The 139,931-nt window shown below is 46.9% G+C and overlaps 7 protein-coding genes and 1 long non-coding RNA gene across 18 annotated transcripts; 4 read left to right on the top strand and 4 right to left on the bottom strand.

The window, feature by feature from the left end:
* The first annotated feature begins 14,656 nt into the window (after positions 1-14,656).
* Positions 14,657-20,489, top strand: LOC134373906 (uncharacterized). Its single transcript, XR_010023000.1, has 4 exons — positions 14,657-14,729; positions 16,584-17,212; positions 19,635-19,840; positions 20,101-20,489. It is a non-coding gene; the product is annotated as an uncharacterized LOC134373906 (long non-coding RNA).
* A 5,381-nt stretch (positions 20,490-25,870) lies between these two features.
* On the top strand, positions 25,871-33,619 carry ATP5MF (ATP synthase membrane subunit f). Its single transcript, XM_063088606.1, has 4 exons — positions 25,871-25,968; positions 31,199-31,306; positions 32,554-32,670; positions 33,451-33,619. Exons 1-4 carry the CDS (start codon positions 25,956-25,958, stop codon positions 33,477-33,479), a joined length of 267 nt encoding a protein of 88 aa, XP_062944676.1. The 5' UTR covers positions 25,871-25,955; the 3' UTR covers positions 33,480-33,619.
* A 932-nt stretch (positions 33,620-34,551) lies between these two features.
* Positions 34,552-49,193, bottom strand: CPSF4 (cleavage and polyadenylation specific factor 4). 3 transcript variants are annotated; one of them, XM_063089796.1, is made up of 8 exons: positions 48,941-49,193; positions 46,348-46,398; positions 44,410-44,562; positions 42,197-42,292; positions 41,725-41,818; positions 40,436-40,508; positions 38,626-38,796; positions 34,552-35,485 (listed from the first exon to the last, which is right to left on the bottom strand). In XM_063089796.1, the coding sequence occupies exons 1-8, from the start codon at positions 49,041-49,043 to the stop codon at positions 35,417-35,419; spliced, it is 810 nt and encodes a 269-aa protein (XP_062945866.1). In that variant the 5' UTR covers positions 49,044-49,193; the 3' UTR covers positions 34,552-35,416. The 3 variants fall into 3 exon arrangements, with proteins under 3 accessions (XP_062945866.1, XP_062945867.1, XP_062945869.1); XM_063089797.1 differs by having other exon boundaries at positions 38,626-38,721; XM_063089799.1 differs by having other exon boundaries at positions 38,626-38,718.
* A 192-nt stretch (positions 49,194-49,385) lies between these two features.
* Positions 49,386-66,367, top strand: PTCD1 (pentatricopeptide repeat domain 1). 5 transcript variants are annotated; one of them, XM_063088596.1, is made up of 9 exons: positions 49,386-49,520; positions 51,441-51,946; positions 54,072-54,212; positions 56,721-56,939; positions 58,844-58,945; positions 61,196-61,903; positions 63,083-63,199; positions 64,091-64,273; positions 66,089-66,367. In XM_063088596.1, the coding sequence occupies exons 2-9, from the start codon at positions 51,467-51,469 to the stop codon at positions 66,269-66,271; spliced, it is 2,133 nt and encodes a 710-aa protein (XP_062944666.1). In that variant the 5' UTR covers positions 49,386-49,520; positions 51,441-51,466; the 3' UTR covers positions 66,272-66,367. The 5 variants fall into 5 exon arrangements, with proteins under 5 accessions (XP_062944666.1, XP_062944668.1, XP_062944669.1 ...); XM_063088598.1 differs by having other exon boundaries at positions 51,401-51,946; XM_063088599.1 differs by lacking the exon at positions 49,386-49,520 and adding an exon at positions 49,530-49,609.
* Positions 66,368-66,697: 330 nt separating this feature from the next.
* On the bottom strand, positions 66,698-74,040 carry BUD31 (BUD31 homolog). Of its 3 annotated transcripts, none has more exons than XM_063088605.1 (6): positions 73,751-74,040; positions 72,819-72,945; positions 72,162-72,282; positions 69,101-69,223; positions 68,523-68,689; positions 66,698-66,944 (listed from the first exon to the last, which is right to left on the bottom strand). In XM_063088605.1, exons 3-6 carry the CDS (start codon positions 72,253-72,255, stop codon positions 66,894-66,896), a joined length of 435 nt encoding a protein of 144 aa, XP_062944675.1. In that variant the 5' UTR covers positions 72,256-72,282; positions 72,819-72,945; positions 73,751-74,040; the 3' UTR covers positions 66,698-66,893. The 3 variants fall into 3 exon arrangements, with proteins under 3 accessions (XP_062944675.1, XP_062944673.1, XP_062944674.1); XM_063088603.1 differs by having other exon boundaries at positions 73,801-74,040; XM_063088604.1 differs by having other exon boundaries at positions 73,860-74,040.
* A 148-nt stretch (positions 74,041-74,188) lies between these two features.
* PDAP1 (PDGFA associated protein 1) lies at positions 74,189-84,770 on the top strand. Its single transcript, XM_063088601.1, has 6 exons — positions 74,189-74,325; positions 77,296-77,387; positions 78,770-78,877; positions 80,453-80,574; positions 82,725-82,876; positions 84,028-84,770. Exons 1-6 carry the CDS (start codon positions 74,313-74,315, stop codon positions 84,084-84,086), a joined length of 546 nt encoding a protein of 181 aa, XP_062944671.1. The 5' UTR covers positions 74,189-74,312; the 3' UTR covers positions 84,087-84,770.
* A 3,412-nt stretch (positions 84,771-88,182) lies between these two features.
* Positions 88,183-102,222, bottom strand: ARPC1B (actin related protein 2/3 complex subunit 1B). Of its 2 annotated transcripts, none has more exons than XM_063089535.1 (10): positions 102,139-102,222; positions 94,820-94,896; positions 93,987-94,091; positions 93,310-93,532; positions 92,411-92,518; positions 91,068-91,274; positions 90,890-90,965; positions 89,824-90,029; positions 88,818-88,908; positions 88,183-88,506 (listed from the first exon to the last, which is right to left on the bottom strand). In XM_063089535.1, the coding sequence occupies exons 2-10, from the start codon at positions 94,881-94,883 to the stop codon at positions 88,468-88,470; spliced, it is 1,119 nt and encodes a 372-aa protein (XP_062945605.1). In that variant the 5' UTR covers positions 94,884-94,896; positions 102,139-102,222; the 3' UTR covers positions 88,183-88,467. The 2 variants fall into 2 exon arrangements, with proteins under 2 accessions (XP_062945605.1, XP_062945606.1); XM_063089536.1 differs by having other exon boundaries at positions 88,818-88,904.
* A 7,304-nt stretch (positions 102,223-109,526) lies between these two features.
* On the bottom strand, positions 109,527-139,213 carry ARPC1A (actin related protein 2/3 complex subunit 1A). Of its 2 annotated transcripts, XM_063089089.1 has the most exons (10): positions 139,087-139,213; positions 133,636-133,728; positions 129,465-129,569; positions 123,980-124,202; positions 119,255-119,362; positions 116,958-117,170; positions 114,446-114,521; positions 114,032-114,225; positions 111,791-111,881; positions 109,527-109,932 (listed from the first exon to the last, which is right to left on the bottom strand). In XM_063089089.1, the coding sequence occupies exons 2-10, from the start codon at positions 133,697-133,699 to the stop codon at positions 109,894-109,896; spliced, it is 1,113 nt and encodes a 370-aa protein (XP_062945159.1). In that variant the 5' UTR covers positions 133,700-133,728; positions 139,087-139,213; the 3' UTR covers positions 109,527-109,893. The 2 variants fall into 2 exon arrangements, with proteins under 2 accessions (XP_062945159.1, XP_062945160.1); XM_063089090.1 differs by lacking the exon at positions 129,465-129,569.
* Between the last annotated feature and the right edge of the window lie 718 nt (positions 139,214-139,931).

The following is a 139,931-nucleotide window of genomic DNA, read 5'->3' as shown; positions in this document are numbered from 1 at the left end:
ATAGATAGATAGATAGATAGATAGATAGATAGATAGATAGATAGATAGATAGATAATTATATACATTATAATTGTTGGATTATATGGAAACTTTATCTCTATTATTTTGAAGAAATTCCAGGCCATTTTCCACAGCACCATTTTACATTCTCACCAGCAGCATATGAGGGATCTCATTGTGGTTCTGATTTGCACTTACTTCATGACTAATGATGCTAAACATCTTTTCATGTGCTTATTGACCACTTATATATCTTCTTTGCAAAAATGTTTATTCAAATCCTTTTCTATTTTTGAATGGGGTTATTTGTCTTTTTATTGTTGATTTATTTATAAGAGTTCTCTGTATATCCTGGATATTATACCATTATTAGATATATGATTTGCAAATATTTTCTCCCATTCTGTTCATTTTCTTTGCACTTTCTTGATAGTATCCTTTGATGTACAAAAGTTTTCATTTTTATTAAGTCTAATTTACCTATCTTTTCTTTTGTTGGTTGTACCTTTTGAGTCATTTGTAAGTACCCATTGCTAAATCCAGTCATGAAGATTTACTCCTATGTTTTATTCTAAGAGTTTTATTGTTTTACCTCTTACATTTAGGTCTTTGATTCATTTTAAGTTAACTTTCATATATGGTGTGAGGTAGGAGTCCAACTTCATTCACTTGCATGTGGATATCCAGTTGTCCCAGCACCATTTGTTAGAAATATTATTCTTTCTTGGGATGCAATATTTTTAAGACCTGAATTACTTCCAAATTTATTTATAGCTTCAATACAATCCAAAGCCCATGAAGAACTTTTTGTAGTTATTGACAGGATTATACCAAAATTTATACTAAATGCAAAGGAACCAGAGTAGACTAAATGATTTATAAAAAGAACAAAGTTTGAAGGCTCTTACTGCCTGGTTTTAAGACTTACTGTGAAGCTAGGGTAATAAGTAAAGTGTGATATTGGTGAAAATATAGACACAATGGAACAGAAAAGAGAGCCTAGAAATAAACTTCCACAGATGTGGTCAATTGTTTTTTGACAAAGGTGCATTGGTGAAAATATTTTTTAAAATAAATAATACCAAAACAATTGGACATCCATATGCACATAAAATACACTTTGACCTATACCACACAGAGCATGCGAAAACTAATTCAAAATGGAGCATAGACCAAAAGATATAATATAAAATTATAAAACATTTATAAGAAAACATACAAGAAAGTCTTTGTGACTTTGGATTACCAATAAGTTCTTACATGCAATAACAAAAGTATGATCCATAAAAGAAAAATTTGATAAATTGAACTTCATCAAAAGTGAAAACTTTTGGTCTGTGAAAGATACTTTAAAGAAAAGAAAAAGCCATAGACTTGGAGAAAATATTTCCAAATCCCATATCTGGAGGACTTAATCCAGAATATATAAATACATCTAGAAACTCAACAGTAAGAATAAAATAACACAATTTAAAAATGCCCAAAGATTTGAGCACACACTTCACCAAAGAAGATATTTAGATGGCAAATCAGCACCTGAAAAGATGGCCAACTTCATTATTCATTATGGAAATGCAAATCAAAACCACTGATGGGTTTTGGACATGGTCTGTGACTGGTGTCATTGTGCATACAATAAGCACAAAATAGCCACCAGCCATGTCTCCCACTCCAGCACCAAACCCCTCCCCCTTCCCTTTATGAGAAGCCTCCTGACTTAAACAGAAACCCCTTTTGCTTCTGCAAGCAGGCAATTCTCCACCCCATCCACATTAGCATAATGACCCTCCTTGACGGTATCAGCCAGCCCTTGGTGCACTATATAAGCTCTACCACCCCCACACCTGGTGCTGTCCCCCATTTTGAGAGCAGCCCCGGGCTGTTCCCCACTTTCAGCACAGCCCGGCAGACTCTTTTCCTTTAATAAATCTTGAAGTGTACCCAGTGTCTCGGCTCACTCTCTTTCAACCACAATTAGATATCACCTTATGTCTTTAAGCATGTCTAAAATTTTTTTTTAAATGATGAAGGCCAAATGCGACCGAGTTGCCACACTTGCAGCTTTTAAAACCGAGAACAAAGATGGTTCAGCGCTGCACCTTGAATTGGCCGGTGCGGTCCCAGCTGCTGGAAATAAAAATCTTTTTCTCTTTTTCTATATCAGTCTCCAAGGGTGTTTTTTCTCCCAACACCTATAGCAAATACATCTGCTTTTCTAACACCAACCATTTGACTTCTGAGGTTTTTTTTCTTTCCTTTTCAAGGGGGTGAGCAGACAGACCTGAGTCCAGTAACAATCCCACCCCCAGCTTGAGAAAACTTCTTTCTAGCAAAGGGGTAGAGGAGGGATCCAACCTTGTTGCCCTCTTGTTCTCCCCATGGCCCAAGCGGTAGAATGAGCTCCCCAGAGGGAGTTTTCCTCAGACTCTTATCCAGCAGATCTCACAATGGGAGGTGAGAAGTTCGGTTCAGTTTGAGTTTTTATCTTTCACCTGAACCCTTGTGAGTTTTTTGGATTCCTGTATTTGTTGATTGCAGACAACACAGAACTGAATAACCGGTATCCTTAATTAAGCATTGTTATGAAACTCCTCAGGGTTAGCTTCTTAATCCTGGCCCCAGGGTCAGAAAACAGAGCTTTCTTGAGTCTCTTTCTCTCCACAACCATCTGAGGAACAGATTCTAAAACCTCTGACATTTCCATCTTTCCCTGGTTCTGACTGGAAAGCAAGTGCTTCCCTTAATCCACATCGACTGCAGTTATTCCAGGCACTTGGGTTATAATGCCTCTTCCTGGAATGGCGGTCTCATTCTTGAGTTATTTATTCCTAGGTAGTTCATGAAAAGTTCCCAGGGTGATGTGAACTTCCTGAAAGTGTAAGCCAAAGCCATTGTGCTGTGTTGGGGTTGTGTTGGGCCGGCTGCTTCCCTCCCTAGTCGTCTCTGTAGACCCTGCATTTCTTCTGGATATATTAATAAAAGGACTGGAAAACAGGAAATAATTAACATTTACAACACTTCTTAGCTTCCAGGACCACTTCCAAGTGCTGGAGAGTTAACTCACCACAACCTCATGAGAGACAACATCATTACCAACCTTTTGCAGAAGATGGAAACCGAGGCACAGAGAGGGTAAAAAAAATCGTCCAAGGCTCTCCAAGGGAGGTGATCACATATCTTTCTGCATTTGGTTTCCAACTGCCTAAATTTTTATGAAAACACAGAAGAATTAGAGCTCAGTTGGCCCTCTATTCACACGTTCTGCATCTGCAGATTCAACGAACTGCAAATGAAAAATATTCATACAAAAAAAAAGATGATTGCATCAGTATTAAATATGTACAGCCTTTTCTTCCTGTCATTATTCCTTAGATAACACAGTATAACAACTATTTACATTGTATTAGGTATTATACGCAATCTAGAGATGATTTAAGTGTATGGAGATGCAAGTACCTTCCCCACCCCCACAAACACCAAAAATGCGTGGATGCTTGAGTCCCTTATATAAAATCATAGCAACAGATTTTGGTAGAAGAGTGGGGATCTGGAATCAATCCCCTGTGGATACCAGGGATGACTGTATGAATAAAATGTTGGGGAAATGTTGTGTGCATTTATTTTTTACTATTGGGGTATTGATATTTTTATTACAGATATTCAAGAGTTGATAAAAAATTAACTCTTTGGCATATAATTCGAAGTTGTTCTTAGTTTTGGTCCTGCAGCTCTTCTTATTTCAGGGAGTCAAAATGATCAGTCTCTTTAGACTTCTGGTTTGAGAACATGTTTAGAAAACTCTTCTTCACACTATAGTTAAAAAGGAAATCATTTTTCATATTTTCTTCCAGTATTTTCATTTCTTTATCTTTTAAATAAATCTTTGCTGCTTCTGGAATTTTTGTTATTGTAAAGAGAAGTAAACATTTAATCTTTTTCTCCTCAGATATCTCACCTTTTTCCAACACTGTTTATGAACTAATCCATCTTTTCTCCACTGATTTAAAATGCCACCTTTATCATATACTAAACTCCTTATGTACCTATCTCTACTTCTAGATTTTGAAGTCTACTCTATTGATGTGTCAATACACATACCAATCCCAATATTTTTATTTTAGTGATTATAATATCGTGTTTTTTATATTCTCACAGGAGTAATTCACATTTCATTACTCTCCTTTTTCAAATATTTCTTTTTTATTCCCACATGTTTAAATTTCAATATGAATTTTAGAATTAGCTTTTCTAGTGCCAAAGTTCAATGTTTTTATTTGTCCTTCACTTTACCACTTAGAATAACTGTTCTTGATTCAGTTTACCTCCAGAATTAGATTGAAAAAATAACCAGATGGTTTTACTGCCAAATACTTAATACTTAAAGAAGAACTGATACTAATTCTTCTCAAAGTCTTCCAAAAAATTGAAGAGGAGGAAGCATTTCCAAACTCATTCTACTAGGCCAACATTAACCTCATACCAAAACCAGAAAAACATACAACAAAAAAGAAAACTACAGACGGATGTCTGTACTTGTGTGTCTACTGAACACACATGTGAAGATCCTCAGCAAAATATTAGTAAACAGAATCTAACAACACATTAAAAAGATCATTCACCATGATCAAGTGGGATTCAACCCAGGGATGCAAGGATGGTTCAACATACACAAATCAGTAAATCTGATACATCATATCAACAGAATGAAGGGGGAAAAATATGATAATTTTAATAGATGTGGAAAAAGGATTTAACAAAATCCAGTATCCCTTCGTGATGAAGACTCTCAACAAATTAGGTATCTAAGGAAAGTATCTCAACACAATAAAAGCCATATATGACAAACCCACTGCCAATGTCATCCTGAATGAACAAGACAAGGAGGCCCACTCTCACCACTCCTATTTAACGTAGTATTTGAAGTACTAGCCAAGGCAATCAGGCAAGAGAAAGAAATAAAAGGAACACAGATTAGAAAAGACAAAGTCAAACTGTCCCAGTTTACAGATGACAGGATCCTATATGTAGAAAAGCCTAAATACTCTACAAAAACAAAACAAAAAAACCCAAAAAACTCTGAGTTGAAAAATGATTTCAGTACAGTTGCAGGATACGAAATCAACACACAAAAATAAGTAACGTTTTTATACTCCAAAAATGAACTAGCAGAAAAAGAAATCAAAAAAGCAAACCCATTTACAATAGATGCCAAAAAATAAAATACCTAGGAATAAATTTATTTATTTATTTATTTATTTTTAAATTTTATTTTGTCGATATACAATGTGGTTGATTATTGTGGCCCATTACCGAAACCTCACTCCCTCCTCCCTCTCCCCACTCCCACCCAACAACGTCCTTTCTGTTTGCTTGTTGTATGAACTTCAAGGAATTGTAGTTGTTATGCCGTCTTCTCCCCAACCCCAGTTTTGTGTGTGTGTGTGTGTGTGTGTGTGTGTGTGTGTGTGTGTGTGTGTGAATTTATTTATTTATTTTTAGCTCCCACCAATAAGTGAGAACATGTGGTATTTCTCTTTCTGTGCCTGACTTGTTTCACTTAATATAATTCTCTCAAGGTCTATCCATGTTGTTGCAAATGGCAGTATTTCATTCATTTTTATAGCTGAGTAGTATTCCATTGTGTAGATATACCACATTTTCCGTATCCACTCATCTGATGATGGACATTTGGGCTGGTTCCAACTCTTGGCTATTGTAAAGAGTGCTGCGATGAACATTGGGGAACAGGTATACTTTCGACTTGATGATTTCCATTCCTAGGAATAAATTTAACCAAGGATGTGAAAGAGCTCTACAATGAGAACTACAAATCACTGCTGAAGGAAATTAAAGAGGACACAAAAAGATGGAAAGACATTCCATGCTCTTGGATTGGAAGAATTAACGTTATGAATGGGGCTGGCCCATGGCTCACTTGGGAGAGTGCAGTGCTGATAACACCAAGGCCATGGGTTCAGATCCAATATAGGGATGGCCAGTTCACTCACTGGCTGAGTGTGGTGCTGACAACACCAAGTCAAGGGTTGCTATCCCCTTACCGGTCAAAAAAAAAAAAAAAAGATTTAATATTATGAAAATGTCCATACTACCCAAAGCAATTTACAGACTCAATGCAATCCTCATCAAAATACTAATGACATTCTTCAAAGAAATAGAAAAAACAATCCTAACATTTATATGGAACAACAAAAGAGCCCAAATAGCCAGAGCAATCTGAGCAAAAAAAAAAAAAAAAGTAAAGCCAGAGGCACTATACTACCCAACTTCAAATTATACTGCTAAGCTACAGTAACCAAAATAGCATGGTACTGGCATAAAAATAGACACCCAAGCCAATGGAACAGAACAGAGAACCCAGAAATCATCCCATATGCTTACAGCCAACTGATCTTCAACAAAGGCACAAAGAACATACAATGGGGAAAGGCAGCCTCTTCAATAAATGTTGCTGGGAAAACTGGATATCCATATGTAGTGGAATGAAACTAGACCTGTACCTCTTGCCATATACCATATCAACTCAAAATGAAAACACATGGGAAACACTTCAGGAAGCAGGGCTGGGCAAAGACTTTATGAATAACACCCCAAAAGCACAGGCAAAAAAAGGAAAAATAAACAGATGGAATTATATCAAACCAAAAAGCTTCTGCTGAGCAAAAGAAACAGTTAACAGAGCAAAAAGACAACCTATGGAATGAGAGAAAATATTTGTAAACTATGCATTCAACAAGGGATTAATATTCAGAATATACAAGGAACTGAAACAACAGTAGAAGAACAAGTAACCCAATTAAAAAATGGGCAAAAGAGCTGAATAGGCATTTCTCAAAGGAAGATACACAAATGGCCAAGAGATACATGAAAAAATACTCAGCATTACGAAGCATCACGGAAATGCACATCAAAACCACACTAAGATATGATCTCACAACAGAGTCGCCATTATCAAAAATACTAAGAACAACAAATGCCGGTGAAGATGCAGAGAAAGGGGAACTCTCCTACATTGTTGGTAGAACTGTAAACTGATGTAGTCATTATGGATAACAGTATGGAGTTTCCTCAAACAACTACAGCTAGAACTACCATACGATCCAGCAATCCCACTGCTGGGTATATACCCAAAGGAATGGAAATCATCAGGCCAAAAGGATACCTGTACCCTCCATGTTTATCACAGCTCTATTCACAATAGTCAAGAGTTGGAACCAACCTAACTGTCCACTGTCAGATGACTGGATAAGGAAAATGTAGTATACATACATAATGCAATACTACTCTGACATAAAAAAGAATGAAATTCTGCCATTCGCAGCCACATGGATGAACTTAGAGAAAATCATATTAAGTGAAATAATCCATGCACAGAAAAAGAAATACCACATGTCCTCACTCATAATTGGAAGCTAAAAAAAAAAAAAAAAAAAAGATAAACCAATGTTGCTTTGTGTTGCTTCACTGCCCATGGATTTGTCACCCCACTTCCCCTGGGTGATGGAGATGCAAAGGATTACTCAAAGCCCATCTCTTCTGAGCAGTGAGAGGCCCTGAAGTGGTTAATCTCCTCACGAGAGGGATCCCTTCCTTGGGAAATTAATGCCAAATTGTGATTCTCTTCCTGCATTTATTTTCCAGACCAGGAAGTTACAGGAAGAGAACAAAGGTGGGATTATAGTTTAAGAATATAGGCTGGTTACTTTCAGTGAAATAAGCCAGATGATATTTCAGTAGACAATTAAGTGGTCTTATCAACACAAGCTTGATCTTAGCAAACATTCCTTCTTATAACAATTTCTCAGTATCTTTACATAACAATCAGTAACTAGTCTGTCTTTGAGCCAGCAACCTGCTGTGCCACAATTCTTATCTTACAACAGAGACTTGTAGCCTGAGGAAAATTTCCTGTCCTTGCAAGGTCAATATTTGAAACTGCAAGGCTTTGCAAAACCAGGCCCTGTGAAGTACATATGCTTTATAGTATATTCCACAAAACAATCACAATAATACATTGAACTTTCAAAAGGAGAGAACAGAACTGAAGTCACAAGAGATGGGAAAGGTGGAGGGAAGAGAGTAAGGGAGGAATTGGTAAAGGGCCATGAAAAACAATTACATTGTATCATGTAGAATATACTAATTATCCTGATTTGAGTATTATGTATTGCACACAGATATTGATACTCAACTCTGTACCCCACAAATATGGTACAAAATCAACTATGTTTCAAAAAAAATTTTGAAAAGATACAACAGAAAGAAGACTACAGTCCAATGTCCCTAATGAACACAGATGCAAAGATAATAAAATAATAGCACAGCTGATATACTAAATGGACAAAAGTTGGAGATTTCCTCTAAGATCTGGAACAAGACAAGGGTGCCTACTTTCCCCACTTTTATTAAACATAAGACTGGAAGTTCTAGCCAGTGCAATAAGGCAAGAGAAAGCAATAAATGTTCAAATCAGAAAAGAGGAAGTCAGGCTATCTCTATTTGCAGATGACATCATCCTATATATAGAAAACCCTAAAGACTCCACAAAAAAAATTGCTAGAACTAATACATGAATTCAATATAGTGGCAGGAGACAAAATCAACACACAAAAATCAATAGCCTTCCTATATGCCAATAATGAAATAGCTGAAGAAGAAATCAAAGTAATAATCCCATTCACAATAGCTACCATAAAAATGAAATACCTACAAGTAAATTTAACCAAGGAAGTGAAAGAATTCTACAATGAAAACTATAAAACATTAATGAAAAAAAATGAAGAGGACACAAATAAATGGGAAGCTATCCTTTGTTCTTGGGTTGGAAGAATTGACATCACCAAAATGTCCATATTACCCAAAACGATCTATACATTCAATGTAATCCCTTTCAAAATACCAATGATATTCTTCACAGAAATATAAAAAATGACTTTAAAATTTGTGTGGAACCACAAAAGACCCATGTAGCTAAAATAAAAAAGAACAAAATGAACACAGTTGGAAGCATCACACTTCCTAACTTCAAAATATACTATAAGATAAAATTTTAAATATATATATTCCCATACTGATCAGCCACCAAAAACAAAACAAAATATATTATAAGGCTATAGTAACCAAAACAGTATGGTACTGGCATAAAAATAGACAAACAGACCAATGGAACAGAACAGAGAGCCCAGAAATACACCCACACACTTACTGCCAACTGATTTTCTACAAAGGTGCCAAGAATATACAGTGGAGAAACGACAGCCTCTTCAATAAATGGTGCTTGGAAAACTGGATATCCATATGCAGGAGATTGAAACTAGATCCCTATCTTTCACCATACACAAAAACCAATTCAAAATGGATTAAAGACCTAATTCTAAGACCCAAAACTATGAAACTACTAGAAGAAAACAGGGGAAACGCTACACAAAATGGGAGTGGACAGCGCTTTTTTGAGCAACACTATACAGGCACAGGCAACTAAAGCAAAAATACACAAATGCGACTCCATCAAGCTAAAAAGCTTCTGCACAGCAAAGGAAACAATTAACAGAGTGAAGAGGCAACCTATAGATTGGGAGGAAATATTTGCAAGCCATACATCTGATAAGGGATTAATTCCAAAATATATAGGGAACTCATATAACTCAACAGCAAGAAAACAAATAACCTGATTTTAAAATGGGCAAAGGACCTGGATAGACATTTCTCAAAAGAAGACATACAAATGGCCAACAGATATATGGGGGAAAAAATGCTCAATATCAGTAATCACTAGGGAAATGCAAATTCAAACCACAAGGAGATATCATCTTATACCTGTTGGAATGGCAGTTATCAAAAAGATGAAAGATAAGTGTTGGCAAGGATGTGGAGGAAAGGAAAACTTGTGCACTGTCAGTGGGAATGTAAATTAGTACAGCCATTATGGAAAATTCTACCAAGGTTCCTCAAAAAACAAACAATAGAACGACCATATGATCCAGCAATCCCACTTCTGGGTATGTAGCCAAAGGATCTGAAATGGAATGTTGAAGAGATGTCTGCAGTCCCATATTTATCACAGCATCATTCCCAATAGCCAAAATATAGAAACAACCTAAGTGTCCATCAATGGACGAATGATAAAGAAAGTGTGATATATAGACACTATGGAATGCTATTCAGCTTTTTTAAAGAGGGAAATTCTGTCATTTGTGACAACATGAACATGGAGGACCTTATGCTAAGTGAAATAAGCCAGGCACAGAAACACAAATACCACATTTCTCATTTAAAGTGGAGTCTAAAACAAGCGAATTTATGGAAGCAGAGAACAGAATGAAGGCTGGGGGTTGGGGAACGGGGAGATGTTGGTCAAAGGGTACAGTGTTTCAGTTAGAAGAAATAAATGATAATTGAGGTGATGGTATGTTAATTAGCTTGATTCCACATTGTACACGTGTATCATAGCATCACTTTGTACCCCATAAGTACATGCAAGTATAATTGGTCAATATTCAATAAAATTTTAAAAATTTTTTTAAAGTAAATAAAATAAAGGGTATCCTTTCAGCAAAATGTAACAAAAAAATCTAATTAGCATTTCCCTTGTCCCTGAAAATGGGGTATCCAGTGAACACCTTTGCTAGAGGGGGTCCTAGACAATTTGGAGTGTCACACTTTCCTAGTTAGGAAACCTAGTCATTCCTAAATCAGTGTCACAGGCTGCCTAGACCTGAGTTTCCAGGCTGCCTAGACCTGAGAGGTCCAGATCGGTCTGGGGTGTGAAAGCTGTCCAAGTGGGGGCGGTGTGAGGCCTGGGCAGTGAGCTGGAATCCGGAGGCCAAGTAAAGGGAACAGAGAGCCGGGTTTTCACCCCAGTGACTTCAGGCTGAAGGTACAGGTGAAAGGAAACACCCAGAGGTCATGCAGCCCCTGCTGTCCCGGTCTGTAAGTTTTGGTCCCCTCCTAAAAGGCTGGACAAGGCTTGGCTCCAACCTCCTAGCCCAGGATGAATGACACAGCCTAGGGAGTCTCCCAAGGGCAGACGCCTCTTCCCAGAGGAGGGAAGAGAGAATGTGTGAGCTATCTACCTGGCTGTGACCGGCCATGGCAAGCTCAGAACTCAACCATCCGAAAACTCCCTATGCACCCACCTGATGGATCCTCTTTGGAGTCTCTCTGGGATTCCTGGAGTTTACTGGCACCTGACAGAGGAGCACAGGCACAGAGCGTAGTTGTTATGGCCTCTAGTCCAGAGTCTCCATCCTTCCTTCCTGAAAAGCAGACAGGGAAGGTAAGTGGAAAAAAACAAACTCAGTTTCTCCCATTATACTCTCACAACACACTTTTGACACCAGATGTGTGATGAATTCTCCCCAACAACAAGCAAACAATTCTGCAGCAGACATCAACTGGGGTCCTCCAACTCAACACTATTGCCCAGGAGAAAGTGTCAGATCCCACAAGTTGAGGCTCAGTCCCAGAAGACTGACCCCCACTTCTGACACTAATCACAAGCCCCATATTGTTTTACCTGTGCCTCTGACCAACCAGCTATAAATCAGGGTTCCCATGACCCTCTCCTTTGGGTTCAATTAACTTGTTAGAGTGGCTCACAGAACTCAGGGAAACACTTACTTATGTTTACTGGTTTATTATAAAGGATGTTATAAAGGACACAGATGAAGAGATGCACAGGGCGAGATATGGGGAAGGGAGCAGAGCTTCCATGCCCTCTCCAGGTGCGCCACCCTCCAGGAACCTCCACGTGTTCAGCTGTCCAGAAGCTCTTCCAACCAACGAGGTTCAAAAATATTTGGAAAAAAATGCAATGAAACAATAACAGTAAAACAATAAGAAATAATACAAATTTTAAAACAGTACAGTATAAAAGCTATATATAGCATTTACATTATATTAGGTATTTTAAGCAACCTAGAGATGATTTAAAGTATATAGGAGGATGTGAGTAGGTTATACACAAATAGTATGGCCATTTGATACAAGGGGCTTGAGCATCCGTGGATTTTGGTATCTGTGGGGGCCCTGGAACGAATCCCCACCAGATACCGAGGGACGACTGTATATTGCTTAAATTCCATTGAATTGGACACTTAAACAGAAGAGGGGGTGCAGTTGGCCTGGAAGCTGGAATCCCACACTTTCCACTCCCTTCTGGGGTGGACAGTTTGACAGTTGTGGGGTGCTCACTGCCCAGCTTTACAGCCCTGGAATTTCAACATCAGGAGGCAAACTCATGTAAGGAAATGCAACATGCACAGGGGCCTTGAGCAAAGATGAGTCAGAAATAGATCTCTCCCTGGGGTGAGGGAGACCCCACTGGCTCAGGAGCCACATTCTGGCTGTCGATCCCCCTGAGGGATGCTCCACATCTGGTCCAGGCCAGTGCTGCTGCCCTGGGCACAGGATATGCCATGAAGGGTCAGAGGGAGGAACTGTGGCGGGGAGGCTCTTGGGACAGGGAAAGCTCTGGGTGGGAAAGGGACTCAACCCAGTAAGGTCCTACTCTTTAAACCTCCCAGTAGGCCAAACCCCAACAGCCTGGACACTCTGTTTTCTTATACTTAAGGATAACACTTCAATTCAGTGTCTCAGTCTAGATTTTTTGGTATGTAGGTATGCATGCATCTAAACAAAAATTTATATAGCTCTTACCAAGTGCTGGGTGCTATTCTCAGAGCATTATATGTATATTAGTTTATTTAATCTTCTGAACAGTCTTGTGAGGGAGGTATTTTTCTTTTCTCCACTTGGCAGAAGAAGAAACAGTCACAGAGCAATTAAGCGACTTGCCCAAGGTCACCCAGCTGGATGGACTTGGACATATCTGTGCCGGAGAAGAAGGAAGCAGGGAGTCTTGCTGGAGACCCTCCAGAGGTGAGTGGCACCAACCCACACCAGGAAGGAAAAGAGAAATGATTAAACAACCAAGAAGGAAAACCCAAAGCAATAGGAGTTGAAGTGCTCATCTGGAAGCTGGGAGCTGCCTGGGAGGGTGGGTGTACATTCAGTGTCTTAAACATGGCAGAACTGGGCATGAGCCCAAGAAAGGACACCTCAAAGTGTGTCATCGGCTTGGTACTGGCTGGGTGAGAAAATGGTCCTGGACTTCTTTGTATTTTCCTAGCCAAGGTCAAAGAGTCATGTGAATGACCAAGGTAGGGTGATAAGAAAGGGGGCCTGGGGCAAATACCAGTGAAGATTTTTGTGGGTCTTCTGTTGTTGAAAACATATTTCAACCAGGTCTAAGCCCTTTCTCAGAGGCTGACAAATGGCTTTTCAGTTCATCAGTTCAGTATGACAAATACTGAGTGACTATGTTTATATTCCAGGTGCCGAAGATGCCGCAATGAACGAAACTGACAAAAATCTGTGCCCTCGTGGAACTTATATTTTAGTGAGTATAGTGAAACAATAATCATAATAACAAAGTAAATGTGTATATACTTAGTATTAATTGTATATATAATTACTTCTTAATTATATATAGTATATATAATTGTATATATAATTACATATATACATATATACTTATTACTTATATATTCATATATACTTATATATGAATATAACTTAGACGTCTTATTATTTATTGAGACAGAGCTGCATTTTAGACACTCTTGTAGGGCTTTTTATATTGCCTAACTTCTTTCCCGAGACGCATGTGTGGACCGGAACTATTATTTACCCACATTACTGACAAGGCAAGTTTGGAAAGTGAGGAAAGTTTACACAACTCGCCTGAGGTCAGGGGACTCATAACTAGCCAAGCTGGGAACTGATATTCAATCCAGGCAGCCTGATTCCAGAGAGTAACTGTTTAACTGCTGGGCATACCACCTCTGGCTTCTCACAATAGGGAAGCTGCTAAGCATTTACTGTCTTTTCAGTATGATGCTAGGTAATGTGCATGAATTGCATCATTTTTCATTTCAGCCCCATGGCTGAAGTGGGTTTTGACACACCGCATACATTAACACTTTCTTTTAGCAAAATATTAAGATAACAAAAGAACAGACAGAATAAAAGTTCTCTTGAAATACCACTCCTCTACGCAGATGTATACATTTTCTGCATCTTGACGTATAGAATTTCTGATTTTTCCAAGCACTAATAAGTATAAACCCTTTTGCAAATCTGTGGTGAAAAACACAAATTGCATCATTTTATATGTTCTGTAACTTGTTGTTGTTCACTTAGTGTGTTTTGAAGGTCTTTCCAGGTGTGCACACATGTATCTGCTGTGTTACATTTTAAAAAAAATTTTGCAAGATGTTCCATTGCAGGATGTATCACGCTTTATTAAACTCTTTCCCAATTGATGGACATATAGGTTGCCTCTCTTTGTAAAAATTAAACAATAATGGTGTAGTGGATTGACTCATGTCTCTCCAAAACTCACTGAAGCTTGAATTGTGTCCCCCAAGTTTTATGTATTAGAAACTTAGCCCCCACTGTGACTGTTAAGAGGGTGGGAAATCCTATTATGGTAATTGAAAGGTGGTACCTTGAAGATGTGATTAGATTGTAGGACCCTGTGGTAGTGAATGGATTAAAAATGGTAGTATGGGGCGTGGTTTGGAGAGCTTTAAAAGGAGAGTGAATAAGCAGGTTAGTCTCTCTCTGCTTCCACCATCTTGCAATGTGAGACCCCTGGGTCACTGTTGCTACCACCAGATGAAATTTGGACTTCCCAGCCTCAGAAACTGTAAGCAATAAATTTTATTTTCTTTATAAAATACCCACTGCCATGTATTTCATTATAAGCAACAGAAATGGACTGATACAAGTGGCTTGAACATTCTAATACAGGCATATTTACACTATGAGCAGCTATTTCTCTCTGATATATACTTGAAGGGGAAATTTTAGGTCAGGATAGGGGCAAGTCTTTAATCTTGACAGCCACTGATGAGAAACAGTCCAAAAAAGCTTTGCTTTGTGAGTCTCTTGACCCCTCAGGGCTGGAGCCCACCCCTTCAGGAAGAGGGAAGGAGTATATATATATATATATATATATACTTTTTTATTTTCTTCATTTTTCTCAGCTGGCTGGTACAGGGATGGAACCTGGTACAGGGACTTTGGTGTTATCAGCACCGCACCCCCACCAACTGAGCTAACTGGCAAGCCCTTCATGCAATATGATTTAAAAAGCAAAATTGATGCCAAAAATCCATAGCATCACAGTTTGAACAAAACATCAAAAATTTAAATATAGATGCCATTCAACCCCGTACTCAGCTCACCTTAATCCCTGTGGAGTCCTGTCTGTATTTAAACTTTTGACAGTTCATCATAAATTTTTTGCATGAATTTTGATTTTTTTAAAAAGGATGCATTAACATATCATTGATCTTAGTTACTGAGGTTTTTTTAGCGCCCATTTAAAAAATTTTGCTCCTAGGCAGGTGTCTCCCTCTCCTCACCCCAGCTGGTTTGCATCCTCAGACTCATTCCCTTTCCAGCAGGAAAGACAGGTGACTCCCAGCTGGACCCCTGACTCATGGCCCAGGTCCCTTTTTTGTCAGTCAGTTGTTGAGCAATCCCTAAGGATCCTAGGAGCCTCTCAGGTAGCCACAGGGGCTCCTGGTGCCTGGAGTTTCAAGGAAGTTAGTCGCAGGCTCTAGTTCCAGAAACCAAAGGTTTCTACATCTCAGTTGTGCAGAGGCAAGAACTGGGGGTCGGGAGGCCTGTGGCCCTAATATGGGAAGCAAGAGTGTTTCCCAAATTGTGCCCCATTTGTTTTGACAAAATGCTGTGGAAGCTTCACTTGCACGGAGCAGACACAAGCAGAGTTTAAAAGACATCTTGTGGGGGGCGGGGGGGAAATAAATAAATAAATAAAAGACATCTTGTAACCTGCTCTCAGCCTGACATGTCAGGGGCTCCACAGGTAGGAGAGTGCCGTGGTAAACCAGTTGTTGTCTCCTGGAAGACAATGAGCAATTTCGCATTTCTGTGGGCTGTAATCAAGTCACTTTTCTTACTCTCCAAGTTGTGTGAACAGCGAAGTCGCTTCAGTGCCTTCTCTGTGCCTACAGTGTGCAGGGTTTGGGGCTGATGGGAAAAGTGAAAGTACAATCAGACTTGACCTGGAGGGGTAGTTGTGTACAGCAGAGCATATGGACTCTCACCACCCCCAAGGCCTTGGTGCCACTTTTGGGGGTTTTAATGAGAGAAATCTCTGTAAGACTTCATTCCAGAAATCTTCCCTGAAAAAAGGTTGCTTGACTTGTTTTGCAAATTTCAACTTTTCAAATTACTGACTATTGGAAGGATTAATGAGGAATTATTTCAATATTCTGGAAAACAAACAAATTATTCAAACAAAGACAAAATCAATGTCGCATACCTGGAAATGTGGAATGAATAGACTATATTCAGTGTAAGCCAAGAACTTGAGAGGAGAACATGGTTGTGGGCTTTTTCCTTCTCTGAGCTGGCTCCACACCCATTTGAAATGGGGAGTATATATTGGCCTTTCCACTAGGATAGCCAATTTTCAACTTGTCTTCCCCATTTATGTACCCCCCTCTCATGCAATTCACCTTGCAAGCAGATTCTAGAAGCCTCTCACAGCATCCCGGCTCTCCTCAAATCACTGTCCATCCGAAGAGCCTCCAGCGCCATGGGGTCTGATGCAAACTCCTCCTGCCTCCATCTCCGTCCGCCTTCGCACCGACCCTCATCCATTTGGAGGCCTCTGCACCAGTTGAAAGGTCTCCGTGCTGTGTCTCACAGTATCTGAACCCACTGGCACCTTGAAGCCAACATTCTTTTGGTTTCTGGTACCTGAAACGTTCCCCTCTCTTCTTTACCTTTCTTTCCACTCCTTCCCAGCTCCATTCAAACTTCAATCCAGTAATTATAAGCAAGTGACAAAATCTTATTGAGCCTGTTTTCTCACACATGTGACAGATAGTACATATCTCAATGGCTGTTGCAAGATTTAAGTGTTGTCATGAACGTGAAGTGTTTAATATTGATCAATGATTGGTTACCATTTCTGTACTGAAGACATCCCTCCTAGAGACATTGTTTCTTGTGCTCCCGTCTGGATACTCTGCTTGCTGCACAGCTGTAAACCTGCCACATTTTGCCAGGACTTCCTCTTTTGAGCCCAAACCACCCACTGTCTGGATTATGTCACTGGATCAAACACATCCTTCCATTGCTTCACGAGAAAAGGTACAAGAAATTTTATTTTTTTGAGTCTTTAAATCTCTGATAATGTATTTTTAACATAATACTTTATTGATATGTTGATTGGGATAGAATTTTGGGGTGGAGATCATTTTCCCTCAGAATTTTGAAGACATTGTTCTACCACACTGTTGCTTTCAGTATTGCTCTGGAGAAATCTGTCACCAATCTGAACACTGATCCTTTGTATGTGACCCATCCTCAGTATTTATCTTTATCCAGGGTTTCCTGAAATTCCATGACAGCATGTATGTGAATATTGCACGAATGTTTATGGGACTTCATTTCTTTTGCTGAACATGTTGAGGGCTCTTTAAATATGGAAACCTATTTACTTACGCTCTGGGAGCTTTTGCCAAATTCTTTCTTTAGAAACAAACTCTCCTCTGTTGCTACTGCTGTATTAGAGTTTACTAGTTTTACTATGAAAAAGAATGTCTTAATGTATCAGTGCCTGAAACAAGAGAAAATGTTAAACATCTCTCTCGTGTTAAAGTCCTGCTCTGCGCAGTCCTGCTTCACAAAGTTCTTCCCGAAGAAAGAAAAATTTAACTTAACTCCATGGGGAGGCTGGAGCCAGACTTCAGTGTGTGTGACTCTTGTTCCTCCCCACTTGCCCCACACTAACCCTGGGCCACAAGGAGGGGAAGAGGTGGTTTGCCATAGGGATGTTGAGATGGCAAGAGAAAACAAAATGCATGCACAAACTTTAACCTCAGCTTAGAATAAGTAAATGTAATGTTCAACTGAAATAAATGGGAAAAGAAAAAACCTGGGGAAAAAAAGAAGCTAGGAAAAGCAAAATATAAAACAAACTGCAGAAAAGCAGAAAGAAATATTAATAAAATCAATAGCAGGAAATAATGAAACTGAGTACATTGTACTTATGAGAAGATGTGTACATCAATTGGATGAAATACAATGTAACCATCAATAATACGCACTATCCACTCCTAGCTATATATTTTGGAGAAATGAAAATTTATGTCCACACAAACTCTTTCACATGAATGTTTGTATCAGCATTGCTCAGGGGCCGGCCCTGTGGCTCACTCGGGAGAGCGCGGTGCTGATAACACCAAGGCCAAGGGTTCGGATCCCATATAGGGATGGCTGGTTGGCTCACTGGGTGAGCGTGGTGCTGACAACACCACGTCAAGGGTTAAGATCCCCTTACCGGTCATCTTTAAAAAAAAAAAAAGCATTGTTCATTACAGCAAAGAATGGAAAGAAACTAAATGGCCATCCACTGATGAATGGATAAATAAAAGGTGATACATCCGTACAAAAGGAATACTATTGAGCAGTAAGAAGGAATGGACTAGTAAAACATGCTGCAACCATATGGATAAACCCTGAAAACATTATGCTAAGTGAAGAAATCTGTCACAAAAGACCATATATTGAATGGTTCTCTTTATACTCCTATAAAATGTCCAGAATAGGCAAATCTATACAGACAGAAAGTAGACTAAAGGTTGCTTATGGCTGAGGCGGGGTTCAGTGGGAGGCAGCGGGGAGTGACTGCTAATAGAAGAAGGAGGTCCTATAGAAGTTCTATAATTGATTGTGGTGATGGCTGTACAACTCTGCGAATATACTAAAATCCATTAATTATACACTTATGTAAAGTGAATTGAATTGTGTGTGAATTATTTTTCAATAAAGCTGTTTTAAAAATGCACATCGAATTTACAGGCAATACCTGTCAGTACACTATTGATGGGAAAATGATTTTACAAAAAAAGTTTACAAAAGAGTAACATTCAAGGATATATAGACATAGAAAAATACCAGGGAATTTGTACATCATCACAACATCCTTGATTTTTTTTCTGAGAGGTTTGATTATGAATAATTTTAGGTTTTTGCATCATAATTTCCTGTATTTGACAACACTTTTTCATTCATCTAGTCATTCATTCATTTTTGGCAGCTGGCCTGTAAGGCGATCTGAAAAATTGACAGTGGTGTTATCAGCACCATGCTCTCTCGAGTGAGCTAACAGGCCAGCATCATTTCTTTTAAAAAATATATTTTACTTTTTTTTTTTTTTTAAATACGACTGGTAAGGGGATCTTAACCCTTGACTTGGTATTGTCAGCACCACACTCTCCCAAGTGAGCCACAGGCCGGCCCCATATTTTACTCTTTAAAAATCAACAATAACAACAACAACAACAACTAGCTATTACCCTCTTTTAAAAATAGGGTAAAATAAAGTCTTCCTCATGTGCACTTTTGCGTGAAGGGCTGAAGTAAGAGAATCCCCATCCTGACATCGACCCCTCACTCTTCCCTTTGTGTTGTGCTTGTCATGTGTCAAAGTCTCATCAAATATGTTATGAAATTGTCACCTTTCCGTGAGAGCCTAAGCCTTGTCTATTTATTCTCTGACATGTCCCAGTTCCTAGCACAGTGCTTGGTGCACGTCGTGTGCGTTTGCATCTTGTTAGGATTATGCATACATCTGTGAAATACATGAGGAAGACTGCTCTTAGAGTTGATCTGCAGAGGAGAAAACCTCCGGAAGCGAAGCAGCGCACACAGACTGGATTTCCACAGCAGAGCCCCATTTCCTATCACAGAAGTTGGGGACAGTCAGGGCTCCAAGTAAGTTCCAGGCACTGGAAGGCACTGAAGGGAGGGAGGGTCAAACATGACCCTCAGGCAGATGACACGGGGAGTCGGTGCTGCAAGACCGTGAACGTGGGGAGGGATAGAGACGAGAGGTCGGGCCAGCAGCACCGTCCCCAGGCCGCTCACTTTTGAGTCGTCCAAGTCGGACCTGCTCCAGCTAAGAACACTGCACGCGCCCATCGCGCGCTGCAGGAAGACAACAGACTTTCCCTCCCTCCCACTTTCCCTGGCAGGTAGGATTTCCCTTGGCGGCTGCTGATCCTTAGGACGCTCCAGTGTCAAAGGGAACTGCTCGCCGTCCCACCTCACTTTTGGCCCAGTGGCTGCTGGAACCTCAAGCCCTGGAGAAAGGGGCGGGCCACCCGCGCTGCTCCCAGGAGAGCACCCCCCCCCGGGCGGGCGGGCTGTTCCTGGATTGCGAAAGCCACTCCCCGAGCTCCCCAACCCTGTACTACATCCACTTTATCCAGCTTTTCGTTGTACTTTGGATATCCCTGTAATAAACGGACAAGAAACTCGGAAGGAATCCCGAACCGTCTGCACTCAGGAATAATAGTGAACTACGCAACTGAGACACGCATCAAATACACAGAAATGTCCTGTGTTGAAAACGTTTGCACACCGGCCTGGGCATCCGAAAGTGTGTTTTCGAATCACTCTGGTGTCAAGGCAATCGCCTTAAAAAAAAAAAAAAAAAAAAAAAAAACCCAAAGAAACTTCTAGGTTTTTTGGGGGGTGGTGGGGGTAGGGGCTCGGACCATCTTCATTTCATACAAAGTGGGTATATCTACGACAGAGAGATGGGGAAAAAACTCAGCTGCTTCCGTTGGATTAAACAGTGAAAAGCAAGGGCTGACCTGCTCTTGTACAAAGAGGAAAATTCACTTGCTCAGGGTGAAGGGATCCCATACTTCTGCTTTTGCCCCCAAACTGCCCCATAGTCCCAGGGGGGAAAGTGTCCTTGAGGCGGAGCAGCACATGGCCACTCTCCCGAAAGAAGCAGGACCCTCCTCTTACATTTGGCCCCCTCCTCTGGGATGGGAGGTGTTGAGCTCAGGCTGCCCTGGAGCCCGAGGGGTGGGGATGGAGGGTGGGGCGCTGCCATCTCCTCTGCAGAGTGTAAAGGACAGAAGTTTAAAATGAAGGGGAAACGGGGCTGGCGCAGTGTTAATCTGGTGAGTACACGGCTATCTTCATTTCTGCTGATGTGGGTTTTTTTGCTCTCGGTTCACGACAGCTGGCTTATATCCAGAACTTTCTTTCATATCCCGATTGAAGGGATGCATTTAAATCCTAAGTAAGGGGCCAGCCCGTGGCTCACTCGGGAGAGTGCGGTGCTGATAACACCAAGGCCACGGGTTTGGATCCCTATATAGGGATGGCCGGTTGGCTTACTTGGGAGAGCGTGGTGCTGACAACACCAAGCCAAGGGTTAAGATCCCCTTACCGGTCACTTAAAAAAAAAAAAGAGAGAATTAGCAATGTGCTAAAGTTTAGTCCATCCCCCAACCTCTCACCCCGCCCCCACCATGACACACTGAATCTCAGTCCTGAGCTGGGCCTGGCCATGGGATGAGCAGGACATGATGGAGTAGGTCACAGCTCTAAAACTTCCTATCATGTTAGTACGGAGTTTATGGAGGGCTCAGGGGTTTCTAAGTCTGGTCCGTGACTCAAGGAGTCCCTTCAGGGAAAGCTCCCCTGATGTAGGCTTGAGGCATGCACAGTTTGGAATTTAAAGACGGGAGGAAGGTGAGGGTTTAAACAAAACAGGGTTTAGTGGAGGTGCACAAAGACCAGCATGATGGGCACAAAGAAAGTTCTGAGGTGCAGTGGAGGTAAAGCTCGAGAGGGAGGGTGAGGCCAGACAGTGACCCTGAAAACCAGCAGAGGCATCACGAGTTGAAATGCATTGCAGACTTAGACTGGTGGCCATGGGGACCTGGAAGCTGCTTCAGCCTGGGAGGGCCACAGGCAGAGCTGGGCCTTAGAAAGTGACTTCTGGGGGCAGGCTGGCTACTCAGGGTGGACTGGTGGCTGAGATTCTGAGTAAGGAAAAGGCACAGAGTACCCCCAGTGTCCCATGAGGGCAGGGCTCAGGAGTCACTCATCCTGGGGTCCCCTGCATTTGTCAGAGCTGTGCCAAATATTTGCAATATTAAATACAATTGCAACCACAAAGAGGAGGTCCAGATCCTGCTGCACTGGTGAATTAACAGGCTTCTGGCTCTGTCCTGTAAAATCTGTCGCTCAAAATTCTGTAAAAGAAAACATGGAACCCAGGAACCAGCAGACCCACAATCACGAGAAACCTCTGGAGGGTGGGGGGGGGAGGTGTGGCAGCTGCAGCCTAGAGCAGGAGCCACTCTTGCAGCTGTGAAAGAAGGCAAAGAAATGTTTGCATTTCTGGTCTGGGCCCTTCTTAGCCATTGCCTTAGGAAAATCTTTGCATATCTCTCACTTACCAGCAGGAATCAGTGACAAAGGCCCAGGCCACCGATGAGGTTGTCAACAGCGTTATAGTCTGAGCAGCACAAAAGCCCTGCTGGATGAGAAATCAGAGATACCAGGTGGGAACTAATGTGCCCAGCAATCAGACCTCATCTTCCCTTCTCCAAGACCCAGTGCAGCTGCTTCCCAGGATCTTGAAGGGGAAGCCCTGGCCTGCACACTTCCTTAGAGTTGGAGTCTAAGACTCCAAATGTGAGCCACCACAGGGTTTTTGTGGGCTACAGCCTCTGCCCAGAGGCTCCTCGCTTCCTCTTCCTTGAACTCACCATTGCTTGACACATAACAGGGTCTGACCTCCATCCTGCTCAATATATCTACCACAGTAAGTGATACCCTGGGGGATGGTGGAGGAAAGAAGAGCTCAGAAGCCACCAGAAGAGGCAGCCAAGCAACACAGCTAACTCACAAGAGAAGCAGGACTGGACAGCATTTGACATGGGAAGCAGAAGTCTTAGAATGGATGGATCAAAAATATAAAACGAGAATGATAAATATCCAAAAGCAGGCAAGGGTGAAATCTGACAATGTGAAAATTTTAAAAATCACCAAAAGGAATCAAGTTGAAGAATTAGGTAAGAAAAATATTATATTGTTGTTAACCTTTGCTATGGTTTATTACAGAACATCATATTCAAGAATGAATTCTTTTTATCTTTTGTGGCCTGTATTTATCTGTATTTCCATATGCATTCTGTGTCCATATCTACATGTATCTCTAGCTTTATATATCTATTCCAATCAGAGTAAAAAGGAAGAACAGTAGTTGGGAAGGAACAAGTAGAAAGATTTATGAATTGGAGCTCTTTTTTGCACGCATGTGTTTATCAGAGATAAGGGTAAGTTTCCCTTGGTAATGTCAGAAGTACCAATCAGTATCATTCATTAAGCATCCCACTCTGTGTGATACTTTACATTCTTTATTTCTTTTAAAATTTAATCAAATTACCTGTCGTATTAGTCTGTTTCTGTTGCTTATAACAAAATACTTGAAACTCAGTGATTTACAAAGAAAACGAAATTTATTGCTTACAGTTTCTGAGGCTGGGAAGTCCAAAGTCCATCTGGTGGTGGCAACAGTGACCCAGGGGTCTCACATTGCCAGATGGTGGAAGCAGAGAGAGCAGAGAGAGAGACAGACTCTTCATGCTCCCCTTTTAAAGCCCTCAGAACCATGCCCTGACTACCATTTTTAATCCATTCACTACTACATGGTCCTACAATCCAATCACCTCTTCAAGGCCCCACCTTTCAATTACGATAATAGGATTTCCCACCCTCTTAACACTCACAGAGGGGGCTAAGTTTCTAATACGTAAAACTTGGGGGACACAATTCAAGCTTCAGTGAGTTTTGGTGGACATAATTCAATCCACTACACCCATGCAGGGTATAAACAGTCAATTAATTTACATTTACTGCCACAAGCAGCAATGTCCTATCTGCCCTCTCCCCCTCATCTCTCCTTCCCCACCATTATCTACTTCCGACAGTTTTGCTTTTGAGTACATATCTCCATATTTCTAAATGCCATGCATGCAATTCGGTCTTTTTCATCCCTTGTACACCCACCACCCATGTGCAACCTTCTCATCTGCCCCCATCTTCCCAACATTGATCTTTAGTTTAGGTTACATTTTGGAGACCAAGGAAAGGTTGCCATGTTGTTTTGTCCTTGAGTTGGTTTCTGTCTTTCGCAGAGGATTTCCTTGGACATATGGTAATTTTTGGTTGTGCAACCATCACCACCATCCGTCTCCAGAACTTTTTCATCATCATAAACAGAAACTCTGTACCCATTAAGCTATAATTTCCCAACCACTGCCATTCTGTCCCAAATTCACCATGTCACCATAGTCCTCTACACCTTTGCACACGTGGTTTCTGGTGCCTGGAGTGCTCTTCATTACCTTTCTACTTGGGCAACCACCTTTTCGTTTTTCCAAACGCAGCTCAGATAAGCACCTCTTCTCTAAAGCCCTCCCAGACTTCCCCCTCACCAAGGAATTCAGGGCTCCCTGCTGCGCACCTTCTACATTGCTATGCTCTCACCTGTTTACACATCAGTCACCTGTGTAATACCAGGGTATCATAGAGCACAGAGGCCATGTCTGGTTGACTTCTATGTCCCCAGGGCCCAGTACAGAGCAGTGTTTATTTGGCAAATGAATAAATGACTGACAAAAGACAAGTGTGATCATTAACTCCCCCAAGTCACCCTCCTGATCAAGCTATCAGCTCACTCGTCCAATTTCTAATACCCACTCAGTTCTTAATCCTTTACTTTCACACACACATTGTTTCCTTTAATTCCTACAACAAGGGTGTCTGGTAAGTGTCATATCCCTATTTTATAGAGGAGGAAACTGAGATTCAGAGTCAAAGCATCTTGCTCAGGTGAGATTAGTGAACCAGGAAAGGAGCCCAGTTATTTGAGGCCTTCATTATCTATACCAGATCATGTCCTCTCCAGAACAAACAAGATGGTGGTGAGGCATCACTGTGGCAGAAAGAAGTGCTGGAGCTGTGGACTGACAAAGACTCTCTCCTTGACCATACTCCAGACAGGCTCCTCTAAGCCCTTTCTGAAATAGGTCTCAGCCTTGGGCCTATGAAGATTTGAATAAAAACTAACATAGTTTCTAACAGCTCAAGACCACATCCCTTGAATCACCCAATCCCCCATCCATCCCTCCTTAAAGTGCCTGCCTGAGAAAGCTCAAAGCTGCAGAGAATTTCCTGTTTGTTCCGGCCAACACATGAGGGTAGGACCCCAGTCTCCTAACCTCTGTGGAAGAGCAGGAGCCTAACTTCCATAACCACCAGTTACCAAACCCAGATGGGTTTCACAAAGATCAATCCCCATTCCTTTTTGTAATTTTTCATTTCCCTGATTCCACCCAGCCCCTGCTAACCCTCCCCCTATTCCATCATTCTCCCTTTAAAAAGCCTATTCACCTGTGTACAAACCGAAGTTGAGTGCAATGCACGCTGTACTCTTTTTCCCTATTGCAAAAGTATATTACTGATTAAAATCTGTCCTTACCACTTGAACTAGCGTCCAGCTTTATTTATCTTTGACACTACCCCTAGGGTCTTGTTTATTTCTGCCCTCCGAGCCCAGCCCAGGGCCTGGACACATATAGGTGCTCTTGAATCAAACTTATTTGGAGCCTAAACCTGGACAGCTTTTCCTGGTGCCTGTGAATTCCTCGAGAGTTGGAGTTTACCTTCCATCCCGCACAGCGGAGAGGAAGAGTCTTGATACATCCCTCTCATTTTTCATAACACAGGGAACAGGGTCACAAAGCCAGGATATCCTTTTTTGTCCATCTTTTTGGTCCCTTCCCGCCTCCTCGGATAGGGCGCCCAGGCTGAGGTACCCACGCTACCTGCGAGGTCCCTGCGCATTTGCCTTCAAGGGACCTAGCCCTTCACTTCATGGCGCTCTTGCGGCCCCAGGCTCGCACCAGTCTTGACCTGCTTCCCGTGAGCCTCCGCTCCCCGCGCCCGCCGGGGCGTGCGCTCCCTTCCCAGCAGCCCTCGGGCTGCTCAGAGCAGCGGACACCAGGACCCCAAGATGGCGTCAGTCGGTGAGTGCCGGCCCCGGTTAGGGCTGTTTGGACGTGGTGTTGAAGGCAGGAGCTGGGGTCCAGGGCCAAGAGCCGCTCCGGGAGGGGAGGGCGGTGCAGAGCCGTCTGCCCTTCGCTCAGGGACTTCGCCGCGGTCTCGCCTGAGGTGTGCCGGACCCTTGTTTCAGGGCCCTGCGCCTCCCGATCCTCCTCCGCTCACCCAGCCGCGGCTTCCTGCTGCATAGGGCCCGCGCCGCCCCGCTGCGGCGTGGAGGGTGAGGGCAGCCGAGGGATGCGCCTCCAGGCTTGGGCTTTGTGTTGCTCTCTCTATACGCTAAGGAGTTGCTGCTTCCCTCCCCGCCGCGACCCATGCGATTTGCACTTGAACCCCATGCGCAGCTTCTATCCTTCTTCCCAAAGCCGAAGCTCAAACTAAGCTGTAAGCGTGAATAATGTCTAGGCTGGTGCCTGACACCACGTAAGGTTTGATACATATATGCTGAATAGGCTCAGAGGTGAAGTGACCAGTTCAAGGTCACAACTTATGAGAGGGCTGAGCGGGGATTCTAATCTAGGAGTCTGACGCTTCACGGTTAATAAGCTTCATTTGCAAGGATGGCCTCATGACCAGCAGGCTTTTCGTTGACGTGCATGTGTAAATCTCTACACTCATCCGACTGTGCACACTAATTTTTTTTAATTGAATATGCAAACCATGTTTTAGCTCTAGATCTTCACAGTAGCTTCGTTAAGCTGTCAGTGTCAGGAACGTTGATCCCATTTTCAAAATGAGGAAAATAATGGTCCGACACGGTGTGACCTGTCTGAAGTCACAACAGCCTGATAGTGGTAGGGTTTCAATGAACCCATGTGTGTCCTACCCCAATTTCTATATTCTTAACCTCAGCCTGGAGAAATGAAGAGGGGATCAGGATAGGTGAAAGTGAAGCTGTTTTCCCAACTGTAAAATGGGTGTAAGAATATTCATCATTTATGGTAGCTGTGTTATTTAAAGGAGACAACGTGAAGAAAGAGCATTGAACCTCGTTTGTAGGCGGAGGGTTGTAGTGAAGAGTGCTCTGGCCTGAGGATTAAGCAATTTAGTGCATGAAAGATACTTGGAACACTGCCTCGCCCACAGTTAATTGCTCAGTTGGTGTAAGCTGGTCATCCCAGCTTTTAAAACTCTGTGACCTTTGGGTTAGGTCATGTCACATGGCTGGCCATTCAGCATCACTCTACATGAAGAAATTGGAGCTCATGTTTCTTAAATATTGATGATCTTTTAGATGTTGCCTGTTGTCAGAGCACAAAACCACTAGTTCATGAGCAAATAAAGTGAGGGAAATAAGAATTATCAGTAGTAGGTAAGATCAGGGGTTAGCAATTCCTGTGGCGAGTGGCCGGATTTCTTGCGGACCGTTTTTGTGTGACCATGAGCTAAGAATGGTTTTTATGTTTTTGAAAGGTTGTTTCAAAAAAGACTGTGCTATAGAGACCTTATGTGGACTGCAAAGCCTAAAATCTTTACTCTCTGGCTAACCCCTGCGTTGGATTTAGCCCCCAGGAGACACTTCACATTTCCATGCAGCTCCAGAAGAAGTGAACAGTATGCTTCTTCAAGTCATAAAATCACCTACCTTTTCAAGAACCTGTGGTTGTTCCACAACCATTTCTGAGAGTCTGTCTGTACCAGGAACTGTGGAGATGTTCCCACCTTCATGTAGTTCACAATCAGGCAGAATGATAATAGTTCTCATTTACATAGTAGCTAGATCCAAGAACCAAAGTGGGTACTATTATTACCCTTATTTTACAAATGAGGAAACTGAGACACAGAGCAGTAACTTGCCCAAGGGCACACAGCTACAAAGTGGCACTAACGCCAGAATACTTGACCCCAGACTCTGTTCTATGTGTCACTGTACTCTACTGCATCTCTTATGTGAGGCAGTGATTACAGGTGGATGTTCATGCACTGCCGAGCAGTGTTGGGGGAGGGGCTCTAATGTGGCTGCCAAGGATTAAGACCTTTGTCTTTCACTGAAAGAGAAGTTCTTGGTATAAGGGAAGATGCACTTCTCATGAATCAGTGGTCCCTTGGAATCTTGTGATGGTGCTGTTCTTGGCTCTCCTTAGGGATGTATTTTTTCTTTGCTTATACATTTCTTAATTTTGTTTAAGGAAACACTCATAGTGCAGGAATATAAATAGGTAGAAAAATAAATTTTAAATTGTTGGCCTTTTTTTCCTGTGATGTACCAGGCACCATGCCCACCTCTGAACATGGACAGGAGAATGCAGAGTATGTTTACATAGTTTATGTGAATGTGAAAAAATAGCTTCATTGGGCCCAGAGAAACCTGGCTTTTTTGTTTTGTTTTGTTTTTTGAGTCAGCTGTCTAATGCCAGTCAAAAATACTTTGATTTAAAATATTGTTTTTCTTTGGTCATCTCCTGCAACATAGTTCTATTTTAAAAGCATTTTGAAACATTTGATTAGGGAAGATTTCAAACACAAAAGAAACAATAATGTGATGAATGCTTTGTACTCATTACCCAGCTTCAGGGGTTAACAACTTCTGCCACGTAGTTCCATCTGTACATTCATTACCCACGCTCCACCACATTACCATGTCGGTTGGTTTTAGAATGATATGCTTGTGTTCCTCACTGCAGGCAAGAGTGCGGCAAAAATACTGATTATGTTCTTATTCAAAAAGAAAGTTTCCCTTGCACTAAAAGCCTGCTGTTCCAAGTGAAGACAAAACTGGATGTAAGATGTGTGCTTCTTAAACTTTTCTAGGACTAGCACAGGCAAGGTGACAGAGAAGGGTATAGGTCATTCTTGGTATAGGTCATACCAAGATGGGTACTATCATTACCAACCAATAGAGATTTGGAGCATATCATGAAATTCACTTTTTTGGGGGGAATATGTGAGACTATCTCACATTTTATAAATATTCCCTAACTAATCAGTTTTCTGTTTGTAAAAGAAGTAAAGGATATGGTTAACCACTGAAGTCTTTTATGCTTAAAAATTAAAGTCCATAGTAAGTGGACAGTTTGCTTCTTCAAGTCATAAAATCACTTACCCTCTCAAGAACCTATGGTTGTTCCACAACCATTACTGACAGTCTGTCATGTACCAGGTTCCCTGAAGAGGACACCTGCTGAAGTCCAGTTACGTATCATTTCTTTCCTTTTTTTTCTTTTTAAAAGGGCTAAGGAATATTTATTTCTAAAAATAAAAGATGATAAGACATCTCTTAAATGAAACAAAAAAGTGCATATCTGGCAACCATTTCTTTCTCAACTCCCTTTCTTTTTTTTTTTTTTTTTTAATGTTTCACATAGACCTTAGATTTCAATAGTAATAACAACAGTTTACAGTGTTCCAAGCACCGTTCCAAATGCCTTTACATCAGTTCTCATTTAATCCTTGGACTAAGCCATTTCACAGGTAAGGAAGCTGGAGCTCAATGGTTATATAGGAAGTGGTGGTGCTTATTTGAGATAGGGCAGGCAGGGAAGGAGGCCTCTGAGAAGGCATGAGATAGCCCAGTGATGATCTAGGGGCTCTGCAAATGCCCTCAGGTGAGAATAATCCTGTTGTATATGAACAACAGGGCCTTGGCTGAAATGCGGGGAGCAGGGAAGATGGGTAGGATAGATCATTGTTCGACAAGTAGAATGTTAGCTCCTTGAGAGCAGGGTTTTCCTCTGTGGTCTGTCCTGTATCCACAGTGCTTAGCACACTGCTTGGCATACAGTAGGTGCTCCATATTTGTTGGGTGAGGCTAGATGGAAGGTTAGGGCCAGTTTGGGGCAGGCAGCCTAAATGGTGTCCCTTAAGCCATGCATGGAAGTCACAGGTTTATGCCTCCATCTGTCACTTGTGGCCTGTGGAGAAGCACTCAGTCTTGACACTTATGAGGCCATGGGCCTGGTTCTCCAGATGACCCAGAGCAGATTAAAAGCTGGCCATTAGCCTTGCATTTATGTTAATGGCCCAAAAGCCCTTGCTGTTCTTGAGAGATGTCAGGAGACTTGTAGGATCCCCCTTAGTGGACTCTTAAGGCTGGTCCTGAAGGAGCCTTAGTCTTTCCTTGGATCCCAAAATGGAAAAGAAGCCTTGGAGTGATTTAGTTTAGCTCCTTCTGTGGTTAGTCATCTTTAAGAAGGGACAGTGGTCCTTGACTCCTTGCCCTAAAGAAGACACCTGCTAAAAGCTTTTTAAAATTGATCTTTGCAGGAAGAACAGGAGAAGCCCATTCCCTCCATATGAACATCTCCTTGACACTCACAGGTCCACCCCTCTCAAGCCCTCCCTATTTTCCTCTTGGGCCCAGAGATGAATACAGTATGGCTCAACCAGGAGCCCTTCCTGTTCTTTGTCCTCAAACTCTCGTTGGAATATGGTCTGGGTCCTGTTGAATCATTTGGGATGGTTTTTACTAAGTCATTTGACTTCTTGGAATATATTGTCTCTTATTTCTACTTCTGGAAATTGTTGACCTCTGTGGTCCCAGGAAATGCTTGAGGTGGAAAGTCCTTTGTTTCCTTTTATTGAACTTACTCGAGCTGGCATATCTGGGGAGGTTGGCAGCTGTGTCAACCCAGGTGCTCCTCGAAGCCCTTCATTAATAAACGGGTGCATCCAGTCACAGTGAGACACTTATAGGCACTTCAAACTGCTGTCCCTTCCACACCTCCTCTCATGCCACAGTTGCCCAGGGTTTGGACAGGCCACCCTCAGATTGGCTTCAGGAACAAAGGGGCAGTCCTTCCTCCATGAGGTGTGTGTGACCTTGACCAAGTTGCCTAACCTCTGAATTTATTCCCCTTCCCCCATAAGGTAAAGGCATCAACTGCTTGTAAAGATTAAATAAGCTAATATATGTAAAGTAAATGTTAGTTTTGCAGTAATCTCTTCTGCCCTCCACTTTATTGCTTGCTTCCTCAGTGCCTTTAGCTGTCTGTTTTAGAGTTATTCCCAGCAAGCTGTTATTCAGACATCTCGTTGTGTACTAAAGCTGCCACTGTAGCAGTTCTGCCATTATACAGACTCAGGCTTAAAATAGTGGATTTGATGCAATGTATCTATTCATAATATTATTTATGTTCAGCTTCTGTGTACTTACATTATGCACTCTTATTGAATAGTTGAAGTAGTGACATAAAAGGCTGCCGCTTGTATTATTGGGAGGTTATTTAGTGGGTGTCTTTTTTCACTCTTCCTTTTCAGTACCAGTGAAGGAGAAGAAACTCATGGATGTCAAACTAGGGGAGCTGCCAAGCTGGATATTGATGCGGGATTTTTCCCCAAAAGGCATTGCTGGAGCCTTTCAAAGAGGTCAGAACCTTATGGTTGTGTGTAAACAAAAGCAGATTTCTGGTCTTAGGTCTCTTTTTCCCATGAATTAATTTCAGCAATAAAGGCATTTAGTTATGCCTTTAAATTATGTAGGAAGGGCAGGGAGGAGTTGTTAGCCCTTGAATTTCCATATTTGTTTGGCCCAATCAAAGGCTGGCTGTGAGATATTTCAGCCAAGAAAATGTTTTCTATTGTTTGGAATCAGTACCTCTGCCTCTATCTTAAAGAAATGTCTATGAGCATTTTCACATCCTAATACTTCTTTAAGAGGAAAATAAGTTTGAACCATAGTGGACATCAGTCTGTAATGAAACGCTTATCTCCCTGCCAGGACTTCCAAGACAGATATTTGAAGTGGCCTATTCTTCAGATCTGTGCATTTAAAAAGTGCATGACTAGTCATATCCATCCTGTGTAACCCATCATTTCAGAAATAAAGACCCAGATAATCCCAGGGGTCCTGTGAGGTCTCCTAGGGGGCCCCCTCCTTCTGTTTCTCTAATAGTGGCTGCCCTGTGGCTGTCTTTTATGTGCAGTTTCCTCCTGCCCTAAGGCCTTTCCTTCAGTTTTGCCCTCAGGTTAGAACAGAATCCTCTGCCCTTTCCCCACACCTAGTTACAGCAGTCCTGAGACTCCTCAGGGGAGGTGAATGTGGCCTGTTTGTGCTTGAAGCTCCCTGTCCAGCTCCTTCATGGCATCCCTCACTACTTTAAACTATATGTTATATCTGTCATCATTTACTTCTTCATCAACTAGGCTTTGAGCCCTAAGAGGGCAGAGACTAATGCTTGTTTCCTCCCTGGTGGGTGCATGTGTCTGCACATGCCTAGGCACCCAGTGAAGAGATGAAGGCACAGAAGCCTTCCTTATCCCCAAGGGCTCAGCTGGCCATGGCCAAGTGGCCCTTATTGGGGGTTGGAGTCTGGATCAGAATTAGGGTAAGGGGATCCTCTGAGCTGGAATTGAGGTAATATCAAAGGCTGACAAGCTGAGCCAGGTCTACAAGATCAAGGGCAAAGGGTAGAAGCAGAGTCAAGGTGGGCCTAGCTCTAGAACTGGAGACCCTACAGGGCATTTGTACTTTTCACCTTGGTCCACTAGTGAATTAGGGTGAGTGGCTTAAAGAGCCACAGCAGGATGGGGTCCCTGAATTTCAACCAGACTCAGTTGAGCACTCTGAAGCATTCACAGCAGATCAGGGCATTGAGCACCTCTTCTGTTTGCAGGTTACTACCGGTATTACAACAAGTACATCAATGTGAAGAAAGGGGGTGTCGCTGGGCTTTCCATGGTGCTGGCGTGTTACGTACTTTTCAGCTACTGCCTTTCTTACAAGGAACTCAGTGAGTGCCTCTTGGGTTTTCTTGCCTTTAGTTTCCCAGAAGAGGGTGGTACTGGCTCACTTTGTTAGATAGAGCAGCAGTCCACCTTCTCCTGTGAGCTGAGGGAACTTTGGTATGTTCCTTGCCTACATTTCCACCTAAAAGAATTGGGGCTACTTAACCAAATACAGTACATGGGATATTGTTTTAAATGAGAAAACTGTCAGAGAACATGGGAAAATCGAGATGAAGCTAGAGTAAAAGGTAGCATTTAGGAAGCATTCAATAAGATTCTGCAGGCTCTGCTAAAATTTGGCTTGATCTTAGTAGCCAATGCGAAGAGGGAAATAGGTTGAGTGCTATAATCCGGTGTCTGTGCAGTGCTGTTCCTGGCCCTGAGGCCCAAGAGGAGCTTGTCTGGTGGGAGATGCTGGGAATTGTCAGTGGCAGCCTCTGACTGGGTTTCATGGACTGTTTCTGATAGCATCCAGCCCCCTGCCAGTCTGCTGCACCAGGGTGACCCTGCCTCTGAAGGAGGGGCTATTTGAGGCTGTTTGTCTGAGTGAGTGTTTCTTCTGGAAACGAAGAGGCTGGCCAGGTGGCATGTTGGCTTCTGAGGTCCCTTTGTGCCCTCAGGTCTGTGGATTCTGCTAAGACACTAGCAAGCAGGTTCTGGGTCATCTCCTGAAAGGAATTCTAAGGAAGGCTTTGTGTGATTATATTCTGCTGCCGTCCCTGTCATCTCATGCTTTCCCTATAACAGCTTTTAAGAAACTTACTGTTTTGCCTTCCTGACTTCAGAGCATGAGCGGCGACGCAAGTACCACTGAAGAGGGACCAGTGTGGAGGGCGCTCTGCACTCCTGACCATGACCTCCTTGGCCTGCACCCCTCCGTGAGGAAGTCAGTCATTGCTGAATACTTTCAAATCCTAATTGAGAATTAATGCCCAATAAAAGATGGAAACAGTGCACTGCTTGCCCGATGTAGCCACTGTCCTGCGCTCTAGGGGCTTCCACTGCACGAGTTGGGGATGAGATTGTCAGACAGCCCAGGGCTTTGAACCCTTGAAGCCTCAGTGGGCTTCCCAAACCACCACTTAGATCCTGTTCCAGCTCACTAGGGGGCAGTGTCACCTGGAGTCAACACTGTCCAGAGGTCTGCTCCCTGCCTGAGTATTCCAAGGCACTTTGGCCTTTTGACACTCTGCTTATAAAGTAGAGGCCCTGTGTTCCTAAGAATGCCAGACCCCAGTCCTGGCCATCCTGTGGCTCTAAGCAGAGGATTTTTGGATGGCCTGAATGTCTTCCCCTCCCCCATTTTTCTTCATTACCTTTGGGGCATTAGAAACTGCAAGGCAAAACCTAACACTGTCTGGAGAGCCCTCAGGTAGTGTGGTCTTCCTGGTGAGGAGGCTTCACTAGCAAGAGGCTAAAGGCACGAACCTGCTGCAAGGTCACTGCCCCTTTGTCCAACACCCCCTTCCTTCCTCTCCATGAAATGTATTCAGCCAAATACTGCAGTTGGCATGAGGCAGCACCAGTTCCTTGTCAAGGACTGTATGATGAGCATGCACACTGCACAGAGCGTACAGGGTAGAGGGCTGCGCCCAGTGTCCCCTAGATCTGAATTGGAATGAATAGGTGTCATCCAATGTTTGAGATGAGTGAGGTAAGGAGACCTGCCACCTGGCTGCTCCAAAGGTCAAGCTCCCAGACTTGACCAGCTGCCATACAAAGGCCTTTCTCAGCAGTATCACTTCCCTCTGTGAGAGTCACATTTGTTAGAAAGGGGTAAAAAAGGCACCAATATCACAGCTGCATGCCAGGCAGCTAGTGCAGCCAGCTCAAGTGTCTCCTCCTTGGCATGGAGTCCCTTAAGTAAGAGACACAGCTTAAAAAACAAGCTTTAATCAACTTCATAAAAATTGTTCTTGTAATTCAACTTGGATAGGCCCACTTGCCCAGCAGGTTGCAAGGTGACAGTTTCACATTTTCCAGGCTCAGGGACAGGGTTGTCTCCTCTGCACACCACAGGTGTCTTGAGTGACAGTATAGATGCTCAATGGGCAGGAAGCAGGTACAGATGAACGGGGCCATCTATTTAAAGGGTGGTCTGCAGCTCCAGCTGAAGGTATACTTTAAACACTGTCAGGCAGGTTCCCCAAGAGGAAAGAAGCCCAGAGGAAAAAGAGAACCTCAAATGTGAGAGCCCTGCACCCCTCCTCAGCTGCTGCCACCTTGGAGCAGCACCAGGCTGAGGCAATGAGTGCACTTGAGTTTGCCATGAAGGGCTCCTTGTTCAGATCACATTGGTAGGCACAGCTTCAGGATTCAGCAGGACAGGGAGGGTCGCAGCTTTGAATGATACACCAGTCCCTGGGGCACCAAGAACTGGGGTTTAATGAGGCCCCGAGGGGAAAGGCCATCTTCCACACAGAACTGTGAGACACAGGCCCTTCCCCAGCAACTTCCTTCCCTCCCCAGAGGGCCAGTGTGTGGGGAGTTCCAGAAAGGAGGCACTGATGCCTAGACAAACATGATGTCGACCTGAGGGACCCAACTGGAGTATGTGTCCCTTTCTAAAAGAAGATTACAGCAAAATAATAGGAAGCTAACAGACGTGGCCCCTCAGAACGATGAGCCCCAGCAGCATGCCTGCCTGCCAGCTCTAGCTGCTAGAGTCGCACCAGCACTGCACTGAACAGTTAAATGCACGCTCCCAACAACAGGGCCCCTCGGGCTGTTCTGAGCTGACTCCAGCTGCTGTCACTGTCCACTGAGAAAGGCCAAGTGCCCTTTGGTGCATCTGTTGGCGTAGTGTCCTTTCTCACCACACTGGGAACAGCAGGAGGGGAAGGAGGAGAGACAAAAACACCATTTTCAAATGCAACGTTCAACTAAGGCAGCACCCACCAAGTACCAGACTGGGGACAGGACTGAATTCTCAGTGCTGCAGATTTTCTTTCAAACACGAGGGGAAGGGAGCTCAAGAAGGTACAGTGGTGCAGAAACTGCAGCCAGCAACTCAGCATATGGGAGGGAGAACAAGGTGGCCAGAGGACCTGATAGCACCCAGCTCCCTACCTCACCTGCTTGGGACTTGGGGCCTGCCCAGGGAGGGCCTCTCACAAGTGGGTGGCAGGATGAAGAGAAGCCCATGGCACCTGAGGTCACCCGCCTGTTCAGGGACTGAGCCCCTCTGTGGGGTAGGCCAGTCACTTACCTCTGAGTCAACATCTGGGTGTCCCTGGCAGGAGATAGGGGAGGGAACAACAGAAGCCACCAGACTCCTCCCCCAACTCTGGGAGCCACTGCTGTGGACACTGAGGGTGGACTGCACCTGAAGTTTCCCTTCTGGCTCTTGCACACCTGTCTAAGCTAGCCCTGGGGATAGGTTTTGATCATAGGATCAGAGAGATGGGACAATGGTTAGACTTGGGTTAGTGGAGCCAGGAGTCACCTCTGCCAAATCCAGCACTGACCCTGACTTGCCCTGGCTCTGGTTATCCAGGCCCTTCCATAGCTTCTCTTCATTCTTGCGACTCCTCAAAAGGCAGAAGAGAATCATAATATAGGAAGTGAATGGCAGCCTCGAGCACTGGACAAAGGGCCAGAGGCAGCTGAGGGCACCGCCCCTGAACTACTGCCCCTGGTGCCCTCCCAGTCCCCGCTTCCTGAGTGCAACGAGGGGCCCTACTCAATCATCGCGCAGCACTTCTGCCTGTTCTAGTCCCTTTGCTCCACAGTCCCTGTGTTTTCAAGTGTGTCTGTTCTGCAAGTGTGACTTTTATGTGGATGAGTGGCCCAGGCAGCTGCCAGCCAGCCCTTGGGCTGATATAATGGGGGTAGGGGGTGGGATGGGGGACACAAACAACTGCGTGGGCCCCAATCACAGCACTCAGCATGTCCACTGGCCTCCACAGCTCCTGGGGACTCTGGGACTGCCATGAGGCATCTTTAAAATCAGCAGTGTGACGCGTCTGTGGCAAGAGGCTGTCAGGTCCCCAGCCCCACATTTCTTTTTTATTTTTTTTCTTTTGCCCTTTGTTTGTGACCGGTAAGGGGAACGCAACCCTTGGCTTGGGCGTCGCCCGCACCGCTCTCAGCCAGCGAGCGCAGCGGCCATCCCTATACAGGATCCGAACCCACGGCCGGAGCGCTGCTGCGCTCCCAGCGCCGCACTCTCCCGAGTGAGCCACAGGGTGAGCCCCCCCCAGCCCCACATTTCTAAGGTCTCAGTACTTAGGAGAGCTTGCTTCACAGAGGAGGCTCAGATGAATTGTCCTGGGGGGGGGCAAGGTGACCACTAAGCTGCCTTAGGACATGGTGGTCTCCTTCAGTGTGAGCATGCCTCCCCATCACCTCACCCTCTCCACATTGCCACCCTGTCCGTGCTCTGCTCACAATTCAGAGCTCAGGCTCAGTAGTCTGGCATGAGGCCTCCCCTGAATCCACACAAACTTTCATTTGCATGTCTTGAGACCTGTCCCCCCCCCCCCCCCCGCACCCCACTCCGTGAGCAGCAGCCGTCTGTTTTCTAAGCAGAGCCAGCTAGAGCAGGAGGAGCTCAGTGAGTACCTGAGGGCAAGTTCTATGAACATTCTTTTGACTCAGACCTCTCTCTTGTAGGCAGGGATGCTAATGACCTCATCAAACAAGAGCTCACAATGTCTAAGTGTCAGATTCAGCCCTGTTATTAGTAGCAAAAACTAAATAATTGTCTCCCAACAAAGAACTGGTAAATTGTGGTTGATATTATGCAGCCACTGAAAAAGATTAGATTTCCATATACTAACATGGAAAGAGCCACAGGATACCATAAAGAAGAAAAGGCTTACAGTATCTTATGTGTATATTAGAGCCCTATTTGTATTAAAACATATATTATACTTGAGCTTGTATGAATAAAAGTTTAGAACAGCAGTTCTCCAAATGTAGTCAGTGGGGGGAGGATCTCTGGTGGGGTCTGCAAGTGCAATGGGGTCCTGAAACCAAAGTGTGAGAACAGAACACACCGAGTAAAGTGGCTGTTTCAGGAAAGACAGGAATAAAGGACAACACTGACATTGTACCCTAAATACTTATACCATCTAAAAGTTTTTACAGAAAGCATGTACTAATTTTGTATTTTATGTCTAATAATTCTTTGTGGGTCTAGTTCCAATGTTGGCTGCCTCTGCTGACTCACTCAGTGCTGCATGTTTCCTTGTATATTTTTTTGTGACTTTTAATCACAAACTCACTCTTTGGAATTCTAGCCGTGGGAATTCTGTGTGGTTTGGGTTGAGAATCTACTCCTCAAAGGTCACCTGGGATTGCTCCTGCAAGGAGCCAGGGGGCACACCCATCCCAAGGTGATTTCAGATTAGGAAACTGTAACTTTTCAGCCCTCACCAAGGATATAAACACAGACCCAAACTGGTACAGGCCAGCCAGTAACTACAAACTCGCAAGGAATTTTTTTTCCCTTTGCATCAGAGCCAGTAATGAGAAAGACAAGTTTTCTAGTGAGTTTCTTTAAATTCACCCTTTTCCATGAGTGTCCCATTTTATGTATGGGGGGGATGGGGACAGGGGAGGGATTGCTTTAATCCAGTTCATCCTCGAGTGGGTCCAAAATGTACTCCTATTCCCTTGGATGTGCCCACGTAGGATCTGCGTGGCTTCAAGGGTCACTCTCCCCTGGACTGGTGATTCCCTTCTGTTCCTAGCCTCTGAAAGATTCCCTCCCTTTTTTTGCACGCTCAATCCATTCATTCAGCAGCCTGTTTTTACCATTGTTTACCTTGCTGTGTGTGTTGCGGCAGCAAGTAAAATAGTCTCTAGCCCACTACAGTGGTCCACCTTTACTCTTACAATCAGCAAAAACAACGATGTTTTCATTTTTCAAAATTAGCCACACATCTGGGGAATGAGGGAATGGCCACTGACAATGGAGAGAAGACCCCACCCTGTCCCCCAGCCCTGGGACTCACCTTGTAACAGGTGACCTGCTCCAGCGGCCGGGGTCCTCGGTTGCCTGCGCTGCTGTTTTGACTCTGCATGACCCCGATGACCTGCGGGGCTCTCTGCTGATTGGGAGAAGAGTTCTGACTCGTTAACTGGATCAAGGAGGACGACCTTTGTAATGGCGGATTGTTACTTTGCTGGAAAGAGTTACACAACACGGTTTTACTGTGGAAAACACGTGCACGCAGACTACCAATGGGGACAGGAAAAAAGAGGGCGGGACTGCTCCCGCATGACCAGCAGGAAGAAGGGCTTCCGCCATGGCCCACCTCTGGAGAGTGGGCAGCAGAGAAGCATCAGGTAACGATGGCAGGAGCCGCTGCCCGAAAAACACCATGCAGACACACAAAAACGGAAAATAAAAATAGAAAGAAAAACACCAAAGAGACGAGAGGAGGTCTCTGGGGCAGTGGGGCAAGGGCATGATCAGGCCTTACTTTTGTTTCTGAGGTTCTAGCTTCAGGTCAGGATGAACGCTTGGTTCAGCCAGATGTTTAGCAGCCTACACGGCGAGCAACAGTCACAGAAAAAGAATTGGAGCCTGACACACTGACCTGCCATCTAGGGGCTGAGGGCCCTCCTCTAGGGAGTCACACAAGAAAGAGGGGGCCAGGGACTCCTGGGGTGGTATTTGACAGCAAGGCCACCTCCCAACCAAGTGGGTTCCTGGCTCTGGCCTCAGGAACTGCAGGACCCGAGCCAGGAAACCCCAGGTCGTCAGGGCTACACTCACACCCAGGAATTCTGGGCTTTCCTGACAAGAGTTGGATTTGATTGGTGCCACCACCTCCTGAGGGTGGGGGATCAGTGGAGCAGGCAGGTGCAGGCACAGCCACACCCCCTCCTGGCTGCTCAGCTACAGCTCTGAGGAGGGCCACATGGGGCTATGGCAACTGGCTCAGAGCCCAACAAGGTAAGAGGTCAGGCTTCAAGATCAGTGGACCCCTGGGAGACCCTGCCTACCACCCCAGCCAGCCCTTCCTCTGGGCCCAACCTTCCACTCCCACAACCAAACCCAGGGTGCCTTTGGTTTTGGGGGGCTGCTGCAGATCCCCATTTGCCTATGGCATTTCCCTCTCTCCTTGTGCTTGAGGGATGAACCACTGCTTGGTTGTGGGACCCCTTGTCTAGAAAACTGCAGCCAGCTAGTCCTCAGTTGTCCTCACAGCCTCCACTCCCTGTAGGTGGGATCTTCCACGGGAGCAGTGATGGCACTGGCCAGAGAACCAGTCAGTCAGTCTTGCTCCTGCCCAGTGGTGTCACCTCAGGCAAGTCCCTCCCTCTAGGCATCTCAGTTTCCCCATTTGTAAAGGGAAGGGTCTGACCCAGAAGCAACAACAGCAGACATGGGGTACCCAGGCTGCCCTCCACTCCAGCTCCTGAGGCAGATGCTGCTGGGCCACAGTGTCATCTTCCCACCAGGCCGCCCCATCTTGTGCTGGACGTTCCCACACCACCTGAACCCAGTCTGCCATCATGCTCTCTGCCCTGCTGCACTGAGGTTCTAGGGCTCCCCAAGGAAGAAGCTGAGTGGGAATTTAGCCCTAGGACATACCCTCCATCTCTAAAGGGAGATGCAAACTGCTTTGCTCTTGAATTTCTCCACTGGAACTCAGGAGGACTCCCCTTCTCTCCCACCTCCTCCCTTGCCCTCCTTTCCCAAGGCCCCAGCTGGGTCTAAAGCAGACAGCACACCAAGGCGGGCACTGAGCTTCTCTCTGCAGGAAGGGCACTGCCAGGGCCAGCATGGGCCGAGTAGGGGCTGGGGCACGGTACCTTTGTTGGAGGCTGCGTCTGCTGTGGCAGTGGGGGCTGCTCAGTGGTTCCCATGGGCAGTTCAAAGCGAGGGCTGGTCACCGGGCAGCCAGAGGGGATGAGAACAAGATAAGGAGAAGAGGGTATGAGAGAGGAGATAGGCCAGGCAAAGGTGAGAAAATCATACCCAGCCTGTGGCCAAGCACAAAGGGACAGGGTGGGGGCTGGTACTCAGCAATGCCTCTGGGAGGCCACAGAGCTGACATGCCTGGACTTAGACCCAGCTCTGCTCACCAAGCTGGGAGACCCCGGGCAAGTACTGCTCAGAGCAGTGAAGGAAACAGTTGCACTGGTACTGGCAGAAGGCACATGATCAGGCTCGTGCTGTGCAGGAGGGGCTATGTACACAGAAGCCTCCTTCCCTGCAGGGTCTGACTTGAGCATCAGCACCTCCTCGGTGACACTCCTGCACCACAACCAGGAGTCCGTGGACCATCTGGTTCCTAGGCTCTCACCTAGAGACTGAGATCAAATGCCAGCACTGGCCACCTGCCTGCAGTAAGGCAGGGCCCAGGTGCTCAACAGATCGGAAGACCACTACTGCTGTAGGCTCAGCAGTGTGGGTGGAGGCAGCACTCTTCTGCAGTCTTGTACCACCCAGGCAAAAGCCTGGCCCCACAACCACCCAAACTGACAGAGGTGCACTGGCCTCCAGAGAAGGTGAAGGACCCAGGAGAGGGACACTAACCCTGCTGGGCAAGAAGAGCCTGGCATCGGAGGCCCACATACCTGCCTTTGATCAGGTGCCACCACCTACCACCACATGACCCTGAGCTCTGAGCTTCAGTATGCTAATGTGTGAAATAGGGATAGTATCTCTTTCACACCTGCCAGAGTTACATAAATCACTGTATGTGGAATCCCAAGCTCAAGACCTCTAGACAGGAGGTCCTGAAACTTGAGTTCCCTTTCTGTAGGCCACAGGCTCTTAACTTCAGATCCCTAAACTCACTAAATGATATGCAAAGTTATGTGTGTGTGAGGTTTTCTGGAGCACAAGGCCCATAGCTTTCATCAGATTCCCAGATGGCCCATGACCCAGGGAAGGTTAAAGGAGGGTATAGGCAGAGCCTACTCTGGGCTCAGGAAGCAGCAGTGGCCATAGCAAGTTGTTCCTACCCCTGCGCCAGGCCCTGGTGCTGACACCACCCCATGACCAAAACCAAGCTGGACCCAGGAAAAATACAAAAGGCAGCAGCAGGGCCTGGGCCAGGAGTGGAGGTAGGGGATTGGAGGGGCTGGCTACTCACTGCATGAATTTACATGAGGGCCCCTCTGGGCAGAATCCCACGAGGTAATTCACACAGATGACTCTCCGTGTGTGCCGGTGCCTGCATAGGGGACCTGCAAAGCCAAGAGTCTGGGTCACTCAGATGTCCCCTCCACCAGTCAGAGCCCCACCCAGAGTGCCTGAAGTGCAGAGCCAATGGCTTCAAATGCTGGCTTTGACTTTTATTCAAAGGAGACAGCGGGCAGGACGCAACTCTCAACAAAACTGCAGGTGAGAACACCACCTACAAGGCATCCCTGGGGGCTCGAGGGACATGAGGGGTGTGAAAAGCCTCACTTGCCACAGAACATAAAATATCAGGTTTTGCTCAGACAGGCAGGATAGGTAGAGGGTGATGTCCCAGGTGGACCAGCTGGCAGCCTTGAGGGTGATATAAGCAGAGTTGAGAGAGAGCTGACCTCTCACCGGGGCCCAGTCCACCTGGCACCTACCGTGCTTGCAGAAGCCGCGATCATACCAAGGGCAGTCCTTGATCTTGGACTCGGGGTCGATGTGCAGGAAGGGGCACTCCTTGTTGCTGCACTCCCCTGCAGGGCAACCCAGACATGCGCTCACTGGGACAGCACCAGGAGACCTTCTCCCCAGACAAAGTGTCTCTGGGACTCAGTTTCCTGACCTGTGCAGTGGGGCTGTATGAGTTCTTCACTCCCATGCATCAATCAGTGTTGCCAGGAAGGTCAATGACACCAGCAGAGCCTGGCATATGGTACACACTCATCAAAACTCACTGTTCTATCCCTTACTCAGCAGAGAAGGCATCCCAGGCAGTGTAGGGGCACCAGAGATGCCAATGTACCTACTGAGACCAGGAAATTACTGCTCTATGCTCATCGGCTCTTTACATCTATGAGCTGCGAAGGGGGATACTCCGAGAAACTGTACTTTTTTTTTTTTTTTTAAGGACAAAAGTGGGGATGATTTGGGAACTCAAGACTGGATCCCTATGGTGGTAAATAGTAAGCCTTGGCAACAAGAAAGCTGTGGTCCTGCACCTCTCAGAAGTGGGTGGCCCAGCTGGACCTAGCATCAAGAACCACCTTCCTGGGCGCCTGCCCACCTCCAGGCTCACCCTCTCCAACCCACGCTAACACACCCTGCTCAAAATCCAGAGGAAACACGCACTCATTCCCCAGACCCACAAGGCCCTCTGTGGTCCAGTCCACACCCCCACCCCCAACCCAGACACATGGGCCCCCCTGCTGCTCCAAGACCATCCTCAGCCAGGACTGGCCCCTTCTTGGCCTTCAGCTCCCAGTTCAGGAATCCCCTCAAAAGGCCTTTCCTGACCACTCTGCCTAAAGTTGATTCCATTGTGCAGTCTCACTTTTTATTTGCTTCAGAGCACTTTTCACAATTAATTCTTATTGTCCCGCTGGCTTATCAGCTGCCTCTTTTCCTGGGCCACTAGAGCAAAAGCTCCCTAAGGCAAGGACCTATGTGTCCTCCTCACCACTGTCCCTCCAGTGCCTACAGGGAGACCCTCAACACACATCTGTGGCACAGTGACAGGAGCTGCAGATAGTCCATCTGCACCAGCGCAGGTGCTGCAGGGGCAAGGCAGGCAGAGGGGTGCACCACAGAGATGTGGGGGCTGCTGGACCTAGGACCATCAGCAAGAAAGGAACAAACCCCAGGCCAGCCTACACAAAGGTGCCCCTGAGAATCTGCCCAGGGCAATCTGCCTTTGGGGCCAGATGGGAGGCCGCTGCCCCATTCTGTGCTGCTATGGCTGAGGAGGAATGTGGTGAGTGAGCCAATGCTCAAGGAGAGGATGGAGGGCTGCAAAGCCTAGGTTCTACTCTGTCTGTCTGCTTTGACTTCTCAGCTTCTGCTGCCTCTGCAAAACAAGCCACAAGTATCATTTATAAGCCAGCAGGCCAAGCCTGTTGGGATGCTGAAATAATAACAACAGTGCTTTGAAAGCAGGAAGAGCGCCCAGCACTCCTCAGCTCACCACAGACTCCTGCACAGGGCCTGGGGTCAGCAGTCCTAGTGCCAGAGCCAGCCCTCCTGCTGACCAACAGCTTTTTCCTGGGAAACCTCAAAGAGCACACTAGAGCGGAGGCCATGGGGACTAGTTCCATAAGGGGACACAATGGCTCTGCCAAGCCCCCTGGCCTCCACCCTGGCTGAGGCCATGCATTCTCTAAGCAGGAGTCAAAGCTATCTCAGTTTCAAGGTGAAGAGTAGGGATCACTGCCCCCAGAAGACCTGCTATCCTGAAGGGATGTTTAGGACTGCCGAAATATTAGCCATGATCACACCCCCAGAGAGGAGGAGGCCTAGGGGGCCATCAGTGACCATGGCAGATGGAGTGGACTCCAGGGAGAAGGCAGATGCGAGCGGAAATGAGGTCTCCAGCCAGCTGCACTGCTTGCTTCCTCACTGTGACCCTTGTTAGACTCAATGTCCTGAAGTACACAAAAGTGCTTCAAACACTGAAGTACTGCAAAGACGTACAGGATTATCAGAGAATAAGCCTGCCATCCCTAACTGAAGAGCCAGCTGGAAGGCAGCTATGCTCACCACTATACCACCAACGCGCTCTGAAGAGCCAGCTGGGGGTGGCAGGCACTGTCTGGGTTTCTCATCTGAAGCCGGAAAGCTGGAAGAAGGCAGACAGAGAGGGTTCCTTGTGTCTTACCAAACTTAGAGTAGAAGTAGCACTCAGGCATCTTGGTCATGTCGTACTCATGCAGGAACTCACACTGGTCCCCCTTCTTGCACAGCCCCCGCAGCCAGTGCTTGCACACAACTGTCTTCTCGCCACTGATGTGGCGGAACGGGCACATGCCCCCTGCCACAGAAGACGGGGTAGGTGTGAGAGATACACCTGGGGCCTTCACCCCACACCTCCCTGAACCACCTGAAAGCAGCATGTCCTGAAAGGCAGCTGAGGTGCCCCTGGCAGAAGTCAGTACCTCAGCAAACATTTTACATGTTAACAGTTAGGTATTTTACTTTAGAATGTTTTGGAAAAATATAGCTAAAACATCACATCATGAGTTCACAGATATTACTGTAAGGTGGAGGCATGACGGGCCTGGGGGGCAGCAGGTGGTGAGCTTATTTCTTAATTTAATTAAAGCAGAATTCCAGTGGTACACGAACATGTAAAATTTGTAGGGATGGTAAAAGAAAAACTAGGGTTTGGGAAACAGTAAAGGATAAAGAGGACCACCAGCAAAAGCCTGGACTCCAGGAGCTATGTCTCCAGTTAAAAGTGCCCACTTAGCCTCCAAGAATTAAAAAAGATCAACTTCAGAATTGAAGAATTGTGATGGGTATAAATGGAGAGGTGTGCCTTCTTTTTTTTTCGTGACCGGCGCTCAGCCAGGGAGTGCACCGGTCATTCTTATATAGGATCCGAACCCGTGGCGGGAGTGTCGCCGCGCTGCTAGCGCAGCACGCTACCGAGTGCGCCACGGGCTCAGCCCGAGAGGTGTGCCTTCTGTAGCAGGACCTGAGTGATCATCTGCCCAGATGGGACAGAGCTGTCCTCTGAGAACGGCAGACTTCTAACAAGTGGCCTGGCAGGACCACTGTGCAGGCCTGACCAGAATGAGGCTGTGACTGGGAAAGACCTAGACCAGTCCTCTTCAATAGGACTTCCTGCAATGATAGAAATGTTCCACATCTCTGCTGTCCAACATGGCAGCCGCTAGCCACATGTGGCTACTGAGCACTTGAAGTGACTGAGGAACTACATTTTTAACTTTGATTTTAGTTAATTTAAATTTGAATAGGCACATGTAGCTAGTGGCTACTGAAATAGTTAACACAAAGACAGTTGTCGTACCCTGTGTTAAGGATACCTGTGCTAACAGTAGGTGGCTGGTCAGAAGGGCAGAATGAATGAACAAAGACTTAAAAATGAGACCAGGAGCCCAGTGGGGAATGATGTTCTGACTAGACAGCATAAGGCCAACCTGGTTGATCTACCTGGAAGGTCTATTGCTTCAGGGGTAAATGACTGTGCTACAGAACCCAAACTCACCAACCATCCCCTTGCTCTAATTCTGTGCTTCCTATTCAAACTTCTGATTAAAATTTAGTTTCCTAAATAAATTTTCCTACAGGGAGAAAAATGCTCAGACCTACACATGGCATGTAAGGTCCTGCCCAGTGCTACTTCTTATGAATTAGTGGATAGTCTGGCTCATGCAGCCTCTTTTGGGGCCTGGTTAGTGTGAATTAAGACCCCACAAGACAGATTATAATGCGGTCTTCTGATGAGAAGCCACAGAGGACAGTGAGCCTGTGCAGACTGTGGAATCAAAAAGGCCTGGGATTCAGACACCGGGCCTCAATGCTGGGGGCCTCTGTCCATGTCACAGGTCAGCTTGTGGATAAAGGGAAAGTGAGGTGACAAGGCAGCCTCCGAGCCAGGTTTAGTCCTGTGTTTTAGGTTTCAGGCAGAACACCCCATCAAGTTCCCATCCTATCCAAACTACCACTTCATCTATGGACACTGTTAGTCTGCAGAAGAGCAACGCAAGCCAGAGACCTGGTGGCCTACAAGTCTGCCAAGGGACAAGGTGGACACCTCAGGAGGCAGGTCAGGGATCCAGGCATCTCTTACCTTTCCCACAGGCAGCTTTCAAAAAGAATTCACAGACAGCAGCCCCCGACTCTGTAGAAAGGAGAGAAAAGGAGAGGCATCAAAGAAAGTTAGAGGCAATTGCTAGTGGTGATGTCCAAAGACAGTGAGAGAGAACCCTTCTGGCCTTTGACCCATGAAGGGTTCAGGATAGAGGAAACAAGAGTGTCAAAAAAAAAAAAAAAAAAAAAATACACAGCCCAACCAAGCACAGAAAAAGCCACTTATTTCAGCCATTCCCTGCAAAATGAGACATATACATTGAGACCAGTGCTTTCTGAGAGCCTCCTGTAACCAAGATGCTTTCAAGCAGTTAGGAGTGGGTGGGGGAAGGCAGGATGAAGCACAAGATCACAGAAATAAATTAATTACCAGCTCAGACTTTCCAGGAGGGCTAATTCATGGGCACCTTAAGAGGCAGAGGGAGGGAATGATCTCACAGGAAATACAAACAAGCAAATGAGGCCTCTGAGGAGGGACAGGCTCCAGAGAAGAGGCGGGTACCTCTGAGATGCTAGTCCAGAGGGAAGAGCTTTAGTAAAGACACAGAAGCAGGACTGCTCTTAATATTCAACATCCACATACAATTATTAGAGGAGCAAGTCTTTCATTCCCACAGATGCCGCTGGTCCAGTGAGGGGAGCAAGACCACAGAGGCAGAGTGCAGAGGAAGTCAGTGGCTCCAGAGGGCCAGCCATTCTGATGAGTCCAAGAATTCACTGTCCTGGACTTCCTTGGCTTCATAAAGTTTTCTCTATCAGCAGGCATTTTAGAATTGCTGAAAACCCACCGACAGTATCTCTCAAGCCCACTTACGTGCCTTCCATTGCTAAATTGCCAGAGTCCTGGGCTTTTCAGAAGCAGGCAGATTGTGCTAGGACAGAGTAATTGCTGTAAAACTTAGGAGTGTCACAGAGAGTCATAGGGGTGTCACTATGTTTGCATTTCAAAAAGTCTTACATTAAAAAATGTGTCATTTAAGAGTATTTCTGGTCTTTCATTCTTTTGAGAGATTAGGGTTACTTCATTCCTTAAAGTCAGAAATCTGTAATGCTGGGGACTGGGTCTCAAGTGAATGGGATAAGAGTAAGCCTTAAGGGCAAAACTGACAGTTCTTCCCAAACTGAGATCGGAATGAAGTGCAGGGACGAGTGAGGAAGGGCTGTGGCCTCACTGGGCTTTAACATACTAAACACGATCACATACAAGCAGTGAGTGCCGAGGGCACCTAGCAAGTCTAAAGCCCTGGGCTAGGGCAGCACCCGTGGCTAGGCACGTCCCTGGCCCTCCCTAGGAACAGGATGTGGGCCCCTAGCCAACTCACCAACCCTCACAGGCTCATGGATCTGTGGTGCCAGGTGGGAAAAGGGTGGGAGGGAAGGATCTGCCCCTCAGGAATGATTTCATAGCCTCCAGCTAGTGCCATCAAGACCGAAAGAGGCCAAGTGTGCAAGAATGGATGTGCATGTACAAGCACAAAGTGATTACATGTATCAAGGAGTAGGCTACAGAGCGTGTGTCCAAACTTGAGCAGCTGCTGGTAAGAGGTGTACAGTGGTGATGGTGTTCGTATGTGCATGAAATAAGGTGGTGTGACGTATGTCTCTTGGGTAGAAGCACTATCTTGCACAGAAGTATTAGTAGAAGGGGACAGACTCTGAGGTCACCTCTGTCTGAGAAGGCATGACCACTCGGGGGGGCATGAAGCTGCAGGGACAGGAGAGAGAACTCCAGCTGCAGTCCCCTGGCAGTTATGGGATATAGCACAAAACACTGGAGAGCTCACCTGGCTCTGCCATGTGCACTGAGTGGCCTTCAGCAAGTCCCCTTCCCCACTCGGGCCTCAGTTTCCCCATCTGTGTGTTGAATTCAAAGACCTCTGAGTCCTCTGAGCTTTAATGTTATAGTATTAGATTTCAAGTATGTTCAGAAAGAAGAAAAGATAAGAAAACTGCTACTTTCTTTTTTTAGTGTGATATCCCACCTGCGTTGGGGGTTGTGGAAGCCAGGAGACAATGTGAACGGAGAGCTTGAAGGGAGCGCAGGGTAAAACATCCATAATCAGCTGCCCGGGTGTGATTAATGACCCAGACTCGGGGTCAGAGAAAAAGTCGGGGACAGGCCCAGAACTAGGGATGCACTCCCGAGAGTGCGAGTCCTAGAAGGATGGAGTTTGAGAGTCCAATTGGGGGTCTCCTACAGAGAAAGAGAGGGGGTCCTTCCCTCTGCAGGACTCCTCCAACGGCTCAGTTTTCACGAAAGCAAGAAGAGGTCACTCAACTTGGGGGCGGGAGGTAGGGATGCAGGATATCCTAGTACTTTCCTGTAGAGGGGGGTGAGGGAGTTCCAATCCAGGATAACCCGCCTTCATTCAAGAGTTAAGTGAACAGCGGACACAGTCCCGCCCTTCTAAAGATGACCTTAAAATAGTCTCGGGTTTCAAAGATCCGAGGAAGTGGGCTCCCGAGTCCGAGTGAGGGGAGAAGGGGTCCGAGAGCCCGGTGGAAAGGGGCCTGGGACCCAGGAGTCCAGGGACCAAGTCGGTCTCGCCCGCCCGCCCGGGCCCCGCGCTCACTGTCCATGCCGGGGAAGGGCAGTGGCTGTGCCCCGAGCTGCTGCTCCACCGCGATCTCCAAATCGAACTTGATATGGTCCACGCTGGCGATGATTTCCTGCATGGCGGCGGCGGCGGCCCCACCGGCCCGGCTTCCCCTCAGGTCTCTCGCTGCCCTCACACCTCTACCCGCTGCCGCCCCGCCACCGCACACGGTCCCGGTCCTCTTCTGCCTCGTCTTGCTTCGCCTCGCAGCCGCCGCCGCCGCCGCCGCCCGAGGGATGCCGGGAGCGTCCGGAGCCCGCGTCTGCCCTTTCGGCTGTCCAGACCGGGCCAATCGAGCACGGAGTACCGCCGCTCTGCTAGACCCGGCTAGCCGCCAGCCGAAGGACCGCCTGGCTCCAGGTAATCTGAAACCAAGCGCGTGTGAGTTCACGACGCGGACTGCGCCTGCGCAAGGCTCGGCTGCGACTCGAGCCTCGGAGAGGGTGACCCCATCGGAGAGCCCGGGGTGCGGCGGGGGCCGGACAGCCGGTGACGCTGGGCCCTGCTTGGGACTGCGTGGAGGACGGGGCGGAGTTCACTGCGTTGGACACTTAGAGTGAGTTCCTATTTGATCATCGCAGGAGCCCCGGGAGTCGGGTGGAGACAGCCCAGAGGCGCGAGCAGGATTGGAGCCGGGGCCATCCGGTGAGGAAACCGAGGCTCTGAAGGCCCGTGTGGAGGGTCGGCTGAGCCTGAGGGTCACGTGAGCGTCTGGGGATGGAGGATGGCCTCGACGTGTCTCTAATTTAGTAGGTTAATGAGCTTGAGTAGGAAAAAAAATGACACCTTTGTTTTCTCTGTGAGAAATTTAGCATTTCCTTCTCTGATTGTTGGAGCAGCGTTAGCAGTGCCTGAAACTATGTCGAAATTTCAAGCGGGGATGAGCGTAAATGGTATTTCCAGATAGTTTCTGCAGCAACTACAAGGTGATATCTCGAGCTACCGTTTACATTCATTCCTGCTTTGAAATTATGATAGAAGATTGTTATTTGCATTGAAAAAGAAGTGCATATGCTAGTATAGCATAAATGTGTTTTTGAACCATTTTGATTCCTATTTCTTTTTTGTAATTCTGTGTATTTTAATGGACGCACGTAAACACTGTGCCTGTAAGGAGTGGCAGGTCGTGCCAGATGCAGAATGGTGTAGGCCCTCTGCACTAGTGCCTTAGCTAAGGTGCTGGTCAGGAGAGGCTGTCTCATTTGTTAGGTGGACTTCGGTGCAAGCTGGCCGGTCTCACCCACTGCACTGTGGCCGTACCCCTCTCTGGCCCTCAGTTTTTGTTTTTTTGTGTGTGTGTCTGTTTGATGGCTGACTCGTAAGGGGATCCAAAACCTTGACTTTGGTGTTATCAGCACCATGCTCTCCCAATTGAGCTAAACAGCCAGCGCCCTGGGCCTCAGTTACTAATCTGTTCAATCTGCTATCACCTCTAAAGTCGTTGCATCAGACCTTAAAATATGTGCATGGTGTTAACTGGTTATTCTGATTTTTTTAATCAAAGGGTTTAAAGTATGTGGGCCAGAATCTCTAGCCCAGCACTGTCTCATAAAAACATAATGCAAGCATATATACAATTTAAAACTTTCAAGTAGCCACATTAAACTAAAAAGAAATTGTGAAATTGTTAATAATTTTATTTAGCCCAATATGTCTGAAATATTATTTCGATAGGTGAAGAAGTCGTTAATATGCTTGCATTTTGTTCTTTTTCTTTCTTTCATTTTTTTTTTGTACAAAGACTTTGAAATCTGGTGTGTATTTTATATTTATAGCACATCTCCATTCAGACTGGCTACATTTCAAGTGCTCAGTAGCCACATGTGGCCAGTGGCTACTGTACTGGACAGCCCAACTCTTCTCCATTTATCCACAAATTTTGCAGAAAAGTAATGCTTGATGGGCTGGCTGGTTAGCTCAGTTGGTTAGAGCGTGGCCTTGTAATACCAAGGCCAAGGGTTTGGTTTCTGTACCGGCCAGCTGCCAAAAAAAAAAAGTAATACTTGAGTTAGCTTCCCTTTGCAGAGGCCTAGAAAGCCAACAATTTTTTCCTAATAGTAATGATCATAGCTTTGATTTTTAAACACCTATTAAACACCTGACATTGTGCTAAAAACATCTCAGTTAATATCATCTTGCAGTGTGAAGAAACCAAAGCACAGAAAGGTCAAGTGATGGGCCCGGTCACAGAGCTCTGTCCAGAACTCAGACTCGTGCTCAATGATCATGATTTGATAGTATCCATAGCTTATGTCTGTGAAGTACTTACCATGCTAGCACTGTGCTATACATAGGCGAGACTGAGGCTAGAGCAGTGAGTGTGTGTGGACACATAAGTGGTTGTTTGGTGAAGGTGAAATCTAAACTTAGGCTTTCTAACCTTAGGACCCACACTTGTAACCACCTCTCTCTCTTCTTTCTGCCTTTTGTGACTAGGAACCTAAGTTGACTTCCTTATTTTTCCTGACGTATCCAGGCCCTGGAGGGACAGGAAAGCCAGAGATGGACTGCTTGAGACTCACCCGGCTCTTTATCCCTCGCCCTATGGGACTGTCCATCCTGCAACACCTTGATCCTTGCAGAGCCAGGTGGGTAGGAGGCAGGGAGGGGCCTGCATGGCTGAAGGCCATGAGGCTGACTCGGCCGGTGTCAGTGGCCTTCAGCTGCTCCCTCTCTCAGCTGTCCCTCAGCCAGGGGAGCCAGAAGAATAGGAACAGCCTTAGCTCTGACCCGAGCCAGCCCAGCCCCACAGCCACTCAGGAAGAAGAGGAGGAGGAGGAGAGCTTTGGGACCCTCTCCGACAAATACTCCTCCCGGAGAATGTTCCACAAATCCACAGCCCAGTTGTATAACCTACGGCTCAAGGAACAGAGTGTTGAGGAAGATGAGGAAAGAGAACTGGAGCCAAAACCACGGCAGGGCCAGAAAAACACTCCGTACTGGTACTTCTTGCAGTGCAAATGCCTGATCAAGGAAGGAAAGGTGAGGGAACCTGTGGGTTCTGCTGCTCCTGGCTTCTACTTCCCGGTGGTTCTGTTTTTTGTGAGGGGCCACACTACCTTACCAGTCTTTAAATGTTGGGATGTTCAGGGCTCTACCTCGGGCCTCTTCCTTTCTCTCTTCTAACTCACTCTGGTGACCTGCCGGCCTCATGGCTTAAAGTGTACCCCTGCCCTCTGCCACCCTCTGCTTCAGTTTTCATGTTCATATCTCCAGCCCCAGCCTGCCTATGGACTCCTGATCTGTGCATTCAGCTTCGTCCTTGCCGTCTCTCTGACACTTATCCAGACAGCCACCTGTATAAACCCAAGCCTGAAATGTTTGTCCCCAACCTTGATTTCCCTACACTTTCTTCATCTCACTAAATGGTAACTCCATTATTCCATTTGCCCAGGTCACATGTTTTCAGGTCAATGTTCTCTTTCTCTTACCAACTCTACCTTCAGAATGTCACCAGCCCTAACTGCTTCTCACAACCCTACCCCTGAATGCCCAGGTGTGGCCTTCTTGCTCTCCCCAGCCATTAGGACACTTGTCACTGGGCTCCCTGCTACTCTTGTCACCTCCTGTCCTGCCATCTGCTTGCAGCACAGAGCCATCCTGTTAAACAGAAAGCAGATCATGTTAATCCTCTCTCCAAAACTCCCAGTGTATTTAGTGACGTTAATGTTGTTCATTTTCTCAGGTGTTGATAATGGCATTGTGTTTAAAAGTCTCTTAGAGGTATGTGTTGAAAGTCTTATGGATGAAATGATAGAATGTCTGGGATTTGCTTTAAAAATTCATTTTGCAGTGGGAGTGCAGGTTATAGATGCAACAAGATTGGCCAAATGTTAATAATCATTCTACTAATACTAGTCTCTTTACTTTTGTATACATTTGAAATTTTCCATAATGAAAAGTTAAGAAATGAACAAAAAGAAGCCAAAGTCCTCACAATGGCTTATGAAGCCTGCAAGATCTGCCACCACCTTCCTCCCCACCCGTTACTTTTCCTCCCTCACCTCCTGCCCCACCCTTACTTACTCTGCTGTAGCCACCATAGCACCTCAGCTACTCATTCAACTCCTGGCCTTTGCACGGGCTGTTCCCTCAGAGAGCCACATGGCTCCCTCACCTTCCTCAGGTCTTTGTTCATATGTCACTTTCTGGGAAAGGCCCTGCTAGGCCATCGTATCTAAAAGTGGACGCCCCACACCCTTGTTCTGGTGCTCTCTACTTTGCTTTTCTCACAGCACCTATCACCATTTGACACGCTATGTATTTTTCTTTCTTTTTGTGGCTGGCCGGTACTTGGACCAAACCCTGGACCTTAATGTTACCAGCACCATGCTCTAACCAACAAGGCTACCCAGCCAGCCCTGTTTTGCTTAATTATCCCATTTGGCGTCTCTCTTTCCACACTAGAATATGAGCTCCATGAGGGAGCGTCCTCTTGTTCACAGCTATATCCCCAGTGAATAGATGTTTCTGGCTCATAGGAGGACTTAATAATTATTGCTGGAATGAACAGATGAAAATACAGATGGCCCCCAACTTAACGATAGTTAGACTTAACCATGTTCAACTTTCACTGTGAAAGTGATCCACATTTGGTAGAAACTGTACTTCAAGCACCCATATGGCTATTATGTTTTTCACTTTCAGTCCAGTATTCAATAAATTACATGAGATGTTCAACATTTTGTTATAAAACAGGCTTTGTGTTAGGTGATTTTGCCTAACTATGGGTTAACTTAAGTGTTCTGAGCACGTTTAAGTTAGGCTAGACTAAGCTGTGATGTTCCGTAGGTTAGGTGTATTAAATGTATTTTTGGTTTAATGATATTTTCAACTTATGATGGGCTTATTGGGATGTAACCTCATCGTAAGACGAGGAGTATCTGTAGTGAAGGGGTAAAGGAGTGAACTGTGGATTTAACAGGGAATGGTGTAGGGGCAGGGATAGGGCAAAGACAGCTGTGGGCTGAGGGGTTTGCAGGCAGGAAGCCCACTCCCAGGACTGCTGTCCTGCACCCTCTTAGGAGAGTCCCGCAGCCTTCCTCCCTCTGCTGAGGGTCTCTGAGGCCATCCTGAGCCCCCTTCCCTGTCTCCCCCTTCCCCACAGCTGGCTGAGGCCCTGGACCTGTTTGAGAGGCAGATGCTGAAGGAGGAGCGACTCCAGCCCATGGAGAGCAACTACACAGTGCTGATTGGGGGCTGCGGGCGGGCTGGCTACCTGAAAAAGGCCTTCAGGCTCTACAACGATGTGAGTAAGGGCTGCTGGGCCACAGGGGCGCAGCTCTGAGATCATGGGTTTGGACCACAAAGAGCTGGGTGCAGATTCTGAACAATGCCTCGTGCTAGTGCATTACCCTGGGCAGATGATTTCACCACGCTGGCCTCAGATTCATCCTCTGTAAACGTGGGATGATCTTGGGTGATTAAATGAGATGACGTGGAAAGCACCTGCCTGGACCACAACGGGCTCCACACGCCTCTTCCTTTTCCGCTGCTGTGCCTGGTTTGTCATCCCCCACACGTGTGCACACACACCCCTTTCTTCCAGAGTTGGTCCTTTGACAAAGGGCTTTCATTCCTCGTGGAAGATGGTCTCGCTTTACATTCTCCCACCTCTTGGGTATGTCATATTTGTAACGCTCAGAGCTAGGATGCTGTTCCTTCGTGAGTCAGGAAAGAGCCTTGCCTGGGAGGATGGTAGATTCTAGCAGGAGAGATCCCATATCCTCCTGCAGCCAGAAGCTGGGGTAGTCTTCACTCCTGCAAGGGCTTCTGAGAACTCCAGTCCTCTTGTCATTTGGGACACTCCACTCCGGGCCTGGTGACCACTAGCTGGAAGCAAGGGGGAGAAATGGTAGCTACAAATGATAAAGTAACCTCATGTCCTTTAAATGACCTAATACAATGTCATGGCATGGAAAAACAAGCAGCTGCCCTGACCATCCAGCTAGCAGAAGAGAGTCCTGGTGCTAAGCCAGGGGCAGGCGGAGAGAGTGGGTATTGTTTACTGTGGCTCTTGGTTAACAGCCCAGTAACAGCCCTTCCTTGCATTTGGAAGATCCTTAAGTGACTACCCTGCACATAACCTCTTCAGAGAAGCCCAAGCCATTCTGTTTTACCTTTCTCATTCTCTATCACTGTCACTTTGTTGCTTTTTTTTTTTTGGTTGAGGTACTTTTAAAAATAAACTCCTTACTTTAGAATAATTTAAGATTTATAGGAAAGTTGCATTGACAGCATAGAAAGTTCCCAAATACCCCTCACCCAACTTTACCATGTTAACACCTTACATTACAATGATACATTTGTCAAAACTAAGACGCCTACATCTGTATATTACTGTTAACTAAACTCCAGACTTTATTTGGATTTCACCAGTTTCTCCATTGATATCCTTTTTCTATTCCTGTATCCAGTCCAGGTTTCCATACTGGCTCCTCTAGTCTGATACTTTCTGAGTCTTGTTTTTCATGACCTTGACAGTTTTGAGATGTACTTGCCAGGTATTTTAATTGCCCGTCAGTGTGTGTTAGGCTGGTGCTTTCTCATGATGGGACTGGGGTTATGGGTTTGGGGAAAGAACATCACAGAGGTGAAGTGCCCTTCTGATGTCAGTGGGTACGTGACATCAACATGATTCATCACTGGTGACATTAACCTTGGTCATTTGGTGAAAGTTGTTTTTGCCAGATTGCTGCAGTGTGAAGTTACTCTTCCTTTTCCATCCATTTTCTGGGTGCCTTTCATAGCACTTATTACTGTTGGTGATAACTTACTCATTCACAGTGTGTCTCCCTTCTCGAGTGTAAGCTCGGTGAAGACAGGTGTGTCTGCTCTGCTTGCCACCAGGGGCCAGTGCTGTGCATGTAGGGAGTTCTTAGTACCCATCTATTCAATGTGTGAATACATGCAGAGCCTACGTCATCCTCAAAGTAGGGGTCACCAGCTTCACTTTTCAGATAAGGAAACTCAGGCCCAGAGAGATGAAGGGACATATCCAAGGCTACCAGTGCTCTCACTTGAGAGCACTGGAGCTGAGAGCTGAGCCCAAAACAGCCTGACTCTAGCAGCTTTTTATTCCCCTCAGCAGTTTGTCACCTGCCCTCGGTCAGATGGCCCTTCTCTGGGAAGCAGTGAGTGCTTGGCTTTAGCAGGAAGTTCTGCCTCAGTCTCCTGGAGGCTTGAGTGTTAGTTCCTCCCCTAGCGTGTGTGACTTGGCAGGTTGAGTGGCCCTGAGAATGTGCATTGCTTCCAGCTGCTGCTGCTGGTTTGGGGGCCACCCCCAGAACACTGACATACACTCTCCTACTCAACCCTTTCAGCAACCTCTCAAGGTGATGGTATCATCCTCATTTCACGACAAGGAGCTAATGCCCACAATCCCTTAGTAAGCACTATGCTTCCTTTCTCAGAGCATTTCCACTCTGTGACCACCTGACAGGCAGGGTGACCTGGTTGGGCCTGAATGTAGGGACATCAGGTGGACCCTGTGGCAAACACCCTAGGTCCAGAGTGGGCTGACAAGTGCCCATGGGAGGATGGTTTCTTGTTTGGTACACCTGGGGGTGTGGGCTCAGTTTTCAGAGTCCCTCTAGCAGTCAGGGGTTGGAGAGCCAGGCTCTGCTGTGTCATTTGGCACTGCCCTGGGCCTGTTGAATATGTTACTGCAGTCCCCGCTAGCTTCCTCTGGGATGGCTGCTCGCCTGCGCATCCAGCTGATCCCAGAGCCACCCCTGTGTTTCTCTCATCTCATCAGATGAAAAAGCGGGACCTGGAGCCCTCAGATGCCACATACACGGCCCTGTTCAATGTCTGTGCCGAATCTCCCTGGAAGGACTCTGCTCTGCAGAATGCCCTGAAGCTCCGGCAGCAGCTTCAGGCCAAAAACATCCAGCTCAACCTGAAAACATACCACGCCCTACTGAAGATGGCCGCCAGGTGCGCAGACCTCAGGATGTGCCTCGACGTGTTCAAGGTGGGCATGCGCCTTCCTTCCTACTCTGCTTGCGGTTAGCCCCATGTGGCAGGGGTGAGGCTATGGCCCTCCATCTCCCTTCATGCTCCTTCAAGAAGGTTCAGGGAAGATGAGGCATCCCTGTGCTGGGCGGTGGGTTCACAGATGAGTCCAAGACCCTGCCCTCGGAGGTCTCAGTCTGACAGAAAGACAGAAGGTGTGTGCTTCTGTGTGCTGTGTCTCTGAAGGGGGAGGACTTCACAGAGGAGGCACACGTGACCTGAGTGTCCGGGATGAGTCGCTGCTCACAGGTAGGACCCCCTGTGCAGAAAGAGCAGTGGGAGTGAACGCCCTGGCTCCAGGGCGCTATGGAGTCCGGGCTGGTCAGTGTGTCGGGCTCAAGGGACACAGGCGAGTGCAGGTATGGGACACTGAGCAGGGCCTATTCCAGAAGGGCCCTGGGTTCCAGGCAAGGTAGGGCTTCAGCCTGTGTCCTGTTCTACTCCCCCATCGCCTGGTAAGAAGTGTTTTTTATTCCCATTTCACAGAGAAGGAGATCTTGAGGGTTTAAGCAGGAAGGACGATGACCAGGGTGTTGGTACTGCTGTCCCAGGTTGCAAGAAAGAATACACCTTATATGAAGGTTTGTCGTAAGGATGCCTGGGAAGCAGAGAAGGTTCCAGGTGCCCACAGCCAGGCCTCAGGAGGACCAGAGCAGTGTGAGGGCTCCGACTGCCCTTAGCTGCCTTGTCATTGTGCTAGTCCCTTGGGCCTGGCAGGCACATCTCGCGGTCTCCTCTTACATTCTGCCCTGATGGTGACTTGGCGACTTTCAGTTTCTGCTCCTCCTGTGACTGACTGACGCTTTTCCTCACTGTACGTATCGAGTTCCCACTTGTTCCATTTGGGAGACAGGACCTGACAGGCTTTTCCTGGCTCTGTGTGGTGAAGAGCAGCCTGTTGGCCAGAGCTCACTACTGAGTGGCTCCCCGATAGCTGACTGGTCCTTAGACTGGCTGCCTTGAGCTGGCCAGCTCTTGCTGGGGAGGTAGGATCTTCGGGGACTTGAGCTTGGAGACCTCCCTGTGAGTGACAAATCTCTCCAAAGGGTGCTGTGGGCAAGGCAGTCCCAGAAGCTTCTGGAAGGGGACAGTGTAGCTGATAGGCCTCTTGCCTGGCCTGTCCAGAGATGTCAGATTGGTATTTTGGGCAGGTCTCTCTGGCTTGTGGGTTGGTGGATCAGAGAGGAAGAAGGACCAGCTGAGAGACAGCTGTAGTTGTCCAAGAAGAGAGAGCACAGACCAAACCTCACCAAGAGCCGACAACAGAGGAGGTGGCCCTGGGGTAAGGGAGGCAGGAGAGTGGCAGCAGTGGGGCTGGGAGCCCCTATGCTGACCAGAGGGACAGAGAAGAGAGGCTTGAGGAGAAGCCCAGAGGTGCTGAGAGGTGAGAGGAGCATCTCAAGAAGGCCATGGCCAACCCCGCACACCTAGGAGCAGCCAGTGATAGCGCCATGAGCCTTGCTGCCATGGGGGTGTTCCAGAGATCCCAGAAGACAAGTGCTCCCTGGGGCCTCACTCCACAGATGAGGAAACTGAGGCCGGGGAGTTGAGTGCCTTGCCTGCACCCACAGCTGGCCAGTGGTGGAGCTAGGACTTGAGCCAGTTCTGTGCCATTCCAGAGCCTCAGTCTGAGGGACTTTACGTGGCCCCTGGGATGGTCTTTGCCGAGGTGCTTCTCAGACCACTTGCTAGGAGCAGAGCCCGGAGAGAGGCCAGGGCAGGGAGCAGTTGGGCTGCTCTGCTCTGCTCGGGAGCTGGTTCTGAGCCGGCCCCAGAGCCATGTTCCAGCACCCACCTCCTCGAGGTGCACAGCCTGGGCTCTGCCATAGATTCTCAACAGAACTGCTTTGTTTCCTCCCCCAGGAAATTGTCAACAAAGGACACATGGTCACAGAGGAGACCTTCAGTTTCCTGCTCATGGGCTGCATCCAGGACAAGAAGACAGGCTTCCGATATGCCCTGCAGGTCTGTCCCTCCAGCCCTGCCTTTCTGCTCCACATCCCCCAGGTGTCTGCATCAGGGGTGCAAAACGATGATCCTGTCTGCATTTCTTGACCACCTACTACTGCCCTGTTCTGGGTGTTTTTACACTTGCAATCTTTTGGCCTTTCCAGCAGCCGCTGCAGAGCACGCTGCTCCCCTCATTTTACAGATGGCCCGGAGAGGAGGCCCGTGGAGGCACTGAGACGACCCGTCAAGTGAGGCACAGCCAGCCCATGCCTCTCCCATTCTGCAGGCCGGCCTTCTGGTTGGTCAGCCCAGACCCTCTAAACTCACAGTCTCTGCAAGCCTGCAGCACATTCACCTGGGGTACTCATTCAGCCCATCCCACCTCCCCACCCTGATTCAGCACCTCTGCAGGTGCGACCCAGGAGTCTCCATTTAATCCCAACAGTCTCATGGTCATCAAAGTTGAATGTGCTGCTCTAATCCTACCTCACACCCCCAGAGATATTCCTTCTTATCAAGCAGGGAGTTAGTGTTAGCATTGGCACAACAGCTGCTTTCATGGTTTCTCGGAGTTGGGAGGACCCAGAGCTTATCTGGGAGGATCCATGAGCAGTGTGAAGTGTGGTCCACAGAGCAGCAACAGCAGCCTCTCCTGGAGTGAGTCAGAAATGTAGGGTATTAGCCCCACCCAGACCTATTGTACCCAAATCTGCATTTCATCAAGATCGTTTGGCAGTTTATCTGTACAGAGTTTGAGCCCCAGTGATCTGAGACAGCCCTGGAGCACACGTTTGCATCTCTTCTGCAGAATCTCTGGAAGCAGTGGCCATCCAGCCATCCTGACCATCAGCATGCTTCTTTATAGTGAAAAACTAATCAAGATCTAATTCTGCTCACCCCTTGCCCTAGGTCTGTTCTAGCAAGAAATAATCTACTATATTAACAGCCAGTTTGTGTTGCACCCTTACTAAACTGCTTGAGCTACGTCCTGTTAGTCCCATTTTACAGGTGGGGAAACTGAGGCTCATAAAGGTTGAGGAACTTTCCTAAGGTCCCATACCCACTAAGTGGCAGAGCTGGAACTTTAACTTAAGTTCATCTGATGCCACAGCCTGAATCCCTACCAACACTGGGCTATCATGTGATTGCATTTGTGTCTTTGCTAAACCTCAGTTCTGTCAACCATTCCTTGGGTGATGTGGCTGCCAAGGCCCTTGCTATCCTCAAGACACTGCCCCAATGGGCAGTGGCCCTTTTGCAAGCTTTGCCAATCTGGGGCCTGACCATCCTCCCCCTGCCCCTTGTCGGCACACTTGTCTCTGATGAGGGCAGGACATGAGATGCATGCCCCCGGCCCCACATGGAGTGTGGACTCCTGTTGAGCCTACAAAGAGGAGTAAATCCGTGTGGCTCTTAGAAATGGCAGGGTCTCAGTGAGTGTCAGAGTGACCCAGATGCTATCAGAGCTGCTTTTGTTGATTAAACACTGAGTGACACCATGCTGTGGAGAAGAGAATGGTCTCCTCTCAAGAGGAAATGGAGGCTCCCAGGGCCCACAGCTAGTGAAAGGGAGCAGGGCTTCAGCCACTGCCTGCCTGACCCCAGCACAACCCTCTGCTGTCTCTGAGGTTGGCTCTGCCCCTTGCCACACCAGGCTCTCCAGGAAGCCTGAGTGTTCCAGCCTTAGCACTCATGTCTGGGGCCGGGCCCACAGCGGGCACTCAGGATGTGCTGCTGAATTCCAGCCGTAAAATCAGTTTAGACTTCCAGAACCTAGTCTCTGGCCGACCTCCCCTTAGGGAAGCACACAGAGAAGGTGGGCAGAGACCCCCTGGTATAGGGGTCCCAGGAAGAAGGCAGAAGGATGAGAATGTGAGAATAGTTTGGGGGTGAAATCAAGGAAGGACAGGAGGCCTCCTAGGGAGTTCCAGAGTTCTGACAATTCTTAGTTGCCAGAGCCTGGTGTTGTATTAGATACTTTCCTTATTCTTTTTTTTTTTTTTTTTTTAAAGATGACCGGTAAGGGGATCTTAACCCTTGACTTGGTGTTGTCAGCACCACGCTCACCCAGTGAGCTAACCGGCCTTCCCTATATGGGATCCGAACCCGTTGCTTTGGTGTTATCAGCACCGCACTCTCCCAAGTGAGCCACGGGCCAACCCCGATACTTTCCATATTCTTGTCTTGCCTTTGGCATTTGCTGGCCTGACTGCTGACTCCAAGCACCCACCTCTGCCGAGGTGACGTGTGTCTCTCCCCAAGCAGGTGTGGAGGCAGATGCTGAGTCTGGGGCTCAAGCCAAGCCGGCACATCTACAACTTGCTGTTGGGGGCAGCTCGTGACTGTGGCCTGGGGGACCCAGAGGTGGCCTCAGAGCTGCTCCTGAGGCCCAGGGAAGAGATAGCCCTGCTCCAGCCCCCGGGAGGCAAGCGGCGGGCAAGAGGAAGAGGCCAGGCCAAGGCAGGTGACAGCATGTCAGCCAGGCTGCACGTGGAAGCCCTAGAGAGGCAGCTGCTTCTGGAACCTTCTCAGGTACTTGAGGGGCCTCCAGAGCCTCAGGAGGCCAGATTGACCAGCAAGGCCCAGCCTGAGGTAGAAACCGAGGCAGAGCCTGACCACACAACGGCCCTCATCCCAGTGGCCCTGAATCCACCTCCCTTGCAGCCGGAGGTCAATCTCCTGACCCTCAAGGCCATCCCCCCGGCTGTGGTCTCCTTAGGGACAGTAACCACCCCCGCTGACAGGCTAGCCTTGATGGGGGGCCTGGAGGGCTTCCTGGCCAAGATGGCAGAGCACGGGCTCCAGCCCGACATCAAAACCCTCACGCTGCTGGCTGAGGTGGTGGAGGCTGGGAGCCCCGCAGAGGCCTTGCTGCTGACCCTCCTGGACACGCACCATGTGGAGGCTGATGTGACATTCTTCAACACACTGATGAGGAAGAAAAGCAAGCTGGGAGACCTGGAGGGGGCAAAGGTAAGGGGCTCAGAGGCAGGCATTTGGCCCTCAGTTGGGGACCCTCCTCCTCTTCCCTCTTCTGCTCCTTGGACTGCACAACCTGACGTCTTTTCCTGCCTTGGGTCCTCATATGCCCCTGAAGCCCCATTCTGGGCCTGACCTTGGGTGAAGTGCTGGGAATCGAGCAGGTAGAAGCTGGACATGCTCTCTGCTCCTCCTGGTGGAGTTCATGGATGGGTGGGAAGGCAGATGACAAACATTTCATTACTTGACAAGGGGGACACAAGATGTGCAGGTGCTGCAAGAACACATGGCCGAAGTGTCACTCAGCTGGGCCAAGAGGTTGCCCTCAGGCAGCCTCTAATGGCTCCCAGTGATGCTCCAGTGTCCTCGCCTTTTACACCCCGTCCCCCGACAGCACACTTACTCTGTGGACACTCTTCTAAGAGCTTCACTGCATTTGTTTCTTTACTGATCAGACCAGGAGGCACTGCTGGTACGTGGCTTTCTCCATTTCACAGATGGGGATGTTGGGTCCCTCATGGGATTTTGTTTATTCATATGACAAGTTTTTTTTATGAGATGCCTTTTTTGCCAGAAGTACTGCCCTGGGCACTTGTGAGGGTCAAAGGTGACAGACAGATTGCCTCTGCCTTCAGGCCTTCAGTGCAGAGCACACCTTCCTGTGGACAAGCTAAACATGATAGAGCCCATCCCCAGAGACCCTCCCTGACCCAGCCAGGCTGAGCAGGTGACCCTACACCTCACCCCTGGCCTTCCTCACTCCCGAGGCCAGCACTTCTGACATTGTGGACCACAAGTTCCTGAGGCCACTGGTCCTGAATGGTCGAGTGTGGGGATGGCCTGCAGAGGAGCATGTGACAGTGAGTGGAGGACGGGAACACGAAGGTATTCATGGAGAAGGGACGGCATGTTGGAGACAGGCAGGTTGGACGTCAGGGTGCACGTGCAGAGTGGTTGAATTCCTAAGAGGCAGGCTAGACAGGACTTAGGGCCTTGAGTGCCAAGCTGAGGCCACCGGCGTGATGCGGTCAACAGAGGGAGCTGTGATGCCTCCAGCAGAGTTGTGCCCCTGGGGCTAGGGCCTCCAGTTTCCAGCCCAGCACTTCACCAGAGAAGGCTCTCACCGGGGCCAGTGGTTTACAGGTTACAGTGACACCATGTCTGTCCTCACAGGCGCTGTTGCCAGTCCTGGCAAAGAGAGGAATCATCCCTAACCTACACACGTTCTGCAACCTGGCCATCGGGTGCCACAGGCCAAGAGATGGTCTGCAGCTACTTGCAGACATGAAGGTGAGGGGACCAGGCCCCTGGGCAGGACGCCTGTGGTGCTGAGGAGTACTTGGGGGTGCTCAGACAGTTGGGGTGGATGTGGGGGCCCGTCCACTGCCCAGGCCTCTGCACCTGGATAGGATAAACTGCATGGAGGCAGGGAGAGGGGGTCACTGGTCCCATCTGGGATAAAGTAGACCCTGGCGAGCTGCTGCAAGAATGGATGGAGAGCAAGGGGTGTTCCTATCTTGAAGGTGGCAGTGGGATGAGATTGAGGGGTGGGGTGGGCCTTGGCCCCAACACTCCAAAGGGATAGAGGGATCCCTGGGGAGGGGGAGGGCAGTTAATCAAGCCCTGAGGAGTTCTATATGCATCCCACCTGGCCTCCACTGGGACTTTGCTAAGTGGATTTTATCTGACTGCAGCAGAGGGCACTTCCTGGGGATCAGGTTTTTCATGTCCCCACATTCACTGTTTCCTTGCTGTTTTTCCTGGTGCTACTGGACTCACCCAGCCAATATTGGCTGTTTTTCTAGACTGACCATCACCTTCTGGTGACAGTGTTGTCACCAGTAAACCCATGGCCAGGAGCGAGGAGATGGTGTCTCCTGCATTGTTTTCTGCTTGAGTCAGCTGGTCTCTGAGAGCTGCACAGGTTTCCTTTAGGGCTGAGGGCAGGGTCCGGGTAGGACGGACCCACGGAATGGGGAACACTTGCTTGCTTTCCTTTTGGAGGAGAGAGTACAGCCTGTTGTTGCCACAGGCTGTACTGCCCTCTTGTCCCTGGTTGCTGGTCTTCAGAGCAGACCTGACTGGCTGGGCAACTCCCCAAGCTGGACATGCTGCAGCAGGCTGTTTAGTCCCAACAGCAGCCATCATCTTGCTGATTGTGTGACGTCCTTGATGTTCCAGAAATCCCATATGATGCCCAACACCCACATCTACAGCAGCCTCATCAACGCGGCCCTCAAGAAGCTCAACTACACCTATCTCATCGACATCCTGAAGGACATGAAGCAGAACAGAGTCCCGGTGAATGAAGTGGTCATCCGCCAACTGGAATTTGCGGCTGAGTACCCACCCACTTTTGACCGGGTATGTGTACCAGGCTTGAACATGCTCACCGTCCTCTAACCATCACCACCTCACCACCCACCCACCCCTGGTTCTGGCCTTTTGGGCTGGTGTTCCCTTGCTTAAAACTTTCCCTTAGGGGAAATCATAAAGTGCCCATACCACAGCCTGCAAATCCCTGTCTGCATGGCTCATTTCCTATCTCAGGCCAGTCTTCCCCTGGTTGACTGTCAGTCCCACTGGCCTTCTGACATTTCCTAGACACCACCATCCTTTCCTGCCTCAGGGCGTTTGTATTCCTTCTGCCTAGAATAGGCTCCCCTTGCTTTTCATGACTAATTCCTCCTCCTCCTGAAGACCTCCACTTAAATGGCTTCTCAGAGATGCCTTGCTGACTGCCTCCGCCACACATCTGAGTCTCTCCTCCCCACTACATACTGCCCTATTCCTTTATACCATGTTTTACTTTATAATTACATGCTCACGTGTGCAGTTCTCGCCTTCACTGAACCATAGGCTCCTAGAGGTGGAGACTTTCTGCCTTGCTCCCCTGCGTCCCCAGTGCCTGCACATTGCTTGGTATCAGTACATACTGTTTGTTCAGTGAACGGGCAGCAGTAGGGCAGGGTGATGGAATTTGTTTTGTGCTGGCTGATCATTCTCTTCCTGCTGCTCTGAGGCTATCAGGCTCTGGGTGTTTGGTTTTGGGTCTATTGAGTCAGACCCTGTGCTGAGCATCTCCACAGCAGCCAGAGCAACCGTGACCTGGAGGAACACGACCCAGGTGGGGAGGGAGACAAGTAAATCTGCAAGGACACAAGCCATGGGGCATGGAGCGGGCATGGCTATGCAGGTGCAACACTCGAATGCCATTCCAAAGGCTTAGTAGGAACGAGTGGGACAGCAGTGGAGAGCATGAACTGTTGGTTGTTAGTCTTTCCTTATTGATTCCTCAGAGTTCTTTGTATATTTTGGATACTAGTCTTTGGTCACATGAAGGAAGTATCTTTTAGTTAGTGGACTGTCTCTTCACTCTATGGGGTAAGGCCTACTAGGGGCCTTCTTAGGTTCAACTCAACAGTCACAAGACTACCAAAGGCCTAAAGCTTATTGTATTGAAATTATATACTCATACTCCCTTATGATGGTGGACTTGCTTAAATTTCTATTAGGTATGCTGAAAAGTTTTGCCTTATATGCTTTCAGGCTATATTAGGTACATTCAAGCTTAGAATTGTTTAATCTTTTCAATCAAACCTTTTATCATCACGTGACAACAGTTTTTACCTCTGATAATACTTTTGCCTGTTTTTTCTATATATTCCCCTTATAGCTTTCTTTTGGTATCTGCCTGGTGTTCCTTGTTTCTCCTTTTCTTTCCACCTGTCCCTAGAGACCATTGCAGGAGTGCCAGGATGATGGTTCAGAAGGGAGGCAGTGGCTGTGCCTATGGGGAGGCACGCAGCAGACTGGAGGCAGAGTTGATGGGACCCAGCAATTCTAGCTTGGGGGGCTGGGGTGACATCCATGGGTAGAGGAGCACAGCAGTACATATTTAGGAAGAAAGGTGACTGTAAGACAGGTGGGAATCTGGGCTTGCCCCATGGCACAGCAACTTTACCTGGAATCTGTTTCTCTACAATAAGCTACTCATATTGAACATTAACACCTTTTCTGCCCTGTCTCCTGTAGCTACCTGGGAGACTAGCAGGGATAAGGTTCCCTGAGGCCTGAGCCAACTGCCATGGTTTGGGATTAGCTGTAGGTAACATGCAATGATTCTTATCATCAGAGGGCTCCTCTGAACACCTGAACCCTGTGCTTTTCCAATTACAGTACAAAGTGAAAAACACCTACTTGGAGAAGATAGATGGCTTCCGAGCTTATTATAAGCAGTGGCTGAAAGTGATGCCAGCAGAGGAAACCCCCCACCCCTGGCAGAAGTTCCAGACCAAGCCCAAGGGGGACCAAGACATTCTCAAGGAAGCTGATGTGGACAGAGGCCTTGGGGGCAGGTGACAGGGAGCATAGCTGGAATAAAGTACCTGGTTGTTTGTTATAGTGCTTCGTGGGAGCCCCAGGAGTGCCCTCCATATTAAAGACAAGTGAACATGCTACTGTCGCCTTGTGCATGAAGGTCTGGCCCAGAGTGAGAACTGTAGCATTTTGTAGGTGTTGGTATGAAGACAACCACTGGGCCCAGGTCCCCAAGTTCACAGCAGGTCCAAGACCAGCTGGCACCACCTCCACATGTCATCTCAGGTCATCCTCGCCTGAGGAGTTGTCATCCCATCACTGATGAGGAAAGGGTCCTTGCTTACAGTCACATAGCACCTATGAGCTGAAGTCAGGATTGAGTCTCAGGGGTGTCTAGTCTCCAGGGCCTGGTGCTCTCCCACTGGGTTCCATATACTGCTGCTCTGAAAGAACAGATGCAGAGCCCTGTTTAGAGGTTTAAAGGTTTTATTTTTACAAATCACACCTGATGAATACTGAAGCCTTCACCTGTAGAGACCATGCTCTAACTCGGGCCCAGGGCACTGCTCTGCAAGAAGAGCTGCTCCCAGGAAAGGGGGTGGCACAATAGGCAGAAACCTGTGAAGTCTGAAGTCCAGGGTCGAGGGGTCAGTGCCCAAGGGCCTCAGCCAGAGCAGCCACGGCAGCCACAGTGTGTGCACTCAATGATGCGGCCCTGCAACAGAGGACAACAGAGGACAGCTGAGGCGCTGCACCCAGCCACACACCACACACACACACCCCTGCACACTCACAAACACAGTAATCCTCCCACTGAGAAGGGGGCCAGCAGGACATTCCCTAAAGGACACATCTCTTTCATGGTTCTGGACAGGGAGAATTTGGTTTCCTCATGAAGATGGCAATAGCTACTGTTGACACAGATTACATCTGTATATGCATTTAATTTATACAAATTCAACATACATACTTGCCAAAAAAGGAAAAATAATTGTGTGAGTGAGTCTTATTAATCCCCTAAGTGGGTATGACATCCCCTGCAAGGAGCTGAGGTGGATGTGCTACTGCTTGGGGCCTCCTCTTGGCTGGAAAGCTTTCTGGTGGGGGCACGGGAGCAGAAGCATGTACACTGGAGTTTCTACAACCAGTAGAACAGGCTTGTCCTCCACGTTCGGTATGGCCTGATGTCTGGCCAGGGGCCCACCCAGCAGACAGAAGGCCTCAGAGCAGTGATTTGTGTTTATTTTACTTTTTAAAATTCTTTTTTTTAGAGGAACAAGACTTTAGTCTAAGCGAACAAGATCCTCTGGTGAGACCCAGCTAAAAAGCAGGCTCTGGTCACAGGGCTGAAGCGGCCCCCTAACCCTGACCCAGACACTCCTATAGAATCCTATAGCTCTCAGAGGAAGACGGGCTGGTGCTGCTTTGCCAACCCCTCTCTGCTTCCATCAGAAAACAAACACCCAGAGCCTTCCCTCAGGGAGGCAGCCCTCACTCACTCTCCACTGCTCAGTATGCCTGTCCTTGAGCTTCCCCCTGGTGCAGGGAGACCAAGCTGCCTGCTGAGTTACAGCCCTTAACACCATCCCAAAGCTCTATACATTGTAACTCTCGCTGTAGCATGAAGGGACTCATGTGATGAGGCACCTGTGTGAAGCTAGGGGAAACAAGGTCACGCCAGGAGACTGGCAATCTGGCCTGACCTGTTGGCTGAGCCAACAACTGTCTGCCAAGGGGCTGCACTGAAAGGCCACTAATGGGCACCACATAACTCTTCTCTGTCTTCTTCTACAGCTCCTTTTCAGAGGGGCTAGGGCCCCAAGCTCAGCTACTACCAGCTTAGCACCACTCCCGAGGTGCCCAACCTAGTTTGGAACAGAAAGTTCTGACAGAAGAAATGCAGTGATGGTAATGTTAAAGTGTCACTCTAAGGACCAAAGGGAAAAGGACAGGAACTCCGGCTGAATGGCCACCCTTCCCTGATCTAGCCCTCCCACCACCTCAGTGGCGGGTATTGTCACCACCATTTCTTAAGCGAGGAAAAGAGGTCAATAACTTGCCACAGGTGGAGGTGAGATTGGCCTCCAGACCTAACAAACACGATAACTGCCAAACTGCCTAGCGTGGATTCTTAAGCAGAGGGACTTGCTCCTGGGAGGGATGGTCAGTAGGATGCCTGGTGACAAAACTACATTCTATCCCAACCAAATCATAGAAAATCCCTTGTGCAGAATTTTGACTAGAGCAGAATTTTGAACCAAAAATAACATCAAACTTGATCATCAAACATTACCACTTCCAGCTTGCTTTTGGGAACCCGGCAAATGCAATTTGTCCCAAAATTGGTGTCCCGTGTCTGAATGCAGCGCAGGCAGCACAAATTCTCATAACCCTGCTTTTTCCATTTTGCGATCAGGTTTTTGTCTGCATAGCCTTCTTTAATACAATATTCATATAGTTCTTCAGAAAGAGAGAAAGGGCATCAGAATGTGGTGTTACAAACCTTCCCTCACCCTTGGCGCATCACCACCCTTGATTAAAAAGAATATTTAGGGCCGGCCCGTGGCTCACTTGGGAGAGTGTGGTGCTGATGGCACCAAGGCCATGGGTTCGGATTCCTATAAAGGGATGGCCGGTTGGCTCACTTGGGAGAGCGTGGTGCTGACAACACCAAGTCAAGGGTTAAGATCCCCTTACCAGTCATCTTTTATTTAAAAAAAAAAAAAAAATTAGCCAACATTAGCCTCTCCCTATTTTTAGTAGTGAAAAGAATCATGACACTTGCTGAGGTTGTAAAGATAAGGGCTATTACTTAAACGACTCTAAAAACTACTTAAGATTGAAATGCCAAGACAGAATTTGGCCAGTTACCTCTGCTTATGGCTTTCCGCTTGTAAAAGAGGTCAAAGATATAGCGGGTTTTCTGGTGGTGGATCCTGAAAATGGGCCACAGCGATTCCACTTTCCTCTTTCCCTCATGAGGTTCCGTTTCAGCTGGGGAGAAAAAAGCGTGTGTTTTGTTTTTTCAATAACTAGCGATAATGAATAAATACCACATTATACCCACTAGGATGGCTGTAACCAAAACGATGGACAGTAACAAGTGCTGGTGAGGATGTGGAGAAACTGGAACCCTCACACACTGCTGGTGGGAATGTGAAATGATGCCGCTGCTGCACAAAACAGTTTGGCAGTTCTTGAAGAAGTTAAACATTTAACCATATGACTCAGTAGCAATTACACTCCTAGGTACATACCAAAGAGAACTGAAAACACAAGTGCACATACAAACTTGTACATGAATGTTCCTAGAAGCCAAGAAGTAGAAACAACAGAAATGTCCGTCAACTGAATAGACAAATAAGATGTGGTCTCTCCATGCAGTGGAATGTTATTTACTTATGAAAAGGAACTGAAGTGCTGATACATGCTACAACATGGATGAACCATGAAATGTAAAACTGACTGTGTTGACTATTGCACAACTCTGAATACACTAAAAACCCCTTACGTGGACACCTTTAAAGGGTTAATTTTACAGAATGTGATTTATATCATAATGAAGCTATTACTTTAAAAAAAGAAAAAACAAGCTAAATGATTTGAACATAATTGTTTTATATTAAAAATGCCTTTTTAATTAGATAAATTAGGAAACATGGGTTTTAAAAAATCATTCAACAATAATCTCTGTTAACGCCCTGGTCTCTATCCTTCCAGACCTATTTCTACAGTATGATAATTTCTCAAGATAATTCTAGGCCCACAGATGAGCATCCTAATCATGTTTAAGGTACCTCTAATTTCATCTCCCAGCCCTCAGTCCCTTAGTGCTGAGGAAGAGCCAAAACAAACTGGCCCAGCCTGAAGGCTCTCAGTGCAGTGGCCTGCAGGAGACAGCTGCTCCTTCAGAAGTAAGCATAGGATCGGGTGGAGCTCAAGTGCCACAAGTCTCCCTCTTTTAGCAAGTTACAGGTTGATCTTTGTCTATAACTTCCTCTTACATTTTACGGCACGGGAGAAAGGTGAGGAGTGGTCAAGAAAACTATCCCTCCTTTCTCTAATTTTTAAGGCTTTTTATTACCTAGGATTTGTAATTCAGCTCAACAAACAGAATTCTGTGATCCCAGCAGAAAGGCAGGTGTTGAGAACTCAGCCAGTGCACGCTGTGTGCCTGCTATGGAGGATGCCCTGCTTAAGGTGCCCAAGACATGGCAGTGGGCAAGACAGAGTAGCCTTGCTGTCTGGGTATCTAAAAACATCTCAGACTTAACATGTCCAGAACTGAAATCCTAACTCACCCACCCCAAAGCTGCTTCTCTTCTCAGGCCATCAGTCATGGAGCCATCCTTGACAGCCCTCTTTCTTCCAATTCAGCAATCTGGCAGTGCTGAGCCTGCATTTCCACATGTTAAATACAGTGGGCTCCGGGTTCCAGCTTCTCCCCATTTCCAGTCTGCTATATCCCCAGAGCTCCCTACTGTGCCCAACACTGAAGCCAAGTGTCCACTCCACCATCATCTGTGAGGGGTGCTATCTTCTTTATAGTCGAAGTAAGAGCATCATGAATTAGGTCTTAAACCTGTGTGTTTATCAAAAATGGGAAAGGAAAGAAATGCTGAAAGGCTATATGGTTAAATAAAAACAGGAGAAAGAACACTTCTTTTTGGAGGTAAAGAATATCACATTCCTCTAAATACAGGGTAAGATTCCCCTCTTCTCAAAAATCACCCCTTAAAAGAGGAAGTAGATATGCTTTCAAGGACTCACAAAATCTTTTCTATTCCAGCACTTTCCCATTTCCTTTATTTTGATAAAGAGCTGTTTGAGGAAAAAATCTTTCAGCCCAAAATAACCTTGATAACTACAAGTTCTGGGTATTTAATAGAAGTTACCCGGCACCTTGGTTTTGAAAAAGTAATTTCACAATGATTTAGTAATTACTGCTGGAGGTATGACCTCATAATAACAAAGGTTACATTAGTTACAAACAAGCACTTAAAAGGTTGCTTTAAAAAGCAGTTCAAGGGCCGAGCCCGTGGCGCACTCGGTAGCGTGCTGCGCTGGGAGCGCGGCGACGCTCCCGCCGCGGGTTCGGATCCTATATAGGAATGACCAGTGCACTCACTGGCTGAGTGCCGGTCACGGAAAAACGACAAAAAAAAAAAAAAAAAAAAAGCAGTTCAAGGGCCGGCTCCATGGTTCAGTCAGGAGAGTGCGGCACTGGGAGCGCCGAGGCCACAGGTTCGGATCCTATATAGGGATGGCCGGTTAGCTCACTTGAGAGAGCGTGGTGCTGACAACACCAAGGGTTAAGATCCCCTTACCGGTCATCTTTATTAAAAATAATAATAATAATAATACAGTTCAATAAATGTTTACACTGTGATCATATAAGGCCAACAGATGCTTGTGGCTTCAGATAAAATTTCCAAAGACAGCATTCTACACAGGTTCACAAAGTACAGAATCACACACCCTTTAGAGATAAGTGACAGTACATTCTGGAAAACTTAGATGATGCAAAGACTAAGTGATGATGAAAACAGTATCAAAGACTCACAAGAGAAGTTTGAAATGTTTCATACAATGTGAAAGTGAAAAAAGTATTTTCAAGTAAATATATTTTGTATGATTTTATACACCTAACCAAAATAGTAAATAACCATAGGTAGACTATTTAACTATTTGATCTACATTCCCTAAAGCTTTTATACTCAAGTTAGCCAAAAAAACTTTTTTGAGGACCATTTCATTAATGTTATCTTATTTTCTGGCACTTCCAATATTCCTATGAGTTAACATGCAAACAAAACATGTCAGTTTTAAGAGACCAGCCTCTTCTCATATTCACCTTTATGCCTAGCCCATAGAGGCATCTAAGCCTGTGATGCTTGGACCCAGCCCACCTATACCAGCACTTTCCACTCACCTTCTCTCATCTTTTGATCTAATTCATCCAGTGTTGGCTCGATCAACTCCCAGCCATCTGGGGGAGCTTTCCGGCTTCTTTTGACTTTAGGCATTTTTTCCACAAGTTAATTTGCAAAGATCTGGGAAAAAAATTTGAACGAAGTGGTTTCTGAGTCTCAGATCCCCAAAGACCTTCACCAGCCACTATTTTGGTACATGTTCACTTTCTCAAGGCAGCATAGGGTAGTAGCTACAGGAAAGGGCTCAGCATCCAGTTTACCTGGGCTCAAATCTTGGTTCTGCTACTTACCCATTGTGATATTTAGAAAGTTTCTTAATCTCCCTAAATCTGTTTCCTCATCTGCAAAATGGGGATAATAGAACCTACCTTATGGGAGTTATTTTAACGACTTAATTATAATTTTATGTAATGTGCCTGGTGTATAATGTGTGATTAATAGACATTTGCTGTTACCATTAACGATCAACTACCAGCCTGGCCCTATACTGGATATTAGGAACACAGAACAAGGAATTAAGACAGAGCTTCTGCCCCCTTAGAAGGTAACATTTTAGCAAGGAAACAGACAAGTGAAAAGACAATTATGATACAGTGTGAAGAGGACTACAATAGGATGAGTGTTTAAAAGGGAAAAGAGCTGTAAAACCACAGTACCTGAGGATCCTTTTCCAAGACTGTAATAGAAAGATCTCTGGTCTCTGCAGTTAAGGGGTTGGATTCTTGTCCGGCCCTACCAATTATTTTGTGAGTTCCAAGAGGTTAATTTGGTCTTCAGTTTCATCTGTAAAATGAGGGCAGTGGATTAACTGATTGTCAAGGCCCCATTTAGACCTAACTAACATGTTTCATAGACAAATCAGGTAAAGCCCATACAATAATAAAGTCCAAATATAAATAGCAAAACATTGTTCAAATCACATAGCACTTCCTAGCTGGCAAAGAGATCTCAGGCTAATTATCTCTCCCGTAAGTGCAGCAGACTCACCTGTCCCAAATTCACTCCCCACTTCGGTAAGCTGCCTGACAACTTACAAAGCCACACACAGAGTCTCTTCTTATGAACTCTCCACAGCAACTCTACAGATGAGGAACCAAACTCTTAAGAGGCAGAGTCGGGGTCGCACAGCTGGAAATTGGCACAGTCTGACTGACGGGGCTCCTGACTCCCTAATCAGTGATCTTTGCGCTGAACTCCCCTGCGCTGAAGCTAGAGATAGGTGGATTCTGTTTCCTGCCCTAATGATCACTTTCCTATAATCCGGGGAATTCAAGGGTCCTTGCCTAGCTTGGGAGTCAGAGAAGGTCTCCCGGGAGGAGTAAAGGTAGGAGGTAACCAGATTAAGAAAAAAGAGGTGTCGGGCGGTGTAAGAGAAGTAGGGACGTTCAGGGAAGGAGGCGAGGGGGAGGGAAGGAAGACGTGACAGCCGGGATTGTAGTGAAGGTTCACAAAGAGGACAGCATCTGAACCAGGCTCAGAAAAACGACAGAGCAAACGGCGTGAAAAGAAGCCTACAAGCAAGAAAACCCCCAAATCTGCCATCCCCTCGGCAGAACGAACTAGGCACCGCCTCCTCTCAGGAACTCACTCTACTCCCCTGCTCCGGCCGCTCAGATCGACCTCCCAGCCAGTGCAAACCTGCGGTCCCTGACCCCGGCCGTTGCCAAGGTACTGGAGAACAGAGGAAAAACACCCACCGGAAGCCCCTGCGCCTCAAGCCGCCGCTTTTCTATTGACGGCTTCCGCTCCCCAGGTAATCTCTTCAGGATGAGGTCCTCGGGGAGCCCCGCCCCGCCTCGCGCGGAGATTGCGTCACTTTGGGTGTCTGCAGCGCTGCCTGTATAGAATTCCAGAGCCGCTCTTGCCCTTTGCCCTCACTTTCCAGGAGGTGTCCGACGGGGCCACGCGTCTCCTCGGGCGAGGAAACTAGGGACGCTGTTGCCCGGCAGCGCTCGGGCGAGCCCGGACTCAGGCGGCGCGCGGGACAGTCCGGCTTCGTGTGCGGGCCTCCCTGAGGTCCCGGTTCTCTCGGCGACTGCGGCGGCGGCGGCACGCGGAGGGGACTGGACCGGGCGGAAGAAGTCGAGCCCAAGATATTTCCGGTTCCGGTGTCAGTTCGAGGTGCCGCCGCCGCAGCCGCCGGAGCCGCGATGCCTAAAGGAGGTGAGGAGTGGACGCGTGTGGCCTGCGGGCCTCGTGGGGCGGCCCGTGTCCGGCTCCTGCTGTCCCCTCAGCCCGCGGGCATCTCAGAGAGTGGCGCAGAGGGAGGACGTCCACGCCAGCTGAGAGCCAGGCCTGGGCCTCGACGCCCAATTGTTCCCATGGGGAAACTGAGAACCATGGTGGCCTAGGCCCACTCCCTCGGGGGTCTGAGGAGATTCGGAGACTCGGGGTCCTCGCCGGCGGGGAAAGCCGGATCCGGGACACGCTTCTCCAGGTCTGGGGGGTCTGGAGTTTTCTCCTACTTTTAGACGGGCTGGGGACTGAGTCACCGCGTCCCGCTCTTATGCCGGGCCCGCCTGCCTCGCGCATAAAACATAGGCCTCTCGGGCACCGGCTCTGCCAGCCCTGCCTAATAAGACAACATGATGCTCTTGAGCCTGGCAGACCTGGCTTTAACTCCCCTGTTCGGTAGTGGCTCAATGTGTGCATTTCAGCCAATCGCTTAAACTCTTTGTGTTTCAGTTTTCTCATTTGCAAATGGGGGTAATGATTGTACCTACATCATAGTACTGATGTGAGGTTTAAAGTGGGTTATCTTCGTAGAGGGTGCAGTACATTGCCCGGTAAGCATTAACTATTACCACTTGTAAGTGGCTTCCCGGTACATTGGAGCCCGTCCTCCATCCTCTTTCCCTTTACAATCAGTAGTCCCCAGTTTGAATAAGTTATTTAACCTCTTCCAGCCTGTTTTCCTCATCTGGAACATCGAGCTAATAATCTTTAGCTTGGCGAGTAGGGGATAGGGGTTATAAAACGATAGCGCACACAAAGTGCCTGGCCAGCTCCTAGCACAGAACAGATGTTCAGTTAATATTGGTAGCTCATGTGTTATGTTGATTAATGCACTCAGCCCACAGGAACATCTGCCTGGAGGTTTTTCATATCTAAATCACTTCTCGACTCTAATTCCAAGATATTGGGTTTTACAGAGCTGAATGTTTAAACCTAGCTCTCCACTGATTTATACTGTGGACTGTAGAGCCATGTCTCTTCTATGTTCCCCCAGTCTCTTTATCTGTAAAGGGATTGCTGAATGAACCATCTTGGTTCCACAGTCTTACTTAGGCCAAGGTTGGAGGTTACAAGTAGAAAATCTTAAATATGAATTCTTAGCTAAACGACTTGGTCTTTTGGCTTGTGGCAAAAGCTTGCAGGCAGACATGGTTTACATTTCCTTGTTTAGGTTAATTTGAAAAGCACATGAAAACATGTACGTGTTAGAAGCAGAGCACAGGACCAGCTATTGTTTTTATTATTCTAACTGTAAAGCATTTTAAAAGTCTTGACGAGCCTATGATAAAAGTTACCGTAGACCAGGGTAAGGTCAGTATCCTATAGCCATATAGGGTATGAGAGGAATATATGCCTCATATCCCTCATACGGGATGAGAGCCTGTAGTAACCAATTTTTTTTTTTTTTTTTTTGGTAGTAATCAATTTTGAGTTGTTACTGTTGCCTGGAATATTAAGAGGTTAAGAAAGGGTGTTGGGTTTTTTTTTAATGGCAAGCTTGATCTCTCACAATAGGACTTTCATTAGCATAGACTTAGACACCCCTGGGAGCCCAGGTAGTCATTAAAAATGGGTGGTGTGTTCCATAGCAGCCCAATTATGGTTCTGCAGCTGCTGTCTAGGAAGTCAGGGGAGGTCAGTATTTCTGCTGCTTTCTGTGGAGTCCAGAGTAGCTCTGGCTGTCTAATTACAGATTCTCTGCTTACGGTGAGGGACTCTCTGGAAATCAAGTGGGTCTCAGCTTCCAGGAGAGGTCCTTGTGGGGCATCGAGACTGCAGCCACTCCTGCATCCTCCAGGACCAGCAGAGGGGATGCCATTCTGCTATAAAACTGGCTGATGGCTTTAGCAGGGGTCAGTCTGTTGTCCTGGCTCAAGAGAGTTATACTATAAAACTGATATTCCTAGACAAACTTTAATTACTAGTCATATCTTTAACTCTTGGGCTGTAGTCAAGTTTATCTTCAATTGTAACTTTGTTTGCCAGTCATATTTCTTACTGTGAGCACCGAGGTTTTGCCTATAGGTTTTCGGTTTTTAAAAAATATTCCTTGTACCATACCACTAAGATGAGCACAAAGTATTTTATTTCCGGCATTTGAAGTAAATCGCTTATGTGGCCAGTGGTGTTTGTCATTGTTGTTTTCCTACCAAATATTATATTAGAGAGAAAAGTAACAATCTTAGCAGACATTTTTGTAGTGCTTATCCAGTGCCAGGCACTGTTCCAAAACCCTATATATATTAACTAATCTATCTTCATGACAACCCTATGAGTTATGGACACGGAAGAGGAAACTGAGACTCTGAGAGGTTAAATACCTGCCCAGCGTCACAAAGCTAGTAAGTGGTAGAGTTGAGATTTAAACCTAGGGGCTGGACTCCACAATTTGTGCTGTTCACCACTCCGCTTTGATATTAAGTTTCCTTGTCTATAAAATGGGACCAGCAATGACTCCTGCACCATAGGTTTGTTCTGAGGATCAAATGAGCCCATGGCTGTGACAGAACACTGCAAGTAAAAAGCCCTGTAGTGATAGCGTGGACATAAGTGTTGCACATTTTCGTAATTGCATCTGAGTCCACTATTTTAGATTCTAAGGGACCAAAGGGTTTAGCTAGTCACTCCATGTGGTGCACCTGACCCTCATTACCTCTCCTCAGTCTTCTTCATGAGAACCTGCATCCAGCACAGAGTTTGGCGCATCAGATGGTCACAAGTTGCTTCTTGTATCCCTTTGAACACATGAAAGTAGGGGAGGTGCAGGTTTGGGTGGTGCCTAGTATGGGGCTGCAACCTCTGATGAGAGCACCCCAAGCAGGACACCACCCTTTAGGGTCAGGGCAGTCAAGGCAGCTGCTTGCCTCTCACCTTCCTAAACTGCCAATCCTTGTGCAGGGAGAAAGGGAGGCCACAAAGGCCGGGCAAGGCAGTATACGAGCCCTGAGGAGATCGACGCACAGCTCCAGGCTGAGAAGCAGAAGGCCAGGGTGAGTACATGCCTGTCCAGGCCACTCCAGTGGCCCAGAGTGGTGCCCTGTCTCTTTGGCAGAGAGGCCAGGCAAGGACTATCCATTCTCAGGGACAAGTCAGCATGTGGGAGTGGGTAGGGCAGCAGGCAGCAGATGTGAATCCCAGATGTGAGCCATGAGTCCAAAGGAGAGCCATCAGTTAGTCAATTGATCTAATTGACTGGATCAATTAGAAAGAACATTATTCGTGTTGCAGCAGTTGCCTTAGTGGGTTTCTGTTCTTGATCCTGTGTACCTGTCTTCAAGGGGCTCTCCCTTCACAAGGCTCTGTCCACCCACAGCTGAGCTCCCAGCACCCCTTGTTTGTCTGCTGCAGCCACGCAGGACTGCTTGGCAAACTCAGCACGCATTGCCATGCCTTCCCACACCCCCAACAGGCAAAGTATTGTTTGTTCCTCAAGACTGTTCAGCATCACTTCCTCCGTGACTCTTACAAATTGATGCTAACCACCTTTCTCCCTCCGGTCCAAACTGACTTAGTAGTTCCCTGTCCTCTGTTCTGTGGTACTTTGTCCAGCCCACTGTTAGGAAATAGAATACATTTCCATCATTATTGGTGTTTGCCTCTCTACCACACGGTTAGATCCATGCCCGGATGAAGGGCCAAAGGGAGCACAGTCAGGGCCAGACAAGTGCACAGCTGAGAAGTGTCCCAGGATCTCCAAGAAGGGAGAGACCACATCTAGCTGGGGGGTCTAGAAAGGCCTGATGGAAGAGCTGGCAGCTGAGCAGGAACTTGGAGAATGTGTGGGCAGGTGCCAAGAGGAGAAGGACATAAGGTTTTTGTAAGGGAATTTTCAGTGGGAATGCAAAAAAGGTGGAGGGAAGTAGCCTGCCAAGATGTTGTTTTGGGAAGCTGGTGCTGCAGGGTGAGTACATGGGTAGGTCAGGGCGGCTGGCCTGTCACAGACCATGGAAGTGGAAAGCAGGGGAGGCCTTGCCCAGGAAAGCCAATACGATTTGGCATCTGCATGTGACAGGTGAGGGAGCTGAACAGGACTGTAGTTTTCAGCCCCACAACTGAGTCCTGACCCAGGCTGCCTGAGGTGGCTGGATCAGGGAGGGCAGCAAGGTCTTTTGTGGCTGTGAGAAGAGCTTGCGGGACTGTGGAAATGGCCTCAAGGCTGTGGAAGCTGAGTGGATAGGCTGCTTGTCTCTGACCCAGGTCCCCCACCCTGAGGGCCAGGGTCACAGAGCAGGACCCTTGTCATACCTGTCATTACTGAGCCTTCCAGAGGCTTAATTACTCAAGGTCCACAGTCTAAGGGTGGTAGGGGGGTCACAGTCTTGGGGGTTTGTTTTGCATTTTTGATTCTGCAGGTTGTCCATTTCTGAAATAGGAAGAAGAGGAACAAGAAGAAGGTGGAGATGGGGCTGCAGGTGACCCCAAAAAGGAGAAGAAATCTCTAGATTCAGATGAGAGTGAGGAGGAAGAAGATGACCACCAGGTACTGTGTCTGATGGAGATCTGGGACCTGCACTCACTTATTCAACAAACATTTATTGAGTGCCTGTTCATTACCAGTCCTAATGGTAGATGCAGAGTTCTTGCTCTTGAGAATTCATATTCTAATGGGGAAGTAGAGACAATAAAGAATTAGATGAACAGTATAATTTCAAGTAGTGTTAAGTACTACAAATAAAAGGCACTGTTACTGAGGTACTTGGAGTAGTGTTGGGGTGATGAGGTGATTTATAAGCTGAGATCCAAAAAACAGGATGGAGCCAGCCAGTGAAAATTGGCATGCAGAGCAATTGAGGCAACCAGATTAGTAAGTGAAAAGGCCCTGGAACAGAAAGGGGCCAGTGGGGCTATGACTTAGTACGTGAGGAGCAGGCCACAAGGTTGGCAAGGGCAGCTCCTGTATAACTGTTGAAGGGGTTTGGGTTTCATTATAATAGGGGCAGCTGGCAGAGGCTGTGAAGTGGGAGAGAGAGATGACCAGATTTGCTTTTGAAGGATTATTTTGGCTTCTCTGTGGAGAGTGAATTGTTGGGTGTTGAGGGTGGGAGCGGGGAGATGGCAGCAGGATCCAGATAAGAAATTGTGGCTTGCACTAGGGTGGTGGCATTTGCAATGGAGAAGAGTGGATAGATTTAAGCCATATTTGGGGGTTACCAAGGGAACGAGGAATCAAGGGTATACTTAGGATTGAGGGGAGGAACAGGTTGGGTGAGGGGTGAATCTCAAGTTCTGTTTAGGCATGTCAAGTTTGCAATGTCAGTCAGATATCCCAGTGGAGGTGTCAGTGTAGCCAGATTGTGTATGGGCATGTGGAGCTCTGCGGAGTGATCAGATTGATTGGTGTTTGGAAGCTATCGCCCTGGTCACTTAAGGAGAAAAGTTAAGCTTGGCAGGGCTTGAAACTTTGACCAAGCCTGCTACATCAGGAACTTGTGTTCTCCTTTCTTCCTGAGCTTCTCCAGGGGAGGTGCCAGCTCCCAAAACCCGTAGACTCTGTGATCTAATGGCTCATTCACAGGTTACATTTTTCTTCCATCAGCTGAGATGGGTAGGAATTGGAATTGGTCATGAGAACACACATCCTTGGCCCGCCCTACGCTGGGGATCCAACCTATGCTTGTTGCAGGAAAAAATCAGGGATGTGAGTCTGTGGAAAACTCCTTTTGGAGACTTAAGCTTGAAGTGGAAGAGTAGTGCTCTGTGTTGAGAGTTTGTGAGTGGGGCTAGGGCTCACATCGTATCTACTGTCTACTTCCTGGTTGACCTTGGGCACATTATTTAACCCTGAGCTGCCATTCTGTCACCTCTGAAACTAGGATAACAGTCCCAGTTGCTGGGACTCTTGTCATCCACTCATTTTCCTTGCCCCTCCCAGGCTGGTAAAGATACTCCTGAGTGCTGTCCCCATTGTAAGACTTGGGGTGAGCATCATGTGGGCTGGGGGTGGAGTAGGAGTTTGTCCCCATTCAGGTGGGCTCTTGGGAGCCAGTGGAAGTGGCCTTCAGAGGCTCTGCAGGATCTAAACTTCTCCAACAGTCAGCTTCTTGCCCTGTCCTAGCAAAAGCGCAAAGGTGTGGAAGGGCTCATCGACATCGAGAACCCCAACCGGGTGGCACAGACAACCAAAAAAGTCACACAGCTGGATCTGGATGGGCCAAAGGAGCTTTCAAGGAGAGAACGGTAACATCTGCTGGCTGGGCCTTGTGACCTGGGCACATGGGCCAGATGGGGTGGGGGAGGTGGCCTGTGGGTTGCTGAGGCACTAAGCTCCTCAGCCCTGGCTTCCTGGGCTCTGAGGTCCCCAGTGGCTGGGTGGGGGCTCTAGCCATGTTATATATTCGTTTCATTTCATTCCCTAAAAGCTCTTCAGTAGCTTCTCAAAAACAAAGCAACCCAGAATATTTTTTCACCAGAAGATACATGATATCAGAAAAAATAGAACGGCAGATTCAGATCTGAGCTTGAAGTAATGGCCCCAGGGATATGGAGAGTTGACCTCCAGAGCCATACCCTCGGGACACTCCTTATTCAGCTTGATCTGACCATTCCTGGCATGTATCCATCCATTGTGTCCTGGCCATGGGGATTGGGAGGGGATTGGGGGCCTGTGCCAGACCGAAGGCAGCCCAGCCCAGGGGGGTTCTGCTTGGTTTAGCCAGCGGCCGCAGGCCTCTCCAAGTCCGGTGTGAAAATGGAGCTATAGATGTCTTCCTTGTGAGTTGTGTAAGGATCAAGATCAAGTACTGAAGTGCCTGGCACATGGTCAGCCCTTGACAAGTAGTGCCCTGACTATTGATGGCCACCAGGTGACCTCAGGGTCTTACAAGAGGTGGAAGGCTGCTGGGAAAATAGCCCTGATTTCTCTCCTGACGGGGCTGCTAGGATTTCAGTCCACTTCCCTGTGCTGATCCATCACCGCTGAGGGGGTGTATCTATGAAAACCCCACGGGGAAGGCCCATGAGCTTGGGGGTGTTTGGAGGCTACTAAGGACTCTACCCCTCTAGGAGCTTCCTTCTCGGGATTGACTCCCCAGAAACCCAACAGCATGGGCTGGTGCTGGCTTTCCCAGAGCAGAAAGGCTTTAGTGCCCACCCAGGTTCTGCCACTTTGCACCTGTGCAGCCTTGGACAAGTCACTGCCCTCTCTGGAACTCAATATCCTCACCAGTAAAGTGAGGATCCTGTTGCTACCCCTGTCCTTTGGACTTGCAGAGAAGATAACCATAAAGGCCAGCACCCTGCCTGGCACTTAACCTTCACTGAGGGCTGAGGGGGCCCTGTTTCAGGCAGCCTTGTTCGTTACCAAAGGCTTAGCTTAGAGGCCTCTCAGTCTGGCATGACCCTCCTAGGTTAAGATCTGCTGGGCTCTGGGTGTTATCTCCTCATTTCTGTAGCAAGTTTTTTATCCAGTCTCCTGGGTGAGCCATCTGCTGATCCCACTCCCAGTGGCTGGGCTTCTCCCTCCCCTCTAGCCAGTGCCACATGCCTTGTTTCTCATTACTCCCTGGCCCTCTGTACTGTGGGAATCCAAGTCCCTCCCCCAGCCTCCTGCTAATCAGGGCTGTCCTCTCCACCAGTACTTGGCTCTTACAGAAACCCAGTGCAAATGGGACCCAACGATCTCACACTGTGAAGTGTGTCCATTTCAGTTTATCTCAGGCTTGAGATTATCCTCAAAGGGAAACTAATGACCACCACTCTCTACCTAAGTGTGTTGGTTACTGACACTTTGGCTCACAGGAGTCCAGCTTTTATTCTCACACCCCTGTTGATGGAGGCTTACCCCCTTAGGAAGCAGCCTCTTGCACATCCGAGCTGCTCTAACAGCGTACCATATGTTGACCTGAGATTGGGTGTGTCTCTTTCCCATTGTGGCCCTCATTCCATGCCCTGTGGTTACTTGGTCCATTTCTTTCCCCATTTCTTATAGAATGTGGTTTCCAGTGCCTTCTTCCTTCTGGTCACCTTCTCTGGAACACACAGTTCACTTGGTTTTGTTCCGCCTCTCTCAGTGTGGCTACCAGACTCTAGTCATGAGGCCCTCAGGCATTCTCCCCTCCCCACCCCCCAGCCAGACACTCTCCACTCTCATGCTAAGGCATTTTCAAGGACACAGGTGTTTTTCATCTGGGCCTGTTCCTTCTGCTTGCTTGTTTGGTGAGTGTCCATCAAGCAGGGGTACACGGAGCCAGGGCCCCTCCCTCAGCCAGAGCGCCCTTTTCCACCTTGTTCCTAGGCCCAAGTGCTTGGCCTTTATTTTGGCTCCCACATCCAGCTCAGCTAACGGTGGTGGGGAAGATGTCCCCTGTGACATGATTTTATCCAAACAGAGAAGAAATTGAGAAACAGAAAGCAAAAGAGCGTTACATGAAAATGCATTTAGCTGGGAAGACAGAGCAAGCCAAGGCTGACCTTGCCCGGCTGGCAATCATCCGGAAACAGCGGGAAGAGGCAGCCCGAAAGAAAGAAGAGGAAAGGAAAGGTAAGTCCTGGGCTGCTGGTGCAAGGGATGGCTACCAGACTCTGGTTCTGGGCAAGCCACCAAACCCTGAAAGTGTGTCCTTTGTGAAATGGGTTTAGGGTGAGAAGTGGCAGCTGCCTGACCAGATTGTTGAGTAGAGGCTCACCCTGCATGTGCAGATGGAAAGGTTCCTGCTCACCACTTCCCAAGGGTGCTGGGAAGGGTGCAGGGGCCTCACAGACTCAGGTGTGGGTTGGACTCTCAGCAGAGCACTGTCCATTGTGGGAGAATGGTCACTGCCCACCAATAGTGGGAGGCCTCAGGGAGCCATGCACCTAGTACAGACCTTTGAGGCTAGAAAGTCTCTAAGGTCTGTGGTGCTTTGTGAAGCCAGGAGAGCTACTGAGGGTCACCACTGTCCATCCGAGGGGCTTGGGAGGGTACGCTGGATTCATAACACTGCAGACCCAGTGAAACCTGGCCCAAGAGTCCCTCTTCTCCATACCCTCCTTCCAGACCGGCCAAAGGTGGTAGGGGGTTTCTCCTAGGCCAGGGTAGCTATGGGGACTTGGTCCAGTTTATAAGAGCCTTTGACTTGTGACCTTCCATTTCCTGCCTCATCATCGGATATGAGGAAACAGGCTTAGAAATGGGAAATTAATTGTTCAGGGGCATTGTCACCACACTGGGGATCTGGTAATCCCAACTCCCCACTCAGCTCTGCTTCACAAACCCCAAGCAGGAAAGGGCTTCATGTGTAACAATTTGAGTGTTGTTGCTGATTTTAGACTTTAGACTTCAGAACCCATGGGGAGAGGTTGGAGTTATAGGGTTTTACTGGGGAGGTGGGGTGAGAAGTTTCTGTTTGCCCAGTAGGTTGCATGTTGGTGGGCCTTTGTGGAGGGCGCAGCTTTCAATAAGGTAGTGGCAGCCACTCAGACACATTGGGAATGTGGTGCCTGGGTCCAGTGGCTTCAACAGAAATCCTCTCCTACAGGGAGTGTCAGCCTGGGCCCTACTGCTTGGGTCTCTTCCTTGTCTGCCAGCTGAGCCAGTTGCACAAAATGTTTTCTGAGGCCTTTCAGGCCTAAAGTTCTGTGATTATGGGGTATGTGTGTGGAGGGGTGGTTCTGCTTTGTTCTAACTCCTACCCTTCCTTTCCAACCCCTCAGCAAAAGATGATGCGACTTTGTCAGGAAAACGAATGCAGTCGCTCTCCCTGAATAAGTAAGCGCAGCCTGTGGGAGGAGATGCCAGGGACTGGGCTGCACTGCCAGGACCTCTGCTGTGTCTCGCCCACCCTGGGCCGTGGCGCCACTGCAGCAGCCCCTCATGGCCAGGAGCCCCTGTGGCCTGGGACCTGCTCTTCATCTTGGCACAGAAATCGTTTGGGGGGATGTGGGAGGGCCTGGGGGGAGGGGCAGCTGCTATCTTTTGAGACAGAAAGATGCAGGACAGCATTTCATATGTAACCATTTGAATGTTTTTGCTGTTTTTAGAATTCAGAACCCTTGCTGGGGGGGTGCCTGGGAGGTGGGTAAGAAGAGCTTCCGTTTGTCCAGTAGATTGCACGTTAGTGGGCAGTTGTGCCGGGGGCTGGCTGCTGATGACTTTGTGACAACCAGCCCCAGTCTGTGTTGCCTGGGTGCTCACTTAGAGAGGGGCCATCTCTAGGAGCCCATGCTCCTAGGTCCCTGAGGGTCATGGCTTGTGCCTGGCCAGTCCCCTCCAACTGAGGCCCCTCCTCTCCACCCTTCCCCACCCCATTCCCACCCACCTGGCCAGGGCCAGTGCCCTTTTTTAACCCTACCCATTGATCATTTCAAGAAACCTCTATTTACTGTGCAGCACCCAGGCAAAACGCTCCACAAATTCAACTTGTATATTTGGCAGATTAAATTTGACATTATCTTAATCCTTGTTTTGCAACCTGTCTTTTGGCTCCTGTACCCCAGCTGGTTTTTACCCAGCAAAGCATGATGTCACTATCGGGCAGGTGCTTCTGGCAAGGTTTAGCGCATGTACCTAGCTGTGGCAAGCCTTTCATCAGGCAGCACTGAGCAGGGTGCAGGGAATCCTGGACCCCAGGATTGGAGTTGGGAGAGACCTTAGATGCCAAGCCCAGTGCCTCATAATTGCCCCTCGCCATCTGCCCAACCAAGGAGGGATCTTAGGCCAGAGCGGCCAGGGACTCTCCACAGCAGGCTGGAGCAGCACCAGGTCTCCCTCTCATGGCCTCCAGGTTCCGCCTGGTGGTAACAGCCTCAGGAAATCCATGCTGGAGGAAGCATTCCAATAGCTGATACCCAGCACTGACTACACGAGAGCTATTAGCTCATTTAATCCTCACCACCCTGTGTGGCAGGGACCGGCACTTGGAAAACTGAGGCTTAGTGCAGTCAAGTGGGCTGCCTGTGGATTGAAGCCCAATGAAAAGTAACCCCACAACACCTGTCCTGCCCCTCAGAACTCTGTGAGGGGGCATTTCACCTTGTGAACAGAAGCGTCCTCTATATGATCCGAAGAGGTCAGCCGGTTTGTTCACGATTGGGTGCAGAGGGAGGGAAGTGTAGTTTGGGATGTAGGGATAGAATGGAGCCCCTGACTCCCAGCGACTTCTACCATACCCCCCTGGCCTTGACTATCTTGGAGGTCAACAACCCCAGGAACCTCGAGACACCACAGCCACCAGCGTCTGCAGCTCGCCCTGGCCTGTGGAGAAAATCCCCCTGGCCCTGACCCCTCAGGAGAAGGAATTAACTCAAAGATTTTGCCAGAGCACCTCCCCCTCCCCTGGAAATAATGCAGCAGCTACTCAAGTTCAAGTCTGTGGCCATGAAAATGAGGTTCTCTGACCAGATGGAGGAAGGTACAAGAAGGTGGTGGCTGTCAGGCAAGGTTCACTATGCCCCATTGCTGGCTCCAAGACAGGGTGTGATGAGGTAGGTGCCTTTTAACATGTGTTGGAAGCCGGAGGTCTATGTGAATTGGTGGTATGAAGAGACCATGTTTGGCAACATTCCCAGTGTGCTCAGGACTGTCCTTGGCTCATTCTACCTTGGGGAGAAGCCAGAGGTAAGGACTTGCGTGGGTATGTGGGGGGTGTGCCAATGGGAAGCATTTCCCTGCAGGCCTGCCAAGAGGCCCTTTCAGCAGATGTCCCAGCAGTAGGGTTGGGAAGTCAGACCTGAGTTTGAATTCTGGCTCTGCCACTTTCCATCTGTGAAACTTTGTAACTGCTTTCTCTGGTGTTCAGTTTCTCCTTCCTTAAAATGGGTATAACGAGGCTTCCTTCCCAAGGTGGGGACACAGTAACTCAAGTCTGTTAAGACTCCTCCAACTGTGTCCACCATTCACCCCAGGAGCCCAAGCAGGTGTTGGCTGCCATCCCATCTCACCCTGTCCCTCATCCCCAGCATCCTGTGGTTCTAGAACCTGGGCAGTTTATCCACCCCACTGCCTTGTTCCATCATCTCACCTGCACAGCTGCAGCTGTCTCTTCATGGACCTCCAACCTGGTCTCTAGAATGCAAAGCTAGCCATGTCTCTCCCCAGCTTTAGTGGCCTGACTCCCCCTGATGGCAAAGGCTGCCAGGAGCTCGTCCCTGGGGACCTCCCAGCATCACTTCCAGCTCCACCCCACCCTGTACTCTACAGCAGTCCTTCAGCTCCTTGAAGGTGCCACACTCTTTCCCACAACCCTTGTGCATGCTATTCCTTACCTGGAACCTTCCCTTAGCCCCCACCCCTCCTTTCTTGAACACTGGGTTGTCATCATCTGTCTCCACCACTAGACTATGAGTTTCTTGAAAAAGAACATTCCCTTGTCTGTCCTTTCAACATCCAGGAGGGTCTGGCACAGAGGAAAGATCACCAAGCCCAGCCAGTGGTCCTAGCAACCACTGTTGAATGTGCAACACAAAGCAGGGTCTAGGGTCCCTTCCTGTCCTGACTAGGCCTTCTGCCTGCCTCAGGAGCTTCAGCCACCCTTGGAGGGTCCCAACCCCACTGTGACAGTGCCATGCAGTCTTTTCCTTATGGGAAGCACATGATAATGAACATTTTTTTTTAAAGATGACCGGTAAGGGTATCTTAACCCTTGACTTGGTGTTGTCAGCACCACGCTCACCCAGTGAGCTAACTGGCCATCCCTATATAGGGATCCGAACCCATGGCCTTGGTATTATCAGCACCACACACTCCCGAGTGAGCCATGGGCCAGCCCTGAGTGAACTTGTTTTTAAGTCAAGACTCATTCCCATCTCTGAGACAGGCTATATGTCTGTAACAAGGGAGGTCAGTTAACATTTGCAAAGCCCCAGCTTGAGACCCCTGAGACCAAACGAGCATGCTTGCTATTGATATTTCTATAGTAGTAGGGGAGAAGCTTGTTGCTCAGGATCTCAGAGAAGGGGAAGAACACTGATTGGATGTTGTCAGGGACCACATTTTCCTATCTGGGAGAAGCCACAAAAGGTGTGCAGACACCTCCCTGCCCTTCAGTACAGGGCCTGGGGACAGTCTGATCAGCTCTGGGACTGGAACCTCAGTTTGCAGCAGGCTGGTAGAGGCTGAGATTGCATTTAGTAAAGAATAAGGGGAGTTGTGTGGTCTGACATTGTCTTCTGGAGCCTTGCAATTTCTGTCTCTGTTATTAATAAAGAATCAGTGGGTGGTGACTCTAGATAACTTGGGGGGAGGGGAGAATCAGTGGGTCTCTTCCACCAAAAGAGGCCTTCCTGAGGGCCAGGCACTACAACAGTGGGGGATAAGACATCTTTGGAGTCCATTTTATCCTACAAATAAATATAAGGAAAATTGACCATTAGGAACGATGTAATCATTACCTAGTTAGATTAAAAGAGAAAAAACATGATTATATAGTTAACCAAAACCATGATCAAACAAAACAAAAACACCCTCTGGGTAAAATTGGAATAGGAAAAAAATCTTCCTATAAAATGAGCATTTATCAAAAATCACTGCCAATCACAAGGGAGAAATAACATTTCCATTAAGGTCCAGAAACAGCTTGGAATGTGCCACACCTTTGTGTGGGAAACTATTGAATGAGTCACACAAGATACCTGGTCCTGGCAGCTTTGAGAGTGGCAGCCTGGGTCTGAACTTCAGGGAGGAAGGAACCATTTGGGTTAAGGCCCTTGGGCTTAAGGATCACTGTTGTTGACAAGCAGCAAAAATAAGATACCTGTGCCTACCACCTTGTAACACCAAGGTCAAGGATTCAGATCCCCATACTGGCCAGCAACAAAAAAAAAGCCTTTGCCCATGCAAAAACCAACCTCTTCTTCCAAGACACAGGCAAACATGTTTACGATTGCGTTTTTATTACCTTATCGTTTTGAAGCAGTTCATGACCAGCATAGTGCTTTGAGGGCATTTATTACAATAAAGCATTTCTTTTAAGAAAAAGGCACGTTTCTTGAATAAGTAAGAAAAGCTCCCCACCCATACCTCCCCCTTTTGAGGGACAGTCCCTATGGGGACCCATACTGGTACCCTAGAAACATTCAGCAAAGCGACTCAGCCTCCCTTCCCCAGCAGCTGGAATGAGGGCCACATCCTCATATGATCTTGAGGTCCTTCAAGGCTCATTTGATCTTGAGGTCCTTCAAGGCTGACTCCAAGCTCTGCAAAGAGGCAGAATGAACAGGCTGATTCTCAATGTCCTGCAGACACCCACCCCCAGGGACCTGGTCCACACCCATCTCAGCCCCAGCATGGAAGAGGACAGAGAACCTTGTCTTTGAAGTCTGGCAGACCTGGGTTTGAATCACAGCCGTAAAGGGGGTACCCCCCCTCCTTCCAGTATAGTGCCTTTTTCCTCTGCAGGAGTGAGGGAATGGGAGGGGGGGCATCCAAGGCAGTTGCCAGAAAAAACGGGGGAGGAAGGGTCGACCCTGGGGGCTCGGTGGGAAGCTGCCAGTGGGGCAAGCCTCACCTTCACATCCCAGATGCTCATTCCACCATCCATGCCGGTAGTGCAGAACTGTGAGCACTTGGCCTTGCCTCCGCTGAGCACTGAGATCTGGCTGCAGAAGATGGGGGTGGTTATGGATCCCAGCCTGTGCCTATGCCTGTGCCAGGCCAGGAGCTCCCACCAAACTTCTGGGGGAGCTGATGCCAGTGAGAAGTGCCGAGATAGGGTGTGCCTAGCCAGGGACAACCTGGGAGGTGGGCTTAAGAGTCTGCTTTGGGGTTGAGCAGTGGTGTGCGAGGTGCAAAGGACAGTCCCAGCAAATGGAACGGGACACTCGAAGGCCTGAGCAGTCGGGAAAAACGTGTGCCTGGAGAATGTACAAAGTGCCAGTAGTGTGGTGGAACCGGAAAAATGCAAGACATGGGGTTGGTAGGACGCAGGAGCTAGCTCTGAAGAACCTCGATGGTCGGGCAAACGTGTTTAGTCTGAAGAAGACTGGATCGGGCGGCCACAGGGGCGCTTAACCGGCCAGGGGCTCGGTCAGAAAGTCTTGCCATACTACGACTACCTCTGACTTGCCGCGGGGTGGGCCCGGTGGCTTGGCAGCCTTCGGGTTTTGGAGGGTCTCTCCACCATCCCACCCTAGATCCTCGGGAGGCTGCAACGGGACCCTCAGCTCTGCTCCCACCCCACCAGGTTTTAGCGATAAACCAGCCCCAGCTATGACCCCACCCACAAAAAGCCCGGTGGTCGCTGCCTGGTCACCCCACAGAATCGCAGGCCCCGCCCGTATGTCAGTCCCCATCCAGCATCTCCTAAAAATGCAGACCGAGGCTGACTGCAGGCCCCACCTGATGCTATTTCTGCTCAACTTAGAGAGGTCGACTCCGCCTCCCATGTCAGGTCCCACTTCGTCCATCCCGGCCTCCCCTCGCACCCCCTCGCACCGGAGGCTCCTGAGGTGAGGCGAGATCGACCCCGCCCCCACCCGACGCGGTTCCTGTGCACGTCGAGGCCCCGCCCCCACCTGACACTGTTCTTGTGCAGCGAGTCGATGCCGGCGCCCCCGGCCGCGCCGCCCTCGGAGCTCGCCTTCTTGTCGAGGTTCTGGAAGCGCTCGCGGGCCGTCAGGCCTCGCTGCGAGCTCTGCTTGGGCACGTCCAGCCGCCCGCCGAAGTTCAGCGTCCCCGCGGCACCGTCGTAGGTAAACAGCACCGGGAAGCAATCGTGGCCCTGTGGCGGGGCGGGGGTGCCATTGGAACCGTTTCCCCATACTCCGCACGGGGAAACCGAGGCCGCATATGGCGGCCTCGGAGGGAGGCCGGTGCGGGGCTTGGGTGGCGCTACTGGGAAGCCGATGCCAGCTCGGGGACACAGCCGGGCCGCAGAGAGGGAGGCCGCAACCCCAGGGGTACCATCAACAGGGGATGGGTGTTGGGGGCTGCCCCCTCCCCCGGCAGTATCAGTGTCTAGTTGAGAAAGCTTGTCTGGGACTCCCCGGTGAGCCCAGGCGCCTCCTGTCCCGCCCAGCCCATTACACCTCCTCTAGGAGAGACCTTGCAGCTAAACGCTCCTCTGGGCAAAAAGCAAACCTGATTCACCTCTGGCACCCCCATTATGTTTGCAGAGAAGTGAAAAGGGGCTCCACAGATGTGGGAAGAAGGGAGGAAGAGCAGTGCCCTTTCTGGACACCTGATGGAACTGCACTCCCCCACTCCCACGCGCCTGCCCTTTGAGTTTTAGGCGTGGCCTTGTCATTTGCTCTGGCCAGTGCAATGTAAGCCATGTAAGTTCTCTTTCTCCCATCCTGGCAATTGGGGAAATGTGTTGGAGACAAAGCCTCCGTCAGAGCCCCCCTTACAGCACCCACACTGTACATATAATGTGAGCACAAAATAAATCTTTAAACCACTGCAACTGGGGATTTTTTGTCACTGCAGCATAACCTGGCCTGTTCTGTCCAATACAGACGCAAGGCTGAATGGCTAGAAGGAAGGAACGGAGGGAAGGGATGGGTGGAGAGTTGCGGGGGCCTCTGCTGGGCTGTCTGGGAGATGGGCTCTAACCAGCCACTCCCTCCTCACCCTCCTTACCGCGGCCACCAGACTGTTTTCTGTGATGAAGGTGAGGGCCAGCAGTGGCAGCGTTTCAGAGGCCAGGGTCACAACACTGAGAGGGAGAGAGATGTCAGCCACACAGTCCCCATCCTCCTGCTCTGTGCCTTCATTGCCCCGCAGCTCCCCACCTCCACCCAGGGTGGCCTCCACTCACGCCATCTTCTTGTCAGCATCGGCCAGACACACAGTGCTGTCGTGGCTGACCCAGGCCACACGGCTCCCACTGGCTGAGAAGCAGACACCGTGCACCCAGCCACAGCTACTGCTGGACTCAAACATCAGCTCCCCAAAGGGCATCTTGGAGCCCCACGGGGTGGGTGCTGGCCGCTCCTCCACCTCCTTGATGTAGGCTGAGAAGATCCTGCCAGGAGAGGCATAAAAGGGGTAATTGGGGATTTCGGAGGGCCTGAGAAGGGGACCCTTCTCCCAAACCGGCCCCATGGGGCAAGCTCACCAGCGGTCAGAGCACCTGTCTTACTTTGCATGACCTGTGTCTTCATGCTTGACAAGTCTGGGCCTCAGTGTCCCCTTTGTGCCATGGGGTGGGGCCAAGAGGTCTCCCAGCTCACAGTCCTATGAACTCCCAAAGCCCTCAGAGACCTAACCTGGGAGCTCACCATCCACAATTAATGCGGTCCCTAGGCGGTGTCCTGGTCCCCGCCATACTAGCCACTCCACAGCCAGCCATTAGGATGCCCCTCGTCCCTCCTGCTCTCCACCTTGATGCAATCCTGCCCCCTCCGCCCCCATCCTGCTGACTCTACCCTCCAGGCCACTCTCTTGCACATTAACCCTCTTCTCTCAATCCCATGGCTGGCTTGGGGTCACCTGACAAATCAGGGTGCCCATAAAGCAACTCCCCACCCACCAACCAAGCCTCAGTGGTGTGTCATCCTCTCTGTGCCCAGGGCCTCCAAAGGGGCCTCCAGTGTCTGCCATTTCCCAGGTGGACATTCAGAGACCTGGGGGGCGTTCTGCCTGGAGCTGGGAGGAACTGGGGTTTGGTGGCTGAGGGAGATTTGGGTACTGGGCCCAGAAATCAAAAATCATGAATGGCAACTGGAGACTGCATTCCAGGCCTTAAGATAAGAAGCAGAGTTTGTTCCAGCTTATCAGTCATACTTTAGTATGAACAAGTAACCCACTCACGTTCCTTCAGACAGAAGCCAGGAAACTAAAGGGGTGGGAGGTTGTGATGAGGTAGGAGAGGAGGGTCTGGGAAGGACCTTGCTGACATCAAGAAGTGGCAAGAGGCGCATCCTGCTAAAACTCTACCTCAGGGGCTGGAGACAGGATAATGATGATGGTCCTTCACCAAGCAAACCCTCACAGAGGGTGACCTGAGGCCTCAGACTGGTAGCAGTTCTGCAGCTGGTCTAGAAGGAGGGGCTTCGGGATCCCAGGATGGGGCAACTTTTCCACCCTTCAATCCCTGCTGTGTGTTGATGTCAAGGCCCTGCCCTCCCCAGGTAGCCACCCCAGGCTGCCCCGCCTCACCTGCACTTGAAGTCGCAGGAGCCGGCAGCCAGGAGCACGTTGTTGGGGTGCCAGTCCAAGCTGAGGACGGTGGAGCGGATGGGCTTCTTGATGTGCTTGCACACCCACCTGGCCGCAGCAGTCAGATGGGCAGGGGGAGAGAGGGACAGAGAGGTGGGCACCCAGAGCCTCAGTGCCCCAAGGACTCCTGGTTCTTACTGCTCCCTGCAGAGTACAAAGTCCCAGGAGGGAAGGACCTGGGCTCTGCTAGCCACGGGCCTTTAGGAGCCCCGGTGCAGTGATATGCTGGGTCCCTTTTGGGGTGGGAACTCTATGCCTTGTCTCACTTAAACCTCACGACAACCCTCAGGACAGGCTTAGTGAGGTGAAGTCACCCCCAGAGGTCATGCAGCCACTATCGTGGGACTTGAACTCGGTCTCCCAGACTCCAGCTGCAGTCCTGCCTGGTCTCAGAGGGGAGATTAAGACATGGCTGAGAGTGGTGCCCTACAGTCTGACAGGCTGGCTGGGTGCCTCAGGCAAGTGACTTTGCTGTAGGGTCTTACTTTGCTCTTTGTAAAGTGGGTTCGATGACAGACACCCAGTCCATGGGGCTGCAGGGAAGTCAGTGCCAATGTGTGTGCATGGCTTAGCATGGTGCCCCCAGAGGTGGCCCTGGTGTGATCTGTGTCCTTGTTACTACCAAGATGGGCCTGTGGGAGTAGCCAGGGACTGTGCAGGGAGCTCCTGGCCTCACCAATGAGGCCCGGAGAGGACAGACTTCCCCAGGGTCATGTGGACAAGGGTCCTGACATTTCATCTGGTGCTTTTTGGGGACACTCTAGTCCTGCCCTGTTGGTCCTGGGCTCAGCCAGCCCCAGGTCCCTCCCAGCCCACTCTGGCCCCACCTAGGCACCCACCAGTCATTTTCCTGCTCAAAATAACAAATGGAGATGACACGGGAGCCGCTGCCCACAGCAAACTTGTTCTCATTGGGAGCCCAGCGCACACAGCGAGCGGCCCGGTTGATCCGCAGGATGACAAGTGTGGGCTTCCACGTGCGGCCCTTCAGCGTCCACACGTAGGCATTGCGGTCTGTGCCACAGGTCACGATGCGGTTACTCTCAGGGGCCCAGTCGATGCCTGTGGCAGGGTGGGGGGACACACTAGACTGAGCCACCCAAGCCAAGGTGGCTCTACAGCAACCACATAGCGGAGCTTAAAGGCCACGGTCTGAATGGAAGCTGTATCTGCCCAGCAAGCACATTTTACTGAGATCCAGTGTTTATTAGGAGTGACACTAGGGGGAGCTACTAGAGCTTATTAGGGACTATTACAGATGTCCCAAGCTGTCACCAAACATGCTAGAGTGCAAAGCCAAGAGACAGAAAAGGGCAGTTCTTGGTAATGCAGAACTGCTGGATCAAGTCTCTCCTGAAGCCCACAAACTTGTGTGTTCAGTAATCCCTTCATAACTTAAGCCAGTTTGAATCCGGGTTGTGTTACTTGCAACCCAAACTATCCTGCCTAATACAATGAGTCGGTGGATGGCCCCAGCCAGCCATGCCCTGTCCTCCAGCCTCCCTTCCTGACCCACCTGTCACGTGCCCATTGTGCTCCTTGAGCTCGTGCACCTTGGCCCATTTGGCCCCACTCTTCTCGTAGATGTGCACCTCATGGTTGTTGGGGCAGATGGCGATCTCTGCAGGAGACAGGAGTGGGTACAGGGAGTTGTGCTCAGGACCCCTCCCCACGCTCCCCTCCACTGGAACACCTTTCACAGTCCACTTGGTAATGTCCACCACAACTCAGGTTCTGCTCCTCTGCCTCCGAGGGGCCCCCTGAAGCCCTTCAGGCCCTGCCGAACCACCCTCTCACCCACACCCACCAACCCCAGATGCCCCTGCAGCAGCCTTGCGATCCCTGGGCCTCTCCCCATCCCACTGCTCTGGCTGCCAGGCTGCTCTTGGTCTCTACAAATGTCTCCTCCTCCAAAAGGCCTTTCCTGGCCCCCTTTCCTAACCCAGCACCTCCGCCTCCACCGCCTTCCCCTTACAAGGCACATTTCATTACCCACCATTGCAGGTACAGATCTTCATTTCCTACCCCACCCCCCTCCGTGCCTGTGAGGCCTGTGGGCAGCCCTGGGGCAGGGCTGTGTCACACGTCCTCCTTGCACCTGCCTTTCCTTCCGCCTGCCATGCCCAGTCCGCCTGGCTGCCCCTGCTCGTTCCCTGAGCTGTTCGTCCATTTCCTTCTTCAATACCCAGGAGCACCTTCCTCAGCACGAGGACCCAGAGGAGGCACGTGGCAGCCTCATGAAGCCCAAACCCAGGGGCCTGGCTGTATCCCCTGGCTCAAGGCCGCTTCAACACCCCCATGTGCTCCCAGCTGGTTGCCTGGGAGTTTGCTTCCCGAGCAGGCACTCACGGGTGCGGTCCTTGTTCCAGGCGTGGCAGCTGATGGGCTCCACCAGGAAGCTGTGGTAGGCCATGGCCGCTCAGCTCCTGTGCCCAAGAGAAGGGGAGAGAATGCAAGTCAGCCCGGCCCCTGCCCAGACACCAGGCCCCAGCCGAGCCCCGCAGGCTCTACCTCTGGGCTTCTCAGAGGGGCAGCAGTTTGCAGGGAAAGGTGGCAGGGCCATCCCACTTTCCTGACTGGCCTGGCATGTTGCTCCCATCCCAGGGCCTCAGTTTCCCTCCTTATAAAATGGAAGTTCTCAACTGGCCAGTTAGCTCAGTTGGTTAGAGCAAAGCCTTACAACACCAAGGTCATCGGTTCGGATTCCCATTCCGGCCAGCCGCCAAAAAAATTTTTTTTAAATAAAATAGTAGTTGTCACAGGATGTCTCTGAGGCTCCAGGCAACGAAGGGTGGGACAGGGTGGGGGGCAGGGGGATATGCTGCAGGTGAAGATGCCAACATGAACAGGGTGTGCTGGGACCCTGAACCAGCCAGGCCCATCACTTGCCATCTCTGCCTCAGTTTCCTCATACGTTGAACTCCCCCCTCCCTCACCAGATAGGGATGGGGTGAAGAGGAAATGAAAGGACACTGTAAGCCCCTGGAATGGTGCCGGGCACACACAGGCCGGCCCTCCCTTCCCAGAGCCCTGGTCTTCCCCAACCCTGTTCAGGGGTCTGCTGGGGCTGGCGGGTGGGGTGGAGGCGGACAGGCAGACGATCCCATTGGTTCAGATGTCCCACTTGCTGCACCTGGGGCTAGGCCAGGTATTAGGGAGACCCCAGGGTGGCCTGGCAGTGAGGGTGAAGGAGGGTATGGAGGGCAGCTGGGGGCCTGCAGGAGGGACGTTGAGACTGCAGCACTGATGGTGCAACGCTCCCCCCGCCCCTCCTGCTCAGCCCCAACGGGCCTGTCCCCAGCCTCCCCTCTGAGGGACAGTGAGGGGCACACCACTGCCCAGGCAGCCTCCCTCCACCCTCACCCCTGCCTACCCAGCTCCTTGCGCCCTTCCAGCCTTGGTCCGCGTCCTTCCTCCCTGGCTGCCCACGGCCCCGCTGCCCTCAGCCACTCTTTGTCCCCCATCTAGCCAGCCATGTCATCACGCCTGCGTGCTGTTCTCTGCATACCACACGCCCGCTCCTGCTCTATGTGGCCAAGTCCCACTCATCCAGAAAGGCACAAGGCAAACATCACTTCCCCAAACCCACTCTCTCCCCACCTCCCCAACCCAGCTTCCCAGAGTCACGCTTGCCAGCTATGTGACCCCAGGCCTGTCACTCGCCCTCTCTGAACCTCAGCTTCCTCATCTGCAAAATGGGAGCAGAGGTGCTGAGAGGGAGATAAGATGATACACCACACCTGGCACATAGTAGGTGTTCAAGAAACGGCAGCTCTTGGTCCACAATGGATGTGACAGCAGCTAGCCTCATTCTATCCATTTAAAAGTTGGCCTCCCCAGCTAGACCAGAGGCTGGTCCTGCCTTGGGCCTCCGTGCTGGCCTGTGTCACTCTTCCCCAGACACCCACACACACAAGTCTTGCTGCTGCCACTCAAGTCTGTGCTTAAAGCCACCTTGCAGCGTGGCCTTCCCTAACCCCCTGATTTGAAACTGCATTGCCTCCTCCCACCCCAGCACACCCTAACTCCCTATTCCCAATTTAATTTTCTCCATGGATGACCATCACTGGCACATAGTACATCGTGCTCAGTTATTTGCCTATTTCTCTCCGGCCAGCACAGAACAAGTCTGACAGAGACAGACTTTGTCTCTCCTGTTCCCCTTTCTACTCCCCTGTGCCTAAATGCTTGGCACACAGCAGGTGCTCAATAAATATTCAATGAACAATTTTTTTTTTACTACCATGAGTACCCAGCAGAGTAAGCACTCAATTTAAAACATTCTTTTTAAGTAACACCACCCAGCACTTCCTGAATGCTCCACATTTGCCAGCTCTAAGCAGTCCGTGCGGATTGTGCCTTTAATGCTCCCACCAGCCTTGGGCCTGCATGGGGATCAGGGCCAGGCAAACCTGGCTGCACCCAGTAAGGGACTCTGGCTCCAGGTCAGCTCCAGATGTGGGGGCTGATGCCACCTGCCCAGAGTCACCAGTGACAGCCACCAGGTAACAGCCACCAGGTAACTTGGCTGCCTCCCCCATCAGACTGGTAGGTTTGTGGGCCCTGTGCTGGGCCCCAGGAACGCTGCTCCTCAGCTCAGGACATGGGCTAGGGACCACCTAGGAACATGAGCCTTGAATACTCTGGGAAGCTGGTGGCTGCCCTGTCATTGCCCTGCCCTGAGAGGCAGCCCACCCAGCCCCTTAGATGAGCTCACCCACATGGCTGGCCTACGGGCCCTGCTGGAACCCACGGGTCCTTCCTTTCCCTCACCAAGGGTCTCTACTAAGACCCTCTAGGAAGAAAAGCATTGAATTCGGGCCCAGGCACAAGGGAGGGATGGAACGGCCTTTAACGAGGGCTGCATTTTAGCCCCATGGTACAGCTGTGGGATCAGGCTCAGTGATCAGCTTGCCTGAGACATGCCACAAGCCCCCTGAGCTCCCTGCCTGGCGAACCCTGCCCGTCCTGCCCACCTCCTGCTCACTCTAGATGCAAATCATCTGCTTTCATTTACAGTCGGATGCCCTGGAAAGCTCCTGGGGCAGCACAGGACGCGCGCACACACACACACACACACACACACACATACGTGCATGTACAGGGTGGGGACCTCATCTGTTTCCCCCATGCCTAAAACTGGGCCCCAAGCAGGTCCTCAGTCAGCATTTGCTGAGAAAGCACACACACACTCAGCACACACGTGTTCAGCCTCCCACACGTGCAAGCACACTTTGCATGCATGTTCAGCCTTGCACATTTGCAAGCACACTGCTCACACACGTGTTCAGCCATGCACACCCGCGAGCACACTGCCCACAGTGCTTCACAGGCATGTTCAGCCTCACACAGAGCAACCACAGGGCTCCCAATGCAGCTGCCTCCCCAGCCTCTCTCTCCTTATAAAGCTTTGTGCAAGGTGAAGGTCCCGGAAGTGCCACCTCAGCACCTTCAGCCAGGTCAGTGGGGCTGATGGGGCATTCCCTGAGTGCTCCCAGGGCTGGGCCATCACTGCTCACACCAGGTGACAAGACTTAGGAGAGGGAAGCTCCAAGCCTGTTTGACTGATAAACTGCTCATCTGTCCCACTCCCATTGTCCAAGGCCACCAACAGGGCAGGGGCAGAGCTAAGGCCAGAAGCCCACTCCCAAACCCCAGCCAGGCTCTGGTTGGCATTGGGACTCCAGCTGAGGAGTACACCCCTTTCAGCCCCAGGTGGCCCAGAAGGAAGGAGTCCTGGGCTGATGTACAGGACCCAACTTCCAGCATCAACTGCCACAGGCTCGTTGGGTGCCCAAGCGCGTCTCTGCCCCGGCTCTGAAGACAGAGCGACTGCTCTGCTGAGGCTGAAACACCCCTGCGCACCAGTTGGTAACACAGCCGGGAGGACCTGGGGAGCCCTGACCACCACTTCCCAGGACCCAAAGGTCCTCAGAGGGAGAGAGACAGGCTAGTAAAGATGGCCACAAGCACAGTGTGGCAGGACAGGGAGAGAGATACAGACCACACCTATCAGCCAATCACACTTTAGCATGAATCCAGACAGAAATACTTCCTAGTCTACTGCACCAAACCTTAAAAGGGGCAAGGGGCGGGGAGTGAAGAGGTGGGAGGGAAGAAGACTCATTTCCCCTTTTTCATAACTTCTGCAAAGCAACTGAACCCAGCAGGGCCTCAGTGATGACTCCCCAGCCCCCACGTCTCACAAATAAGGAATTGGTGCCCAGAGAGAGAGTGGGTGCCTCATTCTCCAGCCAATGAGGCCTTGGGGCTGCAGCCTCCTGGCTCCAGGATCATGGGATTGTTCCGTGAGGTCAGACCCGGGCAAGCAGCCTTCGTGCTCCGCCACCCTGCTACAGGAACTATGACTTAATCATTCCTGGGAAAACCTCTAACCTACCAAACAGGGGCAGGGTGGGGGTGCCTGTCTGCTGCCTGCCAACCATCCCCTCAAAAAGTGTCACGAGGAAAATGCTTTGCTCACATGTGTAGACAACATAAAGCCTCAGCGGTGGCTCCTGGTGGAGGCAAAACCAAGCTGAGCCCATGGCCTCTCGGACACATGCCCACTTGTTACCGTGGCTCTGTGAGCCAGCACCATGGGTTTATGTGACTGTTGAGGAACAAGAGAGAGGAGAGGACCCTGGGGACGGCATTGGGCCCATCCAGTGCTCTGTGCCCCTATCACTCTGGAAACCAAGTGAGGCTGAGGGAGCATGGGCTGCACCCTTTACAGACTCCCAGGGCTGGCTCCAGCTGCCTCTACCAGCCTGGAGCCAGGTCTCTCTATCCTCCCAGGAGCACTTCCCACACAGTGAGTGCTCGGTAGGGATGGACCCCAGGGTGAGGGTGCAACTGGGAGAGGGAGGAGAGTGGCAGGAGGGTGAGTAGTTTCCTTCAGAACTCCCTGCAGGGGGCTAGATGGGGGTTTGGGTTTCCAAGGTGGGGTGTGTGAGGGGTTCCATCTAGGGCATGCCAAAGAGCATGCAATGGGGAGTGGAAAATATATTTTTTTTCTTTGTATATAATTGAACAGAAGCCCCATGAGTGTGGGGGTGTTTGTTTTGTTCACCATCACTAATATATTCCCAGCACTGCTCAGGGTGCCTGGCACATGTAGGTGCTTGATAAATATTTCTTGAATGTGGTTGAATGAATGAATCACAACTTTATTTTCATGTCTGTCTTGGGGGATGATCTATTGGGAATATGCTGTATTACTTCAGTGGCAAATGTAGGTACTTTGTAAATATGTATTGGGGAGTATGCGTTCAAATTTTTTTTCTTTTCTGATGGGGGTCAGTGATCAGAAAAGCTTGGAAGGGCTGGCTGGTTAGCTCAGTTGGTTAGAGCACAGTGTTGTAACAACAAGGTCAAGGGTTTGGATCCCCATACTGGCCTGCTTCCCAAAAAAAAAAAAAAAAAAAAGCTTGGCAACCTCCACTCTCCAATCTAGAGGGACCTCTCTGTGGATTCAGAGCGGGGAGAACACAGCTCCCTTCCAAAGCAAGCCAAGCAAAGCCTCAGGCTGCCCGCCTGGGAAGGACACTCTTCAGGGTCTAGGGCCTGCCTCAGTCCCTTCCTAAATTGCCAGTGTACATTCTGGCCTTCACCATACTCCTCCCTCACATCTTTATCCAGAAAAAGCTGGGGCCTGACACAGGCTGTAGGTTTTCTTTCCTGGCCTTGCTAGGTTTCTCTGAATCCAGAGGTTTGGCTGTAATTGTTGCTAAACCAAGCAGGAGCTGCCTGGAGCACAGATCTGGGCTCTCCAAGCATTCAGGGAAGTCCCCGCCCAGCTCAGAGCTGGGAGGGGGCAGGCAGCAAGCCATGTTGCCCAGTGCTAAGTGGTTACTCAACTTCCTCTTGTGGGTAAGGGCCCCGGGGGTGTGGAGCAGTCCTTGCCACCCCCAGTCCTTCCTCCCCAACTCTGCTCTTGAAGTCTTACAAACCAGGCAAAGTCAAGAAACACAAATTAAAACAGGCAGAAGGCACCATAAAGCACCAATTAAAGTAATCCAAACACAACAAAAACCAAAACCACGTAAAACTCAATGCTGGCAGGGCTAGGGAGAAATTCTCATTTGCTGCTAATTGGTTCAGTCTTTGTGAAGAGCGGTGTGATAACAATCAATTCAACAACTGGATAGGAACAAACAGAACAGAACAGTAACAGGAACTTAAAAACTGTTAACACTCTGGTCACATACATCCATTTTGGTACTATGAAAATAGCCACAGATTTTTTTTTTTTTTAAAGCAAACATGTTCCTAATCTCTTTATAACGGTGACAGGGTGGAAAAATCCAGGTGACTACAAATCCGGAAAGAGTAAATTGTGATATTAACATGTTGGGATGCTATTTAATTATTAGAAGAGACCAATCAATGGATTATGTACAGACATACAGAAGAAACTAACGTTACTGGCATCTGTCAAGGGCTTCAGAGTTGACCCAGAACTTCCACATACATTCTCTCTTTTACTCCCTGAAGCAAGACTGAGAAATTTGTTTTTTAACCTTCATTTATAAACGAGGAAACTGAAGCTTAGACAAAAGCTAAATGACACAGCTTGGGACTTTGACCCCCAAATCCCGGAAGTCAGGTTCAGTTGGGGAGACACTTTGATCAAGGTAGGCGTGCCTTACGACGGCAGCAGTAGCGCACGTTTATACTTGGAGGGTGCCCGGCACACTGGCAAATGCCTTACACACATTATTGTGTTTAAACCTCACAGTTTGGGGCCGGCCCGTGGCTCACTCGGGAGAGCGTGGTGCTGACGACACCAAGGGTTAAGATCCCCTTACCGGTCATCTTTAAAAATAATAATAACAAATAAATAAAAATAAACCTCACAATTTGAAAGGTCCCCGTTTTCCAGATAAGGAAAGTTGAGGCCCACAGAGGTCAGGTGTCTTGCCAAGGTCGTGTGCCAGTGAAGGAAGCAGCTGGCACTCTCACCTGGGCTGCACTGCCCGAGGCCGGAGGAACCTGGGGACAGCCCTTGGCTCGGCGCCTGACACTAACCTGGCTCTCCCGTAGCTTTAAGCTAATGACGACCGTCCCAGCCCGCGGGTCCGACCCGGCCCAGCCCTACCCTGGGCGGCCTGGCTGCTCTCCCTGCGCCGCCGGGAAGGGAGGGGCCGCTCGGCTCCGCTCGGGTCGGGGCGCCCGGCAGCTCCGAGGGGCGCGTTCCGGGACCCGCCGGCCCGCCTTGTCCAGGACCCCCCGGACCGGCCCCGGGCGGGAGGCGGACTGGGAGGGGGGTGGCGGCCGGGGAGGGCGGCCGGGCGCGGCGGGGGCGCCAGCTCATTTCCCGGCCGGAGCAACCCGGAAGGCTCGGAGGATGGAGGGGAAGTGACTGGGCGCGGAGCCCCGCCGGCCCGAAGTAACGGGGGCGACACCGACCGCGGGGCAGAGCCGGGGGTGGGGGCCGAGTGGCGGGGAGGCGGGCGCGTGGCGGGGTCGGGGCCGCCCCGAGGGCGCCGGCGCGCGGGAGCCCTGCGTGTCCCTCGCCTCGCCCTCCGCCCGCGTCCCCGCGCCCCCTCCCCTCCGGGCGGCACCCCGACTCTTCTCTCATCCCCCCCCAGTTCCTCTCCTGATCGGGCTGCGCCCCACATCGCTGCGCCCCCCTCCCCTCCGGGCGGCTCCCCGCACCCCCTCACCTTGGGGCGCCCCGGCCGCGGACTCTGGACAGTCGACGCGCCGAACCGGCTCTGGGCCCCGCGCCGCGCCGCAGCCACTTCCTCGTGGGCGGGGGGCGGGGCCTCCGGGTAGGGACCGGGGGCGGGGACCGGGGGCGGTCTCGAAATCCGAGGTTCCGCCCACCCCGTGGGTAAGGGGGCTGCCCCGACGGGCTAGGACGTCTGAGCCCAAGGCGCCCAGAAGTGGTCTGCGACCGCCCCTCACTTTATGGATGGGGAAACTGAGGCGGGAGAGAGGCGAGCGGCCTGAGATGCTGCTGGGCTGGAACCCAGAGTCTGGAGGGGACGCACGCCCCCATCCACCAAGAGCGGAGGGCGCGGGGTGGGGGAGTTGCGTCCTTTGGGCCCGGGGCCGAGGGCAGCGGGTTCTGTGCTCAAACGCCGGTGAGGGAGCAACTCAGCGAATCCCTGCGGCCTCGTCCGCAGCCCGCTGATGCCCGCTGGGCGCCAAACGTGCAGGTTCTGTGAGGGGTGTAGGCAGCACAGGTGTGGCCAAGGCAGCCTGGCCCCGCCCTTCTGGGCCCTCAGCGTCCCCACTACCAAACGGGGGTGCTGACCCCGGGCAGAGGCGCACCTGGCTGCCCTGGGTGTCCGTGGCTGGCCAGCATGGTTTTTCAGTGCTGACTTTTTGCTCATCTTTTCCGCCACAGTCTGTTTCACTCCTTTAGGTTACCTGGGCAAGACTTGGGCCAGGTGGTCCTTAGGGGTCTTTCCATCCTAACCCTCATCAGTGGAGATGTGGCCAGGTGGCCAGGCAGATGGAGACCCTGGTGAAAACCCTCTTCCCTCTCCCTTCCTCCGTCCCCTCCCCACAGGATTTGTGTCACTCAGAGTGAGCTAGGCAGCAAGCGGCAGCAGCTGGTGGGGTGCGGGCCTTCATGGATCTCAGGAGGTCAGAGGCCAGACTCCCACCTTGTCAGGTCTAGAGGTTTTGTCACATGCTGTTCTTTCTACCTAGAACACTTTTCCCACTTTGTCCTCACCCGACAACTTCAGTTTGTCCTGCAGGATGTGGCTGAGTGTCTCTTGAGTCCACTAGACTCCCAACAGCACCCTGTCACCAATCTCAGATCCCATTTACACTGAATTCTACCCCCCCGCCCCCCCGGGGTGGTTGGGAGGATTGAACGTGTCAAAACATATGGAGCACTTCTCACTGTGAGCCTGCAGTAAGTGTTCAATGAACTTCAGCTAATATTTTTATAGCAGCGAGCCCCCTTGCACTGAAAAGATGCAGAGGGGCTGGTATTCAGGTCCTCCACCTTGCTGCTCCTGCAGGTTTGTTCAGACAGATCTTGGCAGCCTGGGCAAATCCAGGTGTTGACTTTAGTTTGACCAGAAAAAAGTTTCAGATGGTCTGTACTGGCAACCCTCATCCCATGGGGCCAAGTGCAACTTAATGCTGAGGTTGTGACACTGTTGTTGCTTCCGTGGCTTCCATTCTGCCCCTCTGCAGCTTTGTGGATGCCCAGGGAATGACCTCGGATGGCCCTGAGTGGTACAACTCAATCAACTTGTGGTGTTCCCTGTCCTGGACTTGTGACCTAAGATGATCCAATTAAAGCAAAGCCTGGGACTTTGGAGAATGATCCAGGGCAAAGAAGCTCCTTCTTGACGAGCTGCGTGATTCTGAACAGGAACTTGGAACAGCCAAAAGGGAAGCCGATGCAGGGAGACTACAGAGTGGAGAGAATCCCAGAGAAATGACCAGAGCTCTGGTCAGCCTCTGACAGTCAGCCTGAGTCCAACCTGCCTCCAAAGGTTTCAGACGTGAGCCAAATTATCTGCTTTATTTATTTTTTGAAACATATCAGTTATTTAATTAGATTCTTGGTAAGAAATTTAGGACACCAATTTGTGAGGATAAGTTCCATTCATCAGGGCATACACAGATTATAGGTAGCCCTGTAGCTGAGGAATAGCTTTGATTTTGGGTAAATCTATTTTTAAGCTAGTTTAAGTTTTTCTGCTACCCATCACCAAAAGCATCCCAACAAACACACATACTCAAGGACTCCTTTTTTCCCAATTGTGAGAATGGAGCTGATGTAGCCTGATTTGGTGAAAAGACTTATATATATATATATATATATATATATATATTTTTTTTTTTTTTTTTTTAAAAGATGACCGGTAAGGGGATCTTAACCCTTGGCTTGGTGTTGTCAGCACCACGCTCACCCAGTGAGCAACCGGCCATCCCTATATGGGATCCGAACCCGTGGACTTGGTGGTGTCAGCACCGCACTCTCCTGAGTGAGCCATGGGCCGGCCCCGCGTGAAAAGACTTGTAAAGGTCATGCAAGCAGCAACCATGTTTCCATGGGTCACTTTGTTATCTCCAGAGCCTGTCAGATAGGAGTCACTCAACACACATCTGATGAATGAATGACTGAATGATCAAGTTGTGTTAGCAAACTGAATCCAATTCTGATTCTGCCACTTAGCCTGTAGTGTAACCTTAGGCAAGTCACTCTTCTTGCCATGCCTCAGTTTCTACATCTGTAAAGGGAGGCTAACAAGCACTACCTGCCTGCCTCACAGGCCTGCAGTCATGGAGGGAAGACCCAATGGATGGCAAAGCAAACCTCAGATTGGAAAACAAGGGGAGGTGTTACTTGAAATGGCTCCCTTGGGGGGACAAAGTTTTCTAAGAAAAGAAAATCCTTGGGTTAGGAGAGCTTGGGATGGAGAAATTTCATTTGGAGTTCCGAGAACAACTTGGAGAGCTTTCTGTTTCTTCCTGGAATGTGCTTCACACAGTGCCCTGGGATGAAGATGCTACATTCCTCCCCCTCCTTTTCTGCCTTCTCGGATTTCCAAGAAATGCAGCCGCACGCCTGGGCGTGACTGTTCAGGGCTGGCTGAGGTGGAGGAAGGCTGGCCCAGTGTCTCTCAGTCACCAAAGATTTTGCTGGCTTTCTGCTCATTCCTCCTCACTGCATTGGTCTTCTTGCCTCCTGGTCACAAAATGACTATGGCCAAGTTGATGGCCAGCAAGCAGGGGACTGGCTAAGGCAATGGGAGACCAGGGAGAAAAACCTTTCCCAGGAGCTCCCGGCAAATAATCTCCGTTTGTCTCACTGGCCAGAAAAGAAACAGGTTTCCACCCCAAGATGGGTCCCTTTCCTTGAGATTAAAGGATCCATTGCGCCTGATAACTGTAAACAGGAGAGAAGAGGGGAAACCCTGTGCCTCCCTCCCAACGCCACATGTGCATGTATACATAAGGTGGCCAAAGTCCCAGAGAGCAGATGTCCACCACAGGCTGAGGCCCAAAACATGTTCAGCATTCCACATTCCATCCTGCTCTTCTGATGGGGGAGGCACCCCTGTTATATACTCCTTTCTGAGCCAAATGACTTTATATGTCAGTTCAATTGAGAAATTCAGGTCTACAATGAAACCCCACAAGGTAATATCAAATAAAGTGGTCTTCTTCCATCAGTTCCAATGACATAACCCTGCTCCTGAGCTTAGGTGAGCTGAACTGAGCTATCACCTCAGCAGCATCTCCACTCCCTACGCTCACCCAGCAGGGAGCATGCTTAGTCGTTACCACTGGGGCTCCACAGAGACTGGTCATTCCCTCTTTGGACTTGAGTTTTGTCATCTATGAAATGTGGCAATAATAGTTCCAACCCCATACGGTGGTTGTGAGGGGTAGATGCCTGGCACAGTTAGCTATTCTTATGGTAATGTGTTGCATTCAAGGCATGGCTAACACACCCCTTTTCAGGAAACCTCTCAGGTGACTGGCTCTACATTAGAGGCTTTCAAATTTTTTTAATCACAACTCACACTAAGACGTATATTGTGATCTAGTATACACTGTCACGTAAGTCATGAAACAATACTTACTATGTGCAATGCAATCTGATATTTTCTCGTTTCATTTTTTAAAATGTCAGTCATAACCTTCTAAATTAATTTTACAACCCACTAATGGGCTGATTCTCAATTTGAAAAACTGCTTTAGGCCATACTTCCTACCCTTTCCTGAACAGACCTGGTGTATTTGTTTCCTACTGCTGTCATAACAAAATTACCACAAATTTAGTGGCTTAAAACAACACATATTTCTTTTCTTACAGTTCTGGAGGTCAGAAGTCTGTCATCAGTCTCAAAGGGCTAAACTGGTGTAGGCAGGGCTGGTTCCTTCTAGAAGCTCCAGGGGAGAATCCCTTTCCATGCCTTTTCCAACTTCTAGAGGCTGTTTACTTTCCTTGGCTAATGGTCACTTCAACCTGTGATTCCATCCTCATATCTCTTGACTCTGACCCTCCTTTCTCCCTCTTATAAGGATCCTTACACTGGGCCCACCCATACTGTAATACAAGATAATCTCTCACCCCAACATCTTCAGCCTTAGAGTATGGTGCTCATAACACCAAGGTCCACGGTTTGATTCCTATACTGGCAAGCTGCCAAAAAAAAAAGACCTTCAACTTCATCACATTTGTAAAATTCAAAGGTTCTGGGGATTAGGACGTAGACATTTTTGGGTGTGGGGGGGATTATTTTACCCACCACACCTAGTATTAACATTATACACACACACGTACCTTAAGTAAGGTAATCTTATAACTTATATCCTGATCTGGACTATTTTGCACAGGGTAGCTTTATCTCCTCAGCTACACTTCAGGCACCTGGGGGAACCCTGGGTCTTCACATTGTTGTCTTCAGGGTTGGGCACACACAGGATCTAAACCATTTGTGTGACGATTGCTGGGCCAAACTGGAGTTATTCCTAAGCAATTAATCTGAGTTCTGAGGCTGGCCCCAGTTTTTCAGCATAATATTCTGGAAAGAACTGGCAATTTTTTTTGCAAGTGGCCAGTTCGGGGATCTGAACTCTTGACCTTGGTATTATCATAACACAGTTTAACCAACTGAGCTAACCGACTAGTCCTGGAAATCTTGGTTAGCAGAATCCTTCAGACACTGCTTCCTTCCCTACCTCACTCTGCTATTGCTAAGGGTCTTCAGGGCCTACTATAGGACCAGTGTCAAGCCTGAAAGCAAACCCCTAAGATTACTGGGTATCTAACATCAAATACAAATCCTGCATTACCCCATGATGGTTAATTTTAGATTAAAAATTAATAGATTTATAGTGTTAATTTGACTAGATTAAGGAATACATTGAAACCTGGTAATGCATTATTTTTGGGTGTGTCTATGAGGGTATTTCCAGAAGAGATTAACATGTAAGCCTGAGTGGACTGGGTGGGAAAGATCTCCTTTAATATGTGTGGGCACCATCCAATCCACTGGGGTCCTGGAGAAAACAAAAATGGAGGAAAAGGCGAATCTCTTGCTCTATTCCCCTGGAGCTGGGATAAACTCTCTCTGTTGTCTGTGGACACCCGAACTCAAGACTCTTCAGCCTTTGAGTTCCAGGACTCACACCACAGGCACCCCCAGATCTCAGATCTTTGGCCTCAGACTAAGAATCACACCATTGGCTTCCCCGGTTCTGAGGCTTCCAGACTTGGACTGAACCACGCTACTAGCATCCATTTGCAGATGGCTTATCATCGGATAACTCAGTCTTCATGATCACATGAGCCATTTCCCCTTATAAATCCTGTCTTGTATATCTCATTTATTTATACACATATCCTATTGCTTCTGTCTCTCTGGAGAACCGTTGGCTAATACAACCCCCATTTTACACTCAGGCTCAGAGATGTCAATTCTCTTGTTCAATGTCATACAACTTGGTAGAACTATGTATAATTTGACACCAAAGTCCAAAGCCTCAAATCAAAGGAGTTTGGCCAGTATCTTCTGTCAGCAGCCACCCAGAACACCCCCAGATTGGTAGTCACTGTGAACTGAGGCCTGGTCTGAGTCTCAACAGTAGGATGAAAGCAGGAGGGAACTTCCACAATCTCACAGACCCCAGCACTACAGTACAGCACTGTAGGTTTCTGGCTTCTGCGACTGGCGGCAGGTGGGGGGGGGCTTCTTCCCTGGGTGACAAGAATTAAAAAAAAAAAACAAATAAGAAAAACAGGGGCTGGGGCCGAGCCCGTGGCGCACTCGGGAGAGTGCGGCGCTGGGAGCGCAGCGACGCTCCCGCCGCGGGTTCGGATCCTATATAGGAATGACCGGTGCACTCACTGGCTGAGTACTGGTCACGAAAAAGACAAAAAAAAAAAAAAAAAGAAAGAAAAAAAGGAAAACAGGGGCTGGCCAGTTAGCTCAGTTGGTTACAGTGCAGTGATGATTCCCATACCAGGTGGCCAGTTGCCAAAACAAAAAACAAACCAACAAAAACAAAACAACTTTGTGGTTATTTAATTCTTGGAGGTAAATTAAGTAAATTTTGTTTTCTTTTTTTGTTGTTCCTTTTATGGAGTACACTGTTTCTCTAAAAATCTCTGTGCTTGCTGGCTAAATCATGTGATTTAATAAAACCAAAAAGAAATTCTTAGCCAATTCCTGTTTTATGGCCGGCTTCTGTCTATCCTTCTCTCTGTATTGACAGCCTTGCTGATGCACTGCCTATACAAACACGTGTACACAAAGGAGCTCCTGCCACTGGTGTCCAGAGAGGACACTGCAGCACACGGGGATGAGGCAGGGCCACCAGCCCAGCATCCCTGGTGGTAGGATTCTCCTCTGGAGGGAAGAAAGGATTCCAAAAGGGCAAAATTAATCTTCTTTTGAGAATATCTTGATGTCCTTTGAGAAGTATTGTTCTCAGTATCCTAGAACAGAGTTGTGTTAGAATCACTGTTCTGGTTATCCTGTGCAGTGAGATCAAGAATGTGGCCATGCTCAAGGCTACTCTGTACTTATTTATGTTGTTATTCATTTATATTTGTACCTCTTAAGATTCTCAGCCTTGGAATGTCAAACTTCATGTTTAAATGAAAATAACTCAGTTTGGGCACAATAATCTCTAAATCAAGAAGATAACCTTTCCCCTTTCTCTTCCCATTGCACACTCCCTTGCAGCATGCCCTCTGCAGAGCACCATTGGGAGTGGGCTGCCCTGCCATGGGCACAGGGCACAGGGGCCAGACCTCAGACCTTAGGGTCTCCCATAGCAGGTTTCCATTTGGGCTTGGCTGCTTAGCAGAGGTGGGCTTCTGTGGTGCTCAGATGCAAAATGGGAACAGTACAGCTGCTCTGCAGAAGTATTGTAATGTTGAGACAGCATTCAATAAATGCCTCCCCCCACCTCCCCATAAATGATTCTTTTTGGTTAAAGGTTGTTTAGGACAGTGCAGTTTAAGAAACTGAGATTCAAAGATTTTACCCTAAAAATGAACTAATCTAATCCATATTTTTCTACTAAAAACGGAAATAGTATAAAGAAACAAAACCAAAAGTATATTCAGTATTTTTATTTAATTTTCTAGCAGACAATTCACATACCTCTCTCACCCTTTCCTTTAAGTTAGTGTGACAATTTTTTCATAATAAACTACTTAAAGAGAAGCTTTGGTCAAGAATGGAATGAAATAGCAAAAACAAAACAAACAAATCAAACCGAAACAAAACAACAAAACAAAAAAACCACTGCTGCTTTTAAAAAACCAACATTTTCACCAATTATATTCAAACAAAACCATACAACATTTGCGCGATATGTGTTTTCAGTGTTTCCTTGGGGGCTGGCTTTCCTCACCATCATGCAAATGGCGGAGCTGCAGTCAGCCGCCGTTTTCATGCTGGATCACGGAGGCTCACTCAGCTTCACATTATCCGGAGGCCCTGGATAGAAGACTCTAAGGTCTTGGAAAAGGCAAGAACAACACTGATCACTACTGAGGACTGTCCATCCTGGCATTTTCCTCATGGTACTATACTATTCCCCCTCCTCCTCAGTAGAGGTGCAGGTGCACATCCCCACCCCCAAATCTGGCCCTGCCTAACCTCTGAGATGGGCTCGCTCAGGACTTTGCCTTGCAGAGACTCTCCAGGCCTAGGCTCTCCCACAGCTGGCCTATCCAGGACTCTGTGCCTCTTGTACCCATCGCTTCCGTCCACAGGCTCTGAGCACACTCCTCTGTATTCTTAAGGCACATACCTCCTCTCGTATCACTGGCCCTACTGTCTATGTGCCTCTTCACTATGCCTAAGTGCCCTGATGGCAGGTACACAGCAGCCAGTCCAGTACACATCACGCAGCAGGAGGTGAAAGTTGTATGGATTAAAGAGAAAAATGCACTGGGACCTCCTGGCTCATACAAGAACAAAAAGAGAGAAAAGGAGCTGGCTTGAGGGATCAAAGAATAGAGGGCTGAGCTGTAACTGCCCAGATTGTGATAATTACAGGAACAGAGATGCCCAGGACATAAGGCATGGGAAGGTAAAAAGGAGAGTAGAGACTTTAGAAGAAGACAGTTTGTTTCCTCAAAGAGTATTCTGGAGGCTCTTCGATACGAAGTATTTGACAAAGCACCATGGAAATGCACAGGTAGTGGCAAAACTGTAAACACTGACCTGTTTTGGAGGTTAACAGTCAGGAGGAGTTAAATTCAGAGCCACACACAGAAGCCATCTTTTTCTCCTACCTTTGCTGTTCCTTGTCTCACCCACCATCCACCAATCCCCAACTAGAGTGTGTGGACTCCTCCTGGATTTGTCCCTCATTGTCAGTATGACCTTCATTCGGTCTCCTCAATCTCTGTCCAGGCCAGAACTTCCTGGCCACACCCCCTGCCACTGGGGGAGTTCACATCCTCCTCACTTGTTCCCTGGACTAAACAGCCTCTGCCCAGACCCCACGGCTGCCCAATCCAGGCTGCCCATTCCTAGAGTCTGGTGCCTTTCTACTCAACTTCTGAAACAGCTCCTCACTGTCTGCAGACAAAGCCCAGACACTCTCCTTGGCCACTCCATGGCTATTTTTTCTAGTTCCATCTTGTGCTTCTATAGGACCCACACCACAGGCAGTACCTTGAATATGGTGTGGGCTCTCTGAGCCCTGACACTGCTCTGTATGTGCTGCTCTTGCAGCTTAGTATGCCCGCTTCTGTATTCTCAAGGCACCATCCCTGTCCCCCCTGCAAACCCCACTGCATCTGAGATGCAACTCAGGTGTGACCTCTTCTCTGCAGTATATGCAGTCCATGCATCCCTCCCAATTCCTCCATGTAAAAACAGAGGCATCAGCTTCTCTTCTGGGGCTCTAGCTAATCTTCCCACCCAGCACCCGGAACCTGTCTCTCTCTTCCACCAGACAAACACCTCCTACAGGCTGCCTTCACCTCCATATCCTCAGCACCCAGCACCATGCCTGGCACCCAGCACGCATTCAGTGAAGGTTTATTACATTAATTAGTATAAACCATAAAAATGCATCTATATAATTAAATGTTGGCTGGTGCCAGAAACAGGGCCTGCTTCAAAAACAGCACTCAATTTTCCTCAGTGAAGAAATGGACATCGGAAGCATGTATTTCATCTCAGTGAGAACGGGTGGCTCCCTTCTGCTGATGACTTGTAGGTTTTAAAGAGAACTGCAGTGTAATGTCCTACATTTCTGATGTGCACTGGATTTGACATTTTGTTGCAAGAAAAGAGAAACATTTTTTTCACAGGAAGAGTTTTAACACAAATAAGATTTGTTCTCAAAGGTAGAAAATACCTTGAAATCCCAAATTGTCATGGCTCCATCGATGCCAGTAGTGCAAAATTTGCGACAATCTTGCTTGTCCACCTCATAAATAGACACTTGGCTGACGAAAAGAAAAAAACAAAAGAGTGTAAAGTATGTGGTGGAAGTAAGCCTAACCTTCTTGACTAAGTGTAAGGGCAGTTTAAGGAAATGAATTGTCTTTCAACTCCTGAATATTAACTTGTCCATCAATATTAGGCTGCAGCAATCTGACTCAATGTGCAACACTTTATTACCAGATGTCTAGAAAAGACAAAGTGAAAAGGGAGAAAAGTTAAGAATCTGCATTAGTGACATGGAGAAACATGGATGAGCCAGCCCATACATTGAACAAATGCCTGGGAGCAGGCTGTGGGCAGGACCACAGCAATGATGGAGATGGAACAATTCTTTTTTTTTTTTTTTTTTAAAGCTAGAGGCATGATGAAGCATGCCTGAAATCAATTGGCTCCAGACAAAATCTCCCAAATCACCCTCCAAGACAGCCAGGGAATACAGGCCCAGAGCCCACCTTGCAGTTGAAATTAATCATTATACATGTTAGCAGCAGTCAGATACACCCCCAGATTCCAACCAAGCAAAGCAGAACATATAAGTGAAACAACTTGTTTTAGCCTGGTTACCTGGAAAGCTTTCAAGAAAATCAGTTCCATAGCCTAGACAATATTTTTCTTTCTCCTCAAAATGTCTAGAACTTATCCCTGTAGGGAAGGGGATGGCAAATTATGGTACACACTGCTTATTTCTGTACATCCTGTGGGCTAAGAATAGCTTTACATTCTTAAATGGCTGGAAAAAAATTAAAAGAAGACTATTTTCTCATGACTAGAAAATTACATGAAATTCTAATTTCAGCATCCATAAAGTTTTACTGGAACACAGCCAGCTCCTTCTTTTATGTATTGTATGCGGCTGCTTTCGGGTCACAACAGCAGAGTTGAGAAGTTGGGACAGAGACCATATGGCCCCTCAGAGCCTAAAATATTTACTATCTGGTCCCTTAGAGAAAAAGTTTACTAATACTGCTCTAGGGCAAAGAGAATCTAATTTCTGCAAATAAAAGTCAATTATCCAATCTGTAAAGGTTTGTCTTTTTATTTTTCACCTAAAGTCTCAGAGAGGCAATGAGAGCTGCTTCCTTCCTGACACAGTCTGCACAGAAGCTTAAGAGATATTCATAAGAAATAACATTGAATCATTCAAGACAGAGAAACTTGAAGAGTGTGGAGAAGTAATTTTTGCTATGCCTTCACGTTCTTTATTTTTCAACAGAGCACAGACATTCTCAGCCTATTTTAATTCCAGCTGCCTCTTCCACTGAACATGAAGAAAAGTAAACCTCATTTAAGAATAATTCTCTCAAAGAGAAAGTCTAGAGGTTTCCATCATTCCTCCCACCATCAACACTGCAATAAAAGTCTCTCAACACAAAAGGTTTAGTCAAAAAGAGAAAATCCTGTGGTACTCAATTTGAAACACAATAATTTATATGAAGAATATATACCAGCCACCTGCCAAATAAATAAATAAGAATATATTACATTTCTCCTCTAGATTGAAAAAAAAAAAAAGCAAACTTTCTGGACAAAACATAATTCTATTGTCTTACATAACCACATATGCCTGGTGAAAAATCAGTCAAGACACTGCTCAGCTTTGACATAGTAATGCTAAGGAATTGTTTCCCTAATTCAATGATCGTCTTACTTGTATATACTACTTGAAATCCATGGTTGAAATGATAGCTAGGATTACCTTTTCAAACAGGATATAACTATACTGCCTGTCATGTGTTCACTACCAGAGGAACATGGCATTCAGGAAGATCTCCTTTTGCCTTTTCTTGTTGAGAAAGTGAGCCCTGGGAAGAGGCTGCCCTGACAGGCCCCACCACCTTGCAGTCTGCAATAGGATCCGCACTTGTCCTGTTGGATGCCTTGTACCATCTGCACCTTGAAAGACAGAATGACTAGGGGGTGGCGGTTCACTCTCTGTCATAAGCTGAAAATAAGAGCCTGGCAGTTGGGAAGATACAGACATCACACTGTTCTTGTTCCTGAAGGGATGTCTGGGCCTGTAGTACATACAACTATTGTAGAAACCCAGTCAGGAAACATCGAGGGGAAGGAGGTTATCTTGTTCACCTAACCATTTCTTTACAGATGGTTAGGGCCCTGGCTACATGGGCCCCCGATGGCTGATGGCACCTACGTGATGCTATTCTGGTGCAGTGTCTCCAAGGCTGTATTGCGGTCCTCAGTTGTAGCCCTCTTGTCCATGTTGCGGAAGCGTTCCATGGCAGACATGTTGCGCTGAATGCTCTGTTTTGGAATGTCTAGCTTGGAGACAAAGGTCAAGCAGCCACGGTCATCATAGTTAAAGAGCATCGGGCAGCAGTCATGGCCCTGAAACAAGACATCAGTCAGCCCCTGGAGGGCATGTTGCCCACCTACCAACTCCTCAGCAGAATGTTCACCACTACAGGCATTTCTTACTCTTAAAAGCTAGCTCTGTTTCTTCTAAAAGGCTGTTCTACTTTGTGCTAGTATGACAGAGCACGCATTGTTCCTGATCTGGGGAATTACACACAGTGCACTATAAGGAAGAATGAAGAGAAATACTTACAGCAGCTACAACGCTATTCTCCGAGACAAATGATACACTCAGGAGTGGCAGGAACTCTGTTTTCAGAGTTGAGACCCTGAACACAAGAACACTTGTTACACCAAGATGAAATGAACCACGCAACTTCTTTACAGACACAGAAAATGACAAAGGACCCATTCACACAGGGGCTTCTGCAGTATCAACAAACACTTATGTTTAAAAGGAGCCTCATGACCTCTATTTGTAGGAATCTTAAGCATCAGGCAGCCCTGAGGCAACCTTTGGAAACTGAGGCCTTCACCCCTCCTGTGATCCGCCCCATTCTGAGGTCCCTCCCACTCAGGACAAACTGGTTCCCAGGGAGCTTTTGTTCTTCCTGTCTGTGCCTTTACCCCTTGCGCCCTTCCACCCTCAGCACTGGCTCTGTTCCTCTTGCTCATCCAAAGTCCACCCCAGGCTTTGAAGCTCAGCTCTGATGAGATCACCTTCATGAAGCCTTCCTGGGCCACTTCAGCCTGAAGTGGCTTCTCCTTTCTCTTATCTCCTAGAGTTCTTACTGTCACTATCGCTGGAGTGAATGCCCTGTGCTGTAATCCTTCCTTTGCCTGTGCTTATTAGGGCTCTTAAAGAGCTGTGACCACACAGATATGCACTGTGAGGCACTGTGTTGGGAATCAGAGCTACCAAGACAAACAAAACACAATCTGAGTCAGCTCAAACTGTGATGGGCTGTGTGTGTGCACATGTATGTGTGTGCATAATAGTTATTTGTTCCTGTACCTGGCAAAAGGTTATGGCAAGCAAACACATTAGTTGGTGTACTAGTGGCACCTAACTCCATGCAAAAGGTGATGCATTTTGAAAGCTAACTGTATATGCCTCAGAAGACCCCTTAATAAAGTTGGTAATGCATCATCTTAGGTCCTTACTGTAATATACTTGACTTTTACAACATGAAATATTTATGTTGGAGAAGGGGAAGGGTGAGGATGTAATCTAACTTGCAGGACTGGAAAAAGCAAATAATAAGAAAATACATTGGTAGACAGGGACTTGAAATAAGCATATGCTAAGAACTTACTATGTGTTACAAGAAACCATATAAAAAAATCAAATATGCTGGCATCAAAATATCAAATTATTATCGAAGGTCAAAAAGCAAATTACTGTACAAAATGTAAAACATAATCCCATTTGTGTTAAAAATGAAAAGATATATAAGTGCCTATAAATGTATAGAAATCTTCTGGAAGACTACGTTTATAATGGGGTGGAAATCTTTAAAAAAAAACAAAATTAAGGGCCAGCCGGTGGCTCACTTAGGGGAGTGTGTTGCTGATAACACCAAGGCCGCAGGTAAGGATCCCTATATAGGGATGGCCGGTTAGCTCACTTGGGAGAGTGTGGTGCTGACAACACCAAGTCAAGGGTTAAGATCCCCTTACCAGTCATCTTTTAGAAAAACAAACAAACAAACAAACAAAACAAAATTAATGGGCTGGCCAGGTAGCTCAGTTTGTTAGAGCTAAACCTTACAATAACTCATTCTTTTCAGTCTTGTCCCAGACTCCAGAATCATAGTCAGAATGACTGTGGTCCTCTGGGTAGAATGCTATCAGCCAGATAAAACAGACATGGGCCAAACATGAACACAGTAACTCCTTGAGAAATAAATAAATAGTGTCATAAATACAAAAGAACAACAAAAAAGTGGTTAGAGTTTGGTGTTACAACACCAAGGCCAAGGATTCAGATCCCCAGCCAGCCACCAAAAACCAAAAACCTCACCACATTTAATTTTTTAGGAAAAAAATATCATCTCTGGAATGTCATGTTTTGCTGCCACCATACATCCAATGTGACTTATTCTCGATACATCAGTTGGCAAGTTGCAAAATCTTTAACAGTGAGTTACCTTTAGCTGCCAAGGAAAAGGATTCACCAGGAAATAACAAAGATTCATAAGAGGAAAAGAACTACAATTTTCTCTCTTCCTCCAACATATAATGGGCAGCTATGAACTCTGATGTCTGATAAAGTTCTTGAAGGCAGAGCAGGCACCTCACTCACAAATGAATCATCACTATTTCAGTGCTGCCAGCATACACCAGGTTAAGCGTTATTGAATGGACGTCTCAAATTAATGGAGTCACACCACACAGTAAGAACATATCTCCTATTTAATTTAAGGCCAGTGGATGACATTTACATGTCATAAAGAATTCAGAGTAACAGACTATACTGGCCATCTTGAAGGGATGCTTATCAGTAGCAAACCAGGAAGGTTCTTCAAAGGAATCATCATCAGTACTTTCATTAAGAAATGCTTCTGGATGTTAAGACCTAATTCTTTAAAATTTCCCAAACCAATCATTTAAATATGTATCTGTAACCTTAAAGGCTGCCTTGTAGTTCTGTTCGGGAGTTTTATGCTTGTGTCCTGTTACCCAGGAATGAGCAGCCTTAGCCCAACTGGTGAGAGATCCTAGTCCCTACTCCCCATGTTCCAAACAAAGGGTAAAATACTCACTGCACACTTTTTGAGGCATCAGCAACAGACACAGTGCTGTCATGGCTGACCCAGGCCAGGCGGCTCCCACTGGCAGAGAAGCTGACCCCATGGACCCAGCCACCAGTGCCACTGCCACCAAACTCTGACATCAGCTGACCAAAAGGCATCTTGTTGCCCCAGGGTGTACTGGCTGGCTTTTCGTCTACTTCTTTAATGTAAGCAGAAAACACTCTGCAGTTTAAAGGACAGGGAGAGAGGGAAAAAGCAGAAGAAAATATATGTGTACAGAAATAGGCCACAGGCAACTACTAGAAGGTATTCCAGACGTAAAGAGGTTGACTAGTAAAAGAAAAAACAAAACATGATGTACAAGTTCAGATACACAAACCTCTTGTGACAAAGAATGGTTCTAAGGGCTGCCTACAGGCCAGTCTATGTTTGGCAAACCCATACTCAATCCACAGAGATTCATGAAACACCCACTGTGTGAAAGGCTCTAGGTGCTCCTAGGGCATGGTTCCATCCTTCCCTCATGGACTGCACATTCTGGGGAGACCTTGCTGTCCCATCCCTCCTTTGCCCATGTCAGACCTTGCTACGTGACCTCAGCATTCTTTCCTGTCTACTTCACCATCATCCCATACAGTCAACGGTAGGAGAGAGGAAACTACCTGCCACCCCACAACAAACCAATGGCATTAACCCATTTAAAGACAGAAACCCAAAGAGAAAGCCAAGGGAGGCCAGTGAGGAAGAATGGGCAGGCTACATAATGCTGTCAGGTGATGGGCAGGGTTCCCCCAACCCTCAGGCTCACTGACCAGTCTTTGTGGCAGGAACAGTCTGGGGTAAGGTGGGTCCTTTACAGCTGGGTATCTTCAGTCTTTTTCTAACTCGCTTCCTTTATCTAATTCCGTGCAGCTCTGTGTGAGATGTTTTTAGCCCAGGGTTAGAAAGTGAAAGGGACAAAGGAGAACAGTTGGAAATCTACTCTTTTGGTCCCTTTTGCACTCCAATGCTGTTTCTACTTTGACCATCTTCTTCTCTTCAGAAAACTTCTAAATCTAAAGCCTCCCTAAAAGAACCAGGTATTCCCCTCCACCTCCCCCACCAAATGACAATGGCAGCAGAAGCTCTGTAAGAGGCAGGGCGTTAGAGAGCCAGAGGCCAGTGAGTTATCTGTACTTTAGATGATGTGACATTAGAGACCTTGTGCTGTAAATAAGCATCACAACAGCAACTGCTTTAGTCACAAGAGGCCAAGAAAAAAACGGTGGTTGTTCTCACCTACCAACTTAAGAATGCAAATGGAATAGACCCTTACCCACAGTACCACAAGTAAAAGTTACTTGTGGAAATTAATATTAACAAAAGAATCGCAATCTATTTTTACAACCAGATTTTCAGACATACAAGAATCCAAGTGGTATGGTTTACCTAGTTCCATTTTCCAAGGGAGCTTGAATGATGCTGGATAACAGATAACAAATAACAAAACTCCAGAACGTAAACTGCCTCTATACTACCATAACCCCATTCCGACAGCCAAATTCACGCAATCTTTTTTAAAAAAAAAACCTTGGGGTATTCAGGAATACCTGGATATAAATTACTAGCCAGGTTTTCTGGAAATTCTCCACATAGCTACTGAGGAAAGGTGCATCCGATCTCGCAATGCACCATGTAATCAACTTGAAGCAACATTTATTTGCTTTCTTTTCAGCTAAGGGGGAAAAAAAGCTTTCCTGATAAAGAACAACTTTAAAAAGCAATTACATCGTTTTATCCTTAAAGCTCTTAACAAAGTGGTTGCATTTCTTCTAGCCTCATGCTAATGACAAATAAAAAGCTTTAACTGAAAACTACAGGACAATAATAGCTCAGCAGTGCACTTTCTAGCTATGTTTTGTTAATCTTAGTTTCACTCTGGAATTTGCAGAGTCTGCTGCCTGGAATATAAAATGAGAAATAATACCGTAGAGAAAGACAGGCGAGAGAAAGGGAGAGGGAGAAAGAGAGCACATGCTAATCCTCCACTCTAAACTACAATGTTCTGCCTAAGGCAAACTTCCCTGCTGTGCCCTTGCACCTCCCTCCCACCCCACTTCCAAGTCTACTTCTTTCTACCTCAGGGAGGCATGCACCAGCTCCTTTAATCACTACACACTAGCTCCTTTTCTAGATCATAAGCTCCTGACGTCATTTGAGTCCCTCAAAAGTGCCTAGCATAGTACCTTGCAAAGAAAAGGAACCTTGTAAATATTGAAGGACAAATGACGAACAGCTTAAGTTTATAGATTCTCATTTGGTCCCACCTGCATTTGAAGTCACATGATCCTGCTGCCAGCAAAACATTGTTGGGATGCCAATCCAAACTGAGGACTGTGGAGCGAATTGGCTTTTTAATGTGCTTGCTCACCCACCTACAGGAGGACAAAACCTTTTAGTTTATCCACACATCAAGCACCAGTCCCCAAATGACCTACAAATGTGTGTCAGGTGAAAACACCTAAGAAGGGTTCTTACATTGGCCACCAGGTCTGTCAGAGACAAGACGCATTTCTAAAGGATAGAGAGAACCATAAACAGTCCCTTCTGTTTTCCTGTCTTTTAGGTTTTGACATTCTCATCAAAGCAGCTGGTTTCCAGGAGTCCTCATTAGTAAGTACACCTATTGATGAACTCTAGTACTGCCCCATGGAATTTCAGATTACATATGACATTAAGCTTTGAGATAAAAATTAAAGTTTGAAATTACTTGAATTTTTATTATAAAGACTCGGTGATTTCTTATTCCATTCTGGGTTAATTTTGGGTCGTAAGACAGCTTAATCTCCTTTAGAAGTCTCCACGAGGCTACAAATTCTTTTTATTTTTTTCCCAGAGAAATCACAACCAAGAAATTAGAAGAACCTCTTGCTGGAGATTAGTTTCTAATTCTCTAGTGTCATTCAAAAAAGATTACTTATGTTTATGATCAGTCATTATTTTGGCTTAACTAATTCAATTTTAAATACTCCAAAACTGCTGTTTAAAAACCAATCATGTCCAGTTGTTTGAGTTGAGAGACTTAGTATTAAGCCAAATACTTTTCCTTGAATGCTAAACTACTTTTCTATAGAATCTTTTTCTTAGAAATTGTATGAAAAAGTTCATTCTGAAAAAGATAATATTCTGAATTGTTTAATAAGTTTTTTTTTAATTGAGAAAAAGACTGACAAGCAAAATAATAAGTAGTTTATATTACTGAATCATAGGATTCTGAGGTTTTTTTTTTAATTTTTAAAAATTAAAAAAATTTTTTATTAGCATATTCATTGTTACAGATCATACTTATTCTTTATGCCCCTTATCTAGTCTCTCCCCTTTCCCCCCTCCCCCTCTAATAACCATAGATTTGTTCTCACCATCTGATAGATTAACTGTTCCTCTGTTGGTCTGTTGCCTAGATGATCTGTCTAGTACTGAGACAGGTGTTATCAAATCCTCCCCTATTATTGTACATCAGATGCTTCTTCTATTACTCTGGAGTGTGTTTCTGTGCTTTGTGGGGAAAGAGGGCCTCTTCTTTTTTTTTTTTTTTTCTCGTCTCTGCTGGTGCCTCTCCTTGTGTCAATGAAGTTGAGTCTGGTGTGCCATCTGCACAGTGGCTGTGACTGCTGGTATAGAGACTGCCACTTTTGCGGCGGCCATGGCAATTGCAGTGGCTATGATGGGCTACCTGAGTGAAAATGGTGTTTTTTATGTGCTCCTTACCTAGTTGTGGCTGGGTTTGGTTTCCCCCGGCTCCATACCTCAGGCCTCTGGTGGGGCCCTGGGGCAGTAGCAGCAACTTGCCTAGTTGTGGCTAGGTTTGGCTTCCCCTGGCTCTATGCCTCATTCTAATATGTTGTTGCAGAGCATTTGGTGGGGAAGGGAAGGGGGATATGAAATAGGGTGGGAAGAGGGGGAAGGAAGGGGAGCATGATCAAGGCCCGTGGCCCCCCCCATTACAGCAGGGTAGACTAGGGGGCTTCCAGTGGCAGCTGGGTCATTGCTGAGCTGGATGCAGATGTCAGGGGGATGTGGCTGAAGCCCTCAGCTCCCCCAATGCCCCAGCTCAGGGGCCTGGGGTGCTTCCTGCAGCAGCTCAGTGGTCATTGCTGGGCTGGTTGTGGATGTTGGGGGTGTGTGGCTGAGGCCCTCAGCCCCCCCCACTGCTCCAGCGTGGGACCCCTGGGCACTTTCTGCAGCAGCTTGGTGGTTGTTGCTGGACTGGTTGTGGATGTCTGGGTGGCATGGCCAGGGATGTTGTCCTCCCACCGCTCCAGCTCAGGAGCCCAGGATGCTTCCTGTGGAGGCTTGGTGGTCATTGATGGGCTGGTTGTGGATGTTGGTGGTGCAAGGCTGAGGCCCTCAGCCTCTCACCGCCCTGTCTCAGGAGCTGGAGTGCTACCAGTGGTGGCTAAATGGTCATCGCTGGGCTGGTTGCAGATGTCAGGGGAGCATCGCTGAAGCCCTTGGCTCCCCACTGCCCCAGCTTGGGGGCCTGTGGTACTTTCTGCAGCAGTTTGGTGGTCATCACTGGGCTGGTTGTGGATGTCTGAGGGGCATGGCTGAGGACATTGGCCCCCCACCACCCTGGCTCAGGAGCTCAGGGTGCTTCTAGCAGTGGCTTGGTGGTTGTCACTAGGCTGGTTGTGGATGTTGGGGGTATATGGCTGAGGCCCTTGGCCCTCCCCCATCCCTGTCTTGGGAGCCCAGGGTGCTTCTGGTCCTTCTAGATTTTACAGGTGTTCTTTGGTGGTTTTAGACCTTTACTAGTTAACATCAAACTTTGTCTCTGATCTGCAAGTATTTTGTTTTTTCTTTCAGTTCTGTGTTGAATTATTTGCTGTTTCCACTACTTAAACTCTGCACTGGAACTAATTTGTTGTCCTTTGCTTACTTCTAAAATGGAGGAACTTCCTGTGGGGACCAGCACTTGAGTCCTGTAGTTGAGCTAAGCTAAATTGTTGTTTTGCTGCTGATTCCCTGGGGAAGGCTTTTTGTGCAGCTCAGGTTTTAACGGCTGACCTTGTATGTACTTCCAGGTCTTGTGAGGTCTGATACACCCAGGTTGCATGGAAACTCTGGTTTGAGCCTGAGTCTTTTCAGCAAACTGCATCCCCTACAGTTCTATATTCCTGACCAGTCTCCACTGAGTGTTCCTGTGCTGATTGGAGGGCAGATCAGCTGTCCATGCTTTACCCCACTGTTTCCCCAGCGTGCCCATCTCCCTCGCTGCTCGCACTCCACACACTTCCCATGGGATGGGCTGTGCGCTGGTCCCCTGCGATGACTCACCAGCTTCTGAGTGGTTCCTTTTTTCTGTTGTCTGTGGCTCCTCGCTCCTATGTGGGTCCATAGGAACCCTGTTAGTGGTCGTGCTAGCCTGGGGGCCAAGGCCCTCTTCTCCCCTGCCACCTCCAAGCAACTTCATAGGAAGGGTGTGGCTTTTGCCAGCTTTTGTTCCGTGTGCTCACCAGCTCCAGCCTTCCAGTGGCTGGGGCTCAAAATGGTGGGAGCGATCCTTTCTTTCCCTCATAGTGGCTTTTCCTGCCTTCATGAATTCTGTAGGTCTCTCCTCTTCCCCTGAGCTCTAGCAGCCCCAGCTTGGCTGTCGTTGCTTTTCAATAGTTGTAAATTGGTTGATTTGTGGTAGAGAGTGATACTGGGGATTATCTATTCTGCCAGTTTAACCAGAAGCCTCTGTGAGAGGTTGTTTTAAAGTACTGTACTCATATCATACCAATGAAATATTGTTCTATAGCTCAGAAACTACCCTGAACGTACAACTTGTTCAAAGACAATACCCTGTACCACAGTAAAGTCCAATTTACCTATAATTGAGACTATTTTTCAATGAATAAAAGTGGAAACAATTACTGAGGTTGAAGTTTAGTTAGGAAGAATAGTTTCCTATGTAAATTAATAAGACTGCAGAGATTATTAACAGGCATAAGATTAGACATGTAGAAATATTAATTAAATTATTTCTTATCTACTCTTTACAATAAACCTTCCAAATGATTTCTAGTAGACAATATTTTGTTATCCTTATTTTTTACATATGTTTGAAAGAAAAATGCATGTCTTGAACTCACAATTCAATCTTGTTGCAAATTCAGACTTTCTTTCCAAAGGATAAATATTTCTAAGGTTTTACTAAATTACAAACGAACATGATAATCCTTCCTTTCACTGTTTCAGCAGAATACTAATAGTAAGACCACTATAAAGAGTAATGTGTACCCTGCTATGTTTAGTAGAAACATAAACAGTGCCAGTTTTGTACTAAATGACAATTACATGCTGAAGGATATTTACACCCCCATTCTGAATGCATGCCAGGTAGAATAGAGTTGTTTTCCTATCAAAATAGCAAGAAGTAGTAGTTAAAATAAGTTACTTAGCCATAAAATAAACCTCTGTATTCTGATTAGCTCAGCTACAAGTGACTTATAAAAAAAGTACAACGGCCTAATTATACTTCTAAGATTCCAGTGAATTTTTACTTCAATGGTTTAAACAAGCAAAATATTATACGAAGACACAGATTTGGTTAGTGAATAAGCTTTAAATAAAGGAGAACACTGTTATGTGTAAGAATTGTAGAAATTTTAAGTGAATAGGTATAGTGAGAAAAAAATTATTCCTCAGGGCACTGAGACTCTTTCAAATTTATGATTTATATGTCAGAGTAAGAAAACGGCAATGTGGGCATCAGAGTGAGAATAGTAGTAGCATCTTGTTGAACAAACAAGATAGGACATCAGAACATGGAAACAATAGCTCCATATTAATAAGAAGAAGATGTGAGATGTGACTCAATATGCACATAAGAAGGAAAAATGCTCAGTTAGAATGAAGAATTTCACTGGGGGAAAAAAATCTCCAGATGAGGAAAAATTGGAGTTATAGTTAAGCCTTCACATAGGGCCTGAAGAAGTCACCAAGAACACAGCAATCCAAATGTAAATTCTATAGAGAGAAATAAAAAAAGTTCTGATGCTGCTCACCAGTCATTTTCAGACTCGAAGTAACAAACAGAAATGAGTCGTGCTCCACTTCCCACAGCAAATTTGTTTTCTAGAGGGGACCACTTCACAAAAGTGGCTGCACGATTAATTCTCAGGATCACCAGGGTTGGCTTCCAGACACCATCTTTCTGACTCCAGACATAGGCATTTCGGTCTGCCCCACAAGTGACGATGCGGTCGCTCTTGGGAGCCCAGTCAATACCTGCAAGTGAGACGTGGGTCATTTGCTTTGCCCAGTCAATCACAACTGACTGTGGTACAGGCAGGTGGGCCTGGTACCATCCTCCCCCCTATAGTCCTATCACTACCTCACACAAAGGCAAGGCTATTTCTCTGCAAAGTGTCTGGGACTCAGTATCCCCTATGAAGCAAGGTAGAACAGAGCTGTTTTATAAGGCAATTTTATAATTGCACAGTTTACAAAACTAAGCGGAGGCATACTTTCCACCCACTCACAGCTTTCTAAAGATCCTAAAGTTCTGAAGATCCATTACCTTTTTTTCCCCCCACTTTATTAGATTCTTTTTGCCTGAAAACAATTTTATCCATTCATTAACAGTCCTCATTACTTAATATTAACCGAGTCTGCTACATGGCATTCAACCAAAACAGCACACAGAGTAAATAAAAATAATCTTCAGTATAAAGAGGGATAAATTGTGATTCATAAAATATCCTTCTGAAGGTCAAAGTCAGTTAAACCACCCTAAGTACCTTTTCTACATGACGCAGTTTCTGTGAAAGAGTCCTAGAGTATCTTTGCATTTAAACTAAGAAAATACCTAAATATGTATCTGAATGAAAGATTTATTTTTCTTATTTGGCCAGACTTTTACTTATTTTGTACCTCTGTGAAAGATCCCAAAGTCAAGGTCAATTTGTTATAGTCCAAGAGCAAAATTTACTATGACCCAGCCATTTTGTATTTATTAAGGAGGTATTTTCTATAAATATAATTTCACATTGAAAAGTACAGAAATATTACTAGTAAACTTTTAATATAGATATCTCCCTTAAAATTAATAATTAGCATTCTTAACATTTATATGGAAAAAAGAGGATTAGAAATCAAAGCCTCCATTAGTCTTAAATTACAGCGACTTCAGTAGTATGAAGAGTTTATCCATTCACTTACCTATATGAAGAGTCAGCTCAACTGTTTGTACCACAGAAGGGAAAAAATATGAGGGACTGTATTCTAAGTGATGCGTATTTTTAAGTTTAAATCCATTCATTACAAGATTATTTTGCAGCCCTCTTTATAAGATTTTAGATTTTATTTTTAATTACAAAGGCAATACCCACACATTGTTACGAGACAAACATCACAAAGGGACATGCAGACAGTCAATAAATCCCTGTCCCCATTCTTTAGGTCTATATTTGTTTCTCCCCCCAAATGGTATATCATGGCAAAAATTTTCTCCTTTTTATAAATTAGTATACATTATTTCAGGACACTGATCTTATAATTTCCTAAATCATCCCCCCATTGCTGAACATTTTGTTGGTTTCCAATCATTTGTTAAAATATTAGCGTTTTTTTTTTGGCAGCTGGCTGGCATGGGGATCTGAACCTTTGACCTTGGTTTTATTAGCACCATGCTCTCTCAAGTGAGCTAACCAGCCAGCCTCACTTGTTAAAATAAATAAAATTGGAATTTTTAAACATGCAGAGCACATACCTTTTTGCTCTGGTTAAAATGATTTCGCTATGCTAAATTCTCAGAAGTGGGATATAAAATGCTTTTATGAATGTCTTCTTTTCCTATCTTGATTGTAAGCCTATAATAACAATAGGAAGCGAGTCTTTGAAAATATTTATGGTGGGCAGACCCTAGGGTCTTGTTAAAATGAGGGATGGGAAGAGTAAATATTCAGTAAAAAGACAAATTCTCATCTCTTCCTAATTTAGCTTTGTCTCTTTTTTCCTGTTTTCTTGCCATCAGAAGACTTTAAAGAAAAGGGAGGAGAATCAAGTAAGTACCCTCTTTCCTGACAAACTTTATTTCAGGGTAACCAAACAGCACATAAAGGGAATTTTCTTTTTTTAATAAAAGTATTTCAGAGAAGTATAATAGAGAAGAAATGGTAGATCTAGAATATCACTATTTTGCAGCTACTGTTGAACTAATGGATATAGGTATTGATCACCAACAGTTTCTATCACAAAAAGAAAGACAACTAGACATTATGTGCCTCCTTCAGTAAAGAAACCTACCACCTAACTTCAACTAGCAATTACAGGAAATACAAAGGACAGAGGAATATGTAAAACACCATGAGCCTATAATCAGTAAAATCCAGGCTCTGGGAAACACTACAGGACAAACAACCCAATTTCTCAATTTTCTTAACAAATAAATTGCAAAGGAAAGAGAAGAAGGTGAACCTGTAACAAAACAGAACAAAAAGGCTTAAGAAACATATGAACTAAACACAACATGTTTGTACCTTATTTGGATCCAATAATCAATTAAAAGTCACTGATTATTATTAAACAATTATTGGTTATTATTAAAAAGAAGAATACTTACCTTTTAGAAATACAAACTGAAATATGAAATGATATAATATCTGACATGTACTTAAAAATAGTACAGGAAGGGAAAAAGTGAGTGAAGAAGAACAAGATTGGCAATAAGCTGATAATTGTTGAATCTGGGTGACGGCTGTAAGGGACTCATTAAACTATTCTATTTTTTTATCTGTTTAGAATTTTCTATAAGAGGCTTTTTAAAAAGGAGGAGTGATCACCCAAAACCTCACAGAAAAAACCCCCCAGAACTCTGATATCCCTTTTATGTTTACCACACTTCTTTTCTCTGTAGTACAGATTAGTTTTTTCTTCTAGAGTGCTTCAGAAGATCTTTTTTTCCCTACAGTTAATATCTTTCTGAGAAAATAAGTCTGATCCTTGGTCCCTGTCACAGTTATATTTAGATTTTTCCAACAACAGTTTTTTCAGATCTAAAAAATGCCATTTGAACATTTAGACAGAAAACAGGTCCAATTTCACAGAACCCCAAAAGAAAAGTAGAGGAGAAAAAGGACATAACTAAATATTTCACATTTTTGGCTATCTCTTTGTTCTTTCATCTTAGCCTTTTCTCATAAAAGCATTTCCCAATGCTAAAATTCCTATTTAAAATATGAGTGTTCTTATTCTAAGGCTATAAGGCCATTGGCAAAAGGACTTAAAATAGGCCAAACCTAATAGAAATAAGGTCATGGGAAAGCAATAGCAATAAAAATAGAAATGATGTCTTTGGTGCTAGTTTGGTAATAAACTCAGCTCCCAGTGCTCATGAACATCACATACAAATCGTGGTAAAAGGAAGAAGGGTGGTCATGAGTTTTTGCCTGGGGAATGAAAGACTTCTATAAAGAATGCAGAATGTCAAAACATGTTAAGCTCTTCTCTAATTTGGGCAAGGATATCTTTAAGCTAATCAGTGTTTTAGGGAATCAGAGGCAAAATTCCAGGGTCTAATTAAAAGAAAAAAAAAAACAAAAAAAACCCCACTACAATAAGTTCCATTGCTGACCACTTAAAATGCAAATGTCACAGTGAGGAGAAACAAAACCCAAGATGGCAGCAGTGAGAAATTTGTACTTGAAAAGTTATGGAGAATAAATATTGATCTGCTCAGCCAAATTGTTGAAAGCAAGTGGCTGAGTGAACTCTGCCAAAAAACAGGATAAAAAAGAAACCATAATAGTAAGGATCAAAGAGCAAAGAGTTCTCTCTGAACAGACCAGTAAGTGAATATGAGTTTTTTAAAAAATGGCCAGACATGATTTAACAAAGCTATAAATTCTCTTGAAATTTGGTTTCTATTTTTTTTTTTTTTTTTTTTTAAAAGATGACCGGTAACGGGATCTTAACCCTTGACTTGGTGTTGTCAGCACCACGCTCAGCCAGTGAGCAAACCGGCCATCCCTATATGGGATCCGAACCCGGGGCCTTGGTGTTAACAGCACCACACTCTCCCGAGTGAGCCACAGGCCGGCCCGAAATTTGGTTTCTAAATTTAGTTTACTAATTTCTGAAAACCATGGTAAAAAGTTCTCCATTTTTACCTCTTACTCCTCCTTCTCCTTTGACTTTGCTTAATAAAACTGAGAATAAAACTATTCTGCTTGCCACCTCTATCTATCTATTCATTGCTAGTTTTTGTCAAAGACGAAACTTAACGTTTCAGGAACCTGCTTAAAGCCACATGCTTTAAGATCCACTCTTCTGTAAGTCAACAAGAGACAGACAAAAACTCAATGGAAAAATGGTTAGGAGTTATGAACGGAAAAGCCTCAAAAAAGAAAACTCAGATGGCTAACACACATCCGAAAGTATGTTCAATCTTTCAATTAATCAGGAAAACACAGCATCAGACAGTCTGACCATATCGAGTGTGTGTGGGATAAGGGAAAATGGGCACTCCTACACAGGGCTGGTGGGAATAAAGGCAATCTGATGATGCCTAGCAAAGTTGAGGATGGTCATACTCCCATGGGTAACAAGTCTACCATCTACAAACATTCATACATATGTACAAAGAGATCTGTATACAGATGCTCTATTCAGCTCTTTAACGCAATATGGAAAAGTTGGAAACAACCTAAGCATCCCTCGATGGAGGAAAGAATAAATACCTGAGGTATGAAATGTTAAATAGCAGTTAAAAGAAAGAAACTTGATCTAGATTTGCCAACATAGATAGACCTCGGAAACAATGCCGAATGCAAAAGCAAGCTGCAGGATGCTATTTATGTAGCATTTAAAAATACTAGCCAGTAGCACTAAAGATTGCTTATGAATATATACACATGTATTAAAAGTATTAAAAATGGACTGGGATGATGTCAAAGTAAATTACAGACTGACTTCTGGAGGAGATGAATAGGACTGTTGGTGAAAGGGGACATTACCATTATATGGAATAACAGTCCTTATTGTATCCTTTTTCTTAAGTTTCCTGGTACAGGAAAAAAGGTTGTCTCCTGGCACAGGAAAAGAGATGTTCATTCTGGTAGCAGATAATCTTTGTTACATTACTCTTGGTTCTTTTCAGTGTTTTGGAAAGTCTTCCTTGCCCCAAAAACAACACAAAGGAAACTTTTGGAAGACACCATGTTCACTCAGCACTTGGGAACACAGTTTGGCTCATGTTTTCATATTGTCTAGTTTTTGCTTTCATGTCTCATCTCCTAATCTAATCTCTCCAGTCCTCAAAGTAGGTTCTGTGCTTTCCATAACACTTACAAAGTGCTGTATACCAGATGGGCTACAACAAGTACTTAACAACTGCGATCATTATTATATCTTTTCAAATTTATAAAGATAACTCAGTAAGTGCTACACAACTTTGAATATTATGGGTGACTTGGTTTATTAGGCTTTACATAAACAGAAGAGTGATTAATGTGGAAATATCATACTAAGCTCATGGCTATCTTCCTTTACCTGTGATGTGTCCGTTATGCTCTTTGAGTTCATGAGCTTTCACCCACTGGCTCCCATTCTTCTTATAAATGTGCACTTCGTGATTATTGGGGCTAAGGGCAATCTCTGGAGAAAGAAGTCAATACAATAGTTAACACCTCAACTTGAAATTATCACCAAAAAAAAGGGATTATGTCACAGTTGTGATTTTAAAAACAGACTGAAGTTCCATTTAAACTGTGAGAAAAAACCAAACAACTGATTGAAATAAGTAATAGGAAAGCTATTTCAAAAAAGTGGTTCTCAAATTCACCCCTGGAGAATTCCTTTCATTATTTTACCTCTCCTTGGACCCCCATATTTCAAAATGTTTTGTAGAAAAACTAAATTAAAAAATTCATTTTCCCAGACACATATACAACTGTCCATTAAAGATTCTAACCAGTAAGAAATAAGCAATGTTACTCTGCTTAGCTGGAACAATTTTAGCTCACAGTAAAAATGTCTGACCTCTTAGTTTACCTGTGCAACATTATTAGAGATAAATATTTAATTTCTCTTAGACTTTCCAAAATGCTGAAAATAGCTTATAGACTCTCATTACTGCTGTCATGGACCCATGATGAAACCACTAGTTTATCAAAAAACTTCATTCTGCTGATAAGCTATATGAAAGTTCTCCTTTACAATAAAACCAATATAAATCACAAAATAAAATTCTGTTTTCAAGAGAAATCTCCAGGACCAATAAAAGTATTATAATGGAAATGGATTTTTAAATATCTTTTTTCTTTCTAGTTTATCCATTCTTTTTTTTTTTTTTTTTTTTGGCAGCTGGCCAATATGGGGATCCAAACCTTTTACCTTGGTGTTAGAACACTGCACTCTACCAACTGAGCTAAGCAGCCAGTCCTCATTCTTTTTTTAAAAAACACTGATTTTTTAAACTTAAAATCAGAATCTATGATCCAAACTTTAGGTCAATTATTTACCAGTTTCCCCATCTATATAATCACTTTTCCTCCTCTCCTTAGGAATGCTACATCTGTTTTACAGATGAAACTATCAACTAGATAAATATCTAGCACTAAAATCCTAAGACGTTAAGTGCTTTCTGGAAACCAGTTACATATTTCTCTAAATTTCTAAGATGCATGTAAAGATTTCAAAATAAAATCCAAATTTAAACCTGGAAAATGTTACAAATTTCAAATTATAATGTCATAAAAAAACTTTGATTTGATACATTGAATTTATCAAGTAGTTTAAATGAGGACAATGATAACTTGCACCTGTGTTAAAAATATAATTGGAAATACTTCGAAAACCTATTTTTAGATGGAAAAGTGGGAACGGATATAGAAAACTCAGCTATGAAGCTCTGTGAAATGATCACAAAACAGAAGCTCTAGATTCAACATCCTGTCACATTACATATTTTCTACTACCCAATATAAAAACTCTAATCTATGCCTTCACTTCACACAACAATGTCCTGGAGTATACTTTGTTCATGTACCAAGATTTATTTAAAAATAAAAGTTAACCATGTCTTTAAAAAGATAGTGAATCTACAGATTCAAAGCAATCCCTATGAAAATCTCAGCTGTTAATTAGGAGAAAGGGACACAGAAAAACCAAAACAATCATGAAAAAGAACAAAGTTGAAACTTGCACTTTTTGATTTCAAAACTTACTACAAACCTACAGTAATCAAGACAGTGTGGTCCTGGAATTAGGATAAACATAAGGATCAACGGAATGGAATCAAGAGTCCAGAAATAAATTCTCATATTTATAGTCAATTGATCTTCAGCAACAGTGCCAAGACAATTCGATGGGGAGAGAAGATTCAACAAACAGTGCTGAGACAACTGGAAATCCACATGCAAAAGGATGAATTGGACCCCTATTTCATATCACATCCAAAAATTAGCTAAAAAGACCTAAATATAAGAGCTAAAACTTTAAGACTCTTAGAAGGAAACATAGACACTGGCATACAGTTTTGTGATCCTGGATTAGGCAATGATTTCCTAAACACAACAGCAAAGTGCAAGCAACAAAAGGAAAAATAGATAAATTAGACTGTTTCAAAATTAAAATTTCTGTGCTTCAAAGACCACCACCAAGAAAGTGAAAAGATAACCCACAGAACGGTAGAAATTATTTGTTAATCATATCAGATAAGACTTGTATCCAGAATATATGTTATTCTTACAACTCAACAATAAAACAACCCAATTTTAAAATGTGCAAAGGATCTGAATAGACATTTCTCCAAAGAAGATACACAGATAGACAATAAGCCTGTGAAAAGATGCTCAACATCATTAGTCATGAAAGAAATGTAAATCAAAACCGCCATGATTGCCATGCCCACTATGCCCAAAATATTAACAACAAAACCCTCCCCCAAAATCCACAAAAAAACTCCACAATAAGACATTACTTTATACCCATTAGGATGGCTATAATAAAAAAGACAGATAATAACAAGTACTCGCAGGATGTGGAGAAATTAGAACCCTCATTTACTGCTAGTGAGAATAAAATGGTGTGGCCATTTTGGAAAACAGTCTGATAGGTCCTCAAACTTGTTCAACATAGTTGCCATATACTCAGCAATTCAACTCCTAGGTATACAAGAGAATTGAAAACATATGTTCACATAAAAACATACACAAATGTTCACAGTAGCATTATTCACAATAGCTAGTAAGTGGAAACAGCCCAAAAGTCTACAAACCGATGAATAGATGAACAAAATGTGGTACATCTATAGAATGGATTATTCAACCATAAAAAGGAATGGAGTACTGATATATTCTACAACATGGATAAACCCTGAAAAAACTAAGCTCAGTGAAAGAAGCCACATGCAAAAAGCAACATATTATATATGATCCCATTTATGCAAAATGTCCACAATAGGCAAATCCATAGAAACAAAAGGTAAATCAGTGATTGCCTAGGATGGAGAGATTTGGGGGAAAACTGGGAGTGACTGCTAATGGGTACAGAGTTTCTTTTAGGGGCGATATTCTGAAATTAAATAGTGGTAATGATTGCATAACTGTGAATACACTAAAAACCACTGAATTGTACACTGCAAAAGGGTGAATTTTAGGTCAGCCTGTGGCTCACTTGGGAGAGTGTGGTGCTGATAACACCAAGGCCACAGGATCGGATCCCTATATAGGGATGGCCAGTTAGCTCACTTGGGAAAGCGTGGTGCTGACAACACCCAATCAAGGGTTAAGATCTCCTTACCAGTCATCTTTTTAAAAAAAGAAATAAATGAAATAAAATAAAAGGGTGAATTTGGTGTTATGTGAATATTTCAATAAAGCTGTTATTAAAAAATAACAGTGAATATAATTTTACTTTTTAATAACTCATAGGCATGAAAATACACATCTATTTCTGTTTGTATTTCTTGTGTTTTTATTTCTTGTTTGCCTCCTCCTTGTTATATTATCTGTCACATTGCTTGCTGAACTCTGCCTACTTCTAAGAGACTTCTCTATCTCTTTCTAGGTTGCTGGAGCTAGAACTCTAGAAACTCAAGCTTATGATAAATAACATAGTTGGGATGGCCAGTTAGCTCAGTTGATTAAAATGCAGTGTTGTAACACCAAGGTCAAGGCTTCAGATCCCTATACCAGCCAGCCACCAAAAACCAAACCAAAACAAAATAAATAAATACCATAACATAACATACTAAATACTAGTTAATAATGCTCTGAATACCTCAGAAGTAAACCATATGTCTCTGGAACAGCTTATTTCTAGGTCCTAGAATTCTGACTAAATGCTGGATGAGTGTGGCATTACTGCACAACCATTCAAAACCCTGGGTTCTTAGGTAATGAAAGATATTTCTGACATAAACTGTTCTCCAGGTGGTACTGTAGAAAAAGAAGTGAAAAATGAGCCAGAAGGTTTAGGTGCTAGCAATGCGTCTGACATTAATTTGGTATGTAATCACTGGAAAGTCTCCACCACTCTGGGCCTCAGTTTCTCTATCTGTACACCAAAGGACTGACTGACCTAGTTTCCTTCTGAATCTGTATCAATAGATTTATTTCCTTTTCACATGTGACACCAAAATATGTGAACCCTAAAGGTGCTAAATCTGAAACGTATCAAAGGTGCCAAAATAAAGAAGCAAAGTTGATAGCATACTTACGGGTACGATCCCTGTTCCAGGCATGACAGGTGATTGGCTCTAGTAAAAACTGATGCAGGGACATTATTCTTAGTGTTTTCAAAGGATAGAAAGCTGCAGTGAGCAACAGAAAAAAGCATTTTAAAATGGCAGGCAACCAATATTTAAGTTGTCTGAGGATCTTGAAATGTTTGACATAAATAAAACATTGTTCTAACATTAAAAAAGAATCAAATCAATCTCAATGCTGAAACTTAACATTTAAATAGAACTAGCACTGTAATCACCAATGCAGAATTTATTGTGTTGAAAGTCATCAATGAGAGGAAGGCGGGGGCTGGAGGCCTGGACTTCTGGGTCTGAGGAAGGTGTTTAGGGGAGGAGGGGGCTTGGGCCTGAAATCCTGGGTCTGAGGGAGGAGGGAACTGAAGGACTGCACTCCTGGGTCTAAGGGAGGTGTCTGAGGAGGGAGAGGGCTTGGACTCCAGGGGCTGAGGGAGGAGGAAACTGAAGGGCTGGACTCCTGGGGCTGAGGGAGTGGGGGGCTAAAGGACTGAACAAAAAAATCATCAATGGACTCTCAAACCATAGGTGAAAGATTGTTAAGGTATAGGATATTCACACAGTCTCAAATTTTTATCCCATAGATTACTTACTAACTGCAAAGGGAAAAACATGCCTTTGCAATAAAGAAATCTGGCAGTCACCACCTTAACCAAGTAGTCAAACTTAGTATCACAAATAGGAGAACAATCTAACTTGATGGGCCTCCTGATGGAAGGCAATACAAAGTGCATATCATCACTTATAGTGACTTATCATCCAGACCAGAATACTTTTGAAAGCAAAAGGGGGCACTATTAATAATTATGATGTGGGGGCTGGCTGGTTAGCTCAGTTGGTTAGAGTGTGGTGCTGGTAACAACAAGGTCCAGGGTTTGGTCCCTGTACTGCCCAGCCACCAAAAAAAAAAAAAAAAAAAAAAAAAAATGCTGTGACAATAGGTCACAGGACTATCCTGGGAATATGATCAACCTATCTATGAAGTATTTATGCTGAACACATTTACTCTAAATCCAATCAACAGCCAGACATAATTTCCAGTTTACAGGAAATAAAGGGGAGAGGAATTAGTTTTGCAACATAAGGAAGAAATAAACAGTTAAAGCCAGGATGTGTGCCAGTCTATAGAACAATTGGCCTGGACTATTCAAAAAAGGCCACATTGGGAGGGGCAGAAGGAACTGTTCCAGATTAAAAAAGAGCTATGAAAACAAAATTTGATCAATGAAATTTGATTGTAATCTGTATTTTTAAAAATAGCCAAAAAAGATGTATTTTGTACAATAGGGAAAACTTGAATTTGAGGCAGACATCACCTAACAATATGGTATTATTTTCATTTTCTTAGCTATGATAATGGTATTACTGTTAGGTAAGAGGATGTCCTACCTCTTAGGAGATAAAGATGGTGAAGTGTTTAGGAATGAAGTGTCGTGATGTCTTCTGTAACTTATTTTTAATTGTTCAGGACAGAAAATATATACAGAGCTAGAGAGCACACACAAATGTGGCAAAATGTTAACAACCAGTGAATCTAGGTAAAGAGTATGCAGGTGCTTGTGATACTACTCTTTAAACTTTTTATTGTAACTAAATTAAAAGAGGAATCCACAAAACATCATTAAATTAGACATCAAATAAAATTCTCTATTTTATAGGTACCCAAATCTAGATCCACTGAAGAAGCAATGATTACCTTAAATAGGGGGAAAAAAGCAGCCAGCCTTTCCCCCATCCCCAACTTTATCATTTCTAAGAGGCACTCTCACTACAAACTGAAGTTTCAATACACTTAAGTATAAGCCATGTTAACCTAGGGTGGAGACTGAAATGCGAGACAGAAATTCTGATACAAGCAGGAAATGAATGGAAGTGCCACCAGAAGGTTGTGAAATGAACAACGAAAGTTCAGCTGAAAAGGCAGAAATCAATCTCTGCAGAAAGCAGAAGAAATACCTCTGCTAATTATTGTAAAGAAACCTAAAGGTCAAATACAAATAAGAGCACCCTTAAACAAAAAACATCTGATATCTTGAACTATCAGAGAAAAGTCAGTGTTTCACATTCAGTCTAAGAGTGAAGGTATTTTAAATCATTATTTTTTTCTTATTTTTTTTTTTTGTCTTTTTGTGACCCGTAAGGGGATCGCAACCCTTGGCTTGGTGTCGCCCGCACCGCACCCAGCCAGTGAGCGCACCGGCCATTCCTATACAGGATCCGAACCCGCGGCGGGAGCGCAGCTGCACTCCCCAGCACCGCACTCTCCCGAGTGCGCCACCGGGCCGGCCCATTATTTTTTTCTTTTACATGTCCTAAAAAACAAATTGCAACTCACAAAGAAAATGCCTCTAATTGTACATTTAAAAATTTTAAATGCATTCAAATGAGACTGCTTAATTTGCTTTTTAAAAATAAACTTCCAGATGCTCACTGGAAGTTTCTCTCTTTATCTTCTCTCTCTGATATCAGAAGCTTTTACTCCAAATTGTTCTGTCACAACAGGTTTTACTCATAGCTTCTCAAAACATACAGTGTCACAATCATCTCCTCAATTAAAAGCAATTTAGTTCAAAAGTCACATTTAATAAGCTCATTTGTTAACTGAAACAAAATTGGTCTGCAAATTAATAATTTAATGTGAATATGTGCAATAAAAGCACATATTCATGTACAGTTTAAAAAGTACAGCTGCAGACAAAGGCTTTCTCATTCTTCAACTCAGTTTTATAAGCAATGTAACAAAGCCTTCAAAAGAGGTAAACATTCACACAATGACATAATTACTTCTAAAATTGTATTTCTAATTTCAATATATCATTCAGATTCCATATTTGGACATATACCAAAGCCTATTCTTCTTTTTTAACCATGTGGCTATTTTAAGTCTATAAACCAAGACAACTCACGTTTGTCAAATTTATAATGCACCTGGTAAACAAAGTTTGTATTCATCAAACTCTATAAATGCAGAAAAAATTCATAACAGCCTGAATTTTGCAACAAGAAAAGGATATCTTCTGTCATAGGGTGATAATTATAATTTCTGAACTGTGGTTAATGTTTAAGTGAAATCTGAAAATCTTTGACTCAACAGGACTAGAGAGGAGAAAAAGAGACAAAAAGGTGGTCATATTAAATTTAACAAGTTTCTACCGATGACCTTTTATTGCCCACTACTGAGAGAGACACAAATGATTTATGGCATGGTATGATTCTAGGGATTCTTCAACCCGTTTTTTCCCCTATCACTTTAAGTACAGTCATTCTGATGTATGGTTAGCCATGGGCTCTGGAGCCAAGGGGACCTGGGTTTGAATTCTGGCTCTGACATATACTAGCTATGAGACCCTGAGAAAATCAGTATCTCTAAACCTCATTTTGTTTTCATCTGTAAAATGGATATATCACTAACATCACAAGGCTCTTGGTAAGAGGATTAAATGATAACATGTGAAAGCATGTAGTACAGAGCCTAGCCCAAAATACATCTTCAGTAAGTTAGTTCCCTTTCTTCCTTTGACCCAAGGTTTGTTTTTTTAAAAATTATTTTATTTTATTTTATTTTGTCAATATACAATGTGGCTGATTATTGTGGCCCATTACCGAAACCTTCTTCCCTCTCCCTGCTCCCTTGCAACAACCTCATATCTGTTTGCTTGTTGTATCAACTTCAAGGAATTATAATTGTTGTGTTTTCTTCCTCCCGCCCCCCCTACTCCCCCCCACCCCCCCGTTTATTTGTGTAACCCAAGGCTTTTGAACCAAACTTAACATAGTTGCTGGTTAGTATCCTCTGAACTTGGAAACGCTGACACAAGCATTGATTCTTGGCCCTATTCCTCTGGAGACTGAAAATATTCATACAAGTGGGAATTTCTATCCCCTGTTTAGGGTCAGTTTTCAAGACTGTGATTCATCTAGTTTCTAGTTGCTCTCATTACCCAACCTAGCAACACCAGGTACTCCAACGAGGTCACCACACCCTCCCAAGTGTTCAGACAGGCTCCACTACCAGGTACCACCTTACCAGCATACAAAATTAAACTTCTTTATGCAAGATTTGCTTCAGCATAAGATTAGATAACTTGATCAAACTACTGCCACTTTCCATCCAATGCAGAAGTTTTAATTTCCCAAAATAATCCCCTCCTTTGATTGTCATTAGTAGGTGAACCCCAGAAGGTCTCCATATACTTTTATGGTAGGAAACCAACAGTAACACCCACTTACCCACTCCCTAAGAGGGCAAAAACACCCTCGATTGATAACTTCTCCTTTGTTTTTATGTACCTGAAATCCCAGGGCCTATGGTTGAAACCAAAAGATTAGATAAAACCGATGGAAGAGGGCAGAACTAAGATAATTTCGGTAATTTAGGCAATTGGTTGAAGTGGATAGAAGGTTCCAAAGCCACAAAATGAGAACAGATGGCTTTATAATCAAAGATTCCAGGCTGCAATTTATTACGTGCCTACCATGTTCCCAGCAGTGTTGTAAGTACCTGGTTGGGGCCAGAAACATAAATAAATCTGACATCATTCTGGGCCTCAAGGCTGGCGGGGGGGCGGGGGGGCGGATAGGACAGGAAGGGAATATAGATATGCATAGAATGCCCAGAAGCAGTAATAATAGCTAATATTTATTGGGCACCTACTCTGAGCCAAGAACTATTCTAAGCAATTTACGCAAATAAGCTTACTTGATCCTCGGAAATACGCTAAGAATTGTCTTACTGCAGATGAGGAAACAGACACAGAAAAGCAATCTTCCCAGGGTCATCCAACAAAGTGGTGGTGCCAGAATTGGAACTTTGGCAGTCCTACATGAAAGGTTCCACGAAGCGAATAGGAGTGCAGAGAAGGGTAAAAGTTTGACTGTGGTGAATCTTAACAAACTTGGGGGAAGGTTTTTCTCGTGTTCGGGACGATCTCTCAATAAATGAAGGGTCGAGGGCTGCCCTCGACAGGAGGCACACATTCCATGGGGAGCCTACTGTGTGCAGGGACTTATTCTAGACGATAAAGAAAGAGATGAGTGATCTCTCGTGACGCTCGGAAAGGGGGAGGCTCATCCCGCTTAACAATTTTATAGACTATGATAAATGTCCACTGTAGAGGTGCAAATAGGGCTATGGGGGCGCCAGAGAAGGAGCCGTTAATTGAGGCACAGGGCAAGGCTTGGAGCTCGAAAATCTTGAGAGAAGCGATTTGTACGTGTGGGGACCCCAGGGGCTCGGGGGGACCCACGGAGAACGGGATCCCCCGCCCCGTCAGGAGGCTCGGCTGGAGGACCCGGCACAGCCCCTCAGCCTCGGGGCCCCGCGGCCTAAGCCCCCGCCTCACTGCCCCCGCGGGTCGAAGTCGGGAGCGAGGCCGGGTCAGTGGAAAGGGCCAGGCGCTTACCCCTTACCTGGGGTGGGGGACAGTCCGGACGGGCTCGGAGCGGAGAATTCGCGGACTCTGGTCAGTCGACGCGAACAGGCTCCGGCGGGTACGGGCGAAGGACCGAGGCCCGGAGGGAGCGGCTGACAGATCCCGGAAACTGCCACGGCGCCTGCGCAGCGCGGCCGCGCGGGAGGTCGGCGCACGCGCACAGCTCGGGCGCGCGGTCGGGGGCTGGGCCGGGTGTGGCGGGGGGAGGGTCGGGTGTCGCAGCTGCTGCGGTGGCCCCTCAGAGGCGGCGTCGCAAGACGGCTAGAAGGTACTGGCGAAGTAGCTTGGGCGTCTTACTCCTTTCCTGGAAAAACTCCCTCAGAATCATGGACCGGGGTATGGAGCCTTGGCGGCTTCACAAGTGCTTTTGTCAGGGGATGAGTTACTGAGGATGAGGGTCTTTCAAACCCTGTGGACCCGACGAGAGACTTAAATTTTTCTCCCTCTAAAGCGCCCGATTAGGGCTGCCCGTGGCTCACTCGGGAGAGTGCGGTGCTGATAACACCAAGGCCACGGGTTCGGATCCCTGTATAGGGATGGCCGGTTGCTCACTGCGGAGAGAGTAGAGTGGTGCTGACACCACCAAGTCAAGCAAGGGTTGAGATCCTCTTACCGGTCATCTTTAAAAAAAAAAAAAAAGATAAAGCTCCCGAGTCAGAGCCGGTCGATCTGAGGGCGACTTCCAGAGGGAAGCCTCCGCCTCTGCCATGGTCCCTCTGTGGAAAGCCTCTGAGGCCCCCCAGGAACCTTGTCGACCCTTCGTCGGTCAGGACCCTGCTCCCAAGATGGCGCCACAGGAAAGAAGAGTTGGGGGAATTTAGC

Source organism: Cynocephalus volans, chromosome 3, assembly GCF_027409185.1.
Source record: "Cynocephalus volans isolate mCynVol1 chromosome 3, mCynVol1.pri, whole genome shotgun sequence".
In the NCBI taxonomy this organism is placed as follows: Eukaryota; Metazoa; Chordata; class Mammalia; order Dermoptera; family Cynocephalidae; genus Cynocephalus; species Cynocephalus volans.
Note: the sequence above shows the minus strand (reverse complement) of the source record. Positions and strands in the feature narration are given on the sequence as shown.

What these genes read in the sequence shown, in the direction of transcription:
- ATP5MF (XM_063088606.1), top strand. An exon ending in TGCTGGAGCCTTTCAAAGAG is followed by an intron (nt 31,307 to 32,553) that starts GTCAGAACCTTA and finishes TTCTGTTTGCAG; the next exon opens with GTTACTACCGGTATTACAAC. An exon ending in CCTTTCTTACAAGGAACTCA is followed by an intron (nt 32,671 to 33,450) that starts GTGAGTGCCTCT and finishes TCCTGACTTCAG; the next exon opens with AGCATGAGCGGCGACGCAAG.
- CPSF4 (XM_063089796.1), bottom strand. Translation starts at nt 49,043, where the DNA reads ATGCAGGAAATCATCGCCAGCGTGGACCATATCAAGTTCGATTTGGAG. An exon ending in GCCCTTCCCCGGCATGGACA is followed by an intron (nt 46,399 to 48,940) that starts GTGAGCGCGGGG and finishes TCCTTTCTACAG; the next exon opens with AGTCGGGGGCTGCTGTCTGT. An exon ending in CTACTTCTACTCTAAGTTTG is followed by an intron (nt 42,293 to 44,409) that starts GTAAGACACAAG and finishes GTTGCCCTGCAG; the next exon opens with GGGAGTGCAGCAACAAGGAG.
- PTCD1 (XM_063088596.1), top strand. Translation starts at nt 51,467, where the DNA reads ATGGACTGCTTGAGACTCACCCGGCTCTTTATCCCTCGCCCTATGGGA. An exon ending in CCTTCAGGCTCTACAACGAT is followed by an intron (nt 54,213 to 56,720) that starts GTGAGTAAGGGC and finishes TCATCTCATCAG; the next exon opens with ATGAAAAAGCGGGACCTGGA. An exon ending in TGTGCCTCGACGTGTTCAAG is followed by an intron (nt 56,940 to 58,843) that starts GTGGGCATGCGC and finishes TTCCTCCCCCAG; the next exon opens with GAAATTGTCAACAAAGGACA.
- BUD31 (XM_063088605.1), bottom strand. Translation starts at nt 72,255, where the DNA reads ATGCCTAAAGTCAAAAGAAGCCGGAAAGCTCCCCCAGATGGCTGGGAG. An exon ending in GCGGAAAGCCATAAGCAGAG is followed by an intron (nt 68,690 to 69,100) that starts GTAACTGGCCAA and finishes CTCTTTCTGAAG; the next exon opens with AACTATATGAATATTGTATT. An exon ending in CCAAAAGCAAGCTGGAAGTG is followed by an intron (nt 66,945 to 68,522) that starts GTAATGTTTGAT and finishes CCTCTGTTGCAG; the next exon opens with GGCCGCATCATTGAGTGCAC.
- PDAP1 (XM_063088601.1), top strand. An exon ending in AGGAAGAAGATGACCACCAG is followed by an intron (nt 78,878 to 80,452) that starts GTACTGTGTCTG and finishes GCCCTGTCCTAG; the next exon opens with CAAAAGCGCAAAGGTGTGGA. An exon ending in GAAAGAAGAGGAAAGGAAAG is followed by an intron (nt 82,877 to 84,027) that starts GTAAGTCCTGGG and finishes CCAACCCCTCAG; the next exon opens with CAAAAGATGATGCGACTTTG.
- ARPC1B (XM_063089535.1), bottom strand. Translation starts at nt 94,883, where the DNA reads ATGGCCTACCACAGCTTCCTGGTGGAGCCCATCAGCTGCCACGCCTGG. An exon ending in GATGCTGACAAGAAGATGGC is followed by an intron (nt 90,966 to 91,067) that starts GTGAGTGGAGGC and finishes TCTCCCTCTCAG; the next exon opens with TGTTGTGACCCTGGCCTCTG. An exon ending in TGAGCATCTGGGATGTGAAG is followed by an intron (nt 88,507 to 88,817) that starts GTGAGGCTTGCC and finishes GCCTCTTTGCAG; the next exon opens with AGCTTGGAGTCAGCCTTGAA.
- ARPC1A (XM_063089089.1), bottom strand. Translation starts at nt 133,699, where the DNA reads ATGTCCCTGCATCAGTTTTTACTAGAGCCAATCACCTGTCATGCCTGG. An exon ending in GCATAACGGACACATCACAG is followed by an intron (nt 124,203 to 129,464) that starts GTAAAGGAAGAT and finishes TCTCACTTGCAG; the next exon opens with GTATTGACTGGGCTCCCAAG. An exon ending in TGACAATTTGGGATTTCAAG is followed by an intron (nt 109,933 to 111,790) that starts GTATTTTCTACC and finishes GCCTTTTCCAAG; the next exon opens with ACCTTAGAGTCTTCTATCCA.